The 144,179-nt window shown below is 41.8% G+C and overlaps 2 protein-coding genes and 1 pseudogene across 6 annotated transcripts; 1 reads left to right on the forward strand and 2 right to left on the reverse strand.

Moving 5' to 3' along the window:
- Nucleotides 1-19,903: 19,903 nt before the first annotated feature.
- Nucleotides 19,904-20,998, reverse strand: LOC308435758 (U1 small nuclear ribonucleoprotein C-like; annotated as a pseudogene). Its single transcript has 2 exons — nucleotides 20,899-20,998; nucleotides 19,904-20,407 (listed from the first exon to the last, which is right to left on the reverse strand). The product of its transcript is annotated as a U1 small nuclear ribonucleoprotein C-like (transcript).
- Nucleotides 20,999-32,508: 11,510 nt separating this feature from the next.
- SGCE (sarcoglycan epsilon) lies at nucleotides 32,509-99,621 on the reverse strand. 4 transcript variants are annotated; one of them, XM_080936328.1, is made up of 12 exons: nucleotides 99,474-99,620; nucleotides 83,599-83,706; nucleotides 74,084-74,206; nucleotides 72,649-72,806; nucleotides 68,198-68,270; nucleotides 63,970-64,168; nucleotides 50,215-50,377; nucleotides 47,195-47,406; nucleotides 46,229-46,255; nucleotides 45,364-45,552; nucleotides 35,776-35,819; nucleotides 32,509-32,772 (listed from the first exon to the last, which is right to left on the reverse strand). In XM_080936328.1, the coding sequence occupies exons 1-12, from the start codon at nucleotides 99,580-99,582 to the stop codon at nucleotides 32,756-32,758; spliced, it is 1,422 nt and encodes a 473-aa protein (XP_080792454.1). In that variant the 5' UTR covers nucleotides 99,583-99,620; the 3' UTR covers nucleotides 32,509-32,755. The 4 variants fall into 4 exon arrangements, with proteins under 4 accessions (XP_080792454.1, XP_080792455.1, XP_080792456.1 ...); XM_080936329.1 differs by lacking the exon at nucleotides 46,229-46,255 and having other exon boundaries at nucleotides 99,474-99,621; XM_080936330.1 differs by lacking the exon at nucleotides 83,599-83,706 and having other exon boundaries at nucleotides 99,474-99,607.
- A 7,016-nt stretch (nucleotides 99,622-106,637) lies between these two features.
- PEG10 (paternally expressed 10) lies at nucleotides 106,638-107,768 on the forward strand (the record flags this gene model as incomplete). Its single annotated transcript, XM_080936199.1, has 1 exon — nucleotides 106,638-107,768. The coding sequence occupies one exon, from the start codon at nucleotides 106,638-106,640 to the stop codon at nucleotides 107,766-107,768; it is 1,131 nt and encodes a 376-aa protein (XP_080792325.1).
- Nucleotides 107,769-144,179: the final 36,411 nt, after the last annotated feature.

Raw genomic sequence — 144,179 nt, forward strand, 5'->3', positions numbered from 1 at the left:
AATATGCAACTGGTTACTTCCCATTAACTAGGGAATATTTATGAGGCAGAAATGTGCTTTTCCCCTTTTCTCTTGTCTTCTGCCCTGCCTTAGTCTTCTGACATTTCCCAGATAGACGATTGTAATGATTCATCTTTCTGCCTCTGAGACAGCAGCCTTGTAAGCAGAGAATTGGATAGTTATAAATCAAAACCTTCCAAGCTCTGTGCTCACATTATTCTTGCTCTTGTAGCTTACCAATGAACAGAGTGCATTTTAATTTAGCTTGTAAGTTTTATCGCCTGAAGAAGGCTCTTCCTGATGGAACAGTTGAAAGAGAAAGATGACCGTTTCTCTCCACGGTTTGGAGGCAACTCTTTCAGTAATGATGCCCAAGAGAATGCTGAGTTTTTCTATTCTATTTGAACTCAAGCTGAAAACTTGAGTGAGGCACCCTATTTCTTCATGACATGTTTTATTAAGTTGTAATTTGTCTTTAGATAGAACTATACATACATAATAGTATAATAAGAACATTGTGTGAGTATGTGTGTTTAACACACACTCGAGACCCATTATATTTAGTTTGATTGAGCCTATCCTCTGGAGAAGCAGGTATTGCACAAGTTACCAGAAGAACAGCATCTGAGTTTAGTAAGTGAACTGTTATTCCTGCCATGGTGTTGGTGTAGAGACCGACTGTTACCAGGCACTCCAGAACAAGCTGCTTCTGTGTGCTAGTGAGTATAGAACACAGAGCTCGAACTCAGATTGCCTCTAGTCGGAATCCCACATAGGTAGCCATCCTCCATCACCAAGCTACCTGGCTGACTCAGTTTCCCCGCATCCTTCCTGATTCTTGTGTCAAATCTTTCCCTAGTGTTCCTTGAGAAAGTATCATTGACATTTTGGCCTGCACTCTGCCCCATTATCTATCTGCCTGTGGCAGATCACATTGTTGCTTTTGCTGATGGTAGTAAATGATGTTGACATTTCACTTCTCCATCTTGAGATAACGCTAGCTTCTTTAATAATTTCATTCTTTCCCGTCATAAATCCTTTATTATCTCAAGGCAAGGAAGCTTTTAAACTTGATAAACTTAACCTTAATAATAGCATATCAGTATTTCTTAATATTTTACAGATACTTTTATAGGTAGATGGATAGATGAATGATGATAGATGATATATAGATGTTGGATGACAGACAGACAGACAGACAGACAGATAAGTACATTTCACAGATCCAAGAGCAATGCTTCCTGTAGTACACACTAAATGAGAAGTCATAAGATCAGCAAGTATTTGCAGTTTCTCAGAATCTGATCTCTGTAACTGACTATTTTGATCAATCTAGCAGATGTTAGAAGAACCAGATTGGCTTTTTTATGTAGAGCAATATTAAATTGCTAGCATGCTAGTATTTTTGACATACAGAAATAAATTTCATGTTAATAGATTCCTTTGTTTCATCTTTTTTTGGGTTCTTTTGTTTATTTACAGTGTTATCCCCCTTCCCAGTTTCCCCTCTACAACCCCCCCCCATCCCATCTCACTCCCCTCTGCTTCTGTGATGGTGTTCCCCACCCACCCACCCACCCCAGCATCACCGACTTAGCGTTCCTCTACACTGGGGGAATCAAGCCTTCACAGAACTAAGGGCCTCCTGGAGTACTACTCAGTGATTAAAAACAGTAACTTCATGAAATTCTCAGGTAAATGGGTGGGAGTAGAAAATATCATCTTGAGTGAGGTAACCCAAAAACAAACAAACAAAAATGTACATGGTATGTAGTCACCGATAACTGGATATTAGGAGAAAAGCTCGGAATACCCATGACACAACTCACAGACCACTTGAAGCTCAAGAAGAAGGAAGACCAAAGTGGGTGCCTCAGTCCTACTTAGAAGGGGGAACAAAATAATCACAGCAGGTAGAGGGAGGAAGGGACTTGGGAGGAGGAGAAAAGGGAGGCAGGATTAGTTGTGAGAGGAGATGGGAGAGTTACAGAGGGTCTGGAAATTGAACAGAGGCGTGTAGCAGTGGGAGATGGGGAACTAGGGGTAGCCACCAGAAAGTCCCAGATTCCAGGAAACCAAGAGGCTCCCAGAACCCACCAGGGATGACATTAGTTGAAATGCCCAACAAAGGGGAGAGAGAACCTATAGACATCATATCTAGAGGTTAGTCGTGGCCCCTGGTTGAGGGATGGGGCCACCCACCAATCTCAAAAATTTTCGCCCAGAATTGCTCCTGTCTAAAGGAAATACAGGAACAAACAGTGGAGCAGAGACTGAAGGAAAGGCCATCCAGAGACTGCCCCACCTGCATATCTGTCCTATATGCAGCCACCAAACCCAGACACTATTGCAGATGCCAAGAGCTTGCTCACAGAAGCCTGATATAGCTGTCTCCTGAGAAGCTCTGCTAGGACCTGACCAATACAGATGTGGATGCTCGCAGCCAAATATTGGACTGACTGGGGAGACCCCAATGGAGGTGTTAGGGAAAAGGACTGAGGAGCTGACAGGGTTTGCAATCATGTAGAAAGAACAAGAATATTAACCAACCAGATCCCCTAGAACTCCCAGGGACTAAACCACCAACCAAAGAGTTCACATGAAGTGACACATGGCTCCAGCCACATATGTAGCAGAGGACGGCCTTGTCGGGCATCAATGGAACAGCTTACTTTGTTTAAAAAAATAAAAGGGTCCTGGTGATTTGCTAGTTACATAAATATTCTGGTAAATACTAAGTTTGGTCATATTTGGAGCAGTTTTATAAGGATTGATAAAAAACTTTAGGCATTCGTTTTTTAAAAGAACTGGTAAACATTTTTATTCAATAAAATCAATTCTAGGGTTGTGTTTATATGAATTTAAAATACTATTAAATTCCCTGGAAGATTCATGAAACAGTACAGACAAGAAGCTATTTTTCAAAAAGTTTGAGGCTATTTATTATAAAGTCCCCAGCAAGTTAATTAGAAGTCTTCTATTTAAATCTTGGAGAATAAAGATAAGATAAATCAATATTTTAAAAGGAAGCTTGAGGCTGGCAAGATGGTTGAGGGGGTAAGATGGTTGCTGATGTACCTACAGACCTGTGTTGGCCCCTGAGAGTGTAAAACAATAGAATTTTCACAAGTTGTTCTCTGACCTCTATGTGTTTGCTAAAAAGTGTGCACGTGTGTGAGTGTGGGGGGCACACACACAAACACTAAATGTATCAAAAATATAAACTTTGTGGTCACTTAAAAGTATATCATTTCAGAAAAAAATATTTAATAATAATTATGTTAAAAACTCATCTACATTGAGATTTCCATTGCTAATGTCTACTGATACTTATATTTTAGAGAGTTATCTAATGAAAATTGTTGTAAGGTTTTACCTTAGAAATGCTATTAAAAACACATAGTTGTTTTCCTTTTCTTCTAGAACTATTACAGAAGCATTAATGATTTTTGCCTCCCATGGACAAACCAAATGTTTCCTTTTAGCTGATGGTCCAAGCTCTTTGCATTGCCACCCATCTCGAAAATCTGAATTCCAGCCCGTGAACAGCCGCCTCCTGTTACCCTGTCACCTGCCTACTTCCAATCCTCTTAAAAAGTGAAATTCAGTTTTATCTGTGAAACCACACATTTTTCTCCTCTTTAAACTGTGCAGATATTCATCCTCTGGACCCATTATCGTATCAGACCCCAGTACTTCAGCGAAGCCTACAACTCCATGGGGAGGATGTCATGTCTTCTGAACATGATACGCAGGCAGCAAAGTAGATACAGAAAGCCATGGCTACCAGCTCAGAAGTTTGGGCTTTATTTCTCCCATCTGAAAACAAGATTTTCCCCTTGTGGTCCTGTACACCCAAAGCTGGGGCTTCACTTCACTTCTCATGGTCTAACCTGCTCTTCTCAGGATGATCAACAACCTCCATCCTGCTAAATCCCACTGGCCATGCTGTGCCATTCCTGGACCCCAGGCAGCCATCTTGCTATCACCTTTGTGCCATTTTTTTTCTGTGTCTTCCATGTTTGTTTGTTTTCCTTCCTATCTGGAAAGCCAGACTTATTTCTTTACACTTTCAACATCTAAACTCTATTTCCGGAAACCCAGTTCTCTGACCTCTAAAACCATCTTAATACACCTTACCTAATCGCATGGCTTGAATTTGATATATCGTCTGTATGCTGATGACTATGAAGTTGATAGTTGACCTTAATTAGAACGCCCATATGCATCTGCTCTCTCTGTTTGACTGTTTTTAAAGACATCTCATCATTAAAACAGCAGGCAAAGCTTCCTAACTACTGACCATGCAGAAACAGACCAGTCAAACCTTCCAGTCATTTCCCACCTCGGCAAATAAAAACTGCAACTCTCCAAGAACAATAAGAATGCAAACTGTCTTGATACCCTGTTCATACACCTGTCTTACAGTCGGGAAGTAAGCCTTCCCTCAGGGTGCATCCATAACTCAGCGTCTGTCATCAGCTCCAGGATGACCACTGTGCCAAAACAACTTCAATCCTGTCCTTGATTATTTTGTTTCTATAACTTGCTTGGGTTTTGTTTGTTTTAGTTTCTTGTGTGTGTTTATACAAGCATATAGAGCCCTCTGTTCTCATTCCTCAAGAGCCCTTTTGTCCTCTTTTTTTGAGAGAAGGTTGCTCACTGGCCTAGGCTAAACTAGCCTATCTGTGCCTCCCCTGTTTGAGGGTTCCAGGCATGTACCACCACCTGAGCTTTTTGATGTAAGTTCTGGAACTTGAACTCATGTCCTGGGTCTTCACTGTGCTTCTGACTCCCTTAGAACATGTTTCTTTTTTTTTTTTTTTTTTTTTTTAGATTTATTTATTTATTATATATAAGTACACTGTAGCTGTCTTCAGACACACCAGAAGAGGGCATCAGATCTCATTACAGATGGTTCTGAGCCACCATGTGGTTGCTGGGATTTGAACTCAGGACCTTTGGAAGAGCGGTCAGTGCTTTTAATCACTGAGCCATCTCTCCAGCCCTAGAACATGTTTCTGAAGACAGGAAGTTATCGCCTCTTTGGCTGTTACTCGTCCAGCTGCTGTAACATTGCCTCTCTCAGCACACCATTTGCTGATGTCACAGCTCAGCCAATGCTGCAACATCACACCAAGTACAAACCCTATTTTTGAGCTAAGAAAGCAGACTTGCAAATCATGAGACTGTTCAGAAGATGCTTCTCTTAGGGACAGAGAAAAGGGGCTGAAGTGACACTCTAGTTGGCTTTTGCAGTGGTAATTACCCTACTCTAATGTTTTAAATAGACAAACAGTTGCATTTAGATGGGATCTTTGTGTCCCCAAAGTTAAACTCCAACCAGAACTGAACATAAGCTCCCTGCAGAGCACACCTGGCCTTCCCACCACAGTTGCTTCCAGTCCCTAATTGGACCTCAGGGCTTAACATTGCTTCTTACAGTAGTAAATCATCTCTTGAATATAAATATCTATCAAAAGTAGGAAAATAAATAAATAAATAAATAAGAAAATTATCTATTTTTTAAAATAAATAAATTATTATTTAATAATAAGTTTTGTGAAAACCAAAATTATTATTCACTGTTAATCAGAAATATACTACATAAAAAGACCGCTGTGAAGTAAGTGACACTAAAACCAGTTCGGACACATTCCTTGAAGCTACAATTATGCTCATTCCTAAACCACACAAAGACAATACAAAGAAAGAGAACTTCAGACCAATTTCCCTCATGAACATTGTTGCAAAAATACTCAACAAAAGACTTGCAAACCAAAATCAAGAACACATCAAAACAATCATCCACCATGATTGAGTAGACTTTATTCCAAGGATGCGGGGATGCTTCAATATATAGAAATCCAACAAAGCAATCCACCATATAAACAAACTCAAAGAAAAAAAAACCACATGATCATCACACTAGATACTTAGAAAGCATTTGACAAAATTCAACACCCCTTCATGTTAAAAGTCTTGGAAAGAACAGGAATCTAAGACCCATACCTAAACATAGTAAAAGTAATATACAGCAAACCGGTAGCCAACATCAAACTAAATGGAGAAAAACTTGAAGCAATCCTACTAAAATCAGGGAATAGACAAGGCTGCCCATTCTCCCCCTACCTATTCAATATAGTACTTGAAGTCCTGGCTGGAGCAATTAGACAACAAAAGAAAGTCAAAGGGATAGATATTTGAAAGGAAGAAGTCTAAATATCCCTATTTGCAGATGATATGATAGTATACTTAAGTGACCCCAAAAATCCACCAGAGAACTGCTACACTGACAAACAGCTTCAGCAAGGTACCTGGGTATAAAATTAGCTCAAACAAATTAACCAACTTCCTCTACTCAAAGGATAAACAGGCTTAGAAAGAAATTAAAGAATCAACACCCTTCACAATAGCCACAAAGACTATAAAATACCTTGGGGTGACCCTAACCAAGCAAGTGAAGCATCTGTATGACAAGAACTGTAAGACTTTGAAGAAGGAAATTGAAGAAGACCTCAGAAGATGGATGCTCATCAGAAGATAGAAGACCTCAACCCATGCTCATGAATTAAAAGGATCAACATTGTAAAAATGGCCATCTTGCCAAAAGCAATCTACAGATTCAATGCAATCCACATCAAAATTCCAACTCAATTCTTCATAGAGATGGAAAAAGTTTGCAAATTCATCTGGAATAACAAAAAAACCTAGGATAGCAAAAACTATTCTCAACAATACAAGAACTTCTGGGAGAATCACCATCCCTGACCTCAAGCTATATTACAAAGCAATTGTGATTGAAAGAAAGAAAGAAAGAAAGAAAGAAAGAAAGAAAGAAAGAGAGAGAGAGAGAAAGAAAGAAAGAAAGAAAGAAATTAAGAAAGAAAGAAATTAAGAAAGAAAGAAAGAAAGAAAGAAAGAAAGAAAGAAAAAGAAAACCACATGGTATTGGTACAGAAATAGGCAGATAGATCAGTGGGACAGAATTAAAGACCCAGAAATGAACCCACACACCTATGGTCACTTGATCTTTGACAAAGGAGCTAAAAACATTCAATGGAAAAAGGACAGCCTCTTCCACAAATGGTATTAGTTCAACTGGCAGTCAGCATGCAGAAGAATGCAGATCAATCTGTTCTTATATCCTTATACAAAGCTCAAGTGCAAGTGGATCAAAGACCTCTACATAAAATCAGGTACACTGAAACTATTAGAAGGGAAAATGGGGGAAAAGTTAGAACACATAGGCACAGGGAAATTTTTCCTGAACAGAACACAAATGACCTATGCTCTAAGATTAAAAAATCCAGAAATGGAACTTCATGAAATTGCAAAGTTTCTATAAGGCTGTCAAGAACACAAAACAACAGCCAACAGATTAGGAAAAGATCTTTACCAATGGTACATCTAATAAAGGACTAATATCCAATATATACACATAACTCAAAAATTAGATTCCAGAGGATCAAACAATCCTATTTAAAAATGGGGTATAGAGCTAAACAAAGAATTCTCAACTGAGGAATACCAAATGGCTGAGAAACACCTAAAAGAATGCTGAACATCCCTAGTCACCAGGGAAATACAAATTAAAACAACCCTGAGATTCCACCTCACAGCAGTTAGAATGTCTAAGATCAAAACCTCAGATGGCAGTAGATGCTGGAGAGGATGTGGAGAAAAAGGAACACTCCTCCACTGTTGGTGGGATTGCAAGCTGGTACAACCACTTGAATCAGTCTGGCGGTTACTCAGAAAATTGGATATAGTACGGATATAGAATAGACCCAGCTATTTCACTCCTGGGCACATACACCAAAGATGCTCCTAAATGTAGTAAGGACAGATGCTCTACCATGTTCATAGCAGCCTTATCTATAAAAGCCAGAAGCTAGAAAGAACCCAGATGTCCTTCAGCAGAGGAATAGATACAGAAAGTGTGGTACATTTACACAATGGATATTACTCGGCTATTAAAAACAATGACTTTATGAAATTCCTAGGCAAATGGATGGAACTAGATATTATCATTCTGAGGTAACCCAGTCACAAAAAAACAAAGATGGTATGCACTCACTGATAAGCAGATACTAGCTCCAGAAAGCTCTAAATACCCAAGAAACAATTCATAGACCTTATGAAGCTCAAAAAGGAGGAAGACTAAATGTGGATGCCTCAGTCCTTCTTAGAAGGGAGAACAAAACAATCATGGGAGGAAATACAAGGTCAAGTAGAGGAACAGGAATTGGAGAAAAGATTATTCAGAGGCTGCCTCACCTGGGGATCCACCACATATGTAGCCACCAAACCCAAGCACTGATGCCAACTTACTGCTTACTGGCAGGAACCGGATAGAGATGCCTCCTTAGGGGCTCTGCCAGAGTCATACAGCTGACCATGCCTACAGCTAACCATTGGACTGAACACGGGGACCCCAATGAAGGTGCTAAAGAAAGGACTGAAGGAGCTGAAAGGGGTTGCAACCTCATGGGAAGAACAACATTATCAACCAACCAAACCCTCCACAACTCCCATGGACTAAAACACCAACCACTGAGCACACACTGAGAGACCCATGGCTCCAGGTGAATAAGTAGCTGAAGATACCAGCGTCTGTCATCAATGTGAGGAGAGGCCTTTGGTTCAGGGAGAGCATATTTTCCCAATGTAGGGGAATGCCAAGGCACCGACTGGGGTGCAGAGGGTGGTTAGGAGGGAGTGCGACGGGGCTAACATTTCTAATGTAAATACGGAGAGTATCTAATAAAACAAAGAAATGCATATGCAAACGCCTAGATGGCTAAAATGATCAGCAAACTGGGTTTTAAAAAAACAGCCGAAAACAAGTGTTGATTTTAAATAAATAAGTAAATTAATAACATTTAAAGATATATGGCAATGCTGTGAAATTCACATGTGCACGTATAACAAATGAAAGACATCCAAACATTTTATGTACTAGTTATAACAAAAATTCCATGCCAAAAAGAAAGAACCTTTGAAAATATAGTTAACAGAAACAAACAAACAAACAAACAAACAAACAAACAAACCACTGTTTTATCCCTCAACGTGCTATAACTGGGTGATACCTCAAGGGAAAGCTTTTTTAAAGGTAACAGTTTGTGCCATTTTCTTTGGTAATTCATCCACGTCCAGACATGAACAGCGTGAGCTAGTTCATTTTACCTGTTCGTGTATCCAGGGGACTTTCTCATGTCATCCAATGGTCCAAAAATCCTACTAGTATCAGGTCTCTTATGAGGCAGCTGTTCATTAAAGAGCCAGGTTAATAGAATCTTAAAAGTTTCATATCTGTGAATGTTACCAAAGCCACCAGCTAGTCAGTATGATTATATAGAGTATGTAAGCTTGCGAAGTGAGTGCGAAATGAATGATGTTATGAAAACACATAAAATTAAAATCCATTGTGGTTTGGTGCTTGACTGTTAATCCAATTTGCTACTTTCCTATCTTGTGTGAGGGGAGTGACTCTGGATAAAAGCTGCGGCGGACATTCTTGGTGTAGGGAAGTAGAACTAAGCATGAGCCACTTTATTCAGCCTTTTTCCTGTCCTCCATCTTAGGTCCCGTTCAGTTGCAGAGAGTCAGCCATGGAGAAATCTTTACTTGAAATCCTGCATCCAGCAGTTGCAAATAGCCCACCTAGTTATGGAAACTAGGCAAGGATGCCTTCCTCAGATGGCACGATTTAATGTTGAAATCATAAAGAGCTTGTACATGGACCAAAATGGTCAACGAGTATCTTTAAATAGAATAGAATAATGAGGAAGGATAAGACTTCCATAATTGGATATTTAAGCCCATTATTAAATTACAATCATGCCAGTGTGGAAAAAAAATAAAAGAATGTATATATATATCAATGTTAAAGCTGACTCTATTAAAAGGGACCTTAAAATAAAGTCTTTTAAAATTATGTACTTAGGTTAAATTGGGTAGCTTTAAATTAGGTATTTTTCTCATTGCTGTAACCAAAAAAAAAAAAAAAAAAAAAACCAAAAACAAAAAAAAAAAACCAACTTGACTACAGCTATGTCATCAGGTAACTGCTTGATTTGTGGTTGGAGGGCATAGTGCACCACAGTGAGAAAGCATTGTGGCAGCTGGTCACATTGTGTCTGCAGGCAGGAAGCAGAGAGGTGCATGCTGGGATTCAGCTGACTTCCTTCCTTTTATTCTGTGGAAGCCTGCGGCCCATGGGAGTGCGTCGTCTATATTAATGTGGGCTTTCCCATGCCCATTAAGCTTTTTCTAGGAATGTCTTCACATATACATGCAAAAGTGTGTTTCATGGTGATTCGCAAGCTGGTCCACTTGGTGATGAAATTATCTTCAGATTTTCTTTACTATTACTGGGAAAGACAAGAACTATACATAGTCCTAGAAAAATTGTTTAACTCTGAGAATGAAATTGCTAAATGTCCATTTTTATATCAGCCCAAATATAAACTGACTGACTAATGACTTGAAAACAAACACGAACACACACAAAAGACAAAAGTATGAATAAGACTATTTTCTCTCTAAAGAGGAAATGGCCCATGAAGGAAAAATTAAAAATTAAAAACAGAATCATGACATTCCAGGGCATGAAAATCTAAAACTTAATTTCAAATTCTATTAGATGGAAAATCAAAACTTAAACATGCCAAAAGACTTAACGATAAAAAAATAATACAACCTGTAAATTTGCAGATCATAACTATTTGACAGAAATTTAATGCCCTGAGCTTAGAGAAAGCTCTTATGATGTAGAAAGGCCAAGCTGTCCCCAGATTCTAGTTGGTTGCTAAGTCTGTACAAAGGCCACTTCACTCGCATGCTTTAATGCATATTGCACAAATAATTTAACTTGGAAGAAAATCAGGAAAACAGCATACTAAATACAGTCTTACTACGGATCCTTCTGGGAACTGACAAACAGGGGCATTTTTTTTTCCTTAATAGCCACTGTATTTTCTTATGCTTCCCTCAACCTTTTCCAAACTAAAATTAATTAAGACTGGATTATATTTAGCGGAAATTTGGAAACTAAATTGTCCATCTGTCTGTGTGAGAACACAAACTCAGTATTAGTTTTCTTCCTAAAGAGATTCTTGGCCTACCTCTTGAGTGTTAGACTCTAAGTTTCCCCAAAAGAGGTCGCTCCAGCCTAGCGTCTGAAGATACTTCCCTCTGGGACCCTGGGGTAGCTGAGTCCAGGTAAAGACTGAACGGTGAATCCCACATAGTAATCATTTATGGGTTCGGCTGTAGCAAATGCTTTGCAATGGAACACTAAAAACGTTCATTTTGTTACTTCTTACAATTCTTTAAAATTTATCTGTATTTAACACGACGCGCCTTAAAGGGGGAGGGACTTGCTTCGGTTCGCAGTTCCGGGAACAGCTCGGGTGATACAGAAGGCGTGGTTGCAGGACTGAAACTGTTGCTAACACTCAGCTGGCTTTCTCCCGGACCCCCAGACCCTGCTCTAGGACAGTCCTCCGGGGGAAGGTGCCTCCCGTAATCAAATGAGGGGTTCTGCAGTGTGTGATGTTAGATAACTTTAATCCCAGCGCTAAGCGGGCAGAGACAGGAAGATCTCCCTGAGTCTGAGGCCAGACTGATCTACATAGTGAGTTCCAGGCTATACCCAGCGCATGTTTGACAATCAAACACAACCAATGGGTGGTCTTTCTCACCCAGGTAATCTCCCAAAACAGCACTTACAGATATACCCAAAGGTACAGTACCTCAGAATTAAATTAGTCAAGTACCTAGCAAAGATTGCCTGGATAATAACTCCGTATTTTCCAGAATCTCTGACATGTTTGAACATGACAGAACAACTCCAGGGAAGTCACTGCTGCGTCACTGAGAACCTTGATTGTTTCAGTTCCCTGTTTTCGAGAACTTTCCATGGCTCTGCTTTGGCCACGTTCTAGTGCTTGCTTATTCTATTTTCTTTGCTAACATCTCGTGGACCCAGTAACTTGGCTTTACTGACTGATACGACCTAGAAGGAACGTTGTCTGTCCCACAGAACTGGGGGGGGGAGGGGGTTGGTTCTTGTTAAACTCATTCTTGGCATCTTGTTCTTTCTTGTCGATTTCAGATGAGGTCACTTTAAATTTTCCTCACCCTCTCTGCGGCCTGTTGTCCGGAATGAGGAAGGGACCACAGTTCCAGACACTCCTTACCTTAACAGCCATGCAAGGACAAGGACAGCAAGCCCTCAGAGCATGCCTCTATAGCAAGTCTGCCAGTCTTCTTAAAAAAAAAAAATGCTGAAAGTTCTCCTCATCCTCCTAAGTACACGTGTGCCCTCTTAGCCGATTTGAATTTCCCCCTTTCTCTTTCTCTTTAAGTTACCATCCATTCTAATAGTATTTCTTCCAGTTCTCCCTACCCCCAACCGCAACTGCCAATACCGTTTCCCTTATGGAGATTGTAGTCTGAAGACCAGATACCAGATCACACTCAGGTCACAGATGGTGGTACACACTTGCCCTCACAGCGGGACAGGGCCGTTCTGAGTGCTCACTTACTATTTCTCTGGCACATCCTCAGGTCTGACAGCCCTTCCTTCACCCCTGTATGCCAGAGCGCCCTGAAAGAGCCAGGGCATTTCCCTTGCTTGTGACTTAGTTTTCTTGCCTCTGGAAGGAACACCTTCTTCCTGTGGTGACCTGACATGATTGCCCTTTGACTGGCTTGAATCTGTGGACGTGGAATGTGTCACCTACGACAAGGTAGGCAGGAAAAGAGAACAGAGACGGTGGTAGTGAAGCCGGAGTTAGAGGTGTTGAATGTCCACTGGGGACGTGAAGTTATGCTGGGGCTCTCCTAGTTGAATGCCCAGAAAAGCAGCTGCTTCCTCACAAGGATCAGGAAAGAACATTCTAGAAAATGAAGCAAGGTCTGGGAAATCCACATCTCGTTAGAAGTATTCTTTAAAGAAAAATGACTCTTAGTGGCAGGGGTCACATTTATCAATTTGCATGTCAAATAGTAAAATGCTGGCTGCCTTCCTTTATCCTAGGTAACCTAAAGGCTTATAGCTCTCTTAGACATCTATAAGCATGTTTGTATAATAAGGATTATAACCCTTTTCTAATTTTGAAAAATCCCATCCCTAGTTTGTACTTTACGTCCATTTTGAACTTTGATTTCTTGTATAAATTTTAATTAAAAAAAAACTAAAATCCACTCTCTCTCAAGTGTTCTCTTAGGCTCTTCTCCTTATGAAGGTTTGTTTTATCCAACTTCTATGTGATAATTTTGTTTTGTCTTATTACATTTTATTTTGCTACATGTCACTAGTATCTCTTAGAAGCCTGTTCTTTCCTAATGAAAGACAGAACAAGAGTGTATCTGGATGGAAGGTGTAGGAGGAAGACATGGGAAGGGTAGAGGGAGGGAAGAGACTATCGGAATATATTATATGAGAAATTAATCTGTTTTTCAATAAAATAGCTGTCTCTTCTGTTCCTTCTCACCAACACCCTAAGACTTTGATGATGACAGTACCTTCTGGGACTTCTGGGACATCACCTGGCATCTATTTTGGAGGTCAATAAGCGTCCTTGTTAATCCCTAGACTAGCTCTTTCTATGACCCTAACCAACATTTCTGGGTCCCAGATATCCTCTATAGCCTGACTTAATGTCACAAACCTTGATTGAGTACTTAAAGATCTCTGGAGCTAACATTCAAGTGACTAAATCCTGAAATTCCTGCTCAACTCTTGCATCTCGGGATCTGAGGTCCTCTCTGGAAGTTCCAAATGGACACTGCAGCTTTAAGACGCAGTCTATGGCTGACAACTGCCCTGAATTTCTCCACCTCATCTACAGAACTCTCTTCACTGTCCTTATTCTTCTCAAAACTTTCAAACGTCCCAATTACCAAACTTCTAAGGGCTCTTTCCTCCTCTAGGACATTAGATCAAATCAACGACAGTGAAAGCTTCAGCAATTATATATCATCAGCTTATGCTAAGTAGCCACGATCCATGTTCTACTTAATAATGGCTCTTCATTGCCAATTGAGCTGAGTACTCGGCCTCCTAAAGTAATTCCGTTTTTACCATCTATATTCTCAGACCGCTCCGGCTGCCAGCTACGCACCCAGAAAGCAGAAGGAGTTAGATGTCCAAGAGATTGGCTCTGGGAAATACTTGTGAAAGAGAAGGGAGAAATGACATAGGCGGGGTCAACAGAGGAAGCCCCGATGCAGGTCGGACATTTACACACAGAACAGTGTGTGTGCCAGGATCCCTAAGAAGGCACGTCACAGCAGTGTCAAGAAATCATGGTGAGGCTGGTGGGGACCCTAAAGCTAAGACGGTCCATCAGAAATGCCAAGTACTGAACAGATATGGGGTGAGATAATGCCATTGTCATGCCTAGCCGTGGCTGGGACCAGTAGCCGCATCCAGTTAGAATTTCTAATAACACCAAGGCTGATTTTAAGGTTTAGCGTGGGTTATTCTCAGTCCACTGCCGTCCTCATAATGCATCTCTGAGCAGCACACTTCCACGACGATCATGGCCACCTACCTTGGCTGAGCATTTAAAGATCTCTGGAGCTAACATACAAGTTACTAAATCCTACCAGAATTTACAATTAAATTTTCATGCTCCATCCAGAAACCAGAAGAAAAATCGAGATACTCATATGTACGTGAGAATTAATAATACAGAGAACTTAGTATTTTAACAAGCAAAGAATGGGGGGGGAGACAAAATATAATTTAATTTTTATCTCCAACACAGATAGGATGGCTTAGCCATACAAACAAAATAAAATCCACACAGTCATAACATTTGCAGAAGAGAACTATTTCTCTTAGCCAAAAAAAAAAAAAAAAAAAAAAAAAAAAATGCTCCAAACAAAATTAAAAAGCAAACTGGAAAAAAATAAAAAATTAATGTGCTTACTTTTAATATCCTTATATAAGGATTTTTAAATCTTTTTTAAACAAGGCATTCTCTAACTTGTGGCTGCTGCTTTCTCGTTTGTATGGCACAGTACAACAGTTCATTTCAGCACCTTGGGCTCCGTTCCGTAATTAGTAAGCTCAGAGGCTACCGTGAAGCAACTCTGATCAAGGCCACTGAGGGCTTTTGCATTACACTGGCTGTGTTCTGTGGGACCCTGAAATGGAGGTATGAATGTTCAGAGCCCCATCTGTCCATGACAGAGCCAATTCTGTAGAAACTCTCTACCAGCCCTTAGTTTCCCTGCAGCTCATCCTGCTGTGCTAGTAAGATGGCCTTTCTGGTGAGGGTTTTAGCACTCGGACAAAAGCTTTCTGTCACCCTGTGTACCCTAGCAGTTAATGCCTAAGTCTGCAAAGTCGGAGAACCAAGCAAAGTAACGATAGGGCTGATACTGTTCATAGGAGAGCTTTATTTACACTTTCATGGGTATTCTGATAGCTTACGTTTGAGCCTTACTGTGTCTTAATTTACTTATTTCAATCGCTCAGTAATGTCGTGATTTATTTTTCTCTTCTAGGTGGTAATCATCTAGTTAATTCCTCTCTACTGCCTTGAGTATTCCATACATTGCTACGACCATGCCTGGGGTTGTCTTTCTCCCTTTCTCCACAGTTCTAATGTGATCTGAACAGGGCTGTGAATGAAAGCAGACAATTTAGGAGACAGAAACTTAAACCGTGGCGATTCTTCTAAGAAGTGGGTGCATGCTTCATTTATGGGAAGAATCCAGCCTTTAAAATATCAGTGGAGAGATCAAGCTATCACCCACTGAGATCGGAAAGAAGGTACCAGAGGATGAACATTCCTCCCAGACTCTCCAGGGTTCTGGTTATCTTTAAAAGGCCAGAGGAGACAGAAAGTCTGCAGAGATGGGAATGTATGCTGGTGCCAGCAGGTGCCACTAACCCTTTCTTCCAAGAACAAGATACTTTGTTGGGTAATTGCCAGCACCCGTTCCTAACTTCTTCCATTGGACAAAATATTTTTGTTACATATCAGTTTTTATATGGGACTAGATTTTGAGAGTTCAAAATGTAAAAATTACTCAGGAGTAGCACAAAGTTTCAGGTTTTTTTTTTCCTCGGCTGCCCAGTTCTTGTGGTTTCTACCATCAATTGGCTTTTTGGGTCTTTCGTCTCAACCTTATTGGTGACAAACTTCAGTGGTTTCACAGTCATCTTGGTCAAAAAAAAAAAAAAAAAAAAAAAAAAAAAAAAAAAAAAAATCGAGCTATTCAAAGAAAGATGGCCGTGAATTAGTTGAAAGGTATTTGGATCTGTTCAGCAGTGAGGGACGCTGAGTCACACAGCAGCATCAAGGACAAGGAAGGACAGGAAGGGAAGTTGACAGGTAACACCCATCCCCAGAGGGAGTGATCAAGCAGATGGGATGGGAGTGGCAGCAGTAGGAAGGTAACAGCTTTGGGTGGGTGTAGGGGTCACAGGATGACACAGCAATTCTACACAGCCTCGGTGAGACTCTTGTAGAAAAGAGTCTTCATAGCTCGATTAACCTGATCAAAATAACTCCCCAGAGCATTTATTTCTATGCTCATCTCCCAGGGGAGGCTAGAGATCATAGAGTTGACAATTGAGACTAAAGACCACAATTCCTCTCTTTGCCAACTTGATACCCGAACACATCATTAATTATGCCTTCCTCCCCTGTCTCTCAACTCTAATGGCCATCTTCTAAAGCAAAAGTACATTTAATCCAAGTTTTAAAGTCCTGTTTTTTTTTTTTTTTTAATTCCATCACTGCTTTAAAAGTCTATGTCTGAGACTCAAAAGCAATCTCTGTGAGCTCCCATGCAGGTTAAAGGGTAATTTAAATTTATTAAACTTTTTTTTGAGGTGCTCATGATTAAAATTCTCTTTAAATTAAAAAAAAAAGAAGAAAAGAAAATTTGTTTCATAGGCGGCAAAGAAAACTGCTATTTATTTTTTTTCTTTCTAACAAAACATACCAGAGTTTTGAGCCTTTTCTTTTCATTTTAGTACAGAATAGAGTTTATTCAGGTCGTGGGGGGAGTTAAGAGGGTACTAGAGGCAGAGAGAGAGAGAGAGAGAGGAGTAGAGAAGTAGAGGAGTAGAGGCCGGCCATGAGCACGTGGCGGGGTGGGGGGGGGAGGGACGGGGAGAAAAGGAGTAAGAGCAAGAGGGCAACAGAGTGAGCCTTTCTTACCTAAAAATATTCCTGAAAGTCTTTCTCTATTAAGGGGCTACCTACCTTTCCATTATAAGAGAGATGAGGGTGGGGGTGGGGAGCTGGAGAGATGGCTCAGTGGTTAAGAGCACTGACTGCTCTTCCAGAGGTCCTGAGTTCAAATCCCAGCAACCACACGGTGGCTCACAAACATCTGTTCTGTGATGGGATCTGATGCTCTCTTCTGATGCTCTCTTCTGATCTGAAGACAGCTACCGTTTACTCATATACGTTAAATAAATAAATAAATAAATAAATCGAGAGAGAGAGAGAGAGAGAGAGAGAGAGAGAGAGAGAGAGAAGAGAGGGAGGGAGGGAGGGAGGGAGGGAGAGAGAGAGAGAGACTCATACATACACAGACTCCCTCATATTCCTTCTCTCTCTCTCTATCTCTCTCTCTTTGTGTATGTGTGTGTGTGTGTGTGTGTGTGTGTGTGTGTGTGTGTGCCTAGAATGTTGTGTCCTAGGTTAGACCAGCTAGCCAGTCATCTACAGATCGGCCTGTGTCTATTAGTTTCTCATTACCATATACATTCATGAGTCATTATCCAACTGCGTTAGTTTTTGGGACGGAGACAGGCATGTTATTATCACTTGGAGCACTCCCATGGCCCTCCGTATCTTTTTTTTTTTTTTTTTCCAAATATGGCATACTGTGGCTGTAGCAAGCCACCATCATCTTTACTTATTGATACTGTTAACTCCATCTGAATAATATTAAAAATGCTATAGCGCACATAGTTTTGCCTAGGCATCATCTCCACTAACAAGTGCGTGTGTAGAGACATCAGATGTGGAATTACTGAGTCACAGGGCATGTGCACTTCTAATTTTATTGAAGGAGACCACACTCCTTGGGGACCTTGGGAATGTCCATCTCCAACAGCAATGCCTCACTGGTCTCTGCCAGCTCTGTAGCTGTCCCCCGACACTCTGTATCCTCTGTCACAAGTTTAAAGGTATCAGTGTTACTGTCGGTGTGAACAATTTGTTGCAGCTGCTTGACCTCTGCCTTAGTCCAACAGCAGACTGGCCAAGAAGCAGGAGATGTATTCCTTTCGTTTCTGAAATCTGGGAAGGCCTAGATCAAGATGTTGGCAGAACCAGTCGACGAGGCCCTAATGCGGGTTTCAGAGACTTCTCTCCCTGTGCCCATGTGGTGGAGGAGGTAAGGCGTGTACATCTCCAAAGTCTCCCTTGTAAGGCTGCCGATTCCATTCATGAGGGATTCATCTGCACGCCCACCCTTGTTACTCCACAAAGTCCCCACCTTCTTATACCAGCGTATAAAAATATGTGTGGGTTGTACAGGCATCTAGACCTAAGTACATGCATATCCACTGGTTTTTTTCTCCTTCTTACAAGCTGTTAATAATTCTTTATATAATTGGGAGATTAGCCCATTGTCGATGATGTAAAATATAAATACTTCTCCTCAGTCTGCCTTTTATTTATTGTTTTGTTCTACAAGAAAAGATTTTTTTTTTCTTCAAAGAATGGGTTGTGTCAATCTGCCATCTTCTGACTTTTGCATATGAATACTTTCTGAATAAATAGAATCTCCCATCTTTCTTTAACAAAGGAAGGCAATAAAGGAAAACCACAGTCGTTTAGATGTGAGAGGTGTGTGCTAGAATCCAATTCAGTTTTCTTTCAGGTGACCACTTTGTTGCCAGAAACAATTTTTAGATAGTCCATCTTTTCAATAAGGGACTTCTTACTGATTACAACAGGAACCCAGACCACTAGGTATATATGAAACAATATTTTATACTGTATCACTAACGTTTATGCAACAGCTTCCCACAGTGTTAACTGTAGAGGATTCTAGGTTCTTTATCATTATTTTATCAAGTTACAATGTATTTTATACATTATAAAATGTATCTATTACTGGTGAAAGACCCCCCCCCTCTCTCTAATGAGGAGCTTCCTAACAATTTTTAAAGGTTTACTTATTTTATTGACATGAGTACTCTATAGCTCTCTTCAGACACACCAGAACAGGGTATTCAATTCCCATTAGAGATGGTTGTGAGCCACCATGTTCTTGCTGGGACTCGAACCTCTTAACCACTGAGCCATCTCTCCCACCGCCTACTAACAATTTTTTATGCTTATTTTTTTCAATGAAATTCAAAGTTAGATTGTCTAGTTTCAAAAATACCCTAGTTTTACACACACACACACACACACACACACACACACACACGCAAATCAAGCCAGGTTTACTAACTGTAGGATAAATGATATCCTTTTGTTCTTAAGTTCAGAGATGATAGACTTTTTTTATTTATGCAAGTCTTTTTATGATAACCACAGTGGCATTTTGAAGTTTCCAGTTACATTTTTTTTTTTTTTTTTTTTTTTTTTTGGGCAGGGAGAGTTCTCTTTATACTAAATCTCTATCCCATAGTACTAGACAGTCTTTAAAAAGTGATATATATATATATTTTTTTGCTCATTTGCAATTTTTTTAACTAAAAAACCTGATGATTCTATTTTTACGTTTCACAATAAAAGTAAAGACAGCACTTGTTCGTATCACTTCTCTCTCCAGAAGTGTACTCTGTTAGGAAGGAAGTTCCTGGTCCTGCGTCTAGTAAACACTCAGGCTCAGCACCAAGAGCTCCTGGTGAAGCAACAAGAACAACAAAAGCCACCAAGAGTGAGCGCCTCTGCTCTTATCTCTCTGGCCGGGTCATGCCAGGCCGTGTGGGCACCATCATAGGACAGGCGGGAGGTCTCATCATTGGAGGCCCAGACATCATAGGCATGTGGCCTCCCATGGGTGGTCTCATCCCAGGAGCTGGTCCCACAGACATCACCCCAGGAGGAGGAGCGCCCATCATTGGCGTCGTGGGAGGGGCTCCCATGTGGGGTGCAGGCATCATGCCAGGCCGAGGCAGACCCGGGAGACTGGGGGAGGTGGGTCGTGGCCCCTGCAGGCGGAGGAGCAGAGAGTGGAGCCGGAGGGATCTTTCCTTGTTGAAACGCAGCGGTTGTTTGGTCAGTCAGGCGCTGGGCCTGCTCTTCCGTCCACTTCTGGCAATGGTCTTTCACATTCTCTTTGTGTTTCCGGCCACTGCAGTGAGTCTTCCTCACAGACGGAGAATCGTGGGGAAGATACGGATCACAGCAGTGGCAATAAAACTCAGGCGTGTTGCTTCGCGGGCCGTTCGCTACCCCTCATTTGTAATTGTTTACTTGACTCTCTTGGATGTTTACATTTTTTTCCTCATCCTTATATTGATAGTTAGGCCTACTCTTTTTGTTTGCTTTTATTTTTCGGCTTCTGACGCCTCTGCATTATCAGATCGTCATGTTAACTTTTGCTGTCTGGTGGCTCATGTGTAAGCTGCTTGGGTCAGAACACCTCTGCTGTCCCTCTCACAGCGTGGATCCTGCCAAGCAAACATCTGCCTGGGCTCTGTTTCAGAGTACTGGGCTCCCTTTGTTAAAAGGAGAGTTAAGATTGTTGCTGCGTTTTGGCTATAAGAGAGATGAGATTGTTGCTGCGTTTTGTCTATAAGAAAGATGACCAATAGTTTCATTTGAAACTATTGGTTAATTAATATACTGAACCATAGGCTTTTTAGCCTTGAATCGGATTTGCACCTTTTGTCCAGATTTCTGGCTGTTTGTGCATCTCCTTTGGAGAGAGGTCTGTTCAGCTTACTCATTTTCCCAGTGACGTGACTCAGCCCTGCTGATGATGACTTAGAGAAGTCCTTTGTACAGAGTGCACGTCTCTTATCAGATGAAGGAGCTGCCGACATTTTCCCCGTTCTTCAGAGTTTCTGTGCATTTCCTTGATGGTGGTTTTCGATATGTGAACCTTAACAGAGTCAGTTTCTTCCATATTCCTGAGCTTATGGTTTTTAAGTTGATGCTTTGAGACCTTTTGAATTACTATTTTTATGTAATTGTATTGGCCTATGTGGGACCCGTGTCACAAAGTCATTTTCACTGTAACATGTCCTTCAGCCATACTCATCCCAGACTCTTCCCTTACTTACCCATCCTCTCCCATCCTGCCCCCAGATTCATGTCCTAGATGCATATGTGATTTAAAGTATATGTATAAAATCTAGAATCTGGCTCTCTGCTCCTCCCCGTTTCGGATACAGCCACATTACTTGTGCAGTGCCAGCCTCTTCCCTTAGACAAGATGGTGAATGTCAGAATGGATTTGGCCATATTGGGTGCCTGGTTACCAGGATTGCCTTCTCTGCATCTGGCAAAGTAGAGATTGCTGTCGTCAACAATCCCTTCATTGACCTCAGCTACATGAGGTCAACTACATGATCTACATGTTTCAGGATGACAAATTCAATAGCACAGTCAAGGCTGAGAATGGGAAGCTTGTCATCAATGGGAAGCCTATCACCATCTTCCAGGAGCGAGATCCCGCTAACATCAAATGGGCTGATGCTGGTGCTGAGTATGTTGTGGCGTCTACTGGTGTCTTCACCACCATGGAGAAGGCTGGGGTCCACTTGATGGGTGGGGCCAAAAGCGTCATCATCTCTGCCCCTTCAGCCATTGGGAAGTCCAGAACATCATCCCTGCATCCACTGGTGCTGCCTAGGCTGTGGGTAAAGTCATCCCAGAGATGAACAGGAAGCTCACTGGCATGGCCTTTTGTGTTCTTACCCCAGATTTATCTGTTGTGGATCTGACATGCTGCCTGAAGAAACCTGCCAAGTATGATGATATCAAGAAGGTGGTGAAGCAGGCATCTGAGGGCCCACTAAAGGGCATCCTGGGCTACACTGAGGGCCAGGTTGTCTCCTGCAACTTCAACAGCAACTCCCACTCTTCCATCTTTGGTGCTGGAGCTGGCATTGCTCTCAGTGACAACTTTGTGAAGCTCATTTCCTGGTATGACAATGAATTAGGCTATAGCAACAGGGTGGTGGACCTCATGGCCTACATGGCCTCTAAGGAGTAAGAAACCCTGGACCACCCACCCCAGCAAGGACACTGAGAGAAAGAGAGAGAGGCCCTCAGTTACTGAGGAGTCCCCATCCCAAATCAGTCCCCAACACAAAGCATCTCCCTCACAATTTTCACCCCAGACCCCCATAATAACTGAAGGGGCCTAGAGAGCCCTCCCTACTCTCTTGAACACCATCAACAAAGTTTCAATGCCCTGCCCTCAATCTAGAATCTACAAATAAGAACACACAGTATTTCTTTTTAATGTATTTTGCTTAATATGATAGTCTTCATTTATCTCCATGTTCTTGCTAATGTTATTAATTTTATTCTTTATGACTGAAACAAAAACTCCTTCGTGCACACATGCCACATTTTTAAAAAATTTCATCTGTGGTTTTTTTTTCAAATATGGTACAAAGCATAATCTCATTTTTCTCAGCCCCCCCTTTCAATTCAGATTAATACCGTACCCTCACTGAGGACAAGACAATTACTCTACCACTGAGCTAAACTCCTATCTTTTTTTTTTTTTGAGACCAAGTCTTGCTTAACTATCAGATGCCCTCTCCCTGCCTCAGACTTCCAGGTGCCTAGAATTGCATCTGTGACTGCACCACGGTAGCCTTAAACCACATTGTTTGCATGTGGCTATCTTATCTTCTTACCATCGTTTGATAGGGGCTTTCTTTCACCACAGAATGACTTCTGGGCTCTTCCCAAACCTCCGCTGATAAGAGAATGAGGCCCTGTGCCGAGGGTAAGGAAGGGTAATGAGCTTGTACGTGCCAGGGTCTGGTCGGGACCCGTAAACTTAGCAAGTATCAGAATGAAGCCCGTTGATTTATATAATAAATATACAGTCATAAGAAAAATCAGTCGATTGCCTGCAGTGTATTAAATATGAATCTAGATCTTTAGGTATATCTGGATCATTGTAAAACATTAACCTTCCAGAACTTGGGCTGCATTGCAGCTTTAGTTGATATGATGTTTGCCTAGCACACACAAAGCCCCCCGGTTCAATTCTGTGAACCACATAGGCCAGGTGTGGTACGCACCTGTGATCCTAGCACTAGGGAAACCAAGGTGGGGGGGTCAGAAGATAAAGGTCCTGCTTGGCCACACAGGGAGCTTAAGAGCAGCCCGTGGTACATAAGATAGCTTTAAACAGAACAAACCAGTGTGCCAAGTTCTGCTGCTGACTGTCATTCTTTAACCCATATACCTTGAGAGTCGTCTCTAGTAAGACAGATGTCACCTCTGTCACTTGCTAACTGTTATACATGTCAAACTTTCTCAGTCCCCTCATTCCTCATTCTTGCCTTCAGTGTTTTTTCCGAGTGAAAAGTTTAAGTTACTTCCTTTTTTGTACATTCTACACATACGAAATGCACACACACACACACACTCAGACAACCGCAACCACACACACCTGTACCCATACCCTTCACACATGCACAGACAACACACACACATGCACAAACATACACAACACATACCACATAGACACACAAACACACATACACAACACACACACACATACAAACCCACAAAAACACACATGTGCAGTCACTTCCTCTCTGATTTCCGTGTGCTTTTCTCTGTGCTTGGGGGTTGAACCCAGAGCTTCCCAGATACTTCAAAGCAATCTCCTAACAGCACTCAGGCCTCTACGTTCACACTGACACCAACTGACAAATGTCTCTGTCTTCTTTAGTCTTACTGATGTCATTGCTTATATTTTTATACACTCTGAACGTAAGCTGGGAGAGTTTTCATTGTCAACTTGACTGCATTTGGAATAAACCAAAGGGCACACTCTGAGGTTTGTGTGTTAGGGCACAGACCAGAGAGGTTTAACAGAGGAGGGAGCATCCATCTTGAATGTGGGTCACTTCATGGACCTCCATTTGGACTGGGTAAAAAGGACGAGCTGATTTCGGAACCAGCAAGCACCCTTTTTCCTGGCTGTGGCTGCCACATGACCAGCCACCAACACCTTCCCACCATGTTGAACCTTGGATCACTAATTTATCTTCTAAGTCATTTACCTTTCAATCTTTGACTACAAATCAAAGCTACAAAGCGCTGGCTTCCATATTTCCGCATCACAAAAGAAGTAGCTTTCCCATTCACCTAGGTACTCACCAACATTGAATGCAATGCATCACGGGGATTCAGATTCCTGTTGTAGATCTCTGCCAGAAGGACCACTGCATCTGTTAGCAGACAGACCTACTGAGATTTAAACTCCCTCGGCTTTTCTTTTTCTGGGGATGTCTTAATTTCTCTGCTTTGTCTAATGGATAGTTTTGTTAGACACAGACCTTTGAATTGACAGCTTTGCTGTTCTTGCTCAAGTTGGTTTAGTTTTGAAGAAAAAGCAGACAACCAAGGGGACCCATCTGAACTTAGTGTAGAGTATGATATTACTTCAGTAGACGAAGATTGTTAGCCACAATTGTGGAAGAATTTGAAGGACTTAACAGGGCCTTTGTGCATTTGCCAGAAATAAATATTTAGGATCAATACACTGACCAGTAAAGTGACTGACTGCATCAATAATGTCACTAAATATCTCTATATTTATAGTCTGTCCTATAGTTTTATATGCTTTCCCCACCCTAATTTAGGGCTCAGCTAATTGACTTGCTTGTTCAGATACTCGCAAATGTGACACAAGGAGTGACGTGAGAGATGGCCACATTGAGCATTTTAGTTACTCCCGTCTCTGCCATTCCATGAGAATACGTCCTGCCAGCCTAATTCAGGAAGAAATTAGGCATCGCCAGCATTTACACGCGCCAATGCATTTAGTGGTCACTCAACACAAGGCAGAGGAGGAAATCCAGCTGATAGCAGAAGCGTCTTCTAATGAGAGTGGTGACTCACAAAGACCCTCAACAAGTTATATAACTCTACAAAAAGTTATTTAACTCTACTGAGATTCAGAATAGCTTTTTTTTTTCTTCACATCTCACATCTCAACAATAGCAGCAGATAACCATGTACCCATGAAGAAAGAAGTAACACAATATATCCTCTGCTTCATCTTAAATGTTAAGTATTCAGAATTTCCCAGAGTAGACTTGACAAGCTTGTGAGCCATTCTGGTGTAACGAGGGGGACATGATGATTTTTATTTCTCACTAAGAAAACTCTTAAGAGTCGACTCCGTGGCTCTCGTCTATCAAGATGAAGCACTTGTGTGCGCTGTGATGTCTCAGTAGGAGTTGCGTGAGCAATGAGCCGAGACTCCTCTCTCTTCACGGCCGTCGTGATCTGTAAATTCTTGGTCTCAACATTCAGAGATCTGGACACAAGAAGGAGGCATAATTTGTCAGTGACCATAACAACAAGAGTTAAGAGGTCAGCTGGGTGATAACTCCTGTTTACTTTTCCAATGTGTTTATTGCTCTGGAGGTCTGCTTAAGACAGGCTATGTTACACATTCACCCGGAGAAGACCCCTGGACTTCCCTATCTCTATCTATGGTAGAACCTTTGAACACTGTTTGACCTAGGCAACGTGACGGCTAGCTAATATTTGACCATCTGCTGCAGTTCATGAGGTTCGTGTCAGAAAACTGACAAAAAAAAAAAAAAAAAAAAAAAAAAAACCTTTTCGACAGATGGCATTGAAAACTCCCATGATGGCATATTTGTCCTGTTCTTGTTCCTAGAAAGATTTCGTATTTCTGATTAAAAAAAAAAAAAAAAATGCTCAAAAAAAAAAAAAAAAACTAAATCCTGCATTTATCCTTTATATCTTCATCAACTCAGTGAAAGAACCAAAAATACATTCACAAACTGAGGCCATGATTTTGGAAGTTCTCATGAGTCCTCTGTTCCCTAATTCATATGATATAGCTCATCAGAAAATCCTAGCAGTCCCATGTTCAAATGACAAACTTGTGTATTCCTTCAGCATCCTCAGCACAAGAACAGCTGATCTTCTGCCTCTGCATTAATTCCTTGTCCTTTAACCCAACCTTGGGTTTTTGTGGTCACAATGTGACTTTTACTATTTTTTAAAGATAACTTGGCATGTGCATGTGCCACAGCATGCATGGGAAGAGCCAGAGGACAACTTTCAGGAAATGGTTTCTCTTCTTCTAGTCTGCCTGGTGCCAGAAGCCAAACTCAGCCCTTAAGGCTCAAGAGCAGGCACCTTCACTTGCTGAGTGAGCCCTCCACGGTGTTATTGCTAAGAAATTAACTCGGGCAAAAACTTTAAATTTAGTAAACAATCCAGATATACTAGGATTTATCAAACGTTGGTGTTTTAGCGAGCCGCCTTTATGTAGATGTGTTCATCCATTTTTCATTCAGTTTGTAAGGTAGCTGAGGATGATTTGTAGACATGATTTCCCTCTGCTTCTAAATCCTTAAATGCAAATCCTTTTAAAAACAAATAAGCATTCTATTACATTATCTGTTTAGGCATCAAAACCAGGGATTTATTACTGATTGAGTTCTATTATCTGATAGGTAGGCCTTATTTTTATTTTACAAATTGTCCCAGTGAGGTACTTCTTCTGATTCAGAATTCAGTTGGAGATGACAATCACTCAGCCTTGTCTCCATTGCCTTCAGTAATCTGGAATTCCTGTCTTGGCAGCTACAAGCTCAGAAGTTGGGAAGGATAAGACTGGTTGTTATATTGCATGTCTTTAAGTTTAATGTTTGCTCTTGTTTCATCTCAGGCACACATTTTGCCATACAGACCACAGTACCTTCACTGTACAGAAGTCTGCAAAACACCCATTTTTAACCAACTGTTCAACGTTAGCATGAACAGTACTTGACAGGATACATCTGCCTCTTGATGGGGCATGTTGAAAATGGCGGTTCACATTCATAATAGCCAAAAGAAGAAAGCAAGTCACATACTTCCATTTAAAGACATGAAGAAAAAGAAAGAAAGGAAAAGAAAAGGAAAGGAAAAGACTGACTCACTGGAACAAAACCAACAATCGATACAGTTTTTAATCAAGCCATCTCTACATGATTTACATGTAAAATGTTCAGCTTATCTGGGGGTTCAGAAATGGGTTCATTTTCTCCATCAATCAAAGAATTAAAAGGCAGGGGGAAAACTGAAATTCAAGTAAAGCTTAAGTGTTCAGAGAGGAAACAAAATTCAAGTTTGAAAGACAGGCCCCAGGGCAGGGAAGCTGCTCAGAGGCGGAGAAGGGAGAGAAGTAGGGAAAAGGTCTTGCTGTTTAAGGCAAGTTAAGGCAGCGTGGTGGCCAGCCACATGGGGGACAAAAAGCCACATAGTGGCTTTAGAGGAAGGTTACACATCCATTCTCCTACCACTACCACCAACAAATACTTAGGTTCTGACCATCATCATCATAAAAAAAAAAAAAAAAAAGACTACAAAGGAGAAGAGGACAAGTCAGATCTCTGAAAGGTAGGCCGACCCAGCCAAACCACATGGAAACGGCTCAGGACTGTGCTAGCAGTGTGTGCTAGCGGTGGAAATTCAGGCTAGAGAAAAACAAAAAAAAAAAAAAAAAAAAAAAACAAAACAAAAAGAAAAAACCAAAAACCAAAAAACGAACATTGTCTCATCAGACATCAAGTATTTAAGTTGAAAATATTTTAATTTTTAGAAATAGTCAAATTTAAAATGACCCCCATCTCAATTAAAAGGACAATTATCCCACCCTGTCTCCTCAGCATGGAGTAAGGACAGCCAGCTGTGCTATTAGGTGATACTCAGGTGACAGTGACATACTATGAGGTGATTCTCAGGTGACTGTGACAGATGAACCCTATCTACTGTGTCAGCTTTTTACTGTTTGGATAGCTTGGAATGTGAAGTCTCTTCCCCCCAGACGGAGATTTCATCCCCTTCAGGAGAAACAGTTAGTTTTCCTTTAACTGGCTTTTCCAGGCAGCTGTGTTGTTACCTTTTGGAAAACATTCACCAGGCACGTGCATCCTCTTCTCTTGGAGAAATGGAATACTACCCTGGGAGCGGTGGCACAGAGAACGGGGTGTCCGTATATTCCCACTGCATTAAAAACCACCTCAGCCATCCGGCCCCATCCACAGCACAGTTCCACGGCTCTGCTGACCTTTCTATTCAAACACCAACTCGCCGGCTGCTTTTGGTTTTCTGAAAACTGAACCTCAGGTCCACGATGCATAAGACAGAACCCACATTTGTTTCCTCAGTCCTGCTTACTGCCCTGTGTCATCTGTCGCAACTGGCCCCTTCCTGTTCGTACCACATTTTCCAAATTACAGGTGTGCCAGCTGCTGCCCTTCACTTCCCAAGTAGCTCTTGAGCCCCTCCCCACTCTTGTACATAGCTGATGCTATTATTTCTCCAATTGTATGTCTAACAGACCCAACTGTTCTATTCACACCCGCCCTGCCCAGTTCTTGCCACACTATTGTTAGACTAAGTACATAGGAATGCAGTATATGACATCAACACCTTTAAAAAACCCTTCGGGTTTTATTTTTCTGCCCATAAGTTCACACAGAACTCAGTCCCAGAGACCTTGTGGGTCTGCCCCACATCTCACCAGCATCTCTTGCTTGTTTCTCACACGAGCAACACTTGAGTCTCTGACAGAGCCCAGTGCAATGTCTTCTGCTAAACGTGCACAGATTAGACACCTTTGTGCTTCAGGCCCCCTTTGTCTCTCTTCACCATGAGGTTCTGAAAGCTCTTTCACGTCACCATGAACTTCCTTATGGAAGTGGCTCCTTCCTTGCAGAGCTGATGAAGAACTCTGGAGACAAGCACGTTCCACAGAACCAATTATTTCCCCACATACGGTCAGCATGAGCACTTTGGCCCTCATGCGTACGGCTAGTTGATCAGCACCTGCCTTTCCCACTAGAAAGTACAGCAACATGAGGAGGGTTGGTGTCTAGTCAGGCTCACCTGTCTAAAAACATTGTGTCTAAAAACATTGACTAACTCCAATGAACTTATTGGCCATTACAAAACAAGAAGCAAATGGCAAGCATGTTCTAGCAAAAGTATTCACATGCATATCCATCGTGGGATACTTTTTTTTAAAAATGTCATCCTTCCTCTCCATTGGCATGGTCAAAACCACAAAGAGTTAGTTTAAATCATGGAGTGGGCATCCCCAGGGCTACATGGCTTCTTGCTTTGGCTGTACTTGAAGGTATTGGCTTATAAGTATTCTCTGAGCTCCAAAATCAGCCTTAACACATTTGCCCAGACTTCTTCATTATTGTCAGGGCAGATCTGCAGATGTGAAATTTGTGTGTGTGTGTGTGTGTGTGTGTGTGTGGTGTTTTAAATTCTTTAAAAAATTTTTTATTTATTCACTTTACATCTGGATCCCGTTCCCAGTCACTCCCCCAACCCCACACCCCTTTCCCTTCTCCTCTGAGTGGGTGGGAGCCCCCTGGGTATTCCCCACCTCGGCAAGATGTGAAATTTTTAATGAACATTCTAGCATAAGCTGCCTTGAAGTTTCTAGTTTTCTTAGCACATGTGGTCCCTCTAACTACTGTTAACAATTCCTTATTGTTCAGTGTCAAAGCCTACTAATTATGCAGTAGCCAGTGTCCATAAAGAAGCAATGGGTTCAGAAACAAAGTCAGAGGTTTGGTGAGAAACAGTGTTAGGAGGTCAGTATGTTCATGGGTCATGTTCCATAGACAGGGAATCTGTGGGATGACGGGAAATCTCACAACCACAGGTACATCACTGAACCAAGAAGAGCCTTCCTCAAAAAGAATTAGCCTCTTACATGATGACTATACCTGAGGACAGAGGATACATACTGTCTTCGGATATCTGGACTCTAAGTCCAAGTTAAATTAAATCTCTACAAGTGTAGAACACCAGTTTTGGGATAAGGCTTTATTGTAGCCAATGGAAAAGGTATTCTAAGTTCACTTTTCGGGACTCCAAACCCACTATTCCACTACTTCCTTACTACAAGAATGTAAAGAGACCTTTAGTTTATGGAAGAATACCCACTTTAAAAAAAAAGAAAAAAAAAAAAAAGAAAGAAAAAGAAAAAAAAAAAAAACTCACTCAAACAAGGGCCATTAGGGTATTAGCAACTAAAGGGAGACTGCTGGATTTTATCACTGAGTTTTACACCAGAGAGAAGACTACTTTTTCAGGTAGACATTTAGAGCTTAAGGTTGTTGACAAGGGTCAGTGCAAAGGTCAGTGTTGTTCCCAGCTGCATTTTCTAAATCCCTCCATTGCTGCTTACAAATGAGGAATCTTACTGCCTCGCGACCCACAATTCTTTGTCAACTATACCCTACCCTCGTCCTGCTTACTTTGTGAGCAGAACACTTGGATTTTACCAGCAGGACGAGCAGTTTAAGCCTGTCTCTATGCCACAGCCCCAACCTCTAGAGCCTGAACAATTATTCTTTCCTTAGGATGTGAGCCTAACAAAATATGCTTCTGATTGCCATCTGCTCACTCCGAAGGAACAGCAAATGACAGTGGCCTGGCTGTCTTAGAAAAAAGAGAGACCTATCGTTGAGAAATAGAGTATCATGGCATATTACTGCATGCCTGTAATCCTGGTCCTTGAGAGGCTGAGGCAGGAGAATTGTGAGAACCAGGCCAGTTACACAGGAAGATGTTGTATACAATTAAACAAAAAATTACAAAAACAGGAACCAACATACACCTATAAAGTAAGTCCTAGGAAATCCGGATGAGAACAGGGAGGTGCTTCAGTGACATGATTAAACATTCCCTCTACATGGAAGATGATGTGTTGTTTACAATAAAGAGAAGAACACTTTGGATTTTGAAGTGCCATAAATATATATATATATACTTGTGTGTGTGACATCTGACTACCAGGTAAACCAGAAACTTGCCCAGAATAGAGAAACGAAATGTTTTAAAATTTGTCAATCCCCAGGTAAAGCTGGAAGCTTCTGTGACTACAGCCATATTGACCCTTGACCCCTAGCTTCTCAGCTTAGCATCTTACAAAGATAGACCTCAAAATTTCAGAGGGCTCTGATTGACTTGTGTCACATGACACATGGCTTCAGAGGAACAAGATACTATGACTCAGTCGGTTCAAACTTTCATTCCAGGCTAATCCCTGGAAACACTGAAGAGTCCCTGTGGGATATCTGTCACTTAGAAGTGTTTCTCCAAATGAGCAGGTATATTTCATTTAAAGGCAGTTAAATCTGATTGTCAGACTAAACACTACAAGCCGACTAACAACTAAACTTAAAAACTATAGCAACTCTTTTAATAACTAAAGATGCAGGATCTGGAAAAGAATGGTCTAAAGTGACAAGGAATTATTTGGAAAATATTACATGCGCTTACCTTATCTTTAACTTAGCTCACTTACTAATATTAATTTTCTAAAGGTCTTCTGTAAGAATATTGTCTTAGTCAGGGTTTCTATTCCTACATAAAACATCATGACCAAGAAGCAAGTTGGGGAGGAAAGGGTTTATTCAGCTTACACTTCCACATTGCTGTTCATCACCAGAGGAAGTCAGGACTGGAACTCAAGCAGGTCAGGAAGCAGGAGCTGATGCAGAGGCCATGGAGGGATGTCACTTACTGGCTTGCTTCCCTTGGCTTGCTCAGCCTGCTTTCTTATAGAACCCAGGTCTACCAGCCCAGGGATGGCAGCACCCACAAAGGGCTGGGGTCCCCCCCTTTTTCACTAGTTGAGAAATGCCTTACAGCTGGATCTCATGGAGGCATTTCCTCAACTGAGGCGCCTTTCTCTGTGATAACTCCAGCTTGTCAAGTTGACTCAAAACCAGCCAGTACAGTTACCTTCTTTGAAAGAGCCAGTAGCTGGTATCCACGATGACCCAACAGTGTTGGCGTCATGAAACAGAAGAACACTGGATAAGGAAAACACCAACCCTGAAACATGAAATTTCCCCTGGTGGACACTGCGTGGCTGATTGACAGCCCTGTTAGTAACTGTTCTCTCTCTATGGGACAGACTCTGGCTTGTAAACATGCAATTATAAGGCCAAACATATACCCTGGGATGCCCCACATAAACTGGGTGTGTTCTTAGCTCTGTCAAACACACACACACACACACACACACACACACACACACACACACTCACTCACTCTAAAGTACTCTATAAAATACAATCAATCAAGAGGCTCTACAGTCTACAGGAGTTAAAGCATTATTTAAATGGGTTGCTCACTTGGAATACAATTCATAAGAAGCACTTAATAAAAATCCTGTTGAATGACCCTGTTCCTAGTGACTAATGGATTCTATCACACAGGAGGCAACCGAATACATTTCTGAAGAAAATATTACCACACACACACACACATTAGGCTTCATTAATATTTATTTTAAAGTTCACTTTTTATTGTAACAAATATAAAGTTCATTGATGTCTTATAAATTTCCAAAAAAGCTTTAAGTACAAAAACAATACATTAGTAAATGAGAGATACATGGTAATATTTGGTATGTACTTAACACAGTCGGCATGCACAACTGATGTCAGGAAAGCTCATGCATTATTGGAAGTGAGGGGGTGAGGCAGGACCGCCGTGCTGCTGATTATAAACTCATTGCTTCCGTCAGCTTCCTCTCTTCAGGGATACCATTTACCTACGGCCAGGATGACAGCATGGACGTGAGTTAGGCAGGATATGGCACCTTTGGATCTTGAACATAAGACTTTGTACAAGACAGTCTCTCTTTTTAAAATGTGTACAATGTTTATATTACATAATTACTAAATGTTCTAGTTAACATACAAAATGGTGGATGGGGTTATGTCTTCATTCATGTGTATTTTGGATTTTGCACATAGTTGTATTTTATCACCTGTATTTTATTTCTCCTTTCCTTTGGTCTGGTCCTCTTCATACCACTAGTTCCCTGCCTTGACCTAAACAGACTTACTTCTGCTTTATGTTGTACATAGGGCATATACATATATGTATCATATCATATGCATCTTATACCACACCATATGTATCATGTAGAACACATGTCATACATACATATATAAAATCTAGATTGCAAGGAGAACTTTTCTACCATCTTAAGTTAAAATAATAATCACTCTGCATTATTTTCTTGCGTTTGGTTTTAGAAGGAAGGAACTAAAACCTCTTCTAATACACAAGCAGAGTGAAGTTGACTGAGGGATGTATGACTTCACCTTTTAACGGTGGCTCCAGAAATACCATGTGTGTTAGAAGGGCAGCGAGAACTTGAGAACCTGAAAAAGCATCAAGCCCTGGACCTAGTCCAGAAGGCAGGGCTACTGTTTGCCCTTAACTGCCCGATTATCCCAGCCAGAGCTCCAGCCCAGCAGTACAGCATCGCCAGCGAGTTCTCCTGCTAAACTTTTGATGGGAATTTAAAAGAAAACAGCTAACTGCGTGAAACAGGCTGCAAATCAGCTCTTGGCTGAGAGAGTCCACATAGGCAGCTACGAATAAAATGACTTGCTCCAAGAGAGGACCTGAGGGCCCGGTCACCCTTCTAAAGAAAAATGTCCATCACGGCTTCATAGTAATCATGCAGAGATCAGCCCTTCCAAGCTGAGCTAAGATGAACAGGATGACAAGAAGGACACCTCAAAGGCACTCTTGAAAATGCACAATGGGCCCCAAATCCACGAATTTGCAGCTGCAACAGAATGAACTGGAAGCCCAGAAAAACAACAACAACAACAACAAAAAAAAAAAAAACAAAAAAAACCTATCATTTTAATGTAAAGGAACACAGGGAGAATGAAGTCTCTAACTGTCCCTTAGCTCACTCCATGTTACATGTTTGGGAGGCAGAAAGAATAATCTCTCACAGTTGCACAGAATGCTACGGTGGTCTCCCCCTTTAGCACTCAGATCCTTGAGAGGCTCACTGAGAACACTGTAACAGCAAAACCACCAAGAGGAGATAGTACCCTGTAGTCTGTAACATGAATCAAAGTGCAGAAAACTTAAGAAAACACGAGAGTAGTAGGTCAGTCCTAACCAGAAAAATAAAATATTCCAACCAGAATGACTGCTCCCCATTTTTTTTCTTTAGAAAAATGAGGTTGAGCTGCCAAAAGACCTCTAAGGGGAAGCCCTTTTGAATTGGGTATACTTGGCTCTGTGTTCCTTCTGTTAGCACACCTTCTATCAGGGACAGCTGCTTAGTACTGCGCAGAGCAACCCAACGTACCAAACAGGTACCATCCTCTACGGACACCACCCCAAACAGCACCTATTCAAGATGTCTATTCTCCTAGTAGGCAACAAGTTACAATTCTAGATTTTCACAAGTCTGAAAAAAATATTTACAATTTTCCTAGACATTCTGTGACTTCTACTCATTGCACGCCTCGTGAGCAAGAAGCAGAAAACTGACATCTCAGAAGAGACAGACCTCTGTGGTTAGAGAGGAAGGTGCTACATCACCTTTGTCACAGTCGTGTCCCTTTAATTTTTTTTTCCTCTTTAAAAAGATGGGCATGGAACTAAAGATCAGAATTTGAAAGTTTTCCTCTTTCAGTGACGAATATTTATAACTAAGTTTGTTTCTTCATCAATCTTCTGGATGCTTAGAGATGCGCACCACCCATCAATATATTGACCGGTCTACTCGAATCACATTAGCATTTAATTAAACGAAGCAATCAAAACCCTGGGAACAATTCTGATAAACATCGTCGTATAATTAAAATCTGATGAAAAAAACTTTATTATACTTGCCTCAAATCTTTGAAAAGTTGTCAAACGAAAATCTCCTTAAGTTCCCGAAAGCAGTAATAGAGGAGATAATTCTGAATGAAAACATCCAATACATTTCTACATGTGGCTGGCTTTTTTTTTTTTTTTTTTTTTTTGGAGACTCACTTAATGGCTTTTTCCCACTACAAAGACACTATTCATAGTTAGAATTCCACACTCAACTTACATTTTTAGAACTTCTCTTGCTTTCCAAAAGAGGAACAAAGGCATTACTGGTTGCCTGGCAATTAGAACTAGGAACCAACCACTAATTAGTAGACAATCGTGAATAAGTTAAGAATGAAGGAAATAATTGGCTGAGGAAAATTTTTAGGGGCACTTGAAAGAAATGAACTTAAAGAAAGCAAGTCTTGGGGACACAGAACAGCCCGGGGAGATTTGTCCACCATCTTGTCCTCACTGGTCATATTCTAATGGCAGCTTTCAAAACCAGGCCAACCATTTCTCATTGATCGCTCTGAAGGCTCAGCGATTAGTCACAATGGTTGCCCTTTGTGAGAGTCAGTTTCAACCTGCTCACTTACTGAGACAAATCCTGGACCCATCTAAGCTAAAACCCTTTTATACCGAGGGGAAGAATAGGGAGTTCCCATGTAGAAAGGGAGTTGAATTCAGTCTTTCCTAATTAGACAAGACCTCCGCAGACGCTGCTGCTTTAAGATCATTTACCCTTTGTTTGTCGTTCTGAAGCCAATTTATACAATAGTCTAAGCAATTATTCTCAGCTTCTCAGTCCTAATTAAGGAAGGATACAACTGTTTTGCCTTCCTTGATAAAGACAAAAGTGTCATCAATTATAGAGTGCTATGATGATCCTTTCCTATAGCAGCTTCACCCATAAACATTGAATCTTGGTACTCACCTGTAGTCTGCTGTTGAGGAATCTGAGTCTGCTGTGGCAAGTTCCTAGAAATAATTGACGTTAGTGAGTGAAAATGTGTTTGCACACTGGTAAACAGAGACCAAGACACATTAAGATGGAAATCTGCTTGGAGAGGTACCACTCAGACAAAAGGCTCTGTTTCTGCTTCCCTTCCTAGAGTTTAGACATGAGGAAATTGAAGACCAAAGAAGACAAATTCTTATGACATGTCCTCATAAAACCCCATCATGAGTCTAAGACACGGGTCTGATTAATTTTTCCATTTTCTTACTATGGAAAGAGCTTTAGAGTTTGAAAATCACACACTGGTAACAGTGGCTAAAAGTATAAACACAGGGATGCCAACAATTAAATTGCTGATGTGTGTGCAATCTCAGACTAAGTCAATATCATGAAGCAGGTATGTATCTATGTAGACATGTATGTGTCAACATGTGTACACGTGTCACCACATCATACTATTGCCACTGGCTTGTGGGAACTACTTTGAAGGCATATTAACACCTATATTCACCAAACATACTATCTTCACGCCAAAAACAGGCCATTTCCCTTCCTGGACTAGTAAGAATTTTGAGCCTCCCACCCCCTGACCTTTCTCTTTCTGTCCCCAAAGTCAATCACTGGGATCTTGGGACATTTCTCAGCTTTTGTTAAATCTGTTCCTTCTTCTACATCCTCATGTCTCCCTTGGAGCCTCTGACAGGTCTGATGTATTTCTTCAGCCACATTCTTCCTCCCTTACAACCCACTGCTGACAGATGACCTCCCAAGACACAGATCTGTAACACACACCTCAATATTTCTTTATAGCCATCAGCAAATTCAATTTCTGGCTTCTTTAGTATGTCTTAAGCAGTCAGAAAACTATCTGTACCCTGACACACATACACACACACACACACACACACAGAGAGAGAGAGAGAGAGAGAGAGAGAGAGAGAGAGAGAGAGAAAGAGAGACAGAGAGATAGAGACAGAGACACAGAGACAGAGAGAGAAATCTGCCCCCTATATGAGAAACAAAGCCCATTGGGGTGGGGGCAGAACTCAATGAGCCTGTAGTTGTCTTTGCTACAGCAGATATATATTACTTACAAAAAGTGTGTCTGTGTGTGTTTGTGGCCCTACATGTGTGCTGTCACATGGGTTTGGTCAGAAGTTAACCTGCATATGCCAGTTTCTCCTTCCACCATGGATAGTGGGTCATAAGGATTGAACAAAGGTTATTTATGCTTGGCAGCAAATATGTTTCTACTAAATCATCTCACTGGCCCTTTTTTAAAAAATGCATAGAGCAGATAGATACATATTACTCTTAGTAAAAGATTCCATATGAACGTATTAAATGTTGAAATATTTTAATTAAAAAATAACACCTTAGAAACCTCGTCTTTGGAGTCTGGGGAGATAGCTCAGTGGATTTGTCACTTGCTGGACAAGTACAATATCAGAATTCAGATTCCCAGCACCCACATAAATGCAAGGTGGGTGTCAGTCTGCCATAATTCCAGCTCTAGGGGGACAGAGACAAGGGGCTCCCCCTGGAGAGGCGGGGGTAATTAGTTTAGCGATCAGCTTCTTCCGGTTTTGACTGAGAGCCTCTCCCTCCCTGAACAAGGTAGAGTTTCCAAGAAACATTCCGTGTAATGCCCTTGAGTCTTCCACACACACATGCAGTCTTCATGTACCCACATATGGGAACATGCACCCAGTACAGAAAATAAAAATCACTCTCTAAGCATTTCCAAATTAGGTGATAATAAGACCACTTAGTATGCATTCAGACATGCTGGCTGCCATTTTATTTTTCTGCACATGTCATCCATTGCTCCAAATTGCCTTATTAGTAAGAACCATCCTAGTTTGTTAACAACTTTAAGAGGAAAGAAACATGGAATCGTTTTTGAATGAATATATGCAGAAATGAGATACTTGCAAAGACTCAGGTAACAGGTACACATGTATCAACATGTAGATGTATAAAACATTTTTATTAGTTTATGAAAATATACAGGTTAGATTCTAGGTGGAACAAAGCCCAGAGTCAACCTTTTCAATGGATAAAGGAGTGTCCATGTGTTTTATTTCTCTTTAGCTCTGCAATTCTTTAGCTAAAATCATAACAGAGAATTCTGGTGCACCAACAACGAACAAAGGAGCTGGGAATCCTGCCTCCTTTGGCTTCTTATCCTCACATGAAGTCCTAAAATGTGTCCAGGATCCCTCAAAGACAAAGAGGTGAAAACCCCTCATCTAAATCACTCCTGACAGGCAAAATTTCTATGTTCCAGATGCAGGGCTGGGGAGATAGATGGCTTGGTGAGTTAAGTGTTTGTCATGGAAGTATGCAGGTCAGAGTTCAGATCTTCCTGTCAGTGTCAGTCTTCCTGGAATTCAAGGCTTGGAGGCCTGGGGTGAAGACTAGGAATGTGTGAAAGAAATCGGCTTACTGTACACTAAGCACCCAGTTCTAAGGAACACCCTGTCTCAACATAAGACAGGAAGCAATTAAAAAGATATTTCACGTCAGTCATGTGCCTGAACACACATGTACATATGCACCCCTTTCTCTTACACAGGTCCACCTACATGTACACAATACACATAAAAGAAAGAAAAAGTACATAATGAAAGAAGTGAAAAGTGGCCCCTGCTACCTGAATACTCTTTAAAGTGGTTTTGTTTGTTTGAACAGGTTCTTGCTTATTATGTAGATCAGGCTAGCTCCCAACTCATAGAGATCTACCTGCCTCAGCTGAGTGCTAGGATTAAAGAAGCATCCCTAGCCTAAACTCATTATCTTTTCTAAATGTCTTTGAGTGATTAAAAATAATAATAATAGTAAGTCCCATTTAAAATATTGTTAAGGAAATAACAAATATCCACTCTTACCCAAGTGAAGGAAATTATTTAATAATTTACTCCAATAGTTATAGCCTCTCTGCTATTAGGTTTTAGCTATGCTTATGAGGTTTAGGGGATGTTTCTTTTGGTTGGTTGGTTTGTTCAGAAGTTAACAGAATATATTTATGTTGGATTTCTTCAGGAATGTAAAAGAATTGATTTAGAAGCCATAAAGGGTCCAGCTGTGCATTCCACAATGGAAAAGCCCAAGACTTTTATTATACAAGTCAGAATGCAATTATATGTGCCCCGCAGAGGAGGGGGGAGAGGAGGCTCATTTCAGCTCCTTGGGCCTAACTAACCAAGCTCTCGTCTGAGTTGGAACCGGTTCTAACACTTTTCCCTACATTTCTGAACCACACTTCCTTATTCTCAGTCACCTCCAGGCACACAGATGCCTAAATACGAAATACGTAACCCGATTACACGTCAGCAAAATCTGCAAGGAAAGGAGGGGAAAAGCCAGATTCGAAGTGTTCTGGGTTAGGTACTGCCGAGTCAAAAACACCGATTTTCCAAAAGCTGTAGACAAGAGGTACCCTAAACTCAAAACTAGTGTTTGGATAAGGCCTCTGGAACCCCACACCCTCGTTGGGCCCCACAGCACGTTCTTCAATAAAATTTTTTAAAATCAGGTCAAAGTCAACCCATGCCTGTCATTTCCTGGAACTTTTCTTTGGCTACACTGTCAAACGTTTACCGTCACAATGGTCTTGGATGGGTGATGAGCAATTGTTGGTTGAGGAACAGATACACTTAGAAGACATCTGGGAAAGGTATGTGAGAAAGCCATATGTATACGTGACTCAGTCTGAGGATTTAAAACAACCAACACTGCCTCTGGCTAAGTCTGAGTGAGTTCATGCTCCCCTAAGCCTGCCAATGAAACCTTAGATGAGTTATATAAAAAGGGCTCACTTGTGCAAACAGGTTAGAGAACAAAAAACAAACAAACAAACAAAAAAAGCTGAGCTACTTGTAGGGTACATATCTGTGTGCACAAGTGGGAAGTTAAAGTGGGGGGATTGTGGGTTCAAGGACAGCCTGAGATAGTCAGCAAATTCCAGTCCACCTGGTCTATGGGAGGGCTCGTGTGCTACCCACGGTAGAGAGGTGCTCATCAGAGTGCTGTTGCTGGCATACTGAATAATAAATACGCTTCCAACTTACAATCCTGGGGCCATGATGAAGAGAAAGCAGAGGGGGCTGTGGGAACATGCCCATGTTTGAAGAAAACAGGCCACTAAAAGCAACTGGACAGGAGAGTGGGGTGGACTTCAAACCGGGCACCTATAATCCTTCCAAGAAAGGCCCTTTGTAAAGCCATAAGACTATTTAGGGTAATTAAGTTATTAATGGACTTACAGAAAGGTTATAATATGTAAACTGCTGCATTATATGGAAAGCTAAGGAAAACTGTAATTCTCTGAATTATCAGCATTAATTATTCCCCAATTTTATTGACATTAATTACCAGCATCTAAATAGAAAATTGTGCAAATTAGTCATTGCCCAAACTTCATTCTTTAAGGAAGCAGAGGTAATACTCTCCACATTAGTAAATAAATGATTTGGAGGCGTGCACAATTATTCGTTATTTGTGCAACTGTTTCAAGGTAATTTACAAGGTTGGCTCCCCTGAGGAATAAGTCAGTAAGGTGGATGATTATCAACCGATTATGTTGCTTCGTACTAGAAGACTTAGAAACCAAAATGATTTACATAAAGACAGAATCTACTAGAGAGCTGGGGAAGCTCAGAGAAGGCCTTCGGGTGTGAAATGTCTTTTAAAATATGATGAAATTTAGTAGCAAGCCGTAGTTACATCATCTGGGAAATTTGCCAATTATTTTAGTAAAGTTGATATGGACACAACCTTACAACCTTCTTTTATTTTTTTTCTTTTAAAATGAGGGCTTGGACCTACAAGTAAGGGAGGGTTCTACCGAGCCTGGAGACCCTGATAAGGATTTAAAGGTGAAAACCCTCATTTTAATTAAAATCAACAGAATATTCTATATGATATATAAAGGAAGAAAAATTCTCCATCTGATTTTTTTTTCTTTTCTTTAAAGATTTTTTTTTTAATTTATTTTTTATCTGAGTACACTGTCGCTGTCCTCAGACACACCAGAGGAGGGCATCTGATCTCATTACAGATGGTTGTGAGCCACCATGTGGTTGCTGGGATTTGAACCCAGAACCTCCTGAGGGGCAGTCAGTGCTGAGTCATCTCTCCAGCCACATTTTTCCCCCTTTTCTTTTCTTCTTTCTTTTTAAGGTACAAAATAGAGTTTATTCAGGGCATGGGGAGGGGAGTTAAGAGGGTAGTAGGGGCAGAGAGAGAGAGAGAGAGAGAGAGAGAGAGAGAGAGAAGCAGAGAACTAGAGGCCGGCCATGAGCACGTGGAGTGGGGGGGGGGAATGTGAGGAAAGTGGAGGCAGGAAGGCAAGAGCAAGAGAGGATCAAGAAAGCCCCCCCCCCCCCCCCCCCCGCCTGTCTTTTCTTTAGTTTCCCTGTTGCTTGTGTAAGGTCAGGGCCCAAGCCCATCACAGCTTTAACCTGACACAGTAGAGACCTACAGACCCCAATCCACAAAGTACCAAGGAGCTGTCACTCAGCCTACACTTACAAGGTTAAAACAGAACAAAACAGAGCAAACGGCCTTGCAGTCTCCTTGGGAACACCCGGTCATTTCCAACTGATAGTTACTTCCCTTAAAACTTGTCTTTTTTTTAATATGCAGAATTTTACCTTGGATTTGGTTTTCGTAGTTACCGAAGAGAAGACAAATGGAAAATAGTCAAATAAAAGCTAAAATTAATTTGCTAGCTTTAATTATAAGACTTAATTGCACTCTTAGAACTGCCGATTTGCAATGAAATTTAGGTAGCCTACCTCTTGGTGGAGGGGTGCTCGATTATCTTGGATTAGATGTTAGGTTTAGTACAATGGACAAGGTTTTTCAATACCTAGTTAAAAATGTTTCAGGACGATGTCTGGGGCGGCTCCCCATGGTCTCCCTTACAGAAAAGTCCTCAGTGGCTCCGGAGTTTGTTACAAAAGGAATAAGGAAGTATATCACCCCCCTGAAAGGTAATATAGCTCTTAAACATCAGTGTTTTTCTAGAAAATTCAGTATTTCGGGCCCTCCAGTCAATACTTGCTTCTCACGGCATAAAACTATATTATCGACTATATTCCCGAAGGAATTTTTAACCCCTTTATTTATTTTAGTTTCTCAAGGTTAAACGCTTGTCTCTCTTACTTGGCCACTGTTTTTTCAAGTCAGTACAGATCCCTCACTTCCCCATGGCATTTCTTTCAGGCAGTTGAAGAATTTAATGAAATGTCCAAATGCTTAGCTTCAGGTACTCACAAACAGCCCGAACTCTACAGATAAAATCCACCAGGCCTCCCACCTCATGATCCCACCCAAGCCCCTTGGGGGACTAGAAAAAACAACTGCCTTTTAAAACACCAGGTGGGAGAATTGCAGGCGCCACCTTCGTCAGCACAGGCTGCGCCTAGTCATAAAGGCCCGGAGGCTCTGCAATTCCCGGTGCTGGGAATCTGCCCTTCCACCTGCCTCCAAAGCCCTGACCTAGGAATTGCGAAACCCCCACCAAGACTCTGGACTCCTGCTGGGTTGGAGAAGGCAGTGGAATGTCCTTCAGTTTAAGGACATACAGTTCTGTGACTTCAGAACTTAGCTTTGTGTAAAGAGGACACCTTCTGAGGGTCTGGCTAAGTCCATACTTAAAAACATCACAACCCCCCCCCCGCCCCCGTTCCCATGATTCTTTGGGTCAAGGAGATTTACATTTAAGAATTACTTCCAAACGTGATTTTCAAAACTAAAATGTATTAAAGTGGCTGCTGATGGGGGTGGGGGTAGCATCCGTAGAGATGTAGGTATTTATTGAGAGAGGCAGAGAATGGGGAAAGGATGCTGTGAGCCAGATAGGTAACAACAGGATGGGGACCACTCCCCTGGACACTTGGCAATTACTTTTCCACACCATCGAGGTAATCAATCAGAATCTGGCACATATAAGGAACAGCCCAGAGCAGAGGAGGCCAAGGAATCAAGGTGACCTTAATAAAATGTTAGGAGAGGAAAAGGGCATGACCGGAAACATGACCGGTGAAATCTAAAAAATGTCTGCTGTCTAGGTCACAGCCAAGCGCCATCATTAAGACACTCACCGAGGCCACAAGAGAAGCACAAGGAGTGAAGGAGAGAAACTGACTGAAAGGAACTGCAGACCCTCCATTACTGTGGCAGCGTCCGTCCTTGTACCTCCAAGATCCTTCTAAGCAAAGATCAAATCAAACTGCTCTTCTGTCTCGTCACCGGGTCAAAATACCACCATGCATTGCATTGCCTGTGCCATTTGAAGAGTAAAAGGAGCCATGTTCTCCATTTCTGAGCATGCGACATGCCTCCCTGTCCTGTCCCTTCCTCTTTTAATGTCCCCGTTCCTGTAACTTGGCTCAGAGATACCGTTGAGGTCAGTGGCCACACACTATCTATCCAAAGTAGCTATCAGAAATGGTGAATAATCTCGCGCTGACCTAATTTATCTTTGTCTATTGTTAAATTTATCACATACGAACGATCATGCTTACTCTTTATTTGCTTTAACTAGCTTATGGGCTTAGTCTGGAGCCCAGTGAAGTATTGTGCCAAAAAACAGAAGATATTTCTATGTACGAGATAACTGTGGCAGCCAGCCCTTAGTTACACAAGGCTGTTGTGAGCTTTCTGTACGTCTCAAGTGGATTGACTTGGTTAAAAGACCAAATAGCTCTTTTATGCGGCCTTGAAGAAAAGCTTTGAATGGTCCCAAGTCTTACTTATAAGTTCATGTAAGTGTCTGGATATAGCGTTTGGCTGAATATTTCTGCTCTCAAATCTGAGGAGCAGCATGGAATGTAGTAGCTGATGAAACTCTTTATGAAGGATAAGTTTAGTGCTTGGCTGTGTGTGAGGCTGAAATTCCAGCCCTTTCACAAAGTGCTCGCGAGAAAACGCAAAGCAGTATTATCTGAGCACACACATGGCCACAAGGCCCATAAGCTTGCTCAAATAAATATCTCATTTTCACCTTGAAAATTCTGTTCCATCCAAATGACCAAAATATTTATGTGTCTGCTTGATGGTTAAAATAAAACTTAGAAGAAAAATTATTTTCAGTTAAAGTGTAAAAGTTGAAACTTTGTAATAAAAACTGCACTGATGAATCTGACACAATAAACTCCCTATTATCTGGCGTAGTTAGAAAATGAGGTTAATCAGATATTCTGGCTTATAGGGAGTTACCATAGAAACCGTGCGCATATTATCCATTTCCGAGAATAAAAGAAAGATAATATACACTCAACGCCGAAACAACGGCGAATGTAATTTAATTTTCCTCTGATGAGTCAGGCATACTTGAGGGTTCCACAGAACAATCGCTGTGAACATCACCATTTGTCCTTATCTGCCGACCCTATTTATTCAGAAGTCTTAGTTAATAGAGCCTTTCCATTAGCAGAGACAGAGATAATAGGAAGGTTTTCTGGACTTCAAAACATATATAGGTTGAAATTGTTGCAAGTTCAGTGTAATAAGCTACTGTATTTTCAAAGGGCATATCTGCAAAACAGTGATCTCGATAGGCCTGAGAAAGGCAGACAGGTAAACTAGACACAAGATTTTGTTTCTTTCTATATCAATAGCAGCAGAGTAAAATCCTGGACCCAAGAACTCTTTTTTCTAAAGGAGATAATTTTATTCTCAACATCCACGACTAGAGCAGATGTCTTTAAAAGCGGTTGGAGCCTTTCAGTGCTCAAGGAGACTTCACCACCCTAGTCTCCCTGAATGACACGTGTCCAAGTTCCTCAACTCTCCATTGGAATTACTGCCATGTTCTAAAGTTCTAAAGCATCATGGAGTCGTCAACAGAGACATTTCCAGACCTGTGGTCTGTGGAAATTAGCCACCCTCACCCTTAACCACAGATTCCAGATGGATCCCATGACATGACTCAGAGGCTAATGACCTGCATTAGATACCTAGGACTTGCACGGTAGAAGGAGAGAAATGACTTCCATACTTTGTCCCTGACCACTGGGCAAACATTACAACACGCAGCCCTCCTGGAATAATAAATGCACAAAAATTAAAACAAAAAAAAATCTGGTTTCCAAGGACACTTACTAACTTCAAGTTTTGAAGAGTATGAACACTTCTTAATAGGTCTGTGGTAGTTTAAAAACAAAAAAGCTAACTAAATCAAATGCATCATCTCTTAAAAGCAAAAAGATTGTCACATTTTAGCCCCTGCCTGTCTCTTTAGAATGACTCATCTTAGGACGATCATTTGGATTATTATCATTGTCAATTTCTTACATGTTGATGTGGATTTTTTTTAATTGGATAGTCTCTGCATTTACATTTTAGATGTTATCCCCTCCCCCATGACTAAAGGAGAAAGAAAAACCTTGAACTGACTCAACTACACTTATGTCAGGCCGAGTGAGGATATTTGATTAGGTGTTCTCCAATAATAAATGAACAAAACCAGTCACAACTAAATGCTATGGTTTGAACGGATTTTGGTGAGATCCCCATGCCTTCTGGCTACTGGGCTTCCACATGGATACTCACTGCTGTGTCTGCATCAAGGGCATGTTGGTGCTGTCGTAGTTGTCCGTGTGCATAGGAGGTATGATCTCCCCAGTCACAGGGTGAAACACAGGGAGTGTAGACAGGGGCCATGCGATCTCTCTGTTTTTGGACATGTCTCGAAGCTCCTTGGTAGATTTCTGAATAGAGCTGTGATGGACAAGTTGAATACTACATAAAAGAAGAAATAAAACAACACAGATTTAAAATGATGTACTAGCCTAATGAGTTGCCTATTTGAAAAGGTCATTTTTATTTCTTAACAGATAAGACATTATCGCTTTGGGGGGGGGGAAGTGTTCTATAATCTAGCTCACAAAAACATACATCTCATATACATTGATGTAAATCTCAAGTTAAAACTCAGCTAGGAAGTTCTATGTTGATATTAAGGCCCGAGTCATAAACTAGTTACCTATTTATTTTTAGGATTAAGAGAAAACTAGAATAGCTTTTAATATTATTGCTTCTGGTGGGGGCATTTATAAAATACTCGAGGGAGTTTCATTTTATGGGAGGTTATTACTGCAGATTCAGAACAACATGTATGGGAGGCCTTGTCATCTGTCCTCTGGTTTACAGAAGTGTAGATTGGAAGATCACATACTATGGATGGCATGTTAATATCCTGAATCCAAGATGGTTTAGGTTTAATGTTTATCGAGGTTACCTTAGGTTTGGAGACCTTTTTACTTTTTAGCGTCTACCCATCCTAAATATCTCTATTTAGAAAGCAGCCTTCAAGTTTGTGAGGTCAACTGTGAGCGATGGTGAAAGAAACAAGAGCATGATGGGTAACCAAGAAGCGACAAACGATGAGAAAGAAAATAACAGGAAAGACACTTACTCCGGGGTTTGCATGTTTCTCTTTTCCCTAGAAACAAAACAAAATTTATGAATTAAATAATAGCATTGATATTCGGAACATTAAGACTCTATGCTCATGGGACCCTGTAGGAGGTGGCAATGCTGATGTCGGGACTCAAACGCAACCTGGCAGCCTCAGCCACCAGGGTTATACATTACTTGGATGAGTACACATACAGTAATGAAATGCTGATGAGAAACACACAGAAAAAAATGGAAAAAAATGGAGATTAAGAATCAAGCTCTTGATTGAAATAAACTCTATGACATAATGAAATCAGGCTACATGAAGAATGGAGAACTTGTTACTTGCTGCTTTATGAGTTTTCCAGCCTTTGCTTTGTTACCCTGACTTCTAAGTAATCTCGGGAGATTATCTTAATTGACATAAATGTCCTGAAAGTACTAACTATTCATGAAGGGAAGACTCGTTACTCAGATGATACCTTATTTTTATTAATTTACTGCTGGGTTTTTTTTTTTTTAATATATTTTAAACATTTAGACTGTGTCACCCTGTTTGACAGCAGGATGACTTCAAGAAGAATTCTGACCCGGTTTTCATCACACTGCCTAAGACAATTTATTTATTTAAATGAAATTACCATGTCAATAGACTTCTGTCTCTGTCCAAGCTAGATGACTTCCGTAACCACGTGTCTAGCCTCAATTATTCTTGGGACTGTTTTTCCATCATGAATTTATATCTAGCCTTAATCATTTCTGAATAAAGTAATTTTGGCCCCTAATTTGGTTTGCTAGGCTCACAACTACTTTAATTCATTTTAAAGGAACTTTATTCTGTACTGCTATTTGATCTGAACAAAATTTCAATTCATTTACAGTGTGTTTTATGAACTGGACGCAACTGTGCTTTTAATGGGCGCATTTGTAGCATTGCCCTAGTGGGCTTGCCGATTGTTTCTTAGCGTTTGAAAGTACTCACACTCCTTCCCGTCGGCAGCACATGATATAAGCGAGCATTAGGAAAAGCACCAGTGCTACTGCCGAGGGCACAGCCAGCGTGATGAGAAAATCCGTGTAATAGTCTCGGCTTTTCAGAGAATCCGAAGGGGGCCTGTACTCCCCGCCATCGGGCAGGATGCCCTCGCCACGAACCACTTCCTGATAGGTGGACACTTGCTTTGTTTTATCAACCTGATATAAAAGAAGACAATTGCACATCCAATTAATCACCACCAACATTATGAGGTCTAAAGATTTAGATATTTCAAAACAATTTCTTTGACAAATTACCTCCAAAAGCCGATTCGTTTTTCCAATTACTTTATCATTAATATTTGTTTTTCTTTATTGGAGCTGGGGGTAGGTATAAAGAAAAGTGGTAAATGCTTTTATCCTGGCCTATTTTCCCTAACCTTCCTGCTTACAGAAGCATGCACATAACCACATGTATTCAAGATGTGCGTGTGCGTGTGCTTGCTTGCTGGTTGCAAAGCAGAAGTTGTTGACACCAGTATATAAATTTCTTGTGAGCAGCATCTAGTGCAAATCTTTAACAAACTGCCCGGGAAGCCAGCGTCCAGGGACAGTTTCTGTGAGGTTAGTGGAACAGAAACAGGGAAATACAAAAAGAAAGGACAATTTCCAGTGTCCACATTTCCAGTGTCCGGCTCCATCTTTAAAGTGGCTGACATTCATCTTAGGAAGAAGAGCCAAACACAGACGGTGTGACTACAGTACATTTTGGTGTATTTTGTGGGCACCATGCCCCCTCCCTCACCCCACACTGACTCATCCACCTTTACCGTGTTAAATTCTACTGAGGTTTTTACTGAAGGGCACCAAAAAGGTAGCCGCATGAAATTTGTTTCATTTGATGCTTGAAAATGTTGAGAGGATTATTTTTGGCCTTATTCAACATTCTCTGGAAACTTCACATGTCCACCGTGCCATGCTGCCTGAGCCTTTGGTGTCCAGAGAAGAACCAGTCCTCTGCCTCCTTCCAAAGAATAGCTGAACTACTCCATTTCTCACAGCTTTGCTTTTGATTTGTAAAATTAGGAACCTGGTTGTCCAACATAAACTTACGCTTTTAAAATCCTGATTGTTTGCACTTAAAAATATTTATTATGCTTCTTATCCAACTGTCATTTATCTTTATTTATTTTATTTTAAGGTAGATTAAATCCTTGGAGAGCCTGGAAGTCCATAGGTGAAACAGGCAGAAGCTCATAGAGTACAGGTGTTACAGGGGTGCACAGCTGCACCCACCCCGGTCCAATGACTCCTTTATTTAAGTCTCCTTACACACACACACACACACACACACACACACACACACACACACACAAACACACACAAAACCTACTTAAATATCCTTGTGGGGTTGGAGATTTAGCTCAGTGGTAGAGCTCTTGCCTAGCAAGCACAAGGCCCAGGATTCAATCCTCAGCTCCAGAGGAAAAGAAAAGAAAAGAAAGGGAGAAAGGAAAAAAGAAAGAAAAGAAAGATCCTTGTCGAACGATGTGGCATCTAAATAAATACATACGCATAGAAAATGAAAATTCTCAAGATTTTCGGTTCTAAAAGCCTTGCCATCAAGACTTTCAAACCCTGAACAATTTTTAACTTTTAGAAGTTAGACAGTGTGGCTAAACATAAATTCACGTAAGACCATAGTCATGAGTAGCCTGCTGCTGGCAGGCCCTGTTGTCTCCTGGTTGCTGAGGGGAATGTGTAAGGCAGGATCCTAACTGCTCCCTCAGAGCCCGAGTGACTAAGGCCAGGACCAAGACACTGAGCTCTAGACATTACTATTTACTTGAAACTGCACATAAACCACAGCTTAAAAAAATGTACGCGTGATTTAAGAAGTCGAAGCAAGGGGATGCTTTTTCTTAGGTGCAGGAGGAAAGGCACGCAGGGCAAAGAGCCACGGGGAGTAAGCATAAGGGTAGGCCTACTAAGCTCTCCCTGGCAGCACCAGGCCCGGAGAGCTGCCTTCAGTTGCCTCTCTAAGACATGAGGTGACAGGTGTGTTGTGTGTCAGTAACTCTGCTCAAGCATCAGTCTTAAACTTAGATCCAAATCTTTCACCATCAATCCTAAAAAGTTGGCAGGAGTTAAATCCAAAGGACATTAAGCCATTAAAGGCCACAAAAAAAAAAAAAAAAAAGCATTAAAGAATCCAAATAAGATCAAAATACTGTACAGATCGCCAAAGGGGGCACGTACTGTACAAAAAACGGAAATATTTTCCGTCTTCTACATGTGTGTGAGTGTGAAACCACTCGCGCTTTTTAGCATTTAAATTTAAGATACACGTCTTGCATGTTTGTAAAAGAATGAAATTTAGTCAAACAATCTTAAGGTGCTTTAAAAGAAACTTGAGAGAGTTGATACTTTTACTTTAAAGCTGTAGGCAGACTATTCTCCCTTAGAGTTGCCCCCTGTCTGCGGACCTCTGTCATTTGATTTTGAGGAGCACAGGGTCACAACAGAACACGGCTTTATCTGTCCTACCTTATTGTGCTCTGTCCTTTCCCTCCAACAGCGAGCTGGTGGCAGCACATTTAAGGAGACTTTCTGCTCCCACCGCCACCAGGCTGGCTCCCTAGTGTCTGCTGCATTAACAGCATCCTGGATGTCCGAAAGCTCCTTCAGACCACCCGCCAAGCTAATCCAGCCTCAGCAACTAATCAAGAGGAGGACAAAGGTGGCGAGACTCTCCCTTAAACGATGCACCATCATCTAATTTGCCAAATCCTTCAGACCAAGGAAGTCCACACTGCTGACAAAGAAAACCTAGGATTTGTTTTCAACAGCAATTGGGCGGGGGTGGAGGTGGGTGGGGGGTGGCTCTAGTCAAATGGTCTGTCCAGACACATCATTGCTAATTAAATTTGCAAAAGCAAAGTTTAAAAAGAGAAAGAAAAAAAAAAAAAAAAAAAAAAAAAAAGAGAGAGAGAGAGAGAGAGAGAGAGAGAAAGAAACCCAACTCACCAGTGAAATCTTGCACCAGTCAATGTAAAACTGAGTTCGGAACTTTTTGTCACATGTTATCACAGGCTCCATTTCTTGACTGCATCTTAATTGATTCTGTGGATTTTCAACTTCTCGTAAACAAGAAGAAAATGCAACATCGGCACCAACCATGACATAAACACTGCAAAAATATGAAACTCTCAAGTTATCCTTTAGGAAAATGGAAAACACTGGGGGAAGATTAAAAAAAACAAAAACAAAAAAACCCAATTTACCCCTGAAAGCAGGATTTATCCTTTTGAATTGAGGGATTAAGCTAGAGTCATGTCTGAGATGGCAGCCTAGGTTTTCAAAGCAGTGATTCATGGAGGGGCCTCCTGTTGTTCATTCTTGTATCTAACCAATATTTCCTGAGTGCTTAGGTGTACCAGGCCCTCTTCCCATTCCATGTGAAGGTCTGGAAGTTATACTTCATGCTTACACTGAATTCAAATCAGCAAAGTGCTGCATGTCCTGATCATTATATCTGGCAGACTGCTTACATTAAGATTCTCCTTCAGACAGATTTGTTTAGAGACTGACCCTAACCCTCAAATAAGAGTTGCAAGTAATGGCTCTTCATTTGATTTTTCTCATAATGCAATTATGAGACATGGCACCCTCGAGGGTTCACTGGACATCTCTGTCAGTGTTCCAAGCACAGAGACCCCTGTGTTTGGATCCGTTTCATATCTCTTCTCTTGAGCTAAGAAGTTAACGTAAGAGAAAATTATTATTTGGTCACCAAGAAGGAAGCAAAACATGTTTTCTTGAAGAGCTCCCTCCGCATTGTAGGAAAGAATTCTCCAGAGCCGAGAAACAAGATTTTACAATTGAGCAGGCTACTGGCAGCTGGGACCGGAGCCGTCTCGGAGAATCTCGATAAGATAAGAATCTTATCAACTTTCCGGAGAAAAGGAGAGAGAAAAAAAGAACTAGCCAGCCTACCCAGGATCCAGCTGCCTTTGAGAAATACTTCGGATGCCAATCCGGAGACTCACAAACGTTTAAGAAAAACAAAAGGTCAAAAAAGAAGTTTCCAGTAAATGAAACAACTTTAGAAGAAAGAAGTCTGATGACCCTTTCCAAATGGATTCCAAGCTCCACCAGAAAGCTGGAGTCAGACATACAGAGCAATGAAATGTAGCTAAAAACCTAGACATCAACTCTAATATTTAGTCCATAGATTATTGTCACCTGGGAGTCCAATGGAAGTGAAATACTATTTGCAACTAATGATCTTAGAACAATTATGTATCCACACAAAAGTGAAAAACAATTTAAATCCCACCACCACCCTCTTCAGCCACAAATATAAAACCAAAACAGATCCGAGGCAGGATCTAGGTTTGTACCTAGCTCACACAGTAGAAGGTTAGCAATCGCCACCACGGCCTAATGAAACCAAACAAATAAACAATCAAACCGAGTAAACTGTAAAAAGAAAAGTTTAGGCTCCCAAGACAACTAAGCCTTAGAGCAAACTAATGCCCCAGGAGTCCGGACGACCAATTGTGGAAAACGAAGAATCACAACCTCCAAGAAGGAACATGTACAAGCCACAGTGTCTGAGGGGACCCTGGAAATTCTGGAACAGTTAACCTTAGCTACAGTTATCGTATGGCTCAAGGGTCAATGCGGACAAGCCCGAGAGTCACAAGCTCCACGGCAGTCTGGACCTAGAGGACCCTGCACTTCTGCCTTCTCTCTGGTAGACCTGGCTCAGCTTCTTTTCCTGTTATTGGCAGGAAATGAGGGAAATAAACAATTCTGGTCTTAAACAGGCCTACCTGCTGGAGAAACTAAGCAGGGGCTCAATGCTGGGCTTAGTGTAAGATTCCAGCAGACCTGGGAGAGAGACAATTAAGTCCCCTACTTAATTGTCAACTGTTAATTACAACTGTCAATTGCCAAGTGTCTATTACAGAGAAAATAAGACCCTCAGCCCTAAGACACAGGCTCAATTAAAACTGAGATCTATCCCCAGAGCTGGTGAAGCTCCCTCAGTCCCTCATTTTAGCTACTGAGCAGTTCCTTTTACTCAGAGTTAGTCCAATGGAAAATTAAAAAAAAAAAAAAAAAAAAAAGTAAAAATAAAAAAATGGAGGCAAACACCACAGCATGAAAAAACCGAACAGTCTCCAAACCAGCAACACTTGTCAATATAACTGGAGTTCCGAAAACAAATCTTAAAACACTTTTAAGATATTTTTGAGTTTAGGGCAACAGCCAAGGCAGTTCTTCTAGGAAAATTTATAGTGCTGACTGCATATATTAGGACAGAGAAAGAGAATCAATCATGTAATCTTCCAGTTTAGGAAGCAAACAGAACAAGGCAGCAAATTAACTCCAATGTATACTAATAAAGAGCAACAACAGAAATCTGGGGCGGCGGGTGGGTGGGAAGGAGAGTTGGAAACAAGACAGAAGAGGAAAATCAGAGAAATGAGAAGGAGATGATTCTTTAAAATCTGGATAAGACAGGTAAATGGTGGTGGTGTGGTTTACAAGTCCATAGTACAAGAAATAGAAAGTATGTATTTATAAGCGATTTCATGGGGACACACAGATGACCAGGGAATACTACAATCACCCCCATACCCAAAATTTGATTGTGTAGATGAAATTGAACAATTACAAAGAAGATCCATCTCCCATACTTAAAAAAAAAAGTGAGGAAGGAAAGAAGGAAGGAAGGAAGGAAGGAAGGAAGGAAGGAAGGAATGACGGAAGGATGCAGCCTGTGTAGATCTGCAGTCCAGAAAGAAAACTGACCAGTCATCAGCCCTCAATGGAGGACAACAGAGTCCCACACTGAGCGTCCCTTGCCTATAATCTAACACTTGCCAGGCGGAGGCAGGAGAGCCAGGATCTGACTCACTATGTTGTAAGATTTAGAGTGTATTTGAAATCCAAACAAAATGAAAAGCAGACAGACATACAGCATACTGAATCCAAAAGTGTTTAATGAAAATTATAAAAAGTGACCATGTACAATTTATCCTAGTTATGAAAATAAAACTTAAATGATCATGTTAGTGAATTACACAAGGATTGATGTTATCAATAGATTAAGAAATAACATTTGAGGGTGAGCAAAATAATCATGGGAGGTAGAGGATGGGAGGAATTTGGGAGGAAAAAAGTAGGGGGAGATGGAAAAGGGGGACAGGAGCAGGTGTGGGAGGAGACATGTAACAGTGGAGGATAAGGAACTGGAGCAGCCACCAGAAAGTCTCAGATGCCTGGAAAGCAAGAGACTCCCAGGACCCAACAGGGATGAGATTAGCTGAAATGCCCAACAAAGGGGAAGAACCTGTAGAGACCATATTCAGACTTAGGCACAGCCCCGGGTTGAGGGGTGGGGCCACCCACCCTTCTCAAAAATTTTAACACAGAATTGCTCTTGTCTAAAGGAAATACAGGGACAAAGAGTAGAGCAGAGACTGAATGAAAGGCCAGCCAGAGACTGAACCACCTGGGGATCCATCCCACATGCAGCCACCAAACCTAGTCACTATTGCTGATACCAAGAAGTGCTTGTGGACAGGAACCTGATATGGATGTCTCCTGAGAGGCTCTGCTAGAGCCTTACAGATACAGATTTGAATGCACCCAGCCAACCATTGGACTGAGCACAGGGACCCCAATGGAGAAGTTAGAGAAAGGACTGAAGAAGCTGAAGGGGTTTGCAACCTCATAGAAAGAACAACAATATCAACCAACCAGACCGCACCCCCCCCCACCCCCGAGCTCCCAGGGACTAAACCACCAACCAAAGAGTACACAAGGAGGGACCCATGGATCCAGCAGAATATGTAGCAGAAGATGGCCTTACTAGACATCACTGAGAGGGGAGGACCTTGTTCCTGTGAAGGCTTGATGCCCCAGTTAGTTGGGAGTGGGTGGATGAGTGGAGGAACACCCTCACAGAAGCAGAGGAAGGGGGTGTGATGGGGATTTTTGGAGGAGAAACAAGGAAGGGGGTAGCATTTGAAATGTAAGTAAATACATAAAATAACCAATAAAAACATTTTAAGTAAAGAAACATTTGATAAGATTAAACATTCACAAGAAACAAAATCACTTATAAATCAAAAGTGGAGGGAGCTTCCTAGTCTCAATGTGAACCTTCTTTTAGAATCAAAACAGCTACTGTAAAACAGTTACAACAAAACAAAGCAAAACAGAATAACCTCAGAAGTTTCCCACTTCAACCCTGTAGTGGAAAGTCCTGGTTAATGAGATCACAGTGAAAAAAACTTTTAATGCATGGTGAGATGAAAGAAATAAAAATAACTTTGAGAATGATCAGATCCAAAATAATGGACAAGATGCTTCTGAGAACCAATGATTCCTTACAGTAGTATACAGAAGACAAAGGTTAATACATTAAAAACCATTTTCCAATATACCAGTATGGATGAATCTTGCAACAAAAGCAGTCTCGCACTGACATCAGACATAACAAAAACGAACTAGCTATGAAGCTCTAAAAGTATGCTCAAACCATATGTGAGAAAAGCCAAACCAAATGGAGACATGTCGTCTTCATCAAGAAGAAGAATTGATGTTGTAAAAGTGATGGCTTTGCCAAATTCATCCATAATCTCAAGAAAATGCCAATTGGAGCCTGGGGATTTGTTCTGTGGATATTGACAAACCGGTTCTTAAGCTCAGGGAGAGAGGCAGAAGGCTCAGAATATCAAACACCTTACTGAAGCACAAGGTAGAGTCAGAGGACTGAAAGATCCCCCTTACAACAAAGCTGCTGCACAGGCGTGTATAGAACAGCCCTACTAAGCACTGTTAGCTGATGTAACACAAGGGACAAAAGTACTCATGCAAATTAATCTTTTCAACAGATGAAGCCAGAACAAATGGATGCATAGGTTTGTTAAAAGAATCTACAACTGAACCCTATGTACCTTGTATTTCTCACAGTGTGACCTCGGGAGGAATGACAAAGCAAGAAATAACACAGAGAAATACAAAATGATTTTCTAAAACAAAGCACTAAGGGTGTAATTCATGAAATAAAGAGATTGATTTAAAAAAAAAAAAAAGAGGAGGAGGAGGAGGAATTTAAATTTTCTCCCACACTAAACAAACTGTCAAGTAAACTTTCCAGAGCCTGGGTGAAAATATTTGCAGACCCTCTACATCATAAAAAGCTGTTATCAAACATAAGCCAATACTAAAACAAAACTGATTTAAAAGTGTCCCAGGGCTGGGGGAGATAGCTCACTTGGTAGGGTGCATGCCTGGCATGCCCTACTGCTGGGTTCCATCCCTAGCACCTCATAAACCTGGCTTGGTAACAGACATCTGTAAGCCCAGCATCCGGGAAGTGGGAACTAGAGGGTCAGGGGTCCAAAGCCATTCCCAGCTAGTGAGTTCAAGACCAGTTTGAGACTGTTCAAAATAAAAAAGAAAGGAGGAAGGAAAAAAGAAAGGGAGAAAGGAACAAAGAATAATGTTTTAAAGACATACCATTTTATAGAGGAGAAAACTTCACAGAGAACTGACCAAGAATCAGAGAGCAAATAAAGATGAGGTGTCATCTATCACCTATGACTGGGGTTGAACTGATTAAAGTAGCACTGGAGATCACACTGAAGAAACACGGAAATGCAAGCAGCAGTCAGGACATCCAGGACTAACTGCAGTAGCGAACTATGGTGCAGCCAACTTAAAGACAGCGTGAGTGAGGTTCTCTTACAGCATTAAGTATATTTTCCCCTATGGCCCGGCTCTTAACAAAAGTAGCCAGCACTTAGACCCACCTAAAAACTTGTACATATGTGAAGAAAGAACACAGACTCTCTATAATTGCTAAGCACCATCTGTATGGCTTTCAGTGGCTGAATGGGTAACTGTGGTACATCGAGAAAGTAAAATATTATTCAGCACGCACATAAAAAGGAAAGAGCTATCGAGCAAAAGACACTGATGTGCACGTTACTAAATAACAGAACAGAGGACACATGCGGTACTATACCAACAGTGTAAGCCATGTGACAGGCCAGAGAAAGCATACGAGGGAGAGGCTAGAGATGGGTGCTAGGGGCAGAGGCAAAGCATGTGGGACCCAGGGACCAAACTCAGCTCAAGAGACAGAATGCAGATGATGTTCAGGACAGTAAAACTAGTCTGTCTGTTACATAGCGCATATGTGCCATGTGCATTTGTCCAAACGTGTATCCCTCATGTAATCTGTGGACTGTGGCTGATGATGTCTCTCTTGTTTATTCTGCCACCAGATAATGATAACCGGGGAAGCCATAGATGTCGTGAGAACTGTGTCATATAAAGCATCTTTCTCTTTAATGTTGCTATGCAGTTAAAATGCCTCTAAAATCAGTTTACTTAAAAATGCATACTGTGACTTAAATGCAAGAGTTCAAACTGTTAGCTCTAAGAAGGCATAAATCCTTGTGGCCTTGGGTTAGCCAATTTTTTTTTTTTAATTTTTTTTTTTTAGGTTTGACATCAAAAGCTCCAGCAGTGACAGGAGGAAAAAAACAAAACTAGATAAGCTGAGCTTTATCAAAATTAAAACATTTCATGCTTCAAAGAGCAACAGCAAGAAAGTCAAGATAAGTTACAAAGGGGTTATTTACAAATCACGCATCTGTTAAGGGTCTGCCATGCAGAATATGTAAAGGACTCTCAGCTCGTAAAAAGACAAATGGCCTGGCTTCAAGAATGATCAAGGACCTGAAAACAGACATATCTCCAAAGAAGAGCTGCCAAAGAATTTCTCTGGTGCATTGAATACAAAACGTATATGGAAAGAACCTCCACATCCTTGGTGAGACAGAGATGTCAAATCCACAAGAAGATACCACTTAATTCCCCACTAGGATGATGGTAATCAGAAAGAAAGCTGAAAGCTGGTGCTAAGGAGAATGAAGAAGAATCAAACCCCTCTTTATCTGCTGCTGGGAATGTGAACTGGCTCAAGGCTTTGGGAAGACAGCTTAACAGTTCCTCAAGAGGTTACCTTCAGGGTCACCAGATGACTTTGAAATTCTATTCCCATGGATATGCGTAAGATAAATGAAAACAGCGCTCTGCAAAATGTATAGCTGATGTTTACAGCAGTAGAATTTCTCACAGTAAAAAAGTGAAGATAACCCAAAGGCTGCTCAACTTACGAATAAACAAAAGACTACAGCCATGTAACGTTGTATTAGTCACTAATCTACTAAGACCAAATGGGGTATTTTTTTCCCACAGTATGGATACGACTTGAAACCATTAAGTTAGATGGTGAAAAAGCCAGTTGCAATAACCACATACCGTACCATTTCCTTTATGTGGAACTCCCGATGGATAAAGGTGAAGAAACAGCCAAGAAAGCCAGAGTTTGCCAAGAAGTTAGGTGGTTGGTAGTAACTGCTGATGTGTACAGGGGTAGGGGTTCAAAGCTCTGAGAAGATAAAATAAGCAACCCTTCTGAGTAGGTGAAACGGGCATGATATATCCCTGGCACAGGGCTGTTATACTTTTAAGGTGAAATAAATGAAAAAGAAATGTAATATAAAAACTGTATTAGTGTAAGCATGATGTCCCGGCCACATTTGAGATGACAACGGTTCCAGAGCTCACAGAACAGAAGATGATGTGAGAAATCACTGGGAAAGTTAAGTACTCCACATATATCCTGTTTCTAAAAGTCACTGCTTTTCAGCTTCACAAAACCAATTTCCATCTCCTTGTTAACTGTCTGCCCAACACCATACTTTTTTTTTCTTGATAACTGCAAAATATTTTCATAAACAGAGACAAATGAATGTGTTTCTCACAACTGTTAAGAGTCCTCTTGCTCAAACATGACAGTGATTTGCATTTATAATTAGTACGTTTGTAGATTAATTCAGCTAAAGTTAATATAAATAAGCATAAAAGTTTTGGTACTTTGAAATGTGTTTTTCTCTTAAATTATAAAAGCAATATAGAAAAGTTGGAATATAAAACCAGAATTCATTTATATTACTAAGATAACAATTTTCATTTTCCAGTGTACCTTGCAGAATATTTTTCAAATGCATATGTTTTAATGTAATGGCAATCATCTCTAAAATTTAATTTTGTATCCTGCTTCTCCACTTAATGCGTCATAAGCATTTTCCACATTGTACTCTTTGTAATTATGGTTTTATGGCAATATAATTTTTTAAGTGCACATGATTTATTCGGCAATTATTCCAGAGTTGGACATGCAGTTGCTTCTAATTTTTTTTTTGATGTTATAAATAAGATCGTAAAGCCTAACCCTGTGTATTTGCCTTACTATCACTGTCTAAAATGAGCTGCCTAGAAGTGGAAACACTTTTATGGCAGTTACCACAGTGCCAAGTCACTTTCATCCCTAGGAGGACGAGCCATAAACTCCCCAAACTTGATACGTTCCGAACTGAGCTCATCTTCACCCCAGCCCACCTGTCACACCATCCACCTCCTTCTCCGCGTGACTGGCAACCACAGGTGCTCAAGCCTTGGGCTCTAGCACCACCGTGTTTCACTCTCTTCTCTCACAGCACAATCCATCATCAGTTCTGACAGTCACCCTGAAATAACTTGCAAACACAAGTGTCACTTGGTCCCATCTCACCACAACCACTTGAGTTTGAGTCACCCATACCCAACCCCATGTAGGGTAAAAGGCAAGGGTCTTAATTGTCCTTAAGCCTAGTGTCGGCCGTCATCCGCTGGATGCTTACTTGCTGAGTGAGCAAATGGGCAGATGGACCGATGGATGGCGTTTACCAGTTCAAAGCACAGAGCACAGATGACATGCCAGAGAGCAGCAGAAGACAGTTGGACCCGCCTCAAAGCTCAAGACATGTATTTGTTGATTCTCTTGTAGCGTTAGCAACTCTGGACATACTGGCTCTCCCTACTATGTGATTTTGTATGAGAGCAGAGCTAATGGTATCAACTTGGTGCAGTGTATGAAAAGGCTATGTCTCTCATGACGTCTGCCTTTCAGACATTTGAACATTCAATTAGAACAAAACTTGTATCAAGTAAAATGAAGATAGTTGCTTGAACCCAACTATATGTTTTCAAATGTGCCTAAAAAGTTGAGCTGGGCACATATTACCAACAACAAGGCTCTGGATCAGTGACTCACAACCTTCCTACTGTGTAACCTTTTAATACTGTGAACCCCCCCCCCCAAGCCATAAAATTATTTCATTGCTTCCTCCCAACTGCAATTTTGCTACCCTTATGAACTGTAGCTTAACTATTCCAGATGCAGGATATGTGATATGTGACCTCCATGACCTCCAAAGGGGATCACGACCCAGAGGTTGAGAACCACTGCTCAACAGGCTGATAAACTACAGCGTTTCTACATGCTAGGAGCTCCTGCGTACTGGAGAACTCTTTATGTACATTTCTTTTTCCCTTTGAGATAACATACATTTGCTGAGGCATCTAAACACTTATTGTAAGGAATCAGCAAACGGGAAAATAACTGTATTCAAAACTGTATTTCACAGCAAGACAGTGATTACAATGCATATGTTTTCTCCAATTGTCCTACTCTTGGGATACATTTGACTCTTGATCTTATGCTCAGAAGAGATACAACCCAACTAGAACATATATCTGTGCGTGCTACCTGTCACTGAAGAATATGAGATCCCCGATAATGTAGCAGCATCTCCTGTCTAGTCCTTTACCCCACTTCCTCTCCCTGTAAACGACCAAAATTAACTTAAAAATAAGATGTGAAATTAAAGATTTATAAACCACTTATAAGATATGTAACCAAATAACTTAAGAAAAGCCCAGAAATTAAATAACAAAATACAATGGGATTAATGATTCCATTTAATCCTGAGCTTTGAGTTTGCAGTGAATTTCCTCCTATCAACCAAACATTGGGGGGAAAAAAAAGATAAAAACAACAACAGTAAAAATCTATAGCCTTATACCGAAAGGGGGAGTGAACTTAGCTCTTAGGCTCTGACACCAGGCGAGCTATGAATTCTGTGAGAACGGGTACAGAGTAAAGGAAGACAGAGGGAAGGAAAGAAGGAGCAGACATGCTGTGTGCATTTCAGATGGCGCAGGAATCCACACGGTGCTCGGGAGCCACCTGAAATCTACACAGCTCTCTCTACTCCTAAACTCGGCCTCCGTTTACTCCACACTACGTGATAAGCCCAACACAGAAACTTTCCCGTCAAGCATTTTCTCCAGTGATCCCTTTGTTTCAAGACAATGCCCACCCAACTTCCAGAGACTATGGTTCAGCTGCTGGCAGCTTCTAGTATAACTATCACCGTGTTACGGAAGCAGAGACTCGTGAAATCCCGGGGCTCCGTGTCCGCACGCACGCATGCGCGCACACAGAAGGGGAAAAGATGAGGTCAATTTCAGAACTGAGTACCTTGGCCCAGCACCATGACTTCCCGACTTACGTTCTCTTCCTCAACTGCCCACTGAGGCTTTTGATATAGGCAAACCTTAGCCAGTCAGACAGAGTATTTTATGAAATGGTCCAGAGAATAAATGAGGACAGCTTTTCTGCCACTGATTGAGGCTAGATCTGCACGCTTTGGTCACCAGAGGAAATAGGTTTGACAATCTCCTATGAGAAGTGAGCACCGTCTTTAATCCTCACACCCCATCATTACCTTCACAGTCACTATTTTACAACACCTCACTCAGCCGTGGCTGGCAGTTACAATATGAAACCGGCATGAAATATGACCCTGCTCTTCTTCTTCCCACCAGCTTTATCCGGGGCTAAATTCATCTCTGAGTCCTTAGCTCTTGGCTCTGTGTTAGGAGCAAAAGTAACGCTGAGTCCATGCACGGTTGCCTTGGGGTTATAAGTCCGGCAAGTGAAAATTAATCTTTTCGGAGGGCTCAGCCTTCCTGTGCAGAAGCTTACTCACTTTGAAGCAAATCTTTGCAATTGTTTTCTCTTTGATTTAGAAGAAGTTTGAAAGCTGTCAGCAAGTTCCGGAGAGATGCGAAAGGGCTCATCATAAAGGAGGAGCTAGGATACCGTACCGTGGGCTCTGCTGCCTGTCACTTAGTGGCACTTTGGGCTGTAGATGGGAATAAAAGGGTCTCCTACTACTAATGACTCTAAGCCACCTGTTGGTAATGTCACTACACATACCAAGCACAGAAAAATAATATCTCATTAGTAGATTGTGGCTGCCATGAGCAAAAAATAAATAGATAAATAATAATAATATTCTAATAAAGACCTTTTTTTCCTTTAAATCTTGGAGCACGATTTATGTTAAGTATTAGGAGAACACATTCATTAGTTTCTTAATTATTATTACTAAACCGTATACATTATCTTTTTAAATAAGATTATAGAAAAGCAATATCTGAATTTCCTTGGCTAAATCAGTCCTTCCCCGTTTACATTTTCTATATTTCATTTTGAGTATATTTAGAGCTCATAATTCTTTTAAATGCAAAAGCAAAAAAATATATTAAGTGAATTATATATACACACTATATATCATTTTAAAATGTATTAAGTGCATTACATATGCACAATATACATCATTTAGAAGAGTATTAAGTAAATTATATATATATTAAGTAAATTATATACTATATGTCATTAAAAAGAAAGAAAGTCTCAACACTGAGAAAAATGTGGCACTTACTTATAATAAGGCAATGTAGATAAAGAGGTTTGGTTATCACAACTTTATATAACAACTGAAAAAAAAATAGAAAACCATTCCTAGGGACACACCTTTTTCCTGCAGTGATAACTCAAGGAGGGCCTAACTTCGCTGGGGCTTACATAGAGATACCTGGGGAACAGAGCTGGCGTTAGGTCCAGTTTATAGAAACCCTATTTTAAAAGACTTCTCCTATGCATACTCTGCAGAGGTTAAGGCTTAACATTAAATTAAAGCTCATGGAAACCATTTCAAGTTGGGCAGGGATCTGAGACAGGAGTCTAAATAAGCGCTGTTGGGCGTGGGGGGCGCTCTCTCAGACAGCTGACAGGGGAGACTGCTCTCAAGCAGGTGTTACAGGCAGCTAGCTAATGCCTGAACTCTCACAAGGACTTGGAGGGTCAAGATTCTGTTCTTAATTTAGAGTCACATGGTCAGGCCCAGCTCAAATACTCAAACTCTCTAGAGGGTATCCAAGGCCAGAAACCTATTTACCGTGTACATTTTAAACACTGTTTTACCCGTTACTTGCAGGTCAGGCATAGGTGGAAAGTTCTGCTGTGGGTTGGGGTTTGGGTTAAGGAGTTGCTTAACAGAATTCAATTGAGCTCACATCTTGACCTGAGGGTGTGTCCTACTGACTGGAAAGGGGGTTAGCCCAGAAAAGACACAGCAGTCAGTGCTTATGCCCCCATTTTTGCTTTGAAATGCTTTCTGTCTGTTGTTTTAACAACCATCTTGGAACATATTAAGGGAACCGTTGAAAAGTGGGTGTATGCTGGGAGAGTGCTTTCAGGGGACCCTCCCGCTCACCCTGTTCCACGGCTACACTTTTTAATTTACTCGGTGAGAAAGAGCTCTACACTGTAGCTCCACTGTGAAAATTTAAGCTCTAGAGTTATGCTTCATATAGAAAGCCAACCGGCACTTAGACAAGAGATAAGCCCACCACATTCCCCAAAGCTCTCCTACGTGTGCTTGGCTGACTTCAAAATCCATTGCTATATACTATTCAAGATAAAACTTAATTCTGAAATGTTAAGTTGAACGTCACAGACCACTGCCTTCCTCCACCCCTCTCCTGCCTACCCTCTCAGACTTTCATTTATGGGTCTTTGGGGTCTTTTCTGTTATTTCCAAACAAGTTCTCCATTAAGCTGCCCTGAAATCTGATTCTTACGAATCCAGTTATCCTGGTTAATTCTAGATATCACCTGCAAAGAAGTGTTACCAGGATTATGGGAGAAGGGAGAATTAGGAGGGGGAGATGTTGAGTGAATAGTGATTTATTCTACAATATGCGAGTTTACAGGATTGAGTGAGAAGCAATTCTCCATCAACCTCCAGATAAGAAATTAGAAATGGCACCAGGGCTTTCAATTTGCTCAACAGGAGTGCTCTGACTCACACAGGTCACACCGTTGGCGCAGGCTGAACACTGACATATCCATTTCAAATGCACCTTCTCCCTTACCCACGGTCAGGAGCTTGAGCGAGAACGTCAGCTCCATTGGTGCAGAAAAGGAGCTGAGGCATAGAGGGTTTCCACGTGCGTGCAATGTCACCCAGCCCGTGAGTGACAAGGCCAAGCTTTTGGCTCCCTTGTCATAGGAATGGGTTTCAAATGCACTTCGGCCACCAGCCACAGACACATGGTGGAAAGAATTCGAAAGGCGAAGAAATAGTTTCCTAGAATAAAGCGTTGGCAGGCATCGAGACCTCCAGCTGATAACTGGGCATCCATTTCCTTTGAAATGCACGGCCCTAAATAATCAGCTTGTCTCCGAAGGTACAAAAGGCTTAGTGCTATAATTTATGGTGTCGGTCCTGATCTACAATTAGATTCACGGGACCCTGGCCCTGCGACTGAAGGAAGCATTGATACCATCTCTTTGTCAAGATGGAAAATTGCTTCTGAGTTCCTATCTCCATAATATCTGTTTCTTATTAAAAAGAAAAAACGCAATAGGCTATCTTCCATTTAGAATAAGTTTGATAAAGTCACCATACTTAAAAATCCACATTTAAGGCAATGAGATAAAGGTTGTCTTACCCCTCCTTCATGTCATTAATAGGAAGCGGCACCCGGCCACCCCTGTCCAGGGCTGATGTGATGTTTATTGCATTGAGGCGCTCTGGTTGCCACACATTTTTCACAGCACCGAGAAAGTCTCCAAGAACCTCGCTGGCCAACATTTCTTCCACGTTCATATTTTTGATGAAGAATTCTGCCTGATATGGCAATGGGAATTCTAGTGTTGGTGGAAAGAGATACACATATCTTTAATGAAGTAGTTTCTTAAAGAGAGCCCTCTGAGATGTGCTGAATGCTTTCACAGTCCCGGTGGGACACAGAGATACAGAACCGGATCTGCAGCCACATGGGTCCAGGTGCTTGGCTTAAACTGTGACCCCAAATCATCCTTAAAAATTTATGTCTGAGTGGGGCAGTGGTGCACACTTCAAACACTAACACTCAGGAGGCTGAGGCAGGAAGATCTCTGTGAGATCTTGGAAGCCAGCCTGGTCTACACAGTGAGTTCCAGGACAGCTGGAGGTACATAGTGTGACCTACTCTCTCTGCCTCTGTCTCTGTCTGTCTGCCTCTGTCTACACACACACACACACACACACACACACACACACACACACACACACACACTGCATGTGCTATAAACTTTCCATCATCATCTTCATGGGAAGGCATATGCAGGTCCTATGTAAAAATGAGCCATTTTATCTAGGGGACTTTCGAATTTTCATATTTTAGTAGCCAAAGGATCTAGAAGCCAATTCCTGGTGGATTCTCTTTCAAAAATTTCACTAAAATTCTCCTTAAAATTTTTTTAAATGCATATTTTAAACAAACCTAATGTAAAATTCAGTTTCTCAGGTGTTAGTCTTGGGTTACTAACAGTTTTTCTTATGATTGTTCTTTCAGTATTAAAAATGTTTTCTTCTTATACAATACTAGTTCTGTAATAACAAGTTAATTTTATAACTATCTATGAAACAGAACGAACAAAGAGATTCATGCAGATAATAACAGTAGGAAAGTCACCAGGGTCTTATATTTTCCCTTATATTTTCAGTGGAAAATTGTCTTCAGAGATGACCAGAAACACACAGTAATTTGACTTTATTTCACCTAATTTTCCCCTAGGCAAACCATGTCTATAACATGCCTATCACACTATAAACATATGGTAAAAACACAAGATATTAAAACTTCAACCTGCATTTTAACATGAAAAGGTTTGGCTATATGAGCACTTCTGGGTTCTAAACAGACTTTGTGTCTCTAATACTAGCTATAACTATGTATGTCCTCTAATTTATCTCAACATTCATGAACTTGTAAATTAATCTACTCTTGTTTCATAAATGGAAGATAAAAATACGTAAGCCCCTGACCTCTTGATGACCTCTCATCTCTGATATTAACGGATACTAGATACCAGAGATCTGGTGAGGGAGCCAGCCCTGGCTACAGGGTTTCCTCCAGAGCTCAGCAGCAGGTGGTGACCAAGACACAACTCTGTAAGGCTCTACCCATAGAAACCTTTCCAGCAGGCACTGTTTTGGCACCAGGTATTGTATATTTATTTGATGTATAGCACCTCTCTAGTCTTCCTTCTCGTTCTTGCAGATAAATTTAAAGGTTATACAAATGCATTTCCTTTTTACATACAACAGTACCTTAATGATGTGACACCTTCCCCATGCTTAGAAGCAGTCACACAAATGAATCATGAAAAACAAGAGTTTTTCGGTAGTAAATGAAATAATATTTATATAACGGAAAAATTATAGTTTTGGATATGTGACATGTATGTGATCATTTTTTCCTGTTTTTTTTTTTTTTTTTACAATCGTTTCCATAAGAACACAGAAAGCCTTCACCCCACCCAACCCATCTTATATTTCATGCTGTCACTGAATATAACCACTCTGTGGGTCTCCAGCTAGCCACACTTAGTGATTCCTTTTCTGCAGTCTACTACAAGGCCTGTGGTTGCAACCGTGTCCCTCTGGGGCTCTAGGCTGTGCAGCCTGCCCGCTGTCTACTGGGCCAAGAACTACTGCCAGGTCTCTCCAGAATGAGTCACAGGAGCTTCCTAACTCTGGGGAAATCCCATGCTTGCTATATTTGGAAATCAAAGAGGCCAAGAGAACAGTAGGCCAAAAGACTGGTGGCAGGCCGCTGAGGTGCTAAACCCAATTTAGGGATTCACTTTATGTACTCTCCTTGAGCACCGTGCTGTGTGAGGTTAGATGACTATTTCCCATTAGGTCAGTCACCCAGCGTAGAAGGGAGGTTGGCTGACCATGAGTACTCTGATTTACAACTTTGGTGTTCCTTTTTCTAACCCTTATCCGGGACAGATAGCATGAGAGAAGGCCACGTTCAAAGATGTTCATTCTCAAACGCATATGAATCTTGTCTAGACTGACAAGGACAGATGCGTGACCTTTTTTAGTTTTGTGGCTTTTGTACTGGTTGGGGGTCACTTAACCCTATGTCAAAAAGTGGAGCAGATCTGCCCAAAGTCTAAACTCTCCTCCTGCCCCCTCACTAACACAGCTCTGAACTACTTTGTGCAGGTAACCAATCCCTAGTGCTTGGGACCCTCCAATCGTATAGTATTCTTACATCAGAAACTGCAAGAATATGGATCTCTGTGTGAAAAGAACACCCAGAATAGGTTCTGAGCAGTCACTCCCTACAGCCTCTGCTAGAAAAAAGAGGAGTGTCCAACTGTAGACCAGCATCTCTCCAAGTCTGTCATATGTGACAAACACTTGGTCTCTTGAACCTCTAAGGGTTAGAGGTTTTGAATACATGACTTCAACCATGAACCCACAAATGGGAAGGAAAAGACCAATGACTCTGCTCAATTAGTGTTCCCAACTCTACAGGACCATCTTAAATTAGATAGAACTATTCAATCCAAATTAAATCCAAAACCAGTCTCCCTAAGTTATGGGTGCCTAAAAAACATGTGGGGGTTGGCCCACAGAATCAGCCTTTGCATTTGTTTTCATATATTAAGAGCACTTTACATTCTGACCTGGTGTAGTTGTCTACAGTTGGTACTGTTAAAACACCTAAGAAAATACCCATGGAAGGAGGTTCAAGACTTTAAGCAGTCTCCTGCAGATTCATATTGTCAAATTACAAGACAGTGCACTCTTTCATACAGCCACAGGGCAACTTTTAACCCAGATTTGCTGAGTTACCACGAATTTCAAAATACTACATTCTGGCAAAATGCTTTTGTTTGCCTGTTTGTTTCTACCCATAAACAGAAGCAGCAACTCTCAACCAAGAATATAGTCTTATTTGCTCCTTTTCGAGGAAAAAGATCAGTTTGTAATCATTCCCTTCCTGCCAAGGCCTTCATTGGCAGGAGTGTAAGGAAGATTATTATCCCATGATTTTTCTAATGGTACTTAAAATATTTTCTCCTTCTTAAAATTTAAGCCTCAACAAGTGGGTCTCTGTGAGTTCGAGGACAGCCTGGTCTACAAGAGCAAGTTTCAGAACAGCCAGGAAAATCCTGTCTTGAAAAACCAACAGTCTAACAAAACAATTTAAACCTCAAGCTTTGGATATGGGATGCTAATATTTACCCCCTCCTCCTTCTAGTCTCTCCCAGCTATCTTCCCATGAACCCCTACCCTAAACCTCAAGTTGGTAGCCTCACTAACTTGCCTATTCTATGCCAAAATGGGGTCAAAATATTTGAGAGCATAATTTTTAAGAGTATTTTCTGTGTCCCTTACCTTCAAAAATTTCAAGAAATTTAGTGTTAGCATGTTCCTCTAAGTTGTTGATGAACTCTGACATTTACTGATGTAAGTAAATTTAGCTAATTAGCCAATTGTGTACCTCAATTCCCCCATCATAGTTTATCTTCACATGAAGCTAAACCATGACTTATCACTAGTCTAAAGTTAAATATAAAACGAATAACGGCCCTGTATTCTTAGACTTAACTCTCAGGCTTTAGGTCAGACTCGGAAAGCTCTCTCAGTGTTATTTCACTCACTGATACGGCAAGGCTTGAAGAAGTCAGCAGGGCATCTGGTGAAGAGCTACCCTGGTTTTCACCACAGCACACCACTTTTACAGAAAGCTCCAATGACTTTGACGTCTCTCTTACATTTTACTGCCTCATCGGTTTACTTTAAATTTGTGATTCCATCATATGTTCATAACCACAACGAAACCCTTCTTGTATGTAAAAAATGATCACCAACATATTTCCCATACTTACCCTCTGCTGACATTATATTGATTATCAAATTATGCCTTGCAGTCTCAAAGGTACGTCTATTGTAGGCAGTTATCTATTTGAAAAGGAAAGACATGTTTAGAGTGTGAAATGCTTAGTAAAATGCAGCTCATTAAAGACAAAATACAAATAAATGATTGTCCTTTCTGTTTTTCTTACTTGTTGATCTACCTACAAAAATCCCTTTCCTGAGCAATAGGAACTCAAGATTTTTAGCAATATTTTAAGAAAATAATTAATTAACCAGGTCTACTCAACATGCCAAAACAAAAAGTAAAAAAAAAAAAAAAACTTTTGTAGAAAGCTGTTAGGCACAGGAGGCAATGTAGACATGGTGCCAGAAGGTGGATAAAGTGACTTATTAGTGATGTACTAAGATTAAAAAACAAACAAACAAACAAAAACTAAACATGCGATGGCTATACTGGTAAATTTAAGAATCATCACAAAAAAGTATCTTTCAAACCAAACATGCCTGTGCAGCATTTAGTGCCCAATAACCAGTCAAAAGATGTAAGTAGCCCCTTCATTATGTAAAAAGTACACCTCGGGATGAGAAAAGCAGTCAGGATCATAGTCCATAAAACTTAGGGCACATGCTCAAAAGCACCAATCAGCATTTTCCTACAGTCAAATGTTAGTGAACATTTGCAGGGTCAGGGGCTCATATCCAAGTCAATGGAGAAAGAGCTACCAGACACAGACCAAGCAAAGGCCATGCCCTCAGAACTCAAGGAAGGCATGATTAACTTTGGAACAGGCATTAAATGGTGCAGACCCAACTGTAGTACCTCAACAAAACCAAATGACCGTGTCAGAGGCTTAAGAGTCCCAGCATTAGGTTTCTGGAGTGACCACAGCTGTAGGTGACATCAAACAGAAGCATAGAAGAAACCTGGCTCCACCTACTATGAGACCCCTGTGCACTGAACAAGCACCAAAGATGTTGATATAGGAATAGGACCATGTAGGGAAGTAGTTTGTAGTCACTAGAAATACTGAAAGTTAAAACAGTATGGTTCAGAATGAGGGGGATGAATAATTTCAAACAGTTGGCAATATTGATTCTGAACAGCACACCAACCCACAGTTAAGGGAGTGTTTCTCTCTCTCTCTCCAACTTGTCAAAATTACATGAGATTTGACACCTCTTTCCTTGTAGACACATGATGAGTGAGGCTCATATTAAACAGTAACCTTAAGATTAGCTACCAAACATAAGTAGGAGTTATTTTTCTAAGAAAACAAATGGAAAATTTTTTAAAAACTAAATTATGATTAAAGTTTAGCCTGCTCCTATTAATATACATACTTATTTTATGCTAATTAATTAATTTGCCTTACTCCCCCAAATAACTTAACTTCGGGCTGCTTTCAGTCAATGAAACTGTCAGATTGGTGTTTAAATCTCATTGACTTAAAGTATTTTTATTACATATACATGTAGATTTATTCACCTGCAATGTATTTCACTGATGGTAAAATTCTCATTATGGTCTGATTATGAATGTTCCCCATTACTGGCAAGAGCAAACGTCTTACTTAGATTTATGAATATATGCCTGTCTTTTTCAGTGAAACACCATTTTCTTATTGAACTGAGGGTTTCTTTTCTATTTAAGATACTCTAGAGTCAGACACAGGCAACAAAAATCTGTTCTCCCAGTTTTACAGCCTGTCTCTTAAAAAATACCCTTTTGATGAAAAGTTCACAAATTTTATAGTGAAAAGTAAGGTACGTTTCTCTCAAATAAAAATAATCAGACGATAGTTGAGAAATTAATTCTAGCTCCCAAGTCAACAAGAGAGTCTTCTGTATTTTAACATAATAATTTAACATGTTGTTGTTCACATTTCATCCCTAACCTACCTAGATGTGTGCTTGGAGTTTGGTCTGAAGGACCTATGGCTGGCATGAAGGATCACGTTCAAATAGCTAACAATTCTTCTGAGCATCAGTCAGGAAACAGACATTCCTTTTCCAATGACCCGTGGCACCAACCCTTTGATTGACTATCACTGCTCCTTGTGTGGTCTTTGCTTCTTGCATTGCTACTCATTCCTTCGGCCATTGGTCCATTCCTGCGTCACTGAAGCTCTATTATGGAAACCATGGGTTTACAAAGGTTGGGATGCCCACGTGAGAAAAGACTTCTCCTTTGTTCTTCTTCATTGAGGTTTAGTTATTTCTAGCATCTAGCCCACCCTGTACGTGCTTAGAAACAGTCACTTTCTATGTAAAAAAATCTATTGAAAACTATATCTGCATTGCACAGAATCCATAGGAGGAAATTATACCATGAGGATAATATCTTCTTATTGAAATTACCATCTACTTGTACAAATGTACATTCTTTGTGTTATATTTATTCCTGGTACCTTATAATTTTTGTCCCTTTTGAAAATACATGCTCCTCTGAAACATGTGTTCTCCACAGTACTTTTTATCACGCACAGAAATGTAGCCACACGTAGGTTTAGCCTACAGCAGATGCTAGCCCTCCATATTCTCAGAGTCCATAGGCTTTCTACTACTGACTGTTCAATTTCCTTCTTTCAGATCATCAGGGATTTGGTTTCATGTACTTCCCTTCAATCAGCTATGACTTTCAATATATCTTATAATAAAACATAGAGGATGGCATTCTTGTTTTATTTCTGAATTTAAGTGACATTTCTTTAATGTTCCTCACTGAAAATAATATTTGTGATTCTTTTGGGGAAAGCCTATTGAGTTACGAGAGATCACTTCAATTCCTTGTTTTAAAAGAGCTCAACAGAGGCACTGGGGGGATGACTCAGCAGTTAAGAGAATTTCCTGCTCTTGCAGAGGAACTGAGTTTGGTTTCCAGGACCCAGATCAACAGTGAGACACTGTTATCGTTTAAGTGTAAATTATTTTAAAAAGTATTAATTTCACTTAAATTATCACTTATGGTTACCCTCATGACTTTGAACTTCTAAGGTCTTATAGGTTTGCAGTCAGATACTAGAAAACACTGGTTTATTAGAACATCCAAATGCCTTTAGAATATGAGCTAACTCCACCATCACTGCTAACAAAGATCTCTGGGGTTTACCTAGGAGCGCTGATAGTGCTGACCTACTGATTGTCGGCTGGACTACACCCGGACTTCCACATTTTTTTCTCAGTTTCCTGATTTGTTTGGAGATGTATATGTGTGATGTGTGTGTGTGTGTGTGTGTGTGTGTGTCTGTTTCTGTGTCTCTGTGTGTGTGTGTATGTGTATCTGTGTGTCTCTGTGTATGTATGTATACCTGTGTGTGTATGTGTATGTGTGTGTGTATGTGTGGTCTGTGTGTGTACTTGGTGTGTGTAGGTGTGGGGGGGGAGGTGATGTGTGTCAGGGGGATGTGTGTGTCTATTTATGAATATATGTGTGTTTCTGTGTGTGGTATGTGTGTATGTGGGGTGTGTGTGTGTGTCTGTGTTTGTGTGTGTGATGTGTGTGTGCCTGTTTATGAATATCTGTATGAATTTCTGTGTGCGATATGTGTGTCTGTGTGTGTGTCTTGTGTGTGTATATATGTATGTCTGTATGTATGCCTGTGTGTGTATGCTGTGTGTGTCTGTATGTATGCCTGTGTGTGTGGTGTGTGAGTGTGTGTGTTGGGTTTTTATCTGTTTGATTGTTTTGTTTTTTAGTGCTGAGGATGAACTTCCATCTTCTCTACCACTAAGCTACAGCCTCAAACCCTATTTCCAAAATCTGGAAGGGCTGCTTCCTCCCCCAGGTAGACTTCCCTGATTGTGTGAACTGGTCTCCTCAAGCAGCTTCTAATTACGGCGGTTACTTCAGCGTTGGAGAAGAGTGCCTTTCTTAGATCTTCAGTGCCCAGACCATAAAACATGACGGAATGCACTTGTCCTTTGCCTTTGAACCCTCCTCTCCTTCCACAATGTTCAGTAATTAAGATTTTTAGTGAATGACTTTATTTCAATAAACATGGGATTTGAATTTAAAAAAATGTAGAGTTGACTTGGCAATTTGGCTCAGTGAGTAAATTCACTTACTGCCAAGTCTGATGACATAATCCTCAGGACTTAGACGGTGGAAGGAGAGACTCGTGAAAGTTGTCCTCTGACCTCCACAAATGCACCCACACCCATGCTCAGACATAAATAACTGAAATCATTTTTAATATGCAAAACGAAAAGTGTTTTACGTTCTTAGTTATTTTATTACATAGAATTTATAACTATCTCTTTAAGTGTCATTTAATTTCCCACTAGTTTATCATTATTAATATAAAAGTTGAAGTAGCAAAGTTTACAGAAAGAAATATCACATTAGTGAGGACATTTCTACGGTTAAAAAAATAACCTTAAAAATCACTGCCTTGTAACAATCGTTTCAACATTTAAAACAAATGCTACAAAAACACAGTATTGCTTATTCAAAATAAATTACCTCAATGATAGTCGGTTTTCCCACATTTTCGGCTGTTGGAGACCCATACAGAACTCCGTCACTGTATGGTGTCCTTTGGATGTACCGAAGCCATCCAGGTCTATCTGGGTAGCCCATTAAATTTGTGTTAAATGTTATGGGATCATTACTAACCTCACCTAGATGAGGAACACAGAATTGAGACATAAACAGTTATTTTCACACGTGTTTCATTTGTGGATTCAAGCAAAACAGTCTATTGGAAAAAAAGGTTTATCTGACATTTGTAGCAGACTAAATACACAAATGAATAGAAAATCATCTGAAGATTTGACTTAGAAATCCACATAATGACAGAAAAAATTCTTTTGGCTGATGAAATTGTCTAGTATCTAATAAATAGGGTAGATTCAAACAAATTTTTTGGAAGTATTTTGAGAAGAATACATCAAGACAGTTTTACCAGTGAGACAACACCTATCCCTCACAAACATCTCCCGATACGCATTCACCTGTTAATAAGAGACATTCCCTCCACAGATCTCCAAAGAACTACACTCGAATATTAAGGAGTGGTGAAAAAATCATCAAGGTATCACAATATGTCATAATGCCTTTTTTACACGTAACAATTGCTTAACCATATAGTTTTACAAAAATTGCAAATCTCTTTAAAAAATACTTTTAAAGTAACTGATGAAAAGATTCTTTTTACTAATAAAAACAGGTCTGCCTTCATTTTTTAATGTTGTCAGATAAGCTGCTATTCCTCATGTAATACACAAAAGAACATTTATATGGATTCTAATATGAAACATGTATTCTTCCAAGATTTAATTTTCAGAACTAATTTTTGTTACTTTAGAATTGTAACTTGATGTTTCCTCTGATTATTCTTTCTATATCTTCATTAATATGACAGTCCTTGTGATAATTCAAAGTAATATATTCAAATCAATAGTGAATTAAATATGGTTTAATAATTGTTATTACTCTGAATGAAAATTAATCATTACATTATGAACTTTTATCAAATTGTCTCATACAGTAAATGCTTTTTAAAACAGTTATTTAATCCCTTACTTCATTCTCTTATACAACAAATGTATACTTTTCTAAAAAAAAAAAATCCAGTGTGCTACGTAAGAAATAGTATGAAAAATCATAATTGGGTGAGACTGTAATTATTTTTGTGTGCCTAGAGCTAGGTCATTTGCCAGGCAGCAATGTGACAGTTAATACTAAAACTGCAAAAATATGCACTCTAAAATGCAAAACCAAATTCCTTTTTATAAGTAAATGTCTCATCTTAAAAATGAGAAAGATCCCACAACAAAATTTTCATGTCTCCAGATCATTTCAAACAGTGTTAATCATATTTGATTTTTTATCATCCAGATCTGCACAATGCACAAAAAAGATATTTAACCCTTCTCCCCTCCGGCAGAGAACCTACCAGGCTTTGGATAAGGTGGAAATTCACCCTTAAAATACTCTCTCTCCAGCACGTGGACAAAGAGGACCCCTGCAGACGGATACACATTCCGGTCAGAGTGGACCTTGGAGAAAAGAGTGAACACTAGAAGCAAAGGGGGAAGAAAAGAAACAGATGATAATAAGACATGTCCTCGATAACTGGGACGAATCTCACTGTGCAAAAATTACCCAGAAAACCAAAATAACACACCAGAGAACCGTTAGTGCGTGTGCATTTGTTGGAGAGGGAAACAGTTTTAGGACAAAGCATAGGAAAAACTCTTCCGACTTGTGTTTAGAAACCGTTAAGATACCACACAAACAAAATGACATACGTGACATTTAGTATTTTTAATTGCCATTAAGTAGCATAGAGATGTAAATATCACTTTGATGATTTGGTTTTGTTCAAAAATATCACCAGTGATACACTTTGAAGAAGAACCGATAGATTTCTTAATTAGTGCAGGGTTTGCCTTTCCCTTTTTGAAAAGCAAATACATAGAGTACTTTAATAAGTACAACTGCTTCCCAGATAGAGGCGAGTCAGTCTATATAACCCTCATCTGAACAAACACGCTTTATACTCATGTATACTTAGGAAGTACGCTACTTTCTCCACACATGGGCAAAACCTTTCCTAAAAGCTATAGCTTCATTTCATGGATGCCAGTTCTGGAAGACAATAATTAAAACAGCCTAATCTGCCCCACTCTGCCACCTCCTAAATGAGCAGCAACGGCTACGCCACACGGTTCGACGCAAATCACTTCTTTAGGTGAAATGGGACCAATTTCATGACTCCCTGTGACTCACGACATAAGAAGTGAGTGCACGGAAATGCCTAAATTGGTTTGATTAGTTTCTGCCTCTTGTTTTTCCTGATAGCATCCTCTGCACCAACACATTACCGTCCTAACCCTTTGCCACCTCTGTAGCTTCTTCTGGGATTCTAGCTTCATGACTGGCCACTCGATGCAATTTTTAGACTGGTAAACCATATCAGCCCAGCCTTCTCCTTTAGTCACTGATGGGCTTGTAAATGGGGTAATTAACCTGAGAAGCCCAAGATTACTCACACCAAGCTCACAAACTTGCTAAAAGCCCTAGGTAGCCAAATCACTTACAGTAAAGTTTTTAGTATTAAAAACAAAAACAAAACAAAACAACAACAACAAAAAAAAACCTCCAAAAAATGTTTCTCTCCATGAGAAAACTTGTCACTCCGTTCTGTGGATTGCTGCTCCCCCAGAAAGAAGAGGGCTTTGAGATGAAGACCAGCCTGGGGTATGGAACAAGTTCAGGGGAGCCTGGATCACAGAGCAAGATCCTGTCTCAAAACAAATGAAGTAACTACAACAAAACAGGCCATGCAGCCGTAAGACACAAACAAACACACAAATAAAAGAAGCCTCAGGATAGTTTAACAAGGTTTGCAGAGAGAGACTGATGCCCTTGGCATTGAAACGTGTGAAGTCTTCCCTTGGTGTTTCTTAATGCCAGCTTCTACAAAGGGGCTGTTTGCTCTCACTGGGGAATGATGATCCCATTCCAAATGATAATCACTGAATTGGAGAAAAACTGTAAGGTTAAGAAGGATGAAAATCTTTTTTTTTTTTTTTTTTTTTTTTTTGCCCTAGTTCAATATCCTGTGTCCAAACTATCAGACGGTTTCAGAAATGTGAGGACCCTTTAAAGAGACCAGATCCTTGTTTCTCACAAGGTTACCATCCCATTTGAGAGAGCAACATCTTCTGAACATGGAATTACCCCAGAGTTTTAGTTGTTCCGGCATTAATTTGAAGGATGGGCTGACGTTGGATCAATCTGGATAAAAATTAATAGATAACATGTTTTTCTTAACAGTAGGTATTTAGAACCCAGAGACAGGCACTTGGGCATTCGGGCATTCAGCAATGAAAACATGCTCAGCGCTGCCCTGGGGTGATGTGGGGATCCGTTAAAGGAAGGGAGGAAGGCGAGAAGGCGAGGATGTACAATCCTCAGACTCATGTCAGAAGAAAAACAGCTGAAAGAGAGAATCAAACTGTGGAGCCTTTCAAATTCCTGCCGAGAAGTTATTAAAGATGCTACAATTTCAGACTGCAGCATCATAGCCAAAGTCTAGGAATACTTAGAATAATGTAAGAGCATCTCTTCTGAACTCCTCTGATTTATCAATCTTCCTAGAGACAAAAGCCAAAAAAAAAAAACAAACAAACCACCGTGTAGTGCAATACTGGACTTTATTTTCCTTGTCATTTTTTTTTTTTTTAAATACCTTGAGGACTGTTGGGCATATTTAAATAGGTTTACTGAGGCCTGTGGAATGATTCCATCCTTGCACAGAGACGGTGAAGAAACAGACACAGGTCTCATGCGAGTGAGCTAAATACATATGACACTTAATTTAAGGTATAGTATTCTGTAGATTACTATCCTCTGTTTCCGTCCTAAAGTAATAGCCTCTTTTAGTGTTTGCTACGGCAAAGTGATATATGTCAGCTTGGGAAGCAAAAGGCAATGTTTCTCTCACACTAAATAACCCTGAAATAATTCTATTTTCTATATAGCCCTCATAAAGCCTAACATGAACCCATTAAAGGGTACCTATCATTCCGTATCGCCCCACTGTGACTAGTAGAGAACACCTCAGATTCTCACAGAACAAAACAAACAAAAACCATTTCTTCAATGTACAGAGTTAATCCACAAGCCACTGTCGCCCTCTTGGGCTTTAAGATGACAAGCACATTGTTTTTATTCATGTGTACTCAACTGCCGTTCTGCAATCTGCCGAACTGCATCCTTGCTGGTCAGTTACCTTGGCAACTCCACGGTAAAGCCTGCTTCACTTTAAGTGTATATGCCATTCACTCGAGAAAAACATGATACAGATGTATGACACACTCATCATCCAGAAATGGAAAATGACTAAGCCACTATGTTTTGTTTGTGAAAATAATGCTTCCTGTCTGTACAGTGGGTTTAAATTATGGGCACCCACATAGCACTTTTTGAGAAGAGCCCTTTTCCTGTCCCTTTGTTATTTGCAAAAGCAACAGCTCCTCAAGAGAGGCTATTTGGGAAAAATTTACACCTATGCTTCTTTCCAGAAGCAAAATGGCATAGAGCATTTGAAGCCCTGGGTTGTTGTTCTTCCAAACAGGAGCTATGCCAATATTGTTCATACGGCCTTGCACAGATCACAGAGTGCTTGCTGCCTGAGGCGAACTCACGCTGCCTTCACAGGTGCCGAGGTGGGACCCACAAACTGGAAACGTAACACACATGATTTTTTTTTTCTCTCAATAACTAGCCTAGAAAATAGAATGTAACCATCCTAAGAAGCCACAGCACTTAAGGCCTGAGCATCTTCACAATCTACATGTGCTCAGCACCGTAGTAATCAAGCCCAGGTCACAGGGGCTGGCCGCTCCCTGTCTTGCATGGTTCTATAATCTTCTACAGCTACAAATCCATTACCTTGGCAAACATGCCGCTGGACACAGCTGAAACTTAGAGCCAGTATGTAGCTAAATCCCTTCGCATCTAGCAATGTCTGTGGGCAAAACAATTAAAGCAGGAGTTCGAACCACAGTGCATCAAAACCATCATGTTCAAATAGGAAAGACACTTATGGTTGTACATCTTAAAACTTCTGAAACTGCACTACCATAAGCAATAGAATTCATTTGAGGAAAAAAAAAACATAAAAATCTTTGTCCGAATCAAGCAGGGGCGAAGGGAAAATAATATTGGAAAATAATGATTTCAACATGTCACCCCACCCAGTTCCCATGTTTCTCTTTACCATATGGCCATCATCTTATTCATAGAAGTATTCATTGCATGTTTTAGTCACAGGGTATACAGTAAGGTCAGGGCATTTCAACAACCCTATATTACGTGACAGTAGCAAGGCAAGAATCAAATAATGGATCTTGACAGCGATAGCAATAAAGTGGGACCTCACGCTCGCTAAATTGTCCCTGTCTTCCTTTGCTAAGAATCTGCTAGAGATGTTTTCTCTGCATGAGGGAACAGATAAGCTTCTGCATCGGTGTGCACTTAACTCACAGCTGTGCTGGAAACAGAAGCAAACACTGATGTACTTCACAAACACTGAAGTTTGAGAAACACTGCGTTGCTGAAGAACCTCTAACAGAGCTTCACGCTCACCGTGTAGATTGCCACTGAAAGGTAAACAGACACACATGCCACCCCATCTTTACAAAGGGGCCAGGGAACACTTACCGGGCCTTGTTTTTTTTTTTTTTTTTTTTTCCCTGCGTCATTAAGAACAAGGACACAGCCATAAAGATAAAAACAGACACTGAGTGTCAGGCCGGAAAGTTCCAGCTATGTTTAATCTTAAACCTGTCTCCTTTTGCAATCTTTGAAAAGAATGTCGTGAATTACTGTCAATAAGCATGTCCACCCAGCCTTTGCAAGGTACCAATTCTGCGTGGATCTCTTTTATAGGTTCTTCATCAATAAACTGATAACCTTAAAAGATCCACTCAGATGGTCATTCTCTCCTTTTTAGAGGTTTAGGAGGATTGGGTAAAACCTCAGTTTACCATAAACCCACAGAATGGAACAGGTAGAAGCCTGGTGTTCCTAAGGGAGCAGCAGTTGGTCCTCTTTCATGATGCTGCAAGATCATCATCATTCCACACATCAGTTGCCACACACGGCTCTGTTATACGGGGGCCGGATGGACTGTTTGGCTCCCTGTCATTTACAAATCACACGAGTGGTTCCCAGTAGGCTAATGCATTTTAAGGTTGTGTGTTTTATGGATTTTTGTTTTCTCTTCCCCCCATCCCCGGACCCCCCGGTAGACAAGTTGTCAGCTGTCATTTCTCATTGCTATCAGTATGTTTTCTATAACGGCTTCTCTCGCCTCTTAATGCCTTCAATGATTAACCCGCCGCAGGTTTAAAAGCCAGACTAGCAAATAAGGTAGGGCTGCACGATAAATTAAGAGGAGATACGTGCTGTTTCCGTGTGTACCGTGCTCTGCCAGATGTGAAAAAAGCAGAAGCCAGCATCTGAAGCATTAGCTGCCCAAGTGGACCCTTTTGTGGTCTATTTCCTGGTTTCCAGTTGAAGCCATACGGCCGTGAATAGACTCTTAATATGCCCGGGATAGGGTCATTACTTGAGGCAAAAGCAGTATAAACTCTGTGCAATGTAATAGAGTCAGAAATAAATAATGCACAATTGAAAACCTTAATTCAATCTAGATGCTATGTATACATGAGTCTTTGAATCAAAATGAACATACGGTGTTACGTGAAATAACTTCATGTTTGCTAGCTATGTGGGAAACAGAATGCATAATTTAAATGCAGATTTATGGATTAGGTATTACTCTTAGCAGAAGAATAACCTAACCAACTTAAAAAAATGACCGAGATACTATAATGAATAACTTTTGTACGACACACTAAAAGTTCATTTTTAAAAGCATCTCAATTTTATCACTGTCCAGTTTTAAGATGTGAAATTACTCATGCATTGAGGAGCATCACAAAGGTACTTTGGAGACAAATTAAACAAGACTATGTTATAGCTAGAGAGCCAGATAGCTATTTACAACTGTGCACAGCGTTATCTTAATGGATAACACTACCTGGAAGAAATTAAATAAAAATTAAGAAGACGATTTCTTTTTTTCAAAGATCCTCAGGCTATGAAGAGAGTGCTGACCAAGCCGGTCTTAATGCAACTTTCAACGGCAAAATCTGATCTAAGCAACTAAGTATGAATATTCTGAAAAATCAAACATTTTAAGTGCTAATGGGGGAATGAGGCTTTCTCTTTTTTTTTCCCTTCAATTTACAGCTTTCACGGGCTTAGCCATCTCTCTGAGACTCAGAGTCCCTGTGAGAGAAGCACCGTAAAGAGCGGATAACCAGTGTATTGGAACAGATCGAGAACTGGATCCCTTTGGCTCTCTGCATAAAGATAACTCACCACGGGAGTTCCAGGGCTTAATGAATTTATGAATTCCTTCATAATTCATTTTAAACAAGTCATTACAACACTCAAATTGGAATTCAATTATTAAACCAGATAATTGCTGTAGAAAAAAATATTTTAAGAAAACTTAATACCCAAGCAGGTACACCACCTGTTTTCGTTTTTTTTTTTTTTTTTTTTTCTCTCTCCTCTCATTCAGATTCATGCGAGATTTGATCTATCCAGCCCCATAAATGTTGGCTTTCAATTGCAAGTGTTTCTCCGCTGTCAGCCTTTACCTCAGGGTATCAAAAGCCAGCTGGCCATTCATGTGGAGATAGGCAGCTATTGTTTTTCTTGCAGTCACAGATAGCCCATGCCCAAACTGCAGGATTCATCCCACAGACATTAAGATTACCTCTTTGCTGAGAATACAGCCATTTCTGTTCATGTGGGGCAGAAATCAAAGCTCGGATCTTTCTCTACAAAAAGGCAGAAGAATCAGTTCATGAAAAATTGCCCTCCTAGTTTAAGTCACTTATTAATTTTTCTAAATTGGAATTATCTTGGTTATTATCTAACCAAATGGTTCCCCTTTGTATGATTTGTGGGTCTATGTATCTCACATGTTGATAGGAAAGGGGTGCAAACTATCGTTAATGGGTGATCAATAGAACATGACTCAGAACGCCAAGAAGCTGAAAAGGATTTTAGATGCTGTGCTATCTAGACATGCACATATCTTTATTAAAAGAGAGATCAAAGTCCTGGTTCTGACCGAGACCTGCCCTTAGCTTCCTTCTCAAGCCGGGACTGGCATGCATTTGCTTTCCTGGAGAAGTTAGGCTTTACTGTATCGATGACAAAATCAATCTCAGAGGGGCTAAATGATTGTTTCCCAAGCACAGATCCAGGACTGACGGAGTGGCCCTGGAGCTTAGCAACTGGACAATAGAAACAGGTCAGCACATGGAGTAGGTAAGCGTTTGGCTTCAGCAGGCCTGCCAGAAGGAACCGTGTGACTCCTTAACTTCCTTAATAATTTCTCTGTGGTTTATAGAGAATCAGAACTCCATCAGACAATCTACGCTTATAATTTCAGAGGGCTATCTTAACCACACTTCAGAACTAGAAAAGACAAGGTTATAAGCACAAACTCACACACTCAAGGAGGAAGCCTCCTCAGTGGTGAGAAGAGGAGGCACCCCAGCCTCATAGCTAGAACTTAGGAGGAGAGCCTCACCTCTCTTGTACACGGTCCTTTAGAGTCTTGAAATGTCCAGATATTTGTTTTTTTTTTTTCTTCTGACTTTACCTCCTGACTATCAGAGGCAAAGGAATATTTTCAGTGTAAGGGCACTTCCTGATCCTCTACAGTCATGGAAGCAAAGAGGTCATCAAGAACCAGCCTTCCATCCTCAAGACTCCGCTCCAAACACCGCTCACTGATTTATCTTTATTTGGCATGTATATGTGAGCACCCCAGCGTGTACATGTGCTCTGGAACTGGAATTAGAGCTACTTGTGAGCCACTCACTGTGGCTGCTGGCAACCAGACCTGGGTCCTCCGCAAAAGCAGCAACTGTTCCTAACCACTGCACCATCCTTCCATTCCCAGCACTCACTTGATGATCAATAATGGAGCTGCCTTTAAGTGTCTTCATATGGTTAATGAAACCCACACCTTTCTCTATAAGTTATTCCAGTCACCCAGGAGCATGCTGAGACTTAAATGGGATGAGGAAACCAGGAAAAAAAGAAGACTCGGAAGGAAGCAGAAATAAGAGAATTACAACCCAAACTGGTTTAATAGATAAGTTTGACAGGGATTTTTACTTCTATTTCAGGAGATGTCAAGTCACACACTAAACATTAGTTTGAGGTCCAATCAGAAGCACGGCATTCAAAAAAGAAAGAGATAGTTACTTCTTGGAGATCCTGGTGAATTCTGTCTGTCTGTCTGTCTGTTGGGAGATACACTTGATTCCAAACAGCTCCAGCTTAGAAACTCAGTGGCTCTATGAACAAGCTAGGCAACACTCTTTTGGTGAATCAAACAGGGACCATAGGAAAGGCAGGATGTGCTAAGGATCATAGTTTAAAACAAGAGGGAGCATGGGGAAGAAAAGGATGGCTATGATTTAGTGCCAAACGTTGGGGAACCTAGAGAAAGAATCTATGGGGATCCCATGAGTGCATGAGGAGCCAAAGATGACTGAGTTCCTTTGGAAGAGATAGAGCAGAGATCCAGTGTTGACCAGAAATAACCAAGGATACACATACCAGACTCATAAAGAGGAAGAAACAGGCTGTGTCAAACTAACCAACAAAACCACAAGAGTCACCAGAGTGAGTCTTTTGAAGGACCTGTGGGAGAATCCACTAGAGATGGCTGAGGAGGATGTGGGAGGCTAGACCACAGGCAGTTCTAGAATGAGTGCTCTCATACGCTGTAAAACAAATGCCTGGCACCTTTTCATTGGAAGTTTCTCTTATAAAATTGTTATCTTTATATAGATATGAGCAATGAAATACCTAAGTACACAGATGTTTGCTTCAAAGACAGAAGTGATACTAGGAAACCTTGCCCTACCGTGAAGCAGATGTGAAGGATGAAGATTCCAGCTGCTGAATAATCTGGTACCAGTTACAAAACTGTTAGCGACCTCACATGAAGGAAGGACATTCCTTACTCTGAAGTTTTTAATCTCCTAGGAAGAACATTTTATGGTATTAAATACTCTTTTCCAAAATACTTTAACACTGGCATTATTATGCAAGCATGTTGGTGGCCCCAAAGTTACAGAAACCAGGCTACTGTTTGATTAATCCTCATATCCACATACAGCTAATACTTGGAGAAAGACCTTAAAGCTGAATAAACAAACAATAATATTAAGTGAAAGTTTACAATGGTAAGTGATAATTCTGAGAAAAGCTAATCCTAAGGCAGGCTTTTCTCCCCGAAAGAAACACATTGCTTCAGAGGTCATGCCATGTTGCTAATGGACACATTGATAGATGGAAAAATGTAGAGAGATGAACCCATCCTTCAAGGGTGAAGCCATCTTTCTAATAGAAAACAAGTACCACGTAATTATTTAATAGCAAAACACCAATTTAGTTTACAATCAAATTACCCAAAATTAGACAAAATAGTCATGGCCATTTTTTCCCTCTAAGTTTACAAAGACTGTTTCAGAATTATATTAATTGTCCTCCTTAGTGTTTTCAATAAGTTGGTATAATGAGCACACTAGAACAGCTTGATACGTGGTGTAATGGGTGAGGGGCATAGGTTAAAAACAAGAGTGATTTTAGTTTATAAAAAATGAAAATAGTAGATTAACAACACAAGAGGATCACGAGTTTTTTTTTTTTTTTAGAAGATTAGGAAAACAAAATTTTATTCTTTCAGACTGACTTATTAAACACTCACTGACACAGGGCTAAAGCATAACAAAGGAACACTGGAGGCAAACACTGACAGCCAAATGAAGGTTTACATTTATAGCCTAAACTCACCATCTTTCTTCCCAGTAGCCATTTTTCTGCTGATAATAAAACTGTTGGCTTGTTTGGTCTCCCAGTCAACTGTTCCATTTATGCCATCGGCACAGCTTAATAAAAAAGCTTTTCAGAATAAAACAAATGCACACAGAGACACGAAATTAATGTCAAATTAAAAAATCACTATCACAGATCCTGCTAACGTGCTTCAGACTACATCTTCTCAGACTAGAAGCTGAATTCCAACTAGCAAATGCTTAGTACATGATGATATGGGGAATCTATAGGAGTAATAAATAAACAAGATCAGTCCTGCCCCACAAGGAGCTTACAGTCTGTGAGGATTGACTAGTAGCTTCTATACAGTAATGTTGGTTATTAAATGACACTTATGATGGCCAAAGAATAGTCAACATCACGAGGGCCACAGCATGGCTGGAGGGGAGACAATTATCTCCCGCTAAGGAATTTTCCATGACATCAACCCAGGGTTGAGTTTGGAAATATTAACGTGGCAGTGGAGAGCAGGTTTAGATAGGGTCCCGAGATATACAGGAAGACTGACGGGGAGACAATTATCTCTTGCTAGGAATGTCGCATGACCTCAACTCAGAGTTGGGTCTGGAAACTTGAAAGTGGTGGAGACCAACAGGAGGATTAGGTGAGGTCCAGAGACTCACGTAGTTGACCGAAACCGCCAGGTCAAAGGTAAAGGGAAGGCACAGAGGCGCCAGGTGCAAGACCCAAAGGAGATAATACTGAATACTTCTGAAATCTCAGAATGCATAGATAAAGGAAAGCTACAGATGGCTTTGAAGGTAAGATCTAGAATGATACTGGACAGAGATAGATTAGTAAGCCCAAGAGAAAGGTTAACTTCAGGAGACAGGGAAGACTCAAGTTTGAGACATGTGAAACTTGGGGTCCCAAATGGACATCCAGGTGAACCCACCTAAGAAGGCAGGGTTACAGGTCTAGTTCATAAACAAATAGAAAGGGGTTTCAGGTACAGATGTGAAGTCATTTCTCTTACAGAGCTGACAACAGGAGCCAACATTCCAGTGCAGCTCTCTGACGACAGTATGCCCCCGGGGAACACATTTGAGACCCTAAAAGATGTGGTGGCCTGGAGCCTGTACACCAACTGTTCATCTTGTTTCTCTTCATCCACACGGCTCATCTCTCTACCCTTCAGATTTCATGGATTTAGCCTCCATTTTTTTCTGACACTCCTCTCTCTTTTTGGCATCTCAGAGAAGTCCCAGGGTGGGCCCAGCACAGCTGCAGATCCCCTACACATGTCCTTCCTTCCAAGTCTGAAACACGGTAAGAAAGAACACACGAGGGGCTGGAGACATGACACAATGCTCAAGAGCACATGCTGCTCTTGAAAAAGACACCGGCTTGGTTCTTAGCAGCCAACTCATGTAGATCATGGCCTATTAGGCCAGGGAATCTGTTGCCTTCTGATCTCCTCAGGCACCTGCATATATAGACGGTACACATTCTAAAACCCAAGAGTTCATGTACACACATAAAAGAAAGGGTTAAGAAAAGATGCATAAATCAACCTGGATAATAAATGTAGGATGTGTTAATATCCATACTTGGCAAAAATCAGAGAAAGACCCCCACAAAGAAAAGACAGGGGTAGTCACGGGTTGGACAACCTAGTCAGAAATGCCACGTACTCCAATGAAGAGAGATCTCAAGGAAGAGAGTATGATTCCTTGCTACAAAATGACCAGAGGATGAGAATGTAATCAAAGACTAACAGCTTTCAAGTGCCCCATATTAAAAAAAAAAAAAAAATTCTAGGTTCTAGCTGGATGTAGTGGCTCATGCCTTCCATCCGTCTACCTCCTAGTAAAGTCGGCTGGATCAGGAGACCAGGGACAGCCTCAGCCTCCCTGTTTCAAAACAAACAAAACAGAATGCACAGAAACCTAGGTCATTTAAAACAACAATCAAAAAAAAAAAAAAAAAAAAAAAAAAAAAGTCTTACGGGAAGCGTAAGCAAAGCACTTAAGATACTTGGATGGGCATCTGCCTTAAACTCTGTAAAGCGAAGCAAGCCAGCTTTAGCTGCTAAGTGGCCAGTCTTACGGGTGACTTTCCCAAAAAGTGGTTGAGTTGTTAAATGACTGAAATGATAAATTTCTAAAACTAGAGGGAACATATGGTGGGCCTTCCCGACAACTTAAATTTTAAACAAGATCCAAAATGCAATATAAAGCCTTATGGCCCAGCGGGTGTCCCTACAGGAGCCTCCTCATTACGAATTCGAAAGGCAACATGGCAGCTCATGCACTTAGGCAGCCCCTTCAGAATAAATGTCCCACGTGTCCCAAAAGGTTTATAATGAGTAGACACACAGTACGTATCCATGACGCTATAAAGAAAGTCCAAGTAGACGGGCTTACACAATTTCAACATGCGATTCTCATAAATAAGTATGAAGTCTCGAAGCCTGACAAACAAGAAAAAATACGAGAGTGGTCTGATTTCTTTGTGAGCACCAAGACAGGAGGGGCCCAGCACTGAGAAGTCCTGCCTTCTTACTTCCAGCTAATCTCTTGAACAGTCAGGACTTCTGAGTCACGCTGGCCTGGCCTGGCCGTTGGAGAAGCCCACCCTATAGCCCCGGGAAGCAGATAACAAAAGCTGCTCAACTTGCCAAGTGGCAGCGTTTAGATTTTACTGGCAGACCCCGGACCCCAGTAAAGGGCTCTCAAGTATTGATTGTTTCACCCTATCCTTGGAAACCCAGGTGAATCTATCAATCAATGTGTTTCAAGATTACAGAGGCTTCATCTTAAAGCCCAAGGTCGTAAATCCATCAGGGAGACACCCTGGAGCTCTCTCTCCTTACTTCTCTGCTGACCAGGTGGTGAGTCAACACAGAGAGAGCCCGGGGTGAAAGACCAGAGAGCACTGCTTTGTGTCCTTCCTCTGTCCCACGGAAACAGTCTTCAGACTGTTGCACCGGAAGACAGTCACTGTGGAGAGTTTATTCACAAAAAAAAAAAAAACCACGTGGATGTACTTTACAAGTGCGTGGTTCGATGGATCCATGTGCACACCTTTCAGTCCGTGAGAGACTGTGTCCCTGTACTCTCTTTTTTCAGAAGGTGGCCCACCTTCTGAAAGCCGTGCTGTCACTTTGTGCTCTTGGCTGGTAAACTAATACATCACCCCTGTATTTCCCAGGTCCTCTACAGAGACAGCCTGGATGTCTTTCATGGCGTTTAAAAAAAAAATCTAATTAGTGTCCCGATTGTCAAGGATTAGGGCAGGAGAGAACAGCTGTGTACGTCTCAGAGACGGTTCAGCATCTTATGGGCCGACGTGCTTTGAGCACATTTTTTTTTTTAAATGTAAGAGGACACCTGGCCTTTCTTTTAAAGTGTGTGTGTGTGTGTGTGTGTGTGTGTGTGTGTGTGTGTGTGGTGTGCGTGTGATATACGCATGGGACGAGGCATGCCAGCTTACCCATACAGAGAGGTCAGAGGACGTTTGTACAGTCAGTCCTCCCCTTTCACCTTTATGTGAGCTTCTGGGATATTTTTTAGTTCTTCAGACTTCACGGAAAAGCACCTTTACCATGAGCGACTTCACAGATCCACACGCATCCATTTTTAAGAAAGTTCATATTAATTCATATACTACCTGACTGGCCTCAGAAAACTGAAGCCCAGTGAGTCTGAATAAAAGGCTAAGCACCATGCCTCTGCTCAGCAGGCAATGGCAGCAAAGGTGAGACAGGTGGGTCATACACGTGGTTGCTTGGATATTCAAATCCTACACACACCGTAGCGAGAAACTGCATGAATGTGGAGATAATTTTTTGTTTTATGTCTGACATCATGAAAGCTCTTAACTAATGTCTCGTGTTAAAATTCAGTGTAAACCGCACACTGACCAAAAAAAAAAAAAAAAAAAATTACTCACTGTGGGGGTCGGGTGGGGGGAGCTAATATTTGGTAGCTTTATTTTCATTAGAAGAAGACCAATGAATTATTTTCCTCTGAGGAAAAAAAATTATTTTCTTAAAAAACAAAAACTATCATTCAGTTTAACAAATACCTTTCCTGTACACCACTTTTCAAGATTAAATCTAATGTGTAAAATAATGTCAACCTCCATCTACGGACAGGTTATCGCACGAACTCTTCAGGTAACACGCTGTCTTCAGAAATCGTTAAAGGGAGCAGTTCCTGATCATTTGTCACAATTACCCCTGCAAGGCTGCTTGTCTCTAATAAGAAAACGCAAAGGCAGAGAACACATGACTCCTGCAGTTATACGGAGGACAGTCAGAAACTGTGTAATTTGCTGGACCCTTCGTGTTCATAGCTGAGCTAACCCTTCAACACTTCCCCTCCCAAAGAGTCTGATCTGAAGGTAGATGGTGTATTCTCCAGTTCCCTAGAAACCATATGATACTTCAAAGTTGGTCTTCAGATTTTATGAACCATTTGGAGGCTTGTAGCAGCAAGGTCCAGGACAAGCAGTCTCTGAAGAGAGAATATTGCTCTTTCCCCAACCTGGGTAATTTGCAGACTGGGGGGAGGAGAGGGGGTGCTGTTTTAATACAAGCGACTGAAGAGCTATGAATAGTGGCTGATTGCTGATGAGCTAATCAGAATGGCAAGGAACAGAAATAATAAATAATAACTTGTTCAGACATCACTGTCCAAGTAAACAGCAGGACATGCCAAATGAAATTTAATCTGATTAGCACACTCACCTTACAAGTGAACGATCAAGCCTTTTCACTCTTCTCTTCTGTCCCTGCCTGCTTCAGTTCTCTCTCTAAGGATTATTCTACTCTGAGGCTTTGCTGAAGTTGTCTGGATAGCTCAGACTCTCCATGGTTCTTCCCTTCTATGACACTCTTTAAGATCTTTACCTTTTCCCTTTTTAAAAATTTAATTTATTAGCATCGTGTGTGTGTGTATGTGTGCATGTATGTGTGTAAGGCATGAGTGTGCCTGACGTTTGTGGGTACATGCACATGCCAGGATGTATGTTAGACATCAACAGAAAATCTTGTGGAATCAGTCTGTCTTCTCGCCTGGACGTGGGTTCCAGGGACTGAACACAGACTTCCGGCTTTCATTATCCGGCAACAATCGACTTTACCCACTGAGCCATCCACCAGGCCCCTTCCCCTTTCCTTCCCTATGCCGCTTTCTTTCCTACTCAAAAAAAAAAAAAAAAAAAAAAAAAAAAAAACTGCCTCTTAAGCTGGTTTTGTTTTTTTCCTCTCTTGGTACAAAAGACTAACTTATTAGCACCCCTGTTTTCGGTGCTAGGGAGACCCTAAACTGTTAATATGTGTACACATATTAACTGACTTGATCCTTACACAAACGATGTGAAAAAGTTAGCTCCGTGTCACAATAAGGATAAGGAGTCTTAGGAAACAATGTCACCAGTCACATGTTTCCTAAGTCTCGGGACTGGATTTTGAACCTGTCCCGTAGCTGACTGCAAAGTCACTGTCCCCAACTCATCAACCCTAACTGCAAACAGTCCTTAAAAGAATGTGATTTGTAAGCAGTGTGGTCTCATGCCAGATTCCAGGAACCCTTATTTCTAGCTTATAGAAATCCATTGCTGGATCCCTGCATTAGGAAGAGCAACAAGTAACGCTTCGGCTCCTTGGTAGAAATGAAGCTGGTGCAATTTCATATCAAAATGAACACAGGGCACAAAACTGTTCACTGACAGAAGAAAGTCAGCACGTCTGTGAGAATCTAGGAGTGGAAAGGCTTTTCCGAGAATGTCTCCTCAGGCTCTAAGAGTTGCCAGAGAGTGTGCTCCTAGGAGAAAGAAGTGCTTGCTGTGGTAGAAGTTTTAAACTTTAAAGACACACACACACACACACACACACACACACGCACACACACAATCCTAGCAGAATATGAGCAGCTGTTTAATATAATTTAAGTTTATCTGAATTTTATCATTTTTAAGCAAAGCAGACTATAAGGCATAATGAAATAAAATAAATGAAATGAAATGAGATAAAACAGGTCTAAAGAAAGGCAGTGCTTAGTGTGAGAATCTCCGAAAGGGAGCCAGCTGAATTCAAAATCTAGTTTCTGCCACTGGCTAGGAAGTGTTTCTGTGCTTCTTCCTCTACTAGGGATGGAAACGGCAGAATTCACATCACAGAGGCACAGTGAGTCCTGACTGAGAGAATCTACTCAAAACCAGTACAATGAAAGTTAGCATAAAATCATAATCCACAAGTGATAGGTCCAGTGCTCACTTCCAACTAATGTGAAGAAACATTTGGGCTTCTTTAAATGATTTGGCTTTTTTCTTTTACCTTCAGTAACATAAATCATCACTTCAGCTTCCTTTTTTTTTTTTTTTTTTTTTTTTTTTTTTTTTTAATGGACAAAATTAAATCACATTTCTAGGGCAGGCTATAGAACCTTCTGGAAACATCTCAAAAAAAACACACTTAAAACCTAGTGCCTCCCGCCCTGTCAAACTCCACCCCATTGCCTCCAGGGCTAAGAAGGTATCTGGGCAGGTCCTCCGGCTTGACCCTTACTCAGGGAATTCTGGCTGACTTGCTGGCGACTGAAAGTCGCCTTTTACCTCTTTGAAGAGACCAGATGCAGTGTGAATTCCATTTAGAGTCATCTTCCCTGAGATCTCATGAACTCTTAGGTATTTATCCTGAGGAAAGAATGCAACCAAAGGGAGAAAATCTGCCGGTGTGCACACGGCTCAGTTTTGCACTAAGCACAGTTTCAAGACCAGGTGAAAATTAAATTGTGATTTTTGAAGGAGTAAGAGAGACCAGAGGTTATTCTTTTCTTCAGCTAAGGTTTCTTGTTTGCTCAAATCACTTAGGAAAGGGGTTGTTCTTTGGCCCCACAGTTCTGTCTTCTGTGGGTCAAACTGTGGGTAAAAAGGGGAACCCTGGGACCTCTAACAAAAGGCACCCGTACTGCATACGGTGGCTATAAGTGGCCTTACTGCCTAATGTCCTCATCTGAAAGAGGGGGGATTGTGTTCCGATGTAGCCCGTGGGTGAAAAGCAGACCACAAGGGAAATCCTGGGTGCTAGTGTGATCTAGTGGAAAGGGGATTAAAAAGCAGGGGGTCCTTGTGAGCCACTGGGGTAGGAACATGCGGCAGCAGGGAAGATTCCTATTCTGACTCAAAAATTCAATAATGCTACACCCTTTCCCACTTAGGAAGCATCTAGAGAAGTCTCTTCGTATGTCTGCCTTTAACTGTCATTAATTGTCTGTTACAAGAACCCGGCTTTCTACCTACCTAGAATACATCCTAATGCTTTAATCAGGAAGCTGTATTTTACTTCTCACACCCCTATTGTCACCTCCTCAAGGCCCCTCACTGGCTACAGCTTGTACTCTTAATTGTCTTGGCATCTTTCCATATTTTATTCATGTGGAACATAGAATTGTACCTAGACACAAATATACCACGCTTTACCATACACATAATTCTCTCCGTGTGGAGCCCACTCGTACCCCTTTACATGTTAAAACCGCACTGCTTTCTGTCCTGTGGCTCAGTCATGATTTATTTACTATCACCGGGAATTCAACTTGACCACACTCAGACTGGAGAGCTTGCCTTTCCCATCTGACCCCCTTCCGGCCTTACAGAGACCATCGGACAGGGGAGAGCAATAAGCTCCTGCCTAACAGCCTCAAATTCAATCTAATCCCCTCCGTCAAATTTCAAAAATGTTCCTTCTTTTCTTTTCCCTGGCTCTTCAACATTAGCCTCCAAGGTCACTATCTCCAACCTGGATTTAAACCGCCTCCAGTAGCAAGCATTCAGACTCCCCTAACCTTTTCTTCACAAAGCAGTTAGAGGACCCTTTTTGAAATGCAAATCTAGTCTTGCCTGCTTAACCCCCCTCTGTGAGTTCCCATTGGTGTTAGTACAAAGATGAACCTCTTTAAGGTGGTCTACTAGGTCGGGGAAGATTGGCTCCTTGACCCCGCTGGCAGCGTCTTTCCCTGACTCTTTCTTCTCTTAGCACGTTTTATTTAGTCGGCTCTGGCTGGTCCAGGACCTCCGCAGACCCTCAAGGGTCAAAAGCACCTTTCCTGATTCACCTCCCTAACATTTATTCCCCCTCCCTTCTCGGTGATTCCTTGGGAAAAACTTCCACCTTTTTTCAAGTTTTGACAAATCCTCTGCTAGTATTTGCAGTATTTAGCTTGGTTCTAGAGAGTACAATCTCATAGGCAATTATTTGATTAATCTTCGTACCGCATAATTCTGAAAAGAAAAAAATGTTTGATTCATCTTTGTCAACTCAATAGGGTTGGTTTTAAAAGGGTATAGCTCAGACCACCTATTACCCAGCATCTGCTACAGTGTCTCAAAAACATCCAAGACACCCCCAAAAGTATAAAATAATTCTTCATTCTTAAAGTTACCAAGTGTGTGTGTGTGTGTGTGTGTGTGTGTGTGTGTTTGGGTTCGGTTTTTCATTATTATTGTCAGCACCACAGTAAACATCCATGTCTGTATCTTTGAACACTTCTGCCGGTTTACACGTAGGCTAAACATTCAGAAGGAAAAACTGCTAGAAAAAAAAATTCAAATTCTGATAAGATATCTAGCAGCCTACTGTGTCGCTGGTCTTTGATTAGCAACAACTCTGTAAGGACTGAAAATAAAAGAAGTCAGAGGTGCTACACTGATTAACTGTTGCAAGGGAGAGAAAAGCCGGTATCATTTTACCGCCCAGCGAGAAACACCGATTTGTTAAAGAGAGAAAACAAAAATCCTTAGAGCTCATGTTTCCTTTACTTTTGCATTTGGAGGTAAAACAGAAGCTTTTTTTTCTTTGCATACTGCTGGAAAAAAACAGGGAAGTGAATCCCCCACCCCCCATATAACTGCTCTCCGAAAATTAACTGGGATCTCTTTCAAATTCAGAGTGAACCCCAATCTCCATGATAATTAAAATGGTGACCAGATGAATGAGTAAAAAGGCAAAGAAAGGGAAGGAATTTACGCCAAAGCTGCCTATCTCCCAAACAGTTTTGAAACCAGCCGTTTCATTTATCTGAAAAGAAAGTCTGTCCTTCCTTGTCACAACAGATGCTGGGTGATTCCCGTGGTACAGGCTGCCAAAGATCTATTCTAAATGTCTGATTAGCCTGAGGTAATTAGGTAGAAAGTGAGCCCTGTTAAAGATGACTTTAAAAAAAAAAAGGCATTTGAGTCACTGGCATAAAATGTTATATTAAAATTCCTAAGTGAAGATTTAAAAAACAAAAACACAACAACAACAACAAAACTCTGACCAGAGTGTCATAAGAAGAAAATGCCCTTTATTAATACATTAATGTTTCTGAGAGCCCAACAAATGCTCCTTCAGAAGCAACACAGTCATTTCCCAAGATATCTAAGTTTTAAAGCTTAAACACTGGGATTATTACTTTGTGGTTTAGGGATATGGGCAAACCCTGCTCTCAAGGAATTACAAGTAGCCGCCTGTGGATCAGGTGAGCCCTGACAAGCCAGAATCTCACTTTTGAGAGTTTCTCTCCCGGAAATAGGCGCAGAGCCAAAGAATGTCTGTGGCATCCCCAGCAACTGGGAAGACAGCCACGGCGAGCGGCTGTGTGTATTATTACAACCTCACAGAAGTGCATGGCACTGTTACAAAACGAATAAAAACAGTGAGTGAGTGAGAGAGGGAAGAAAGTTATTTAACAGTAAAAAGCCACTTCATGCAATCAGAATGACCGTGGCTCTCCTGCTGACTTCTGAGCACGGGAGTGGAGAAGAAAATTTCAGGTCCGAGGCAGGAGGGAAAGCAATGGACAAGACTGGGTTAGCAAAGGCAACAGAATTGCCCCCCCCCTTTTCTCCCACATCTCTGACAGAGCCCCTCTAGAGTTTGCAGGGTTCCCAATCATTTGATGCAAATTCTATGAAGTCAGAAATATGGCTCAGAAAAGGAGGTTCCTCGGATGGAAATCCAGTAACTTCCATGGTGCATTTGGAACAAACAGGTCTCCCAAGTTAGATTTTGTAATCAAAAAGAATCAATGGGCAGGTGCACAGATAAGGAAGAAAAATCTCCCCCAGTACATGTTTAACATAGTAAGAATGTGCACCGGAAGCAGGCAGAAACCAGACTCATCCTAATAAGCCAGTAAATTACACAGGCTGGAAGCTATATTTGTTGGTTATGGTTTTATGGGGTTACTTTAGATACCACAAGAGGGGTTACTGCAGGGAGATCTGTTCCACATTCCTCTAAGAAAGAGAATGCCAAACACCAAGCTACCTTAGACCAGTGGCCCTTATCTTGCCTGCCAGGTAACCCTGGAGACCCCGGCATCCACAACCACTAGGCAGGAGAAATCTGCTCTGGACTAAGCGAGGCACCCTGGAAGGAGGAGAAAGACAAGAAAGTGGCTATGGGAAAATAGTTAAGACTAGGGTGCTTGTCAGGGCTACAATGGTCTTGCATTTTTCTCAGATTTTCAAGTTTGCAATGCAGAGGAGAGAAATAAAAACCTGTAATTCATAGGACTGTTCTTTTTAGAAAGTTTATCGATGGAGAAAAAAAAGGAACCACCACATGTTCGTATATTGGTTACAATAATATGTTCCAGTGGTCTTCAAACCCCCCACTGCAAAAGAGGTGAATGTTTCTGGTTGTGTAGATTAGCTGAAGCTGATTTTTCTGTTGGCCTGCACTGTTAGAAAGGTCTCAAGCTGAGTCTCACTGTGCTTTTGGCCTCTCAGGCTGGTCCTGACCTCTGAAGCAAACAAAAGGGAGTTTACTTCAAACTAAGCATTTCCAGACCCTCTGAGAATACCCACCATGATGAAGTTGCCAGACCCTTACCAAACCCACAGACGGTTCTGCAAGTTGTCTAATTTGTCAACTACTCTCTCCAAACTGACAGCCAGAAAGGAACACAATCCTGCAGATGGGTCTGATTAGAGCAAGGGCCACGGTTTTTATGATGTACGGGCTTTTACAGTTAACATCACAGTCTAACTGGTACTTCTGATTTTTTTTTTTTATAAACCACATCATGCCATAGCTTCTTCCTGATCTTCCTAAAGAAAAAGAACCACACAAAAGTCACTCCCATTCTCTTCATATCGGTGAGCTGTAGTGCACCCAGTGCTTGCAGCTAAGCACTAAACTCAAAAGGTTTTTTTTTTTTAATTCTAAATTCTGTTATCTATTTGGAACAGCCATCACTTTCCCAGTCACCCATGAATTGTAAAGCACGCCTTCTAGATCTTTGTCAAAACCGCATGTGCCAACGTTAAGCAAGAAGCAATCCAGGGAAAAGATTTGTGACCCTACCGTTGTTTCTCCCTTCTTCAAACCCAGTAACCTATACACACCTGGCCAGCGATGGTCCCAGCCAGTCTCCGGCTCATATGACAATCCTGCTAATTAATCTGCAGACCCTCTCTCACATCAGCCTACCGCCCGAAAACTGCTTCCCGGAGAGCAAGAATAATCACTTATCATTCAAAATGAGGTGTAAAGGACCCACACTGCTTAGAAGCACAAGTCTACAGAAATATACAGACACACAGAGCAAAAGCCCAGGAAGGCAAGAATGGCAGTGGAAATGTTTCTGGCTGACTGGGAGACTGTTTGGGGTTTGCTGTTATTATTGTTTAATTCAGTGCTATCTTTACTACAGTTACATGTCTTTAAAAAATTAACAATGAAAATCATGTACAGAGAATTAGGGCTCAGAAGCAGTCTGTGTGAAATGGCTTTAGACCATGGAGAATCTCTTTCCAACCAGAAAATTCTAAGCAGAAAAAAGTCTCTGATAGGACTTGTTGATCACCAGAAGCATCAGGCTTGCTTTCCTTTCCATCAGCGCTGCTTTCTCTCTCTCTTTCCCCTCTCTGCCTTGCTTTTCTTCAATATTACATTGCTATTTAGACTTAAGCTGAGACTACAGAAAAGAGTAGACTAGAAAACCGGATACTGAGGTTTAGGGAAAAAAAAAGGCTGAATGTTGTGCGCACGTGTGTGTGTGTTCCGGTGTGTGTGTGTGTGTGTGTGTGTTCCTGTGTGTGTGTGCATGCTGTCTGTCTGCCTTCCTCTGTTGGACAGGTTAGGAACATATGGAAACACAGGATAAAGACTAAAACAGAGAAAAGTGCCAAGGTTCCCTTCCAGCCCAAGTATGGAATAGACAAACCTAACGCCTGTCATCTGACTAACGGGGGTTCTTTTTCATACTGAGACTCGGGAATAAAAAAAATAATAAACAGAATGTAGATTTAGATGTTTAGAATAGAGACTACAGAAAGGTAAACTTGAAAGAAAAAAAAAGATCAGGTAGGAGAGACTGTGTGGACAGAGGGAAAATAGAAAAGAAATGGAGTGTGGACTAGTTGTGGAGGAAAAGAAACATCAAGTGTAAACACTGCACTTATCAGATCCATAAACAGTCCGAGTACTTGACTTGAAACATTTTCAGCAAGCCAGGAGGTGTTCCCCTGCTTTAGCCTTTTCTTTAAGGGTGATTTTCATCCATGGGAAACGTGTGTTTGCAGCTGAGCAGTACCTATCTGTGCTACTCGGGCTATCTCCAGCCCGTTTTTTATGGTGTGTTCATTGCTGTCTATAAAGTCTGAGAGACAAGTGAAAATTCCACTTGGCTTAGAGATACAATTTACTTCCCAGAAATGAAGTTATGCTATACATACACAGGGTAAACCGATAGCTGCTAGATTTATGGCAAACTGGTATAATAATAGATTTAAAAAATGAACAATTCAAACCTTAGTGACACTTGGAAAAGTGAAATTTTTGTCTGGTTTAGAAACAATTTACCTCCTGCTATCCTAGAAGCTAAGCCAACTGCAGGCAGAAAATAGGCACATCCACATTCACATCACATTCTCATTAAAAAGGAGAAAATGTCCAAATAGGTAGTCTATTATTTGACTTGTGGAGACTCTACCTTTGCTTTGAAATGAACCTTCTCACTCTTCTAGAACTTATCCTACATATAGGAGATAAGCCAACAATTTCATAGATACAGGGCAAATTGCCATAAAATAGGTAAAAATGCACAAGCAGAAGAAACATCATATGAGATGTCAAAATCCTACTTAATGTTAAATCAGAGCTCCTTCACCCCACTGAAAACTTATGATGGTTGTAAAGCAAGAGATGACAGCTGCCGAGCAAACTCTTACAAAAATGGATACAATGTTCAAATACAAAGAACAGCTAGTGACCTACTGTGAGAAATAATGCACAGTAATACTGTGTGAGAGCTTCACAATGGCCCTTGTGAAAAGCCGGCAGGGCACAAAATAATCCACACGGGGGAAAATCTAAAAATCACCTGGACAGTAAATACCGTGTGTAAGAACTTATCTATCAGGATCAGGACATTTAACATGAGTTAAACCCTCAAGTATTTATTAATTTTGTCTATTCACTTAAATATTATTTGTTCTTCCAGCTAGCAAGAAAGTTTTACCTAAATAGCTGATACTGCCTTCTCCCCAGGAAAATTATAATTTGAAGCAAAGTAAAAGAAAAAAAAAAAAGTCAAGCATAAAAGATCCTAAAGGATACGGATCAGAATTATACCCCCATGTCCTAATCCTGAGGCTGCGAGCCATGGCTCAGCTTGTTGGTTTGAAATACTTGGGTGCTATTGCTGTACATATATCAGAAAATATTAATTTAATGTTGCTTAATTTTAAGGAAAATTGTAAAATTATTATTGTTTGATGCTCAAAATCTACTACTTGGAAAGAAAACGGGGAAAATTCATTTGATTTAATATTTAATTTTGAGAAAAAAAGATATGCATAGCCCTATGAAAAAGCCACATTCATATTCTTTAGGTATCTCTGTATGCACAGGGAAGGCTGAAAGGCAAACCACAGATCAGCGGCACCAGAGCGAGCCAAGGATGTCACAGGTGATTTTGGTTGCCTTATTAAGGTACTCTCTGGGATTTGGACCATGAGAAAATTATTATTATTACAAAAATACCAAAACCCATTTCTACTTCTTAAGTCATAAATAAATAAGTCAAAATACTGGTTAAATTTTGAAGTGAAAAAGTCAAATTAGCTCAAACCCTGAAAGATAGGTGGTTTTTAAAAATAAATAAATAAAACAAAACTTGGATTTTCCTTACATTTTATCCAAGCCTGCTGTAAATCTCACTTTTTCAAAACCAATGCTACCAGAGAACAGCTAAGTGAATTTACTTTGGGGGGAGAAGAAACTGCTTCTAAGCATGTGACAGTCCTGCAGTCACCGGAACAGGGACTGTTAAATAAACATTGTTTAAAATCCTGGAATCCGTCTGTCTTGCAGAAAAGGATAAACATGGTTAAATTTTAAAAAAATGATTATGTTCGCTCAATTTCCCAGATAAACGTCCTCTGCTCTTGGACATCTGCACTGATTTGTTTCTGAAGGTCAATACTTAATTTCTACTAAGTAGGTTCTCAGTAAATGAATGAGATTTGCTTATTACTAAAAGCGTAATGGTTCCCACAGCACAAGGTCCCTCTACCTTGTCCTACACAATGGGTCAAAGTCTTGTTTTTCCTTTAAGGAAAAAAAAGCTGCAGGAATGTTGCTGAAATTACTCAGTTTTGGTCTTGAAAAACAAATATGTTTCATCTGTGGTTCATAAATCCAACTCAGTTGTAGACAATTTGATTTTTCCTTTTAACCTCAACTTTTTGGCGAAGATTAGCAACAGATTGTCTCAGCACCTAAGACTTTGAGCAGCTTAGGTGGGAATCCGCATTGAGGTTTTATTTCACATCCTTTCCCTGTCTCGTTCCTTTGCAAATTTCCCTAACGTTTAAAAAAAAAAAAAATTACAGGTTTATATGAATCAAACCAAGCAAATGCTTGCAGCTGAATCTCGGTGACCGGTTTCAAAGGTTTGAGCCTACAGTTACTGAGCCCCAAAACATCCATTCACCCACAAGATTTTTAAACGCATAACGGCGCAGGGGGGAAAGCTGAGGTCTCTGTGTAAACCTTGTAATCACCTCACAAAGTCCGTAGCTGAAAGCTTCCAAAGCCCGCCAAGAACATCCACAGCTGTTTTCAATTGTTCTTGCTTTCCCTTCGTAACGTATTTAGTAGGGCAATGGGTGCTGTTTGCAGCATCTCCGGCCCCCAGCCATGGTTGACCCTGACCTGAACACCGCCGTTTGGCTCCCAGAATTTCATGATCCTGCTTCAGTGCTCGGAAAAACCTAAGAAAAAACAGGTTCGCGCCACCAGGAAATATGCTTTTTTAAAAAAGCAGGGGGATGGGGAGAGAGATTCGGTCTTTGAAAATGTCACATTTTGGTGGTCTTTCTTTCTCTCAACCAGATTCCAGAAAAGGAGAAAAGACGTACATCTTTGTGTTAAGAGAGAAAGCAGCTGGCCAGCCATGTCCTTTGGCTCACATCTAGGCCAGGGATTCTCAATTGTGGGGTAAAGCCCCCCACCCCACGCCCACCCCGAGGGGCAACGACCCCCCAAGTCTGTTTCAGGGATCAGAAGATGTCCACCACCAGGCTGGGGGCAGGGGCGAGGAGGGGTACACTCCTTAATGGAGACTGGAACTGAAATTCCTGCCCTTCTGGACAGGGAGGGGCCGTGGGGGTACAGAAAGAGAAGGCCAGGGGTCAAGCCTGGGGAGGGACCCACTTGGCCCAGGAGGTGGGCTGCAGGGTGTCCTGAAAGAGGGGTGCTGTGGAGGGGCATTGGGCATAAAGCGGGACTCACACCCTTCGGGCACGCCCTGGTACCCCGGAACCCGAGTGGGGGAGGGTGAGGCGGCGGCCTGTGGGCCCCTGAACCTCCATGTCGCGCGCAGGCCACTAACCTGTCAGTAAGAATGTGCCAGTGGTCGCGGGGCTCATCTTGAGTGTCCCCCGACCCTTTCCCGTCCAAGCACAAGGGTCTCCCAGCTCCCACCACCAGAATAATAGCATTCTTGGCCTGCCTAAGCCGTCCGTCCTCGATCCTCCCCTCCCCTCCCTTTCTTCTTTCCTCCCAGCTTGGCCAGTTCAGCATCGTGCTCCCCCTTCCTGAGCCCATGCTGCCCCTAGCGGCGGGCCAAAGCGGTGCATGCCGCCCCCGCCCCATCCCCCCAGGCGCCCGCCCACGCAGCCCCCCCTCCGCCCCCGCCTGCTCGCGAAGCACGCTGGGATTTGGCGCCCCCCCCGCCCAGATCTCTCTATATAAGGCAAGCGGTCCGGGCTCTCGGTACACGCTTTTCCAACTTGAGTTGGTGTGTGTCGAAGAATCCTGACCAACTACGACCTGAGGAGAGCCGCCAACCGAGAAGGTCCACCGAGCCTCGCCGAGGTCCACTGCGCGGGCTGCGGTCCGGAGCTTTCTCCGGACCGCGGTCACCCAGTGGACCCGGCCCTCTCGGGACCCCCCTCATCCTTCGTGTCATCGCAGAGGAATCCTCGTGTGGTGAGTATGCGGTGAGGAATATTTTTTTTTTAATCCCCCAAACCATCACACGCAATCCCCGTTTTTTTCTTCCTCCAGGAGCTGCGGGAGATAAAGTAGCGCCCCAACCCCGAATATCTCCTCGCCAATTTTGTCACGCCTTCAGTGGCCGGATCCCGAGACGAGAGCGCGGAAAGCCAAGTCTTCACGGGCTCCTTCGGGGGCCGCGACTTGGTTTTCCACGGCTCGCGTCCAGAATTGGTCAGTAGACGCATGAGCTGCGGACAGCGATGAGCTGCAGACGCACATGAGCTACTGGCCGAAATGCGATGAGCTCCTCAGATGCACTGCGAAGTGACCCTGTTACTCTCGGGCACTTTCAAGCCGCGCTCCAAAAGGATAGAGCGCTTTAGTTGCAGACGGCCGCTTCTTGCGCCGCGATGAACTAACGGGCGCTTCATGCGCCACGAAAACCTAATAGGCGCCCCGTGCGCCACAAAATCCTAATAGGCGCCTCACGCGCCACGAAATCCTAATAGGCGCTTCACGCGCTCTGAACTCGTGGGCGCTCCATGCGCTTCGATCGTCTAATAGGCGCTTAATGCGCGTCGCTGTACTAATGGGCGCTTCATGCGCTTCGCTGTACTAATGAGCGCTTTAATGCGCCTCGATGTGCTAATGGGCGCTCCGTGCCCTCGGTGTATTAATGGGCGCTTCGTGCGCTTCAGTGTACGAACGAGCGAACGGGAGAGCGAATGGGCAAACAGGCAAACGGAACGGGCGAACAGGCGAACCGGCGGCGAACAGGCGAGCCACATGCGCCACAAACCAGCCCGAACTCCAGCCATACGCAAACGGACTCGTGCTTCACGCACTCAGTTCGGAGCTGCAGGAGAGTAACCAAACGCAAAAGCGCAACAAGAGTGAAATTAGAAATGCGCTACGAACTGCGGCATAAGCCTTGCAGACACGGGAGCCATGTAGAAAATAGCGGTGGGGAGACGAGAGCGTGTACGGCTCTCTCTTGGGGAGGGGGACAGAATAGGTTCACCTTTCGCATCAAAACCCGTTCCGTTTTCCTGTCCGGATGGCTGGCTATCTGTATGATGGAGGTGGTGACGGTGGTGGTAGACAAAATGGAGACCTGGGAGGCCAAAATTGGTGTTTAACATTCTGCCCACGCAACTCCTGCTTACGGCAGTAGAGTGGAGGGGTGCTGGATTTTGGAGATGGGCAGAATGCGCTGCCTTGTCTAGTAGTGATTGATTGATTTGAGGTGACGGTGCAGTAGAGTTGGGGGGGCACGAATTGGTGCCCAGCAACAGTTTGTGGAAACTGTCTGGTTTTCTTGGGTGGGTACGGAGCCGAGATGGGAGGTGGGAGATGGGAGGGGGGGCTTGTTCTTGCTGCACGAAAGGAATCTGGAGGTTGGGAGCTGGTGGGAGGGGTCTGGGGAGGTAGGGAGGCGGGGGGAGGCATGCAGTCATTCTGCAGCCCTGTAGCAGCCAGTCTCAGACCTGCCCCGCCCATCCTAGCCTTGCCTCATCTGCAGAGAGGCCGCGCGCCTCGTCTGCGCGCCTCTCCTGGCGCGCGCCTTTCCAGAACATGCTTCCACAGGCCCAACCTCCCAAGTGCTGACGCCTTAGAGCCAGCCTACCTAGCCCCCGCCCCCAAGGCCCGCCTCCTCTGAGGCAGCCTGACAAGGCCCCGCCTCTCCCTTAGCCCGCCTCCTCCTCCTCGGAGGCCGGCCTAGGCCCCGCCTCTCTTAATGTTCAGCTCCTCCCAGAGCTCCTCCTAGGAGGAGGCCCAGAGCCCCGTCTTCCCCCAGCCTGCTTGCGCCTGCGCAGTGTGGCCTGCAGCCCCTCCCTTCAGGTTTGCCTCCAGTGCGCAAGTGCGCCTTTGCCTGTCTGATCCTGGCTGAACAGCCCCGCCTCCCTGCGGTTTCTCTGCTGCGCGGTTTTACTTTTTGTCCACAGGTGTCTTGTAAATATAAGAATAATAAGAATAATTAACAATAACAATAATCAGTATACTTAACATGCATACGCACTTTTAATAAGTGCATTGCATTATTAAATTTAAAAGATCCCACAATTAAAACTGTTAGTGGGATATGGGAACTTGTAAGATCTGGCTGATGCCTTAAAGCAATGAAGGCTATTATTTATTTTAAATAAAAAATTAAATTAAAAAATATTTCCCTATTTAATTATTTTATCAAGACACCACTGGACTTCCTGGAATTAAATGCAAAAAAAAAAAAAATTAAAGTTGTAAATACAAAGCCAGAGGTGCCCGGCCCTTTGTTTCTTAGAGGAGTTCTCAGTGGCATTGGTGTAATGGTTTGGCTTCTGAAAGATGTGTGTTAGTTAGAAAAGGTTTGTTGTTGTTGTTGTTGTTGTTTTTTAATTTCTAGATGATTAGCCCTGGCTGACCTGCCTACACATAAAGTGTGCTTGGCACATAGTAAGGATTTAATAAATATGTGTTAAATGGCCAGAATAAATTTATTATTCATTGCCTTGTTTCTGGCCTTCAGGCTTTTTGGAATTTTTGTTCCTTTTTCTTATGATGCTCTATTGTCCTGAGTTGAGTTGCTGCCACTTTTGAGAGCACAGTTACAAGTTTCTTTTTTAAAAGTATGTTTTTGAACTCCAGTAATGTAAGCTGTAATTATAATATGAATCTACTATTTTCCAAATAATTAGCTTTTTTCATAAAAAGCTAATTATTTGTTATTCCAAGTAATTGGTTTTTTTCATAAAAAGCTAATTATTTGGTGTCCCAAGGAATTAGCTTTTTTCATAAAAAGCTAATTTAAATTTGGGACAAGTGGGTTATTAATGTTATATATTGACATTTAAAATTTGTGTGATGTAACAGAGGGGCTACATTGAAAGACATTGTTTCAACTGGCTTAATTAAACATCTGTAATATACAGAGAAGCCAAATATAAATATTTTTAAATTAATGAAAAAATTAAAATCTGGTTCCATATATTTTAGGCTATGAGGGAGAAATAGGGGCTTTTGCTCCGTCAACCTCTGGCCTTCCTAATGCCCCTCCCTGGAGTATAACTGTCTGTGGGAAATACATGCTTATAATTACAGCTTGAAATGTGTGCTTTGTTTTGGAATTTTATCTGCATATTAAAGAGATTTAAACAGTGAAAAATGTATGCAAATTACATTTCATAGATAATCTAGGTAATATTAAGAAAAGGAAATTTAAAAGTTTAAAGTAACTGAAAGTTGCTTAATGGTGTTTTGTTCCTAATGAGGCATTTACATATGATTTTATTTACTATTATTTATTTTCCTTTGTGTTGGGGGGATTAAAAATTGTAATAATTAACAATTATAATTGTAATAATTAATACTTAATCAGATATATTTATTTATAACTTGACTAAAACTTAATTATTATATGTGAAGATGGTCCTGTTTCAAGCAGCTGGCTTATACAGTTTTCAGGAATGGGAGCTCTCAGCACCCCACCCCACACAAACACACCCCCAGTCCTGGAGGAGGAGCCATAATTTATAAGTCAAATTAAAATGAAGTCCAAAAGCTCCTGGCCTGTCATCAACCTGTGCTGCGCCACAGTAAACATTGTCATTCCTTGTTTATAGTTTACTGTTAACCAGTTTTGCCCAAGAACCCCATTACTTTTTACTGGTTAAACTGCTCAGCTTTGGATTAGAGTCCCACCCCCCCCCCCAAATGCCAGCCCCCCTACCCAGGCATAAGCCTGAGGCCTAGTCCTGGTGAAGGTCACAGATTTTCATTTGGTGACCTCAAAAGCCACATAAGGCACTTAATTTGTTTAATCAGCATTGTATTATTAAAAAGCAAAAACAACCCCCCCCTTAAGTATCTTGGTGGGAGGGGCACACCTCAAGTTATGTGAGTGTAGCTCCTCCCCACTACCTTAACTCCAATTATCTTACTGAGCATATTGTTGGTTTCCTAATGCAGTTTCTCACCTATAGTTAGTTGTCTTTTATAGGCATTAATGTCCACCAGACCTGGCTTCAATAAAGCCCACCCCAGTAGGGCGGGACCTCCCTGACCTGAGGCAGGCTGTACCAGACCATGCTGAGACCATATCAAAGAAGTTTTAATTTCTGTTTTGAAGTTTGTTTTGTTTTGTTTTGTTTTCTTCTAGATAACAGAAGTCACACTTTAGTCACCTGTGTGTTCTGCTTATTGGAAAAGCCATAGGAACAAGACAAAAGAAAAATATCTGCAGGTGGTTATGGCAGGGGAGGGGCCTAAAAGGCGGGGGGGGGGGGCGGGGGCGGTGCTGGAGTGCAGTGTTTGTTAAATTGGAACAAAGATGATGGACGGGTGTCATGTGGGATGTCAGTTTTCCTCTATTTTTTAAAATATTTGACAGGTTAAAATATCAGCTAACTTTTCTAATTAACATTTTTTTTTCTTTTTAGTTTTATGGAATTTAATTAGTACCCATTTTGCCTTGATTGGTCAAAGGGGGAAAAACTTATTTTTAAATTTATTTTGTACAAAAGTTTTAAACTTTGTCCTTTTTTTTTTTTTTGTATTCCCCATATTTACATTTCAGGTGTGATCCCCTTCCCCCTCCTTCCCCACTCCCCTCCCCCTCCCCCTCCACTTGTTTCCATGAAGGTGCCCCCTCTCCCAACCACCCTTGAGCTTTTTTAATTAAAAGTTTGTAACTATTAAATTTTAAAACTTTTGAAATTTTAGGACTTTTAAAAGTTTCTAAAGTTTTAAGCCTTAAACTTTATACTTGTAATTTCAAACTAAAAGTTTTTTAAACTTCAATGAACTTTGTTAATTTTTAGAAATTTTTCTAGAGTGTCTAATTACAAGTTTTATACTTTCTAAAGTTTTAAACTTTAAGCTTAAAAGTTGTTTGTAAGTTCATACTTTTTTAATAGTTTTTAAAACTTTAATAAACTTTGTTAAACTTTTTAAAAAGTTTGCTAGACTGACCAATTACAAAGTTTTAAAACTTTATTTAAAGTTTTAGGCTTTAAACTTCAAAGTTGCTTATAAGCTCAGATTTTCATTTTTTTAAACTTCAATAAACTTTGTTAAACTTTTAAAAAAAGTTTACAGGACTGTCTAATTACAAAGTTTTTAAACTTTTTTACTATAATCAAATTTTTCCAATTTGAGAGCCTCACAAATACATATGTATTAATCACTCTAATTGCATTTAACCCTACTTCTCAGGAGGTACGTAGGTAGCCACAGTGCCATGATTCACTCTAATCATAATGAAAACATTTCAACTACCCCTCCCACACACCTTAGAATTTTTATGTTCTTTCCACCTTAATTGTGCAAGCATTTGGGTGGGTCCCTATTAAAAATATTTAATTAAAACTTAAGGCTACATACTGTCGACCTTTAGTGCATATGTGGTTCTGTATTTTTTTGACAAATTTTTTATTAGATTCAGGATGCCCAAATTGCAATCGTCATAGCCCCTCCCCACTAAGACAGAAAGTAGCCTTTTGCTATTTAATTAATAACTGTTAATTAGTCAGTTAACAGTTATAATTCAGTGATTTTTTTTAACCTGTTATCTTTTTTAGACTTTTATTTATTAAATTGTACTTGCTTACATTCTAAATGTTTCCCCCCTCCCCCCAAGTTCTTAACTCCCTCCCCTTTGCCTCTGAGGTGCTCCCCCCACCCTCCCATCTACCATCCCTCCCAACCCCCCATCCCCTTCCACCCTTCCACCCTCCCACCCTCCTACCCTTTTACCCCTACCCTCCTACCCCCCCTTACCTATGTTATTTAATTAAAACATGGTGAATTGGAATTGTGCTAGTATTAGTCATCTTTATAAAATATGTCCCATTTTTAAATATGTATATAGCCCATTTTTTTCCACAAGGCATCAATTAATATTTGTTTAATGATTATCTAATAAAATAAACTGACATTCCCATGAGGTGTTTAATGCTTTTCTGGCCAATAGAGATTTCTCCTGAGGAAGTTAATTTGTGGTCATAAGAGCAATTACATAATCTTGTGGTTTTTGTGATAGTGGTTGTCATTTGACTTAATTCGGTCTTCATTGTTAAGGTTGCACCTCTGGTGTGAGTGAGATTTGGCTAACCACTTTGATTTTTTAGAGCTGATGAGAGAATACAGGCATTGTGGTTTTTAATACCTACCTTTCGTGTGTGGTTTCTTAATGATTAGGAATGTTCTCCTAATAGTCTTATTATATGATGTTAGAATCATTTTGCATAATTTAAAAGTTATTTTGCATAATTTGTTTCCTATTTATCCCTGCCTATTTATCTTTTCCTATTTACCTCATCCTCTTGAGTGTGTACTTTGCTGACTAATTATTAACTGATAATTAATTAGCAGGGGATATTTGAACACTTAAATCCCTGCTTATAGCGACTGCTTTGAATATATATGTTGAATGTATGCTTTTCTTTTCTTTTTTTTTTTTTTTTTTGTCATTTACAGGAACAGGCGGGTTTTAAGTACCAAAAGACCCCGCCCTCGACCACGACGACCTCGTGAAGACACGCCTGGGAGGGCCCCTCCTCCCCCTCCCACCGCAGCCATGGCTGCTGCGGGTGGTTCCGACTGCCCGCCCCCTCCTCCGCCCCCTCCTCCCAACAACAATAACAACAACAACAAGCCCAAGAACCCCAGCGCGCCCAACAATGAGGAACAGGAACAGGAACACAGACGGGATGAGTTCCCTGAAGAGATCAACTTTGAAGAGCAGATGACCAGGCAGTTTGAGAATATCAACCTGCTGGAACAAGTGGAGCTACTCGCCCAGAGCTACAGCTTCCTGGATCATTTAGAGGACTATGATGATGATGACACGGAACCTGAGCCCGAACAGATTCAGATCAGTATTTCTGAGTTCAGTGATGACGATGACCTGGAGCTCCAGGGTGCTGCAGCGGCCGCCACCCCGGCCTTCTTCTCCGATGATGACTGCCTTGACGACCTACCTGAGAAGTTTGATGGCAACCCTGACATGCTGGGTCCATTTATATACCAGTGCCAGCTCTTCATGGAGAGGAGCAACAGAGATTTCTCAGTGGACCGCGTCCGTGTCTGCTTCGTGACAAGCATGCTGACTGGCCGTGCCGCCCGCTGGGCTTCTGCCAAGCTGGAAAGATGCACCTACCTGATGCACAACTACACTGCCTTCATGATGGAGCTGAAGCATGTCTTTGAAGACCCTCAGAGACGTGAAGCTGCCAAACGCAAGATCAGACGTCTACGCCAGGGTCCGGGATCCGTCGTGGACTATTCCAATGCATTCCAGATGATTGCCCAGGACCTGGACTGGACTGAGCCTGCTCTGGTCGATCAGTTCCAGGAAGGCCTCAATGATGACATTCGGGCGGAGCTGTCTCGCCAGGAGGTCCCCAAGACCCTGTCTGCTCTAATCACCCTGTGCATTCACATCGAGAGAAGGCTGGCCCGTGATCGTGACGCTGCTGCTGCTGACAAGCCCGATTCACCAAGGGCCTTGGTGATGCCACCTACCAACCAGTCTGATCCCACTGAGCCCGTCGGAGGTGCCCGCATGCGCCTGAGCCAGGAAGAAAAAGAGAGGCGCCGCAAAATGAACTTATGTCTGTACTGCGGCAACGGAGGCCATTTCGCCGACACGTGTCCAGCGAAAGCCTCCAAAAATTCGCCGCCGGGAAACTCCCCGGCCCCGCTGTAGGGGGACCTTCAGCGACAGGGCCAGAAAGAATAAGGTCCCCACCCTCCTCCGAGGCTACTACTCCGCACCTACAAGTGATGCTCCGGATCCATATGCCTGGCAGACACCCCCTGTTTGTCCGAGCTATGATTGATTCTGGCGCATCTGGCAACTTCATCGATCAAGACTTCGTTATACAAAATGGAATTCCTCTAAGAATCAAAGAATGGCCAGTCATGGTGGAAGCTATTGATGGACATCCTATTACCTCGGGCCCAATCATTCTGGAGACCCACCACCTGATTGTTGACCTGGGAGACCACCGTGAGATACTGTCCTTTGATGTGACTCACTCTCCGTTCTTTCCCATTGTCCTGGGAATCCGTTGGCTGAGCACACATGACCCTCACATTACCTGGAGCACTCGTTCCGTTGTCTTCAACTCTGATTACTGCCGATTTCGCTGCCGGATTTTTTCCCAGATACCTCCTGCTCTACTTTTTCCAGTACCACCTCAGCATCCAAATCAACATCAGCATGTGCATCCCAATTTGCAACAGTACATGCAGCAGTATCTGCAGCAGTACATGCAGCAGTATCTTCAGCAGTATCTCCAGCAGTATCTCCAGCAGTATCTCCAGCAGTATATGCAGATGCAGCAGTATATGCAGATGCAGCAGTATACGCAGCAGTATACACAGCAGTATATGCAGCAGTATATGCAGCAGTATATGCAGCAGTATATGCAGCAGTATTTTCAGCACTACCAGCAGCTCTATCAGTATCTGTATCAGTATCTGTATCCAGATCCACATATGTATTGGCATCCAGATCTGTATCGCCATATGCATCCAGATATGTATCACTACCTGTATCATCATATGCATCCAGATATGCATGACCACATGCATCCGGATATGCATGATGACGACGATATGCATCCAGATATGCATCCAGATCTGCATCACCATATGCATCCGGATCTGCATCACCATCTGCATCCAGATCTGCATCACCATATGCATCCTGATCTGCATCACCATATGCATCAGGATATGCATCACCATCTGCATCCGGATCTGCATCATTATCTGTATCACCATCTGTACCCGGATCTGCATCACCATCTGCACCCGGATCCGCATCACCATCTGCATCCGGATCAGCGTCACCATCTGCATCCGGATCAGCATCACCATCTGCATCCGGATCAGCATCACCATCTGCATCCGGATCCGCATCACCATCTGCATCCGGATCAGCGTCACCATCTGCACCCGGATCCTCGTCACCATCTGCACCCGGATCCTCGTCACCATCTGCACCCGGATCCTCGTCACCATCTGCACCCGGATCTGCTTCACCATCTGCATCCGGATCTGCTTCACCATCAGCACCCGGATCTGCATCACCATCAGCATCCAGATCCTGATCAGCATCCGGATCTGCATGACAATCTGCATCCGGATCCGTACGACAATCAGCATCCAGATCCACATCAGTATCCAGATCCGCATGACAATCAGCATCCAGATCCAAATGACAGTCAGCATCCAGATCCGAATGACAGTCAGCATTCAGATCCGAATGACAGTCAGCATCCAGATCCGAATGACAGTCAGCATCCAGATCCGAATGACAGTCAGCATCCAGATCCTCATCCTGGTCCTGATCCTGGTCCTGATCCGGGTCCTGATCCTGGTCCTGATCCTGGTCCTGATCCTGGTCCTGATCCTGGTCCTGATCCTGGTCCTGATCCTGGTCCTGATCCGGGTCCTGATCCTGGTCCTGATCCTGGTCCTGATCCGGGTCCTGATCCGGGTCCTGATCCGGGTCCTGATCCGGGTCCTGGTCCTGATCCGGGTCCTGGTCCGGGTCCTGGTCTGGGTCCAGATCCTGGTCCTGGTCCGGGTCCAGATCCTGGTCCTGGTCCTCATATGGGTCCTCATCCGGGTCCTCATATGGGTCCTCATATGGGTCCTCATATGGGTCCTCATCCGGGTCCTCATATGGGTCCTCATCCGGGTCCTCATCCGGATAACTGTCCAGATCCTTATCAGGATCCCCGTCTGCGTCCCTTCATGCCTCCAAATGGTCATCCGAATCTACCATTCTATTACCAGGTGGCTGGATACAGAGTTTTCCAACCTGTAAGGTATTACTATCTCCAGAATGTGTACACGCCCGCGGATGAACACGTCTATCCGGGTCACCGGCTGGCTGACCCTCACATTGAGACGATTCCTGGAGCGCACAGCATTCCCAGTGGACATTTGTACTCACTGTCTGAAGCTGAAATGGCTGCCATGAGAAATTTTGTGGACAGGAATGTGAAAAATGGGTTCATGACTCCCACCGTCGCACAGAATGGAGCCCAAGTCCTGCAAGTGAAAAGAGGGTGGAAACTCCAAGTCGGTTACAATTGCCGAGGTCCACAGAATGGACAGAATGGACAGACCCAGAACGGACAGACCCAGAACGGACAGACCCAGAACGGACAGACCCAGAACGGACAGACCCAGAACGGACAGACCCAGAACGGACAGACCCAGAATGGACAGACCCAGAACGGACAGACCCAGAATGGACAGAACGCCACTGTCCAAAATCAGTACCCTCGCCTGTCTCTTCCAAATATGGGAGACCCTGCACACCTGGCAAGCTATGGTGAATTTGTCCAAGTTCCTGGCTACCCATTTCCTGCTTATGTTGTCTATACAGGTCAACATTCGTTAACTGCGTGGTACCCAGTAGGACGAGATGCACATGGAAGAGTCATCATTGTACCTGTTGTAATCACCTGGTGTCCAAATACAAACCGCCAGCCTTCAGTACCACAGTACCCTCCTCCACAGCCACCGCCGCCACCTCCGCCGCCGCCACCTCCACCAGCATCATCATGTCCTTCATAGACTGTCCTCAACTTGATCCTGTGCAGCTTCTCAATCAGTGACTGTATGCTACTGGACCTTCAGGCTATCTGAGGCATAAAGGCATGCAGGGCTAAAGTCAGTTTCTATCTTGACTGCTAGTTTGTAAGTTGGCAAGCCTGGGTTTTAGTTGTCAAAACCTCTCACCATCTCAGTCAAAGGCTGCCAAATGTCTTTACAAAGAAGCTGATACAAGCACAGGCCATGCTGATTTCTTACAGAGGAAGAGAAGAGGAAGAAGAGGAGGTGGAGGAGGGCATGACCTGCCCGTATCCCGGGCACCTTATGAAGGAAGCCAGACTTTTAGGTGCAGTATGGAAAGGCTTCCGTGATCCTATTGCTGCACCCTATGAAACTTCACCATCTTCAAACTCCATTTTCATGGTTCTGTTCATTTTCAAGGAGCAGCAATTAGACTGGTTCTCTGCAACATGAAACACCTCATGGAAGATGGATTTGAAGATTAGAATTAGAGCACTGGACATCGTCTTGAAGATAGGAACTTCTAAGAATGAAGTCTCTTGCTACTACCTTGAAACATTTGTCTAATTTCTGTTTGATTCTCAACTACTACCATTAACCCTGCTGCAAGATTTGTCACTGTTCTGCCTGATTGCTGAGACTCCATTTTGCTGCTGTGCAAGGAGATGAAAGAGGCAGGCCTAAGGGAGAATGTTTCATCACAGTCTCCAGTTTGAGCAGTAGGACATAACATGGTTTTTATTTCAGTTTACCTGTCATGATGGTGAAGTTTCCTTTTTCATCAGCTTTATCTCTTTTTTACATTAGCATGTTTTAAGTAGTTTAGTGATTTTTTTTGTTATTCTTGTTTTTGTTTTTATGATTTTTAAAGTGTTGGCTGTGCTTTCAGAATTTCTATTAAATTACAGTACAGCCTCTGTTCTTATCAATTGGGCCTTTACCAAATTAAAAGAATAAACCTAATTGGCTATTGATTCTTCTTAGTGGGAATCAGAAAGCTTGTCAGTCACTGGATGTTTTACAGTTTTCGCTTTTAAACGGTGCATTTGTTTTTTTGATTTTTGTGAAGCCTCACTTCAGTTTACCTCAGATCTCAAGTCCATCCTTCATACATTTTAACTCATTTGATCTTCAAGCCGCAGAGGGCCCAGAAATGGGTCAACATCTGCGGCCCTGGCATGGACACACAGACATTTGCCACTACCGCAAGCAAGTAATTGGAGAAGGTACCCGTCATCATGCAGTTGATCGTGCAGGTGTGAGTTCACAGCTCAAAGATGACATCGCTGACACTGGATTGTTCTGAAGCTTGCGTTGACTTTTTGGCAGTGTGTACTATGCTTCCCTTCTATATATACTCTAAATGTTAGGTGTTAAGGATAAGTAATCTTAAATTTACTCTATAGTACTGAGATTTTGTTAAGTTTCCTTTCTAATGATTTATTTTGTTTTTGTTGATCAAATTTACATTAATTGTTTAAATTGTTTTTTTTTTTTTCTTTTATTTTGGCATTAAAAAGAAGTTGGAATGGGAGAAGAATACAAACTAGCAAAATTAACTAATTGGCTGTGGGCCCAAATCTGCATCTTATTCATTAATGATGGAGTTGTGAGAGTTTCTATTGCTAGGCATGAAGTGCACTGTGAAGAGACGGTTTAATTGACATTTTGCTGAGAGTGATTTGAGATGGGCACCTGTACGGTGCGGCCAGACTTGTGTTTAAGTTTACAGGTACCTCTTGGACATCCCGCATCCCACACAGTTCCACGATTGGCAACAGACAGCATCCGGTTGGAGAGACCTGACCAGTCATGAAGGACCACCCGCAGGAGAGAAGAGTCTGCAGGAACCACACTACATATTCAGCTGGAGAGGGACCATGCATCTGATGGGAATGGATTGTTTTGCTTGTTTCCGATTTATGGTGTTGGGTTGTTAAACATTGCATTGTTTTTGTTTGATTTTTTTTTCAATAGTCAATTAAGAATAGGGGATAATCATAAGCATTTTGGGCAGGGAGGGACTATTAAATAATCTTAGGTGGGTGGGTAATTTAGGAAATTAAGAAGTTAAGTAAGGTAAGATAAGTTAGGTAAGATAAGTTAGGTAAGATAAGTTAGGTAAGATAAGTTAGGTAAGATAAGTTAGGTAAGATAAGTTAGGTAAGATAAGTTAGGATAAGGTAGGTTACATAGGATAAGTTAGATCAAATACCTCAACAAGTGGACGAGTGTACTTATTTGTCCCTAACCCCTACCACTGTACCTTTAAGATCGAGCTCAGAGGGAACTACAGGGAAATCAATATTTGAGGAGTGAATTGGACATGGATCAAATTCTAGTGAAAGTTACAAGATGATTAGAGTAATCTAATACAGGCTCGGGGACTAACTCAAGGGAATTTAGGAATTGCCAGATAACAGTCATCATTTGATAAAACTGTTGCTGCAATGAAGGTTATAATGTTGGATGGAAAATGTTGATGGAAATTGTACAAAAATGATGAATAAAGCTCTTTTCCTGCCCCCACTCTCAACTCCTCCCTCATACTCTTCTTCCATCCCCACTCAAAAACCCACCACATTTCCCTCCCCCTCCTCGACCAACAGCTCCCCTCCCTAATACCTCTTTTCCCCTCCCCCCTCCATAACCCACCCCAATTTTCCTCCCCTCCCTAACCTCTCTACTACCTCCCCCCCTCCATAACCTACCACTTCTTACCTCCCCCCTCACATTCCCACCCTTCAAATTATATTAATGTATTCAATTTAGTGTATTTCTTTGTATTGATGTTACAATAAAAATTCAATAAATAAAGACTTAGTGGTTAAGGCAAATTGTGTCCTGATCATTTCAGCGCCCACCGCCCACTGGAATTGAGAATGGAGGGAGGAGAGGTGGCATAGGTCTGGGGTGACAAAGGGTGGGAGCTAGGAAGGTAAGGGGCTGGGGCGGGGCCAAATGGAAAGAGATGGTGGGGAAGGGTGGGTATGAAAACAAGTTTGGCCTTGGGTGGTATCTAGACAACACACAGTACATAACCAATGATAATACCCAGAGTACCCAGGAAATGAAGAGTACTCATGGAAGTGAAGATAAAGTCATCACCTAACAGCAAACCCAATGACATGATTATTAATCCAGTTATGACTTGGAGTACTTAAAATTAATTAATCTACTAAGGGAGGACATAAAAAATTGAAACGGAAGACCAAAGGTAGAACTCTGGTTGATGGGGCAGAAAGGTCAGCATGGTGGTACCAAACATACAACACACATAGGCTCTTACCAGTGATATATCCAGCAAATTGAGAGGAAAGAGAGGTGTATAACAGGAGGGGAGATGTAAGGAAAGGGGAGGTATATAAGAGGGAAGATATATAAGGGAGAGGGGAGGTGTATGGGGAGTGTGAGGGAAGGAGAGGGGATATGGATAAGGAGAGGGGGTATATAAAGAGAGGGGAGGTATATAAAAAGATGGGCAATATATAAAGAGAAGGAGAGGGGAGGTGTATAAAGAAAGGAAAGGCAAATAATTAAGGAGAGGGGAGGTATATAGGGAGAGGGAGGGGAGGTATATAAAGGGGATAGGTTTAGAGAGGGAGGGGAAGTATATGAGGGGAGGGGAGGTATATAAAGAGGGGATAGGTTTAGAGAGGGAGGGGAAGTATATAAGGAGAGGGGAGGTGTATAAGTAGAGAGGGGGTGTATAAAGAGAGGAAAGGGAGGTATATAAGGAGAGGGAGGGGAGGTATATAAAAAGGAGGGATATGTATAAGGAGATGGGAGGAGTATAGAGAGAGGGAGGGGATGTATATAAAAAGAGGGAAGGTGTATTAGAGAGGCGGTGTATAAAGAGGAAGGGGAGGTATATAAAGAGAGGAGCAGTGTATAAGGAGAGTGGGGGTGTATAAAAGGAGGGTGGAGGTGTATAAGGAAAAGGGAGAAGGGAGGTGTATAAGGAGAGGGAAGGGTGGTATATAAGGAGAGGGGAGGTATATAAAGAGAGGCAGTGTATAAGGAGAGAGTGTATAAAAGGAGGGTGGAGGTGTATAAGGAGAGGGAGGGGTGGTATATAAAGAGAGGGAATGTGTATAAGGAGAGGGGATGTGTATATGGATAGAGGAGGTGTATGAAAGGAGGGTGGAGGTGTATAAGGAGAGAGGCGGTGTATAACGAGAGGAAGGGGAGGTATATAAAGAGAGGAGCAGTATATAAGGAGAGACGGGGTGTATAAGGAGAGGGAAGGGTGGTATATAAGGAGAGGGGAGGTATATAAAGAGAGAGGCGGTATATAAGGAGAGAGGGGCTGTATAAAAGGAGGGTGGAGGTGTATAAGGAGAGGGAGGGGTGGTATATAAAGAGGGAAGGTGTATAAGGGGAGGGGAGTTGTATAGGGAGAGGGAGGGGCGGTATATAAAGAGAGGGAGGTGTATAAGGAGAGGGTATGTGTATACGGATAGAGGAGATGAAAGGAGGGTGGAGGTGTATAAGGAGAGAGGGGGTGTATAAGGAGAGGGAGGAGAGGGGTAGTTTATAAGGAGGGGGAGGGGTGCTATATAAGGAGAGGGAGGGATGGTGTATAAAGGAGGAGAGAGGGTGTATAAAGTGAGGGAGTTGAGGTGTAAAAGGTGAGGGGATGTGTATAAAGAGAGGGAATGCAGGTATATAAGGAGAGGGGGGTATATAAGGAGACGGGAGGTGTATAAGGAGAGAGGGGTATATAAAGAGTGGGAGGGGAGGTATATAAGGAGAGGGAGAGGAAGTATGTAAAAAGAGGGCGGTGTATAAAGAGAGGGAGGGGAGGTTTAGAAGGTGAGGGATGGGAGTTATATAAAAAGGGGGGAGATACATAAGGTGAGGGGAGGTGTATAGGGAGATGGAGGGGAGGTATATAAGGAAAGGGGAGGTATATAAGCGGGAAGATATATAAGGAGAGGGGAGGTATATAGGGAGAGGGAGGGGAGGTACATAAAGAGGGGATATGAGTAAGGAGAGGGGTGTGTATAAAACGAGCGAGGGGAGGTATATAAGGAGAGGGGAGGTGAATAAAGAGAGGGGAGGTAAATAAGGAGGGGGAAAGTATAAAGAAAGGAAGGGGAGGTATATAAAGAGAGGGGAGGTGTATAAGAAGAGGGGAGGTGTATAGGGAAAGGGAGGGGGCGTATATGAGGAAAGGGGAGGCATATAAGAAGAAAGATATATAAGGAGAGGGGAGGTATACAGGGAGAGGTAGGGGAGGTATATAAGGAGAGGGGATATGTTTAGAGAGAGGGAGGGGAGGTATATAAGCAGAGAGGGAGGTGTATACGGAGAGAGGGGGTGTATAAAAGGAGGGTGGAGGTGTATAAGGAGAGGGGAGGTATTTAAGGAGAGGGAGGGGTGGTATATAAGGAGAGGGAAGGTGTATAAGGAGAGAGGGGGTGTATAAAGTGAGGGATCGGAGGTATATAAGGAGAGTGGCAGTGTATGAGGAGAGAGGGGGTTTATAAAAGGAGGGTGGAGGTGTATAAGGAGAGGGGAGGTGTATAAGGAGAGAGGGGGTGTATAAAGTGAGGGAGGGGAGGTATATAAGGAGAGGAGAGGAGGTATATAAAAAAGGGGAGGTGTATAAGGAGAGGGAGGTGCAGTTTAGAAGGAGAGGGAGGGGATTTATATAAAAAGGGAGGAGTTGTATAATGAGAGGGGAGGTGTATAGGGAGAGGGGGATATATAAGGAGAAGGGAGGTGTATAACTCGAGGGAGAGGAGGTATATGAGGAAGGGGGATATGGATAAGGAGAGGGGGGCGTGTATTAAAATAGGGATGGGAGGTATATAAGGAGGGGGAGGTGTATAAAGAGAGGAAAGGCAGATATATAAGGAGAGGGGCAATGTATAAAGAGAGGGAGGGGAGGTGTATAAAGAGTGGAGGTATATATGGACATGGGAGGTGTATAGGGAGAGGAGGGGGAGGGATATAAGGAGAGGGGAGGTGTATAAGGAGAGAGAGGTTGTATAAAAAGAGGAAGGGGAGGTATATAAGGAGAGGGAATATTTATAAGGAGAGGGAGGGAAGGTATATTGAAAAAGGCGAGATGTATAAGGAGACGGGAGGTGTATTGAGAGAGGTTGGGGAGGTATATAAGGAGAGGGAAAGTGTATAAGAAGAGATGGGGTGTATAGAGGGGGGAGGTATATAAGGAAAGGGCAGTGTATAAGGGGAGATGGGGTGTATAAAAGGAGGGTGGAGGTGTATAAGGAGAAGGGCAGTGTATAAGGAGAGGGAGGGGTGGTATATAAGGAGAGGGGAGGTGTATAAGGAGAGAGCAGGTGTATAAAGAGAGGGAGGGGAGGTATATAAGCAGGTAGGGGTGTATAAGGAGAGAGAGGGTGTATAATGGGAGGGAGGAGAGGTATATAAGGAGAGTGGGGTAGTGTATAAGGAGAGGGGAGGTATATAAGGAGAGGGGATATGTTTAGAGAGAGGGAGGGGAGGTATATAAGGAGAGGGGAGGTGTATAAGGAGAGAGGAGGTGAATAAAGAGAGGAAGGGGATGTATATAAGGAGAGGGGGTATATATAAGGAGAAGGAGGGGAGGTATTTAAAAAGGGGTAGATGTATAAAGAGACGGGAGGTGTATAGTGAGAGGGTGGGGAGGTATAAAAGGAGAGGGGAGGTTTATAAGGAAAGAGGGAGTGTATAAAGAGAGGGAGGGGAGGTATATAAGGAGAGGGAGGGGAGGTATATAGAGGTATATGAGAGAGTGGGTGTATAAAAAGAGTGGTGGTGTATATGGAGAGAGAAGGGAGGTGTATAAGTAGAGGGGGGGTGGTATGTAAGGAGAGGGGCAGTGTATGAGGAGAGAGGGTGTGTTTATAGGAGGGTGGAGGTGTATAAGGAGAGGGGAGGTGTATAAGGAGAGGGAGGGGTGGTATATAAGGAGAGGGAGGGGTGGTATGTAAGGAGAGGAGAGGTGTATAAGGAGAGAGGGGGTGTATAAAGAGAGGGAGGGGAGGTGTATAAGGTGAGGAGATGTCTATAAAGAGAGGGAAGGCAGGTATATAAGGAGAGAGGGGGTATATAAGGAGAGAGGGCTTGTATAAAGAGAGAGAGGGGAGGTAAGTAAGGAGGGGGCAGTGTATAAGCAGAGGAAGGGAAGGTGTACAAAGAGAGGTGAGGTATATAAGAAGAGGGAGGGGAGGTATATAAGGAGAGGGGAGGTGTATAAGGAGAAAGGTGGCGTATAATGAGAGTGAGGGGAGGTATATAAGGAGAGGGTCTGTGTATAAGGAGAGGGGCAGTGTATAAGAAGAGGGGCAGTGTATAAAGTGAGGGAGGGGAGGTGTATAAATAGAGGAGAGGTGTATAAATCGAGGGAGGGGAGGTATATAAAGAGAGGGGAAGTCTATAAAGAGAGAAAAGGTATATAAGGAGGTGGAGGTGTCTATAAATAGGGAAAGAATATAATTACGGGGGAGGTATATAACGAGAGGGGAGATGTATAATGAAAGAGGGTGTATATAAGGAGAAGGAGGAGAGGTGTATTAGGATAGGGGAGGTGTATAAGGAGAGCGGATGTATATGGAGAGGGGAGTTGTATAAGGAGAGGGGAGTTGTATAAAGGAGGGGAGTCATATAAGGAAAGGGAGGTGTATAGGGAGATGAAGGGGATGTATATAAAAAGAGGGCAGATGTATAAGGAGAGGGGAGGCATATAAGGAGAGGGGAGGTGTATAAGGAGAGGTAGAGCAGGTATGTACAAAGAGGGGAGGTGTATAAGGAGAGGGAGGGGCGGTTTATTAGGAGAGAGAGGGGAGGTATATAAGGTGAGGGGAGGTGTATAAAGAGAGGGAAGGCAGATATATAGGGAGGGGGAGGTATATAAGGAGAGGGGAGGTATATAATGAGAAACAGGGTGTATAAAGAGAGGGAGGGGAGGTATGTAAAAAGAGGGGTGGTTTTTAAGGAGAGGGAGGGGTGGTATATTAGGAGAGGGGAGGTGTATAAGGAGAGGGAAGGTGTATAAGGAAAGGGGAGGTGTATAAGGAGAGGGGAGGTGTATAAGGAGAGGGGAGGTGTATAAGGAAAGGGGAGGTGTATAAGTAGAGAGGATGTGTATAAAGAGAGGGAGGGGAGTTATATAAAGAGAGGGGCACTGTATAAGGAGAGGGAGTGGAGGTGTATAAAGAGAGGAGGGGTATATAAGAAGATGTAGGGGTGGTATATAAGAAGAGGGGAGGTGTATAAGGAGAGGGAGGGGTGGTATATAAAAGAGGGGAGCTGAATAAGAAGAGTGAGGGGAGGTATATAAGGAGAGGGGAGGTATATAAGAAGAGGTAGGGGAGGTGTATAAAAAGGGGAGGTGTGTAAGGAGAGGGAGGGGAGGTATAGAAGGAGAGGGGAGGTGTATAAAGAGAGGGAAGGCAGGTATATAAGGAGAGGGAGGTATCAAAGGAGAGGGGCTGTGTATAAGGAGAGGGACGGGAGGTGTATAAGAATAGGGAGGAGAGGTATATAAGAATAGGGGAGGTGTATAAGGAGAGCTGAGCTGTATAAGGAAAGGTGAGGTGTATAGAGAGAAGATGTGTAAGATGAGTATGGTGTATAAGGGAATGGTGGTGTATAAGGGGATGTTCTTTAAGAGGGGAGAAGTGTAAAGAGAGGTGGAAAGTATAAGGAGAGAGACGTGTGTAAGTCCGGGAGGTCTATAAGGAGAAGGAAGATGTATAAGCGGAGGGTAGGTATACTAATGTGTGGAGGTGTTTGTATAAGGAGTGGGTTGTTATATAAGCAGTGTAGTGCTGTATTAGAATAGTGGAGTTGTATCAGGAGTGGGAAGGTGTAAAAGCAGACAGGAGATGTACAATGAAATGGGGGTGTAAAAGTGGAGGGGAAGTGTCCGGTGAGGGGGCAAGAGTATAAGAGGGACGTGAACAAGGTCAGGGGAGGTCTACGAGGAGTGTGAAGATGCATAAGGAGACACGAGGTATATAAGTCCAGGTGAGGTATATAAGAAGAGTGGAGGGTGTATATGAGCAGGGAACGTATTTAAGGAGAGGGGGTGTTTATAAGGAGATGAAGGTGTATAATCAGAGGGGTATATATAAGGTCAGGAGTTTAATGAGGAGAGGTGAGGTATATAAAGAGAGGGGTGGTATATAAGAGGAGAGATGTGTATAAAGAGAGGAGAGGAGTATAGGGTAATGGGAGGTGTATAACAGGAGGGGATGCATAAGAACTTGAAATGTGTATAAGGATAGGAGAGCTGTATATGGAGAGGGGTGGTATATAAGAAGAGGGGAGGTATATAGAACATACATTTTATAAGCAGAAGAGAAGTATATAGGGAGAGTCGATGTATATTAGAGGAGGGGAGGTGCATAAGGAGAGGGATGTGTATATGAAGAGGGGAGGTATATAAGAGGAGGAGAAGTCTATAAGGCAAAGGAAGGTTGTAAGTGGAGGTCAAGTGTATAAGGAGAGAAAAGGTGTATTAGGAGTGGGAAGGCATATAAGAGGAGGGGAGGTGTATAAGGAGATTGAGTTGTATAAGATGGGGGGAGATACATAAGTTTAGGGGAGGTATGTAAGGGGATGATAGGTGTATATGAGCAGCAAGGAGAGGGGAGGCAAATAGGAGGGGGTCGTTTATAAGTGAAGGGGTGGTGTATTAGGGGACTGTTGGTGGATTGTTGTGTATTAGTGGAGGGCAGGTGCATTTGGAACAAGTCAATAATACTCTTTTAGCAGTAATATGCTCAGCATATCCCGGGAGATGAACTCATGTGTTCCAGATGGTAATCATTAACGTCTATAGTAATCAAGTTACCAAATACTAACGACCCTATAGAAATTGTAAACATCAATACCAACACTACTTTAAGTCATTCCGATTGCTACTTTAAGGAGAGCAGGGTCCAGCAAGCTGGCTCAGCTGACAAAGGTGCTCGCTGATGTGAGTTGGTGTCTGAAACCCATCTGGTGGAAGGAGAACACCACTGCTGCATTTGACATACGGAAGCCCACAGTGGAACCATGGTGTGTTCTCTCTCCTCACAAAAATAAGTGAAGTGGTAGGGAGAATATGGGGGGGAGGCAGTAAGCCAGTGAATACAAAGATTGAAGGGCAAGAAGGGAGGTGTGTCTTTGGCATGGGATGTACATAAAGAAATATCAATCACATAACTCACCGTCAACTATAGGCCCAGAGCACCCAAGGGGGTCAACTGTATTCCAGATGCAAAATATTAGCAGATAAAATAAAGGCAACATTAGTATTGAGCATAATACACTATTACATAGAATACTCAGGACCAATTAGATTGCAGATGGAGGGACACAGAGAATAGGGACTCGTAGAGAAATAAAGAAAAGAGACAATTAAGGATGAGTGAGTTTGAGGAGAGGCTTGTCACATTAAAAGAAAAACATATCAATCATCCGTCATACAACTCAGTATCTGGATCTACCAGAATAACCTAAGGTATCAATTGATTAGGATTACGCATGTCAAACATTAATCAATATCACGAATGGCACAGAATCAATATCTCTTGTGAGATAACAAAGGTTTATTTTCACTAGAAGAATTTCTTGGAATCATTGAGGCTTACAGATTAGTGGGAACAGGGCATTTTAATTGGGAGGAGGGAGGAGAGATGGGGGAGGGGAAGAAGAGAGTGGGGAAACTGAGACAGAATGCAGAGAAAAGATGGAGTGGATATAACGTTGAAATGTGAGTTTATACAAAGTCCCCAGTCCAGTCCATCCATCCATCATAGTCCAGGACCAGTTATATGCTCACAACCTCCAAGAAAATAAGTTCATTGCACTTGTAAAATATCAACATATTTAACGGTGAAGCTGTCGATTATGACTTTGTTACTATATTTAATATTAGTTTAAAATTTTAAATAATATTTTATATTTAAATTTTAATATTTAAAATTAAGACACCTTTAAATTATTAGTAAGTGGAAGGGTGAAAGAGAGGAGAAAGGTAGGTTTAGGAAGAAAGAGAATTGGAAAGGTGGGTTATGGCCAGGGGACAGAGATGCATAAGAGAGTCTGTCAATCAAACAAGCAAGGACCAGTGACATACTACCAAAACCCCTAGCATCAGTATGCTACATGCTACATCTGAAAAACAACACACAATAGTAAATCTATCTATCAATAATAGGAACTAATGAAATATTCAGTTAGTTTTAATATCCATTTTCTTGGAATCCTTCAGGTTTATCATTAGGAGTAAAGGAAAGCCACAGAGTGGAGAATGTGATGGGGAGGGTGAGGACACACAGGCAGGGGAAAGGAAGTGTAGCAAGGGATGAGTGTGAGGTGAGGAGCTGAGCAGAAAGATGTTTTACACACACACACACACACACACACACACACACACACACACACGAGGTAGTAACACTTATGTACACGGAATACAACAGAAATCAACTAACACATTCTAACTGCAAAACGTAAACACACAATAATAAAAAACCTAGCAACAAACTTCAGTTATGTAAGGAAACGGAGCAGTGAATATGAGCATTACATAAAATTATTCATCTTCTCTTTAGCGGAGAGACAAGAAGTGGGGGTGGAGACAACATAAGGCAGGAGAGGGGGAGGCAAGGGAAGAGAGAAAGTGGGGTGAGTTTGGGATAGGATAACATACAAAGGACACATCAGCCATACATGGCCAAACACTCAGGATACCACAGGATAGCTAATATCTTCCCATGGAAAAAATTAAACCCAGGGACTGGGGATATGGTGTAGAAAGCTCCGCAGGCATGCGATCCTAAGTTCTGATCCCAGAATGTATGTGCCCAAACTCACACACGGACACATAAAAATTTTAATGTAAATATTTAATATAAATATTTCTTGCAGGTTTAGTAACAGTTTGAGACGAAAGGGAAGTGGGGGGTGTAGGAGGGAAGGGACAAAAACTTGAGGGAGAAGGAATGGCTAAAGATTGTGAGTGGGTGGTGGGAGGAATTTGGAATGGGGCTGATTTATAAATAAACCAGTCATACAGCCTATTCGAGCTGTCAAGATTTCAACTTAAAAGTTAAGGTTATCTGTTACTCTAATGAAATAATTAAACAAAATTCATTTCACAATGCCATTTTTGGATGACATTTTAAAATTTATTAGTAGGGTTTAAGATAGGCTTAAGGATTATGGAGAGTAGCAGGTACAGGCAACAAAGGAGTATATAAAAATGGGCAGAGCAAGAAGGGTCAGGGATTGAGATAAACTTGGAATCCTGATGAGGTGATTAGGCCAGTTACAACCCAGTATAGATTCCACCCCCAGACTGATTTATCCAAACGTCAACATCTTCACATATAAAGTAAGTCATCAATTAATAGTGACTCTAGCCATATACCAAGCTTTATTTTTAGTATGAGTTTTACCTAGACTTGTGAACCACGAGCAACACAGTGAGCCAATGAGGGTAAAGTGGGAGATGGGGAGATGGTAGAAGCCCATGTGGGGTGAAACAGTGGGTAAGAAGGGAGGGGGTATTTTAATGAGGATTCCTGTCTTAGGGTTTCTATTGCTGTGAAGAGACACCATGACCATGGCAAGTCATAAAGAAAAGCATTTATTGGTATTAGCTTACAGTTCAGAGCTGCAGTTCATTAGCATGGTGGGAAACATGGTACCATACAAGCAGACATGGTGATTGGAGAGGTGGCTGAAAGTTCTACATCTGGATCATCAGGCCACAGAAAGAATCAAGGAGCCACTAGACCTCAAAGCCTGCCCTCAGTGACATACTTCCTTCAACATGGCCACACCTAGCTCAACAAGGCCACAACTCCTGATAGTTCCACTCCTTAGGGGCCTACAGCGCCATTTTCATTCAAACTACCACAATACTCATCGCTAAACCAGTCATGCTCTCAAACAACCTAGAAAATTGGCTGTGGCAGTTTTTCTTTTCATTCATTTATTTATCTACTCACTCACTTTACAGCCCAATATCAGCCCCTTCTTCTCCTCTCAGTCGCCCCCTACACACACAGCTCTTCGAACATTACCTTTCTCCTCCTTTGAGAAGAGGGATTCCCCCTCCCAGTATTACCCCATTCTAGTACATCAGGTCACAGAAGAACTGCCACATTCTCACAGCAAGGCTCTGCAGAACTAGCAGAGAGCAGACACCCACTGAGAGCAGACAAGGTGGCCCGGTTACAGGTATGGAATCCACAAATGGGTAACATATACAGGGACAGGCCCACTCCAGTTGTTGGGAAACCCACATGAAGACCACGCTGCCCATCTGCTATGTATATACAGGGGGCATAGGTTCAGCCCTTGCTTGTTCTTTGTTTGGTGGTTCAGTCCCTAGGAGCCCCCAAGGGTCTAGGTTAGTTGACTCTGTTGGTCCTCCTGTGGACTCCCTATCCTTAATCTTTCCCACAACTCTTCCACAAGACTCCCTGAGCTCTATCTGATGTGTGGCTGTTGGACCCTGCATCTGTTTCTATTGGGTGGAGCCTCTCAGAGGACAGTTAGATCAGGCTCCTGTCTGCAAGCATAGCAGAGTCTCATTAATCTTGTCAGGGATTGGTTCTTGCCCATGGGATGGGTCTCGATTTGGGCCAGTCATTTGTTGCCCATTTCCTCTGTCTCTGTTCCATCTCTGTCCTTGCACATCCTGTGGGTAGAAACATTTTGGGTTGAAGGTTTTGTGAGTGTGTTGCTGTCCTTACCCCTCCAATGGGAGTCCTGTCTGGGTATAGTAAGTGACCACTTCAGGCTTCGCATCCCCTACTGATCAAAGTCTCAGCTAGGTCACCCCCATAGACTCCCTGGGGCCTCTTCCTATCAAAGGTGTCTGACACTTCCTAGAGATGCCTCCCTGTCTACCTCTGATTTCTGTTATTTCTCCCCTGGTCTTCTCATACTGAATACCCTTGCCCTGTTCCCCTCTCCATCCCCTTGTCCACCAGTTTCCTATCTCCATCCACCTCCAGTATTTACTTTGTATTCCCTTCTGAGAGAGATGGAAGCATCTTCCCGTGGGCTTATTTAGCTTCTTTATGTCTGTAAAGTTTAATGTGCATATCCTGAATTTTATGGCTACTATCTAATTATAAGTGGGCACATAGCATGTGTGTCCTTTTGAATCCTGGTTACTTCATGCGGGATGATATTGTCTAGTTCCATTCATTTGCTCGCAATTCATGATATCCTTATTTTTAATAGCTGAATAGTATTCCAGGGTGTAAATGTGCTCCCATGGTCCCCATCATAATGGTCATGGATTTTTAAACTGTTAACTCCAAATAAACTCTTCTGTAAAGTGCCGTAGTTATGGTGTCTTATCAGAGCCATAGGAAAAATAAATGACTGAAACAGTCTCTTTCCTAGCACATAGAACCGTTTGTACTGGTTTGTTTTCTTCTCTCATACAATATACTCTGACTACACTTTCCCTTCCATCTACTGCTCCCAGGTGTCCCCTACCTCCCTCTTTCCAAGATCCACTCCCCCTCCCTTTTCTCTTCACAAAAGGACAGGCCCCCAAGAAACAATAGCTAAACAAAATAGGATAAGTAAAGGCAAAAGTTCTCAGATGAAGATTGGGTGAGGCAACCCAAGAGTAGGAAAAGTCTCAAGAGCAGGCAGTAGAGTCAGAGACACACCCACTCACACTGTTAGAGCCCCACACGAACATCAAGCTAACGGCCAGAATATAAACGCAGGAGACCTAGTGCAGACCCTTGCAGGCCCCATGCTTGCTACTTCAGTCCCTGTGACCTCACACGAGCCCAGCATAGCTGATTCGGCAGGTCTTGTTCTTCTGGTGTTCTGCATCCCGTCTGATCCCTACAATATTTTCTCACCCTCTTCCAAGTGGTTTCCGGATCGTGGACAAAGAGACTAGATGGAGACCTCCAATTTAGACCCTCTTTCCACGTCATGCCTTGTAGGTTGGGGGTCCAGTGTCTGCTCCGCTGCAGGGCATGGCCGCTCTGCAATGTGGGATGTGGGAAGTTTGACGGTGCTTACACCACACCGTCACCAGGCAGGTGCTGGGCTTTAGGGAAGTCCCAGGACACTGCTCTGGGGGTAGGGAGGCACAGTCTGAGATGAGGGACAGCCGGAGAGAGTTTGGGGGGTCCCCAGACCTGCAAAGAGTATGGCGCCATGGAGTTCTCGGGTGCTTGGATACCCAGGTGTCACTGGAAGTCGTGGAAGAGCTAAGAACCGAATCTGGGCCCTTGGGCTGGATGTGGTCTGGCGCCGGGGAGAAATGGGGAGGGAGTTCCGGCTGGTCCCACTGTAGTTGCTCTTGGCTTGACTGCAGGCTTGGATTCGGTGGCTGTCATGGCTAGGAGACTAGACGGCAGCTCTGTAGGCGAAGGCCTTCTTCATGGCTCCCCACGGTGGATCCTGATGAAAAGAGACAGTTTGTGGTTTTAAAGGCACTTATTGTCATGGCGGAAAGTAGATGTGTAAAAACCATACCCCACTTCCCTGGGTAGGCCTGAGATTAAATACCTTTTGAAGGATGGAATGTCTGGGAAGGAAAGCTTATTGGCTATGCCCTCTATGTGCCTCATTAGCATGGAGATCTGACTTGAGCCTACCTGGCCACAGGTCATATTCTTTTTTTACCAGTCGGTACTTGGGGCACTGCCTGTATGTGACTGATGGCCACGACCCTATGTGGTAGGCTGTGGCTAGTGACTGGGGTATGATGCCCAGGAGGAGCAGGTAAAACTCCTACCGTCCCTTCAGTATCTCTGGGGCTTCTAGCCTTCACTCAACCAAGGGCCAGCTTACCTCTCACGTTCCTCTACCCCACAATGTCTTGCGGAGGGTCTCTGTATCTGCTCCCGTCTACTGCCAAAGAAAACCTCTCTGATGATAGCTGGACAAGGCACCTGTCTACAAGCATAGGAGGGTAGCATTAAGACTCATTTCATGGACATTTTTTTTTTTTGTATGTCACCCTACCCTAGGTCTCTGGGCTGCCCACTCTCCTGCTCCTGACCATCTAGGCCGTGCAGAGCATTGTGTTCCATTGCCCCAGCACATCTAGAGTGCAGCTAGAGAATTCTGCAACTGGGTTGGCATCTACATTTGTCAGTTCATAGCCCGTAGAGTCCTTTCTTGTGCCCAGGAGACGAGAACATAGAGGTGAAGGCTCATCCTCTCGTCCTGTAACAAGCAGTGTGGAAGTTATCCTCAGCAGTTAGGCTCTTGCTCTCAGCTTTCAGAGAGCTAGCTACTTCTGTCCTAGACTCAACCTGGGTGTTGCGTGTAGCTTTTGCTACCCTGCTGCTTGCAGTTTGACAATCGCTACTGCCCTTGTCAGAGATCACCAGCGCTACTAGCCCCCCCCCCCCCCCGGCCTCTCTTTCCTTCTACCTCCTTCATCTCTTGGACCAACCACCACCAGTCCTGACGCAGCTTTGCTTTCTACCTGCCTTTGCTCTGGGAGGTGACCTCACTACCAGCTCCCTCCCAGCTTCCTTGAATTTGTGGATAAAAGACAACACACACACACAGCTTGTTACTTCACAACTTGCTTTCTAGGCACAATTGCTGAGTACAGATACCTCCCGCCTGGAAAACCATTTTATCTCCATCTTACCAATTTTTTATCTCCATTTCTCCACCTGCCTAAACTAAGCAGCTAGTCCCATATAGCCCCGGCAAAACATTCATGGTTACCCGCCTGTAGCAGCGCTCCTTGAGGCGTCACATGATTGCTGTGTTCTTCCTCTGAAGCATGGCAGAAAAAGCCTTCTCCTTCCTTCCGTCTCATTTCTCCTCATGGGACCTGGAAGTCCCACCTGTATCTTCTGTCCCAGCAATTGGACCCTGGTCTTCTTTACTGACAAATCAAGAACCAACTGGGAAATAAGATCTTTGCATCAGAACCTCCCCTCACACTACCCAGTCTAAGCTCCAGGGATGGGGCTGAGCTACCAGTCCCTGCCCAGAGAATATTGGATCTGCAGATGAGAAACACAGACACATGCACATTGTGAATTTCAACTTGCCTTATTGGCTCAACTGCTGGGCACCATTCATCTACTATGGCTAGTGTGCCCTTCCCAATATCCTTGGTTTATCACCTCTCAACCTGTTCTAGCTTCAGTTGCTCAGTTACCTGTAGTACTAGCTCAGCATCCCAACCTCCCACCTGGAGAAGCCACTTACAGCCTTTCTGCCCAAGATTTCACATGGCTGGTTGGCTTTTCTCTCTCTAGGCATAACAAACTCCCTTTTCCTCTTTCTCCTGCATCTGCCAGCTTGCCTGCTGCCCTGGAAGTCCCACCCATCCTTCCTCAGTCAATTGGCCTATGGCATCTTTACTGATAAATCAAGACATAATTGAGGAAGAGGACCTTAGCATCTTATACCTGGGTTGATTAGAGTTCTCCACAGGACCCCTTCAACCAAAAACTCAAAGGAATGCAACCCAAATCCTCCATTGGAAACCTGGCCTGGCTACAAAAGGTATCAATTCAGACTACATCTCTCCCATTACTAGGAGTTCTCACTAGGGTCACCCTCAGAAATTCCAGGAAGTTTTCCCTCCAGTGTCCTCCCATTCCAGCTATTTTCCAGCATTCTCTTCCTTCATCTCTTCCCTCTATCTGGTCCTTCCTGTTCTTGTCCCCATTAGTCTACAGTCTAGGTAAAGACCTCTTTACCCAACCTCTCTGGGTCTGGGGATTGTAGCTTGATTATTGTTTAGTTTACCACTAATATCCACTTATAAGTGAATACATACCATGTTTGTCTTTCTGGGTCTAGATGTATAGTACTATTAATTATATAATTTTTTGTTGTTGTTGTTTTTTAATACTGTCTGGTAGAACTCAACCACGTCTCTCTCTTGTCCTGGGCTCTTTATTGATGGATAACTTTTTCTTACTTCTTCCCTATAGCAGGACTTTCTCAGACCCACCAGTGGTATACATAGTGACACAGAGGTTTTTTAATATTTTGAAAATTAGGCCTTTAGCCAGAGTAGTCTTCCAACCAATTGTCTAGTTTAACCTGACTAATCATGGCACCATGGTTCACCATACCTCTCTGCTCTGGTCCATCCATTCACCTCTGTGTCCCTGGCTAATCTCCCAGGCCTCATTTCTTCTATCATAGACCCCCCCCCCCACCAACTCTTTCTCTTATTTTGAACCTTCCGTTTTCTGCCCAGATATTGTCTATCAGATCTTTATTTCAGCCAGTTAGATACAATTCTAGATTGTCTATAGACTAATGAGGGAAGACAGATACTTGTCAACTATGTGACAGTTGATAGGCCACAGAAATAACACCAATATCATTTTCTACTGGTGTCTTGAGGTTGCAAATAGGCTCTTGGGTTACATGTGTTAGGTTGTACATGTGTCCAAGTTTCTTTTTTTCTTTGTTTTTAAAATCTGTTATTTATTGACATATGTTTTTTTTAAAATAATACCTAATAATCTTTCACTGGTATGTACTTTAATACCTCCTTGTTTGCGTGAGTGTCTTAGTTACTGTTTTATTACAGTGAAGAGACACCATGACCACAACCACTGCAACTCTTATAAAAGAAAACATCTGATTGGGTCTGGCTCAGTTTCAGACATTTAGTCCATTATTATCATGGCAGTAAGTGTGGTGATGTGCAAGTAGACATGGTAAGAGTTCTACATTTTGCTCCACAGAGAGCAAAAGAAATCTGTGTGCCACATGGACATAACTTGAGGATATAAGACCTCAAAGCCTGCATCCACAGTAATTATACACATCCTCCAACAAGGCTACTTCTACTCCATGTTAGGCTACACCTTCAAATAGTGCCACTCCCTCTGGCCAAGATTTTACACACCTGAGTGCATGCGGGCTATTCCTATTTACATCACCACATTCCTCTATTGTTTCCATAGGTTTGTAACCATACCATAACAAAAACTGAATCGAATCCAATCGTAAAAATTCCTATAGTCTATCAGAGTCTCAACAATGTTTAAAATTCAAAGTTTAAAGTCTCTTCTTAGAGTTATGTAATCTTCTAATTGTAATTAAAGTTCCCTATAAAATAAAAATAAAATTTCCAACACATAATGGCATAAGACACACATTACCATTGAATATGGAAGAAAGGGAGGAAATACTGGACCGAAGAGAGACCAAGAGCTAGCCAGCGAACTTCTTCTATCTCTGCATCTCCATGTCTGATATCAAAGTACTTTTCAGATCTCCAACTTCTTTCGGCCTTGTTGATTACAGCACACTTCTTTCTCTTAGGCTGGTTCCACTCCCCGTTAGCAGCTCTCCTCAGCAGGTATCACACAGCTCTGGTACCTCCAACATTTGGGGTCTCCAAGGCAATCAAAGCTTCACCTTCACAACATTATGCAATGGCCTTCAAGCAGGGATGCCTCTACCACACACCAGGATTCAGCCACTTCCCTTAGTTGTGGAGGGAAACTTCATAACCCTTTTCTTCTACTTTTGACTTAAAGCTGGAATGACATGGCTGAAGCTGCCAAGTTCTGCTGCTCTCTGGGGCTGGAGCATGGCCCCTCATTCAATTACATCTTTACCAGCTTTCTGTTTTCTGTGGTTTCCTTCACTGCCTAAGCTTAGCTGTCCCAGACCTCTTTCTGTAGACCAAGCTGGCCTTGAACTCAGCGATCTCCTATTGCTTCTGTCTCCTGGGTGCTGGAATTAAAGGAATGTACCACCACACCTAGGCCTAATCTGTTCTTTAATCCCTTTCCACAAGTTCGAAGCTTCCTCGAATGAGACCATGCCCTGAGGTCACTATTCTATTTATTTTATTTAGTTTCAGATAGTATTTCCTTGAACACAAGACGTAGCTCCATTCCACTTCCTGGTTCCCCTTTTCTCTTCAAATTATACATTTTTAAATTCTTCTGTGCTTAGCTTGCTTCTTTTCACTATAAATCTGAATAAGGATAAACATTAATAACCAAAGGACCAAGCGAGCACTAGGAAGTTTTGAGATTTCCTTTGCCAACTGAAATAATCCAAAAACTCCTTCATTTAGCCTCAGGCAAATGTTTTCAACAAGCGCAAAAGGTAACCACATTTTTAGTCAAGCTACCACAAGAATAGTCTCCAGGCCACATAATAAAGTTCTCCTCTGAAACCTCTAAGCTGCCCATCAGGTCAACCCAAGCCCTGCTGTCATTCATATTGCCATTCATATTCCCACTGGGAAGGCCTGTTAATCCCCTCTTAAAGCATCCCACTGATTTCTTAATCCAAAATCCCTAAATCCACATTTCTCCAAACAAAAACATGGTCAGGTTTATCACAGAAATACCCCAGTTCCTGGTACCAACTTCCATCTTGCTTAGGGTTTTATTGTTGTGAATAGACACCATGACCACAACTCCTATAAAGAAAAACTTTAATGGGGCTACCTTACAGATTGAGAGGTTTAGTCCATTATCACCGTGGCATGAAGCATGGTAGTGTGCAGGTAGACGTGGTGCTAGAGAAGGACCTGAGAGTTCTACATCTTGATCCATAGGCAAGAGAAGAAGACATTGTGCCACACTGGGCATGGCTTGAGCATATAAGAGCTTAAAGCCTGCTTCCACAGTAGCATATTTCCTCCAATAAGGCCAAACCTAATCCAACAAGGCCACACCTCCTGATAGTACCAGTCCCTATGGGCCAAGCATTCATTCACAGAGTATCTGGAGGCTATTCCTATTTTAACAACTCCCAAATCTCTGTCTCTGTCTCTCTCTGTCTTTTCTTCTCTCTCTCTCTCTCTCTCTCTCTCTCTCTCTCTCTCTCTCTCTTTCTCTCTCTTATAAACACATAAACTTGCACATACACACATACACACATAAAAATAAGTACATATTTTTCTTTTCCATGTTAAAATTTGTCAATTACTTATTAATCAAGAAAAAATATTCATTAGTCACATATTCATTTTTTAAAATTTTAAGAACACAGGGTGAAGGCAAAACTTCTGAGTCTTGGTTTAAATAAATCAAATCATTTTATATTCTGAAAACATTTTAGCATTATTGTACTCAAAACCTTTGCTAGAATCATAATATCTGTAAAAATCTACTTGTGCCTCCTTTTACTTGAGTCAGCCATGGGGTTCATGAATGCTGTAACCATTTAAAATTCCAGTTATTTTGGAGGGAATCTGAATCTGAGGTTCTCCAACTTACAGAGACTATGGTAGTTGTCTTCAAACCTAGATTCTGTTTTTTATTCTCATTGATTGACCCCCAAACCAAGACATTTCATTCTATGTAGCTTCTAGTTAGTGTGTCTGTCTACAAAGATATTAGACTACAATTCAGATATTTTTTAAAAATATAATTGTGTTAGGATTTGACTACAAAAATTTCCACCTTTTGCAATTTTGTTTTGCATACAATAACATCTGAAATCTATTTAAAAGATTTAAAGTTTTTACTTTTTCCTCCATATTTTAACAATCCTTTCAGAGTCTGTCATAATTTTTCTCTTATTAAATATTGACTGATCTTGAACATGTGCATGATATTTTCATGGGCACACATGCAAAAAACACACATGGAGGTCAAAGGACAACTTTGTGGGCATCAGTTTTCTTCTTCCACCTTTATGTGGGTTGCAGCTCACCTGCTTGACAAGTGTCTGAACCTTTTGAGCTATCTCACTAGCCCACTCTTTCCTTTGTCTCAGAACATCTGGTACGTCTGTGGTTTTAATTACATTTGTAAATAAAGGAGCTGATTTATTACTGTATGGGTCAGGGGCACATTGGCTGTTTTCAAACCATTTCTTAGAGAAAATGATTCCTTAAAAGGTAGAAATTCACTAAGACTTTCACCAGTGGAGTCTTTGGAGATACTTCCTACCTGGGGATACAGGGCCACTTTTCTGAAGGGCCTATGCAAGTCTTCTCTGAAACTGTGACATGAATGGTCTCTGTCATTCAACATGTAACCGGTGTTCTTCCTCCTGATGCCCATTCCAAAAGACATGCAGTGTAAGGGCTCATGTTGAATTCCCATGTTTCCATGCATCTGAACTTCCATTTTGTTTAGTTCTCTTTATGGTATTTAGCCAGCGTGTTAAAGAATGGTCAAACTGCCACTGTCTCGCTCCTCTTGAACAGTTCTCCAGTGGACTACTCCACCACCTGGCTGAGTGGCAGCTCTAGTTGCCAACTTCCCCTGATGGTCTCACGATTCTTTTTCATAGGAATCCACTGTATGTTTGGCTCAGATTTAAAGTTTTATGTCCAGGGCTCTCAGATTGGTTCCTTCCTTTCGTAACTTTCATTTTTTGAAGTGAAAATGTTGATTAAATGAAGTCAAATTTCTTACCCTAGTATAATAGGGGTATTTTTCCCACTAGACAGCATGAATAAACCAGTAGGCAAAAATTATAATTATCTTATGTGAATACACATACACACAACACATACACCCAAACAGAAATATATATTTAATTCTAATGTCATTTCTATAAATAATAACTGCTTATGACTTTTTTTTACTTGCTACAGAATAGGCATTGTTGACCTCTATATATATTGACCCATTTCATACATACACACATGCACCAGTCAGCCACATGGTTATTAAGGTCATTTTAGAGGGAAGAAATTTTCCATTTTCCTCTTTTTCAGTTAAAAATTTCAAGAGACATAATGCATAGTTACAGCACTCAGAAACATACATAAATACACACTGCTCATACATAAACACACAGTGCTTTAACCTTTTTTTTTTTTTTTTTTTTTTTTTTTTGCTTTAGCCAATTCTTAAACAATCAGTTATTTGGTCTCTAAAATAAACTTACTCCATGAGGAAAACTATTCACAAACTATTCTCAGTTGTACAAATAGCTAACCAGCACAATAGTTATGGTAAAAATAGTGACTTTCTAGATGAAAGGAAGGGAAGGTATAGGAAGGGGGAAAGTGGGGAGACAAAGAGAAGGAGGAAGAGAAGGAGGAGGAGGAGGAGGAGGAGGAGGAGGTGGAGGAGGAGGAGGAGGAGGAGGTGGAGGAGGAAGAGGAGGAGGAGGAGGAGGAGGTGGAGGAGGAGGAGGAGGAGGAGGTGGAGGAGGAGGAGGAGGAGGAGGAGGAGGTGGAGGAGGAGGAGGAGGAAGCAGGTGTATTTAGAGACAATGGCAGAAAACACCAGTCATAGGCATCAAAACATGTAGTTAACAGAGACAAGGTTTGAAAACAGTAGAGCTTCAGAGCCGACTGTTTCCTCAGATCCACAGATGGAAGGTTCAGGAAGGCATTTTACTTTCTATTTATTGTTTTTTTTATTTATTAAAATGAAGGTTTTCTCAGGTAATATATCATGATTATGGTCCCCTCCCCTACTGCTATCAATTCCTCCCCCACCTTCTCTTCCCATCTGGATCCACCCCCATCTGTCTCTCATTAGAAAGCAGACTTCTAAGGGGCAATACTCAATTTAATGTAATATAATATGATATAATAGGGTATTATATGATAAAATAAAAGCTAACACATCAGAATTGGACAAAACAAACAGAAGGCGAAGAGCCTAAGAAAAGCCACAAGATGCAGAGATTAACTCGTTCACACACTCAGGATTCACATAAAACCTCTACACTGTCCAAAGGACCAGGATGTAAAAAAATAAAATAAAATAAAAAGTTAGACATGACAGTATGAGAAAAGGAATCTCCAAATATGCCATTGAGTCCGTTTTCTGTTGGCCATCTACTTTCGGACCTGCGGCCACCCCTTAAGAGTAGTTTGTTTCCTCAGTGAAACTTCCTTAAGGGGAACGAAGTTTCAAGTGCAAGTTGTTATCAACTGTTTCTGTGTTAGATATGGGAGCATTTGCTCATTTCTCCTTTCTGCTTTCAGACTCCATCGGGTAGAGATTGGTGCAGGCCCCTGCATGCTACCTCGGTCTCTGTGAGTTCCTACACGTACCAATCTTGGCAATTTAGAGAGGCTTGTTTTCTTGGTGTCCTTCAATCCCTCTGCTCTTAGACTACTTCTGCCTCTTCTTCCTCAGTGTACCTTGAGGTCTAAGAGGAGAGACCTGAAGAAGACATCCTGTTTAGGGCCGAGTTTTACAAGGACAATCACACTTTGCATAATGTCTGGCTGGGGAGGGGGAACTCTGTGTTTTCATTTGTTGTAGGAGGAAGCTTTATTGATGATGGTTGAGCAAGGCACTAATTATGAGCATAGTAGAATATAAATAGGACTTGTTTATTTCTATTTTCTTTTTCTACATTTCTATCTATGTATCTCTATGTATGTATGTATGTATGTATGTATGTATGTATGTATGTATGTATCTATCTATCTATCTATCTATCTATCTATCTGTCTGTCTGTCTATCATCCATCCACCCATCCATCCATCCATCTAGCTATTTTTTAGTACAGTAGCATTTGGTTTTATCCGAGGTCATTGGGCTATCTAATCTCAGGTTCTTGGTAACCCCAACACTGTTGGCTAATGGGTTCTGTCTTGTGGAGTTGGCCTTGCATCAAATTAGATACTTATTGGTTATTACAACAAGATTTGTGCCAACATTACCCTAGCCTATCTTGCAGACAGGACACCACTGTAGATCAAAGTGTTTGTGGCTAGGTTGGTGTTTATTCTTCTCTTTGGTAGCATGCAGAGTACCTTCCCCTACCACAGATGCTAGGATAAAAGAGACAAGCCTTGCTGTAGGCACCAGCTCCATTCTCCATGCTCAATAAGGCATGTAGGTGCTGTCTTCAGCAACGGGTTCTTTCTCTCAGTTTGTGGAGAGAAACCTATGTATGTGGCCACAGTCTGGGTTGTTTGGGAGTTTTCAGGAGACCCTTTTGGCCAACAACTCAATTAGATGTATCCCAATCCTGCTACTGAAAGCTTCATTTGTTGACAAGAGATGTCCAGTTTGAGTTTTATCTCCACCATTACTTGGCAATTTCATTTAGATCACATATTATATATGTATATATTTTAGGAAGCTTCTACTATCTTAGGTCTCCATGCTACACTTGAGTTTCTATTTTTTAAGAACTCTGTTTGGATCTGTACCCTATTTTTAAATGGGTTACTTGTTTTCTTGTTATCTAGTTCTATTAGTTCTTTATAAATTTTGGATATTAGTCTATTGGATGTGTATTTGGTAAAATTTGTATATACCTTTCATTCTGTAGCTTGCCGCTTTGTCTGAATGATGGTGTCTGTTACTGTGTAGAAGTGTTTCAGTTTCATGAGGATCCATTTATTAATTATTGATCTCAGGGTCTGTGCTAACTGTGCTCTGTTCAGAAAGTCTCTTCATTTGCCAATAAGTTCTAGTCTACTTCCTACTTTCTCTTTTATCAGATTGAGGATGTAGGTTTTACATTGAGGTCTTTTATCCATTCGGAGTTGAGTTTTGTGCCGGGTTAAAAGTATGGATCTATTTGTATTTTCTACAGGACACCATTCAATTTGACCACCATTACTTCTTGAAGATACTGTTTTTTTCCAGTGTGTATTTCTGGCTTTGTTGTCTAAAATCAGGTGTCCATAGATGTGTGGATTTATGTCTGGATCTTCAGCTCAATCCCATTGATCAATGTGTCTGGTTTGTGTGCCAATGCCATTCTGTTTTTTTTTTTTTTAAGCTATAGCTCTATACTATACTATACTATACTACACTACACTATAGCTCTATACTATACTATACTATACTACACTACACTATAGCTCTATACTATACTATACTACACTACACTATAGCTCTATACAATACTGTACTATACTATACTACACTATAGCTCTATACTATACTGTACTATACTATACTATAGGTCTATACTATAGTATACTATACTATACTATACTACACTATAGCACTATACTATACTATACTATACTATACTATACTACACTATAGCTCTATACTATACTGTACTATACTATACTATAGGTCTATACTATACTATACTATACTACACTATAGCACTATACTATACTATACTATACTATAGATCTATACCATAATTTGAAATCATGGATGATGATACCTTCTGCAGGTCTTTCAGAATTGTTTAAACTATTCTGTGGGGTTTTGTTTGTTTCTTTTTTTTTTTTTGTTTTGTTTTGTTGTTTTGGTTTTTGCCGTGTGTGTGTGTGTGTGTGTGTGTGTGTGTGTGTGTGTGTTTGCAGGCGTTGTTACAAAGAGCACGTCTCTATAGGGAAGGACTTTGAGGTCTCTTATGCTCAAGCTTATGCCCTTGGCATCAAGTCACCTTTAAGGTCTTTGGATCAAGATATAGAATGAATATGGTGCTATTCTATAGCACCACTTCTGCCTGAACATCACCATGTTTCCTGCTATGACAACAATGGGCTAAACTATTGCAGTAAATATTATTAAAAACAAATTCTGTTGCTAACAACCCTGCAGTCTCACTGAGCGGGAACCACTCCAAACTCTGCCACACGGTCTGCATGCGGCCCTCTCTACACGGTTCCCTTCTCAGGAGAGTCACTCTGCCCGCCCTTGCTGCTTCTGCCCCGGGTGGATACGGCCACCCTGGTGTGTTGTTTTCACTCACTTCCCCTTGGAGGGTTGTTGCCAAGCCTTAGACACACACAACCCAACTCTGTGCTGGGCTTTATACGCTCTGCCACTACACCCTTTGAACTCAATTCTGTAGTCATATCAAAGAACACACCAAACTACTCTGATCCAATAGGTATAATATAATTTGTCAAGCTAGATAAGTCGAATGATCTTGTACAATTCCATCCCTTATAAATCATTCAGAACAACCTTATTTATGAAGAGATGCACGGAGAGAAACATACACATCTGTCTCCATCTTCATTCCTCCCTAAATCTCCTCTCTTCCCCAATCTCTGCCTCCTGCCACCTCTTCCACTCCTAGAACTTTCTGCATGTTCATGGCTGCTATGATAGAGATGTCCAAGAAGACTTTAGATTTCCACTTCTTTTTCATCTTTGTTGACTGCAACAAATTTCTTTCTCCTGGGCTGGTTTCACTTCCTTTTAGCAGCCCTGGCATCTTTAACATCTTGGGGTCTTCACATGAACTTCAACTTCATAGCTTTTTGTTCCAATGTCTGCGATCTACACATGCTCTTCTGGGTTCCTCCACTTAGGTCACATCTCCAGTTCTGCCCTCTGTAGCACTCTAGGCTCTGGTTTAATCCACTCTGCTGCTGCTCTTGGCAATTATCCCATGGTACTGGCATCTACAATACACTGGGGTCTTCTGCTGTAACTAGGCTTCATCTATAGCCTCTCATAGGTTTTCTTCATGGTGCCAAACCTCACCTTTTTTACATGACACCTTTAGTCCTGGGCCATCAACTGCAACTGAGGCTGTACCTTCACCAATGTCCTTTCATGGCTTCTCTCAGTGTCAAGCCTCAATTGCTCTCTATGACCCCTTCATGTCTTCAAAGCTAGCACTACCTGGGTGACTGTTACACATTACCAAGTACAGCTGCAGCAAGAGGTACAATATTGGCTATCTCTGGAACACAACTTCTTTGTGATCTCAAAACACTTCCTAGAAAAATTCACCTCAGTGATGCTGGTCTCCTCTTAATCACAGCTAATTTCTTAGCTCCAGCTAACCAGCATCAATTGTCCCTATTGTCCCTTCTATTTTTCACTATAAAGCCAACGCCACATGACCAAATCTACCTTGTTCTGTTTAGTGACCTTGAACTCAAAGATCTGCATTGTTCTGTCTCCTGGGATTAAAGGTTTATAGCACCACACCTACACTTTAGCTTTTCTTCACCTGGAATTTGTTCTGTCCCAGGCTGGCCTTGAACTCAGAGATCTACTTGGCTTTGTCTCATGGGATTAAAGGCTTTTGCTACCAAGCCCGGACACACATTTAGGTAGATAAGATCTTACCCTGAAGTCACCACTCCTGCAGTCTCTTTATCTTCTTGAATACACGGTTCAGCTTCATTTTACTCTCTGGTGCCCTTCTATTATTACTGAACCACACATTTTGTATTTTTCCTTTTTAAGCTTGCTATGTTTGTGCAAAGCACTGTTCGTGAGACAGTCTATGCTGGGCCTTGCTGAGACTTCCTTTGTCAGTGCAATTAATCTGAGCCTCTTCACCTTAGCCTCAGGCACACACTTCAGACAAAGACGAAAAGCAGCCACATTCTTCACCAACAGACCACATTTTTCTCCTTTGAAAACTCTTGAGCCAGGACCCCACAGTTTAAATCACCCTCAGTACCAATGTCTTCCATATTCCTACTGGAATAGCCCATTAAGACCCACTTAAAGGATTCCACTGCTTTCCAAATTCAAAATACACATTCCTTCAAACAAAAGTTTGGTAAGGACTATCACAGCAATGCCCGAGTCCCTGATACCAACTTCTGTTTTAGTTATGGTTTTATTGCTGTGAATAGTCACCATGATGAAGGCGACATTTACAAGGATAAAATTTAATTGAGGCTGGCTTATAGGTTCAGAGGTTCAGTCCATTACACACACACACACACACACACACACACACACACACAGAGAGAGAGAGAGAGAGAGAGAGAGACAGAGACAGAGACAGAGACAGAGACACAAAGACAGAGATACAGAGAGACAGAGAGAAAGAGAAAGAGAGAGATTTTGATAAGATGATTGGGTAAGAAATAAACACTGTAAAATTCTTATAGGACACAGTAATATGTTTCTCTGGCAAAACCAATTTCTGCATTCAATGGAGAAAAGCCTAAAATTGAGAAAAGCCTATAAATTAATGCCAAAGAATTTTAATTAATATAGTTAATTAAATCTAGGTAGACATCTTTCCTCAGAACGTTAAGAATTTTGGTTCCTACATTGACAGAATCTGTATTTCCTGGGAATTTCTTAGAAAACATAATCAATATTCCAGGTCCTCAGCATCAGGAACTTCACGGGATTGAAAATCTGGAGTCAATCATGACATTCATGCGACTCCAAATATGTGCTCTACTCCAAGGACCATTTTCCTAGATAACTGTGGGGTGGATGTCACCCAAGCTCAATGTTGAAGGGACGCAGTAGTGATCTGTTATCAGTTATTTCCCATTTGGCATGTTTCATGGTTGGACGTTTGGTATTTGATAAACCAGTTAGTGTGATAATCCCTAGGGCAGGCTATTTCTCGGTTTTTAGTACGCCGTGGTTGCCTGTAGCTCTTTAGGTAGCGTTAAGCACGATGGGTGTTCACCCCTCCAAATGGACATGTCCATTAATGTTGTCCTCGTTCAGGTCATGATGATAAAGTCATGCTGATGAGACTTTACAGTTATAGTTTCCGATATTCCTAGGGGACACAATCTCACGGCAAATTCTCTTTCAATCTTTCTGTCCCCTTTTCACCAATGAGGTTTAGGTGCGGGCATTGCACCACAGATGTATCCATTGGGACTGGTCTTCATAACTCTGCATTTCGATTGGTTGTGGTTTTTCTGTATAGTCTTACCTTTGGCAAAGAGAAGTTTCCTAGATTGGGGGGTGTTAGACTTATTTGTGGCATATTTAACTTTGACACAGAAAGTCTAGAATATGAAACTTCATGGCTTCTGTTCTGAATGCCAATTCTAACTATATAGACATTCATGGAGTTGTCCAGACTATGAGTCTGGTTAATTTGGGTGATCGATTTTTAGGTTTTTACTTTCTTCTGTTTGTGTGATTCCACTTCTATGAACTGTATATGTTCAGCCAGTTCACAGAAACTGAGTTGGATCATAGGGGCACGTGACTTTAGAGAAAGGAATAAGAAGGTCTTTAACAGGCAGAGCCCTAGCGTTGGAAGAGGAAACGCTCTAGATTTTATTACATAGCAGTAAAAATGCTTCACGTCCTTGGTGCTCTTGAAAGTTGTTAGTATGGCTAATTTTGTGTTACACGCTTGTTTGTATTTTGTTTTGTCTATAGCACAGTCCAAAGGGCTTTAGAAGACAGCTAAAGGGAAGAAATTTCAACTCACCAGAGCTTTGGGAGAGCGTCAGTCTTCCTGTGCAGCTAAGGCTGGCTTCAGACCTCCTGCAGAGGCACAGCAAGTGCTAGGGTCCATGTGTGCACCACTACACCTAGCCTGCTTTTATATCTTAAATGTCACCTCACAAATGTCATTCCTGTGACTATGAGCATTTCCTTACAGTGGATAAATTCTAACTAGCAACCAATAATGACATTTATATATTTTTTAAAGTATTTATGTCATCCAAATAAAAAGAGATCTTGTAAAAGCATGGAAAGAGAGGAACGGCAGGTGAGCAATAGCAGTGAAAAAGAGCAGGGATGGGTAACCTGCCTACTGGCTCTAAACCGCCCCGGACTGGAGTCTGCTCTAAGCCCCATTTCCTGTTCCCAGTGGGGTGTTGCTGTTACCTTGGAAGAGGGATCCTTTCCTTGAGTAACTTACACAGTTTTCCCCTGAAGCAGGTCGAAGAATCTTGTGGGTTAGTTACTTGCAAAGCCCCCTTTCCCCGTCCACCAGCGGGCTCAGTTTAAAACCATAGTTTCCCCTTTTGGAAGTTCTATTCCTTATTGACTATTTCTTCTTATTTCTTCATCTTCTGGTTCAGTAGAGAAACTCAGTGATCATCAGAAAGAGAGCCAACTGTCCACCCATTTCAAGGCTAGGTCAAACTCACATCGTCACTCACTTCTCCCCCCCCCCCCCCCCCCCCCCCCCCGCACGTTATCATACCTAAAGGCAAGGGAGGAGGGAGGGGAGCCTCCATGTTTCCTTCTTTTTTTAACACGACCTCTTTATTGATTCTCTGGGAATTCCACATCTTAAATCCTCATCACACTCACTTCCCAGTTATCTTTCCCCAGGACCCATTGGACTTATAGTAAAAACGAACATAAGAATAATATAAATAAACAAATAAACAAACAAACAAGCAAACAAAACCCCAAAGCAAGTCCAATTTGGATTATTTATGTACTCAATTAAGCCATGGTCAAACTCTCAGTGGCCTGCCCTTTAAACAGACCTGAGTCTGTCCTCTTCTGCATCCCTTCCAAAAGCCATCAATTATGGAGAGCTCCACAGTTTAAGAATGCCTTTGGAGAAAACCTCCATTCCTAATGCCTAGACCACTCCCCCAACATGTGGTTACCATGGAAACCAAAGAGCAAGTGATCTAATAACTTTAGCAGAAGTGCTCACCTGCCATTGCAAAAAGCTGCAATAACAATCCAGGGGAATAGAAACCTTCTTCTGGTAAAACTTGTAAAAACTGGTTATTTTATTTTTGTTGTTACCATGTGCTCCATCACTGTTTAAGGATACTCCTAACATGAGAGAAATATTTGCTGTATTAGTGACACCAGACAGTGTTTCTTATTTTTACGTTGTAGTGTAACAGTGAAAAAGTTAAATCAAGGCCTGGTTTATGTTGTCTTCTGGGCCTTCATCTTTCCCATTCTTATGTCTTAAGGCTTTAAAATGGCTTATTTTAAATTATACAATAATGTATAAGTGTGTGTGTGTGTGTGTGTGTGTGTGTGTGTGTGTGTGTGTGTGTGGTTTTGGTCTTTTTCGTTTTTAATTAAACATTGAATTTCTTTTGTGCAAGTCAATAAAATATAAGAAAGGACAAGGCACAGCGCAGTATACTGACACCTGTAGGTAATATGACAGACGCATGCTCTAAGTGTTTGTTTCTAAGTATTTAAGTTGGCTAAGGTTGCTGGAGGGTTTAGAGAGAACCAGAAAAGGTATTGCACCCTGTTTGACTTCATTCTATGGCTTTCTTCCCCAACCTTCCCCAGCCCTAGAGTTTATCTGAGCCATAAGCCATCTGGATGAGATGTTCTTACTTTTTCTCTAAGCTGTTTGTTTACCTTATGTGGCACTTAGTGTTTTTACGATTTGGAAGTTTACTTAACCAATCCGTAATAGCTTCCTAGGAAGAAACTAAGTTCTATCTTTGGTGCCACAACATTAAAGTTTGAATCAGGAATGAAGTAGCTGCAGAAAGATGTGAGGCAGAGATGAGATGAGACCTTTCTGGCTGCAGCTGGGCGATGTTAGGTCATATTTTGGCACCATCGCCTTCTCTTTTTATATTTCCACTTATTGTGAAACCATCCATTGGCTTAGATCTTATAAATCAGGAAGGGAAATGAAGAGACATTTTAACACATTAAGATTTTATCTCTGGAAACTAAAAGGAAAAGTTAAACCCAGAAGTGACAGGACAAAAAAAAAAAAAAAAGGAAAAGAAAAGAAAAAAGGCGCCGCTACCAAAGGAGACAATGATGAAACTGAAAATGGTGAACAATAGGGAAAAAAAAAAACAAAATAAAAATAAAGAAGCATTTGAAAACATTAATTTGAATGATAAACTATTGAATAGAGACCTGATATTTGTTTAATTTTAGAACAAGAACAACACACCAAGGGAGATGATTTGGCTCAGTGCTCTGGATAATTCTACCTCATGACTGAAACACAGACAAGAGAACTGTGAGTATGTGTGTGTCTGTGTGTCTGTGTCTGTCTGTCCTTATGTATGTGTGTGTGTCAGTGAAGATGGGATACAATCATTTTACAAATCCATCCATGCAATTAAACTAGATTAAATATATTATAAGCGCAATTCATGAAAATATAGAAATTAGAGTTAAAGCTAAGGAGAGCACAGTTATCCTCTTGAGGTTTTTTTGGATCACCATTTAATAAAAGATTTTTTAAGATTATTCACTTCCTTAAGAAAATCAAACTCCTATTTTGACTTGTGTTTTACCTCGCTCTTTAGTGATGAGAACCCAGGCACTTTTGACATCATATTATTCTGCAGATTTTTCTGACAAGTAACTTCCTGAATTGTCTTGTGTTTTCTTTGTTTCTACATGAAGTCTTTATGCCTAACCTAGATCTAATTCTAACTTCACTCTTCTCAATTCTTTCCTCAAATGCCCATAAATCGCGCCTCAAATGAAGCCAAGGCTTTGTACAGGCTGGACAAGTGAGCTACATCCTCAGCTCCTGCATGCTTTTTTGAACTAGTTTTAAATTACTGGTACGAGGAGATAATTCTTCATAAGCCTTCCATATTTCTCCACTGTTCTATGAACAGAAGCCATAAGTACTATCTTCTTGTTTTCCAAACTATCTTTTCAGAATGGCCACATAACAAACAGCCTTGGAAGGTACAGCATTTCTTTTCTGAGCAAAACAGAGACTTGTTCAGAGGCAGTGGAATATGTCCTCGGGCTTCCCTGCAGCTCTGGGGTCAGGAATGTTGAGTGTTCATGACGAACAGTGTGGCTGACCTAGGATCTGGCTTCCTGCTCTAAAATGCACATTTCTGAGTGTCCAGATGTCACGTCTAAGCAAGGGTTTGGCCTAGGTCACTTTCCACAGCAGGGACAAGGACTGGGGTCTTCAAGTACTGCCATGATTTCTCAGTCTAAGAATACATTCTGACTACAGGGTCTCTGGTGTGGGGTCACGCCATGAGATTGGTGACCTCTTTCATAGGCTTGTCCCTTTGTAATCTCTGTCACCTAA

The sequence above is a fragment of the Micromys minutus genome (genome assembly GCF_963924665.1).
Source record: "Micromys minutus genome assembly, chromosome: 23".
Lineage (NCBI taxonomy): Eukaryota > Metazoa > Chordata > Mammalia > Rodentia > Muridae > Micromys > Micromys minutus.

Excerpts from the sequence above, each read along its gene's own strand:
- SGCE (XM_080936328.1), bottom strand. The coding sequence starts at position 99,582 with ATGCTATTATTCTGGTGGTGGGAGCTGGGAGACCCTTGTGCTTGGACG. Across the intron at positions 50,378-63,969 it reads ATTAATGACATGAAGGAGGG|TGTTTATGTCATGGTTGGTG; the intron begins GTAAGACAACCT and ends ATATTTTTGCAG. Across the intron at positions 45,553-46,228 it reads AGAAACATGCAAACCCCGGA|TATTCAACTTGTCCATCACA; the intron begins GTAAGTGTCTTT and ends TCTTTTATGTAG.